General features: G+C 47.7%; 2 protein-coding genes across 3 annotated transcripts in view; one reads left to right on the top strand and one right to left on the bottom strand.

Moving 5' to 3' along the window:
• Nucleotides 1–26,485, top strand: part of WDFY4 (WDFY family member 4) — a 276,626-nt gene extending 250,141 nt beyond the window's left edge. Inside the window, exons 52-62 of the mRNA XM_081247758.1 lie at nucleotides 3,496–3,649; nucleotides 6,009–6,100; nucleotides 8,199–8,411; nucleotides 10,773–10,920; nucleotides 12,020–12,204; nucleotides 12,977–13,135; nucleotides 17,147–17,326; nucleotides 19,156–19,338; nucleotides 21,242–21,326; nucleotides 24,961–25,072; nucleotides 26,069–26,485. Of these exons, the coding sequence (XP_081103884.1) occupies nucleotides 3,496–3,649; nucleotides 6,009–6,100; nucleotides 8,199–8,411; nucleotides 10,773–10,920; nucleotides 12,020–12,204; nucleotides 12,977–13,135; nucleotides 17,147–17,326; nucleotides 19,156–19,338; nucleotides 21,242–21,326; nucleotides 24,961–25,072; nucleotides 26,069–26,135 (1,578 nt within the window). The 3' untranslated portion in view covers nucleotides 26,136–26,485. The remainder of the gene's footprint in view (nucleotides 1–3,495; nucleotides 3,650–6,008; nucleotides 6,101–8,198; nucleotides 8,412–10,772; nucleotides 10,921–12,019; nucleotides 12,205–12,976; nucleotides 13,136–17,146; nucleotides 17,327–19,155; nucleotides 19,339–21,241; nucleotides 21,327–24,960; nucleotides 25,073–26,068) is intronic.
• Nucleotides 26,486–46,927: 20,442 nt separating this feature from the next.
• On the bottom strand, nucleotides 46,928–137,405 carry VSTM4 (V-set and transmembrane domain containing 4). Of its 2 annotated transcripts, XM_081226319.1 has the most exons (8): nucleotides 137,312–137,405; nucleotides 128,533–128,931; nucleotides 113,988–114,056; nucleotides 106,437–106,544; nucleotides 96,609–96,642; nucleotides 75,527–75,633; nucleotides 74,075–74,136; nucleotides 46,928–48,309 (listed from the first exon to the last, which is right to left on the bottom strand). In XM_081226319.1, the coding sequence occupies exons 1-8, from the start codon at nucleotides 137,364–137,366 to the stop codon at nucleotides 48,184–48,186; spliced, it is 960 nt and encodes a 319-aa protein (XP_081082445.1). In that variant the 5' UTR covers nucleotides 137,367–137,405; the 3' UTR covers nucleotides 46,928–48,183. The 2 variants fall into 2 exon arrangements, with proteins under 2 accessions (XP_081082445.1, XP_081082446.1); XM_081226320.1 differs by lacking the exons at nucleotides 46,928–48,309; nucleotides 74,075–74,136; nucleotides 75,527–75,633 and adding an exon at nucleotides 95,284–96,327.
• Between the last annotated feature and the right edge of the window lie 6,774 nt (nucleotides 137,406–144,179).

Raw genomic sequence — 144,179 nt, 5'->3', positions numbered from 1 at the left:
TACCAGTGGCGCTGAAATGCCCTCCCAAGTCCTCTTGGTTTTAAAGCTATGATGCTCTCTGCTCGCCCTGCATGCTGCCTCTTTGATGGACAAGCGACAGCCGCTTAGGTCAACTGATGTACTGACGGGGTCCTGTAAGTGAATTATTTACGTGGGATACTTTTAAATTACTGGAAAGGATATGAGGAGGGGTCATCAGGCTGCTCATAAAACCAATCGCGTTATTTAGGTGTGGTGGTGGGTTGATTTGGGTCAGTCCCACTGAAGGAAGAATAGACTTTCTAGCACATGTTATCAAAACATCTGTGTTAAGTGTCCCGGGGCACATGCAGTTACTGGACTTGCTGTGGGTGTGGGTCAAGAACTGAATTTTTTTTTCAACATAGTTTCCCTCCCCTGTTGGAGAGGGGTTTAAGAGTGTTACCACTGAAATGCCTATCCAGGGACACAGGTGCACATAGACTCTGTGTCCTCTTGCAAAAGAAATAACACCTTCAATATAGAAACTCCTTTCAAGGTGTTACCAGTTTTAATCAATGCACCATAATCCATGAACTTTACTCTGATTTTAACTCCTGTCAATGTTCAGCAACAGTCCTTGTTGGCCACTTCTTCCCTCATTATTTTGCTTTTAATTTTGATTCACCTCTTAGTAAAACTGAGCACCTCTTAAAGGATTTTGAGGAAAGATATCTAGGATTATATTATTTATGAGCCCTTCAATATTCAGAATATCTTTCTGGTGTCTTTACATACGAGTGATGTCAGCTGGGCGTAAAATCTGAAGACTGTTACCTTTTGCTTCAGAAACCTCCAGACTTAGCTGCCTTGTCTTTTGGCTTTAGTGTCACCTGGGAAAAGTCTTCTGCCAGTAAGAGGTAGCTCTTTTGTTGATAACAGTGGCCTTGCTACTACTTTTTTCGGTCTGTTTGGATACATGTAGGATTCATTATTCTTGATATTCAAGAGTATCGGCGGAATCGATTTAGAAGCAGATCTTGGCCCAGTAATTCTCTCTGGTCACTTCGTTTCCATCCAACCTCTAGACCTAGTTTTGTTGTTGCTTTATTTCATTTCAGACTTTCCTTATGGAGATACTCTGTAAACCTCGATTGTGCTTCTCTGCCTCACTCCTTCTCTCCCTTTCTTTCTTCTATCATCTCTTTCTTTCCTCCTTCCTTCCCTTCCTGAGAATCAAGTCCTGGTGGGATTTCTTGCTGGCAGCCACCAGAGTTTGTGTCAACCCACAGACTTACAATACGAGTTACAAAGCAGCTCCACTTTTCCTTCCAGGGAATTTGGCATTTCTTTTGTATTGCAGAAGTGAGCAAACCCATTAATTTTGAAACAAATGTATGCAAATACATTTATTAATATAGGAAATAGGAAAATCAGTTATTGCTTCCTTTATAAATAATACAGGCTTAAGTTTTAAATATATTACTTTTGCTAAAATGTATTAGACAGCTGTGAAAAAAATAACATTTTTCTTTGTGGTAATATCTTTAACCAGATTTGTAGCACTAACAATATTTCCTATGTATATATTATTTTTATTTAATACAGGTAATCTTTTTATTACCAAATCATATTGTTTCTCAGGAGATTACCATCAGCACTCATAAAAGCTGCAAAAGGAAAACAGGACGACGAGAAGGCATCAATCTCCCGCAGATGTAAGGCGAGGGCTGCAGATTAAATATGCAAAGCTCCTAATACATTTCGATGAGTGACTTGTTAGGGGCAGATTTATTTAGAATCACTCCCCCCTCATTTAGTTTCCATTTCAATTTGAATCTCATGGTGGGTGTCATCCCCTAATTTTAACCAAGAGCAAAGCCATCTTGGAGAAAAGCCACATCTTTAAGCTGACCAAGAACTGTGTTTGGTTGCAAACCCAGGGGTTACTGGGTTTCTTGGTGTCCCTGACCCTGTGCAGAGAATGACTCATGGGTTTCACTGGATCCTCACATCTGACTCAGAAAATTGACCAGCCTGCCAGGATGCCCCGGTGTGGCCTCCCTCAGGTGTGTGGCAGGTTCTTCCTTCTCAGAAAGAGCTGAGTCCCCTTGGCCACACATAGCAGGTCATATGCCCCAGGTCCAGGATTCCCCGCCCCCAGTAACCGGCATAATGGCAAAGCATGCCCTTTGGAGTTGCATCCATGGGTTTTGAACTCAGCTCTGCCATTCATTTCTTTTGGAAAAATTAATAAACTTTGAGAAGCCTCAGTGTTCTGGCCTGCAAAATGGAAATACCAATTCCTTCCTGATGCACCTTCTGTGAGGACAAAGAGAGAGCATCTCTGCTAGCGTATTCTTTACCCTTCATCCGCTGCTGCCAATGGGAAATCTTGGGCCCCTGAAGATGGAAGGGAGCTGGTGGGGCAGAGGAGGGCGCTGGCATTCTGGGTTCTCCGCCTTTGTTCTTGGGGCCACATGTGCACTCTGCAGCGGGTGGCAGGAAGAAGGCAAGTTCTGGCTGTACAAGAAAGGCCCAGTTTCTATGGGGACAAGTGAACTATTGAATTCTAGGGAAGAGGTGTCCCTTGGGCATCCCTAAACCTAAGCAGACAGACCCATATCCCAGTTTCAGAAACTCTTTTCTGAAGTCCCTCTGCCCACAGCGTCTTCAGTTCTCCAACTGGCACCTCTGCCTCCTCCCAACCCTCAAGATCACCTGATGAATAAGGGTAGCGTCAACTGAAGAGATTTGACAATTCAGATGAGAGGAGCAGAGAATCCAAGGAAAGACTTTGCCTTAAGTCTAAATTGGTCCAATCCCAGTTGCCAAGCTCGGGACTGCATCGAGCCACCTGTGGAAATGGACCTTGGAAACAAGGCTGGCCTTGGTGGGTGCTGCATGCAGTACCATATGCCTCCAGTTCTCCATCCTCAGACCTGTTCTTGCTTGTCAAGGCTGCTATGTTATATGCCACCAGGGCTCTGACCTGACCTGCTTTCCTTGCAAGGTCTTGCCCTCTGCTCAGAACATTGACGTTTTCTCTGTCACTAGGCTTGCAGATTCACCAGGGGTCGACTTCTCCAGGAAATTTTCCCACACATAGAATGTCTGACCCACTCCTTGTCCTATAGCTGGTCCTTTGTATCCTGTCTTTATGCCTGATTCAGAGCTGACCCTCGGCAAATGTGGGAGATGATCAGATGCATGACTGTGGTTTCCTGTCTCTGATCTGAACTCCAATCTTCAAACTGGGAAAACATTGCTCCCATTATCACAGTGGATCATGCATCCTCCGTGGAAGCTCCTGTTGTAGGGTTCCAGAGAGTGGTTGAGGGAATAGATGCCTGAAGAAACCATCACACACATACATGGACTGACTCATGCATGTGTGTGTGGGGGTGAACGAAAGGTTCTAATGGTGAAACCCGTGCCTCGGGGACAGAGTGGACGAAGGGGGCCCACACTAGGGATGCCTGTGCACCCCGAGTTCTCACCGCATGCAGCTGATCATGTCGCCCCTTTTCTGCTTAGGGTGGAAGCTTTGATGTGGCAGATAGAATGTTCCACAGCATGAAGAAAGCATGGGAGTCAGCCTCCAGAGAGAACATGAGTGACGTTAGGGAGCTGACCCCGGAGTTCTTCTACCTGCCCGAGTTTCTGACCAACTGCAACGCCTTGGAATTTGGTGAGTGGAGCCAGGGAGAGGCTGCAGGGGCCGGGCAGCTCGTGGGTCATGACATCAGTGTCTTTGCCGAGCAACTAAACACACAGGCCCTCACCAGACCGATAACGGTGGGCAGATTGCCGTGAGGCCTCCACTGGGTGGCGGCACCTGACAAGGAGGTGGGAGCTGAGGTAGGACATAGCCCCAGGGCTGCAGGACCACCAAGCCACGGTCCTACCCACGACCTCCTGCCGAGAGTCCCCAGGCCTCAGTCTGCAGTGAGGCAGCAAGCAGGGGGCAGGAGCCCTCGCTGATAGCCAGGCCTGGCCCTGCCCTGCTGTGCACCTCAGGCGAGCCCCGGCCCCTCTCCGCCCCATTTTCCTCCAAGTCCCACAGATGGGTTAGCCTGGGCCCTATGAGCAGGACCCAGAGATCCTGCACCTCCCAGCACAGACTGCTAGTGTGTCCATGGGCAGTGGTATGGGCACCCTTGGTGGTTCCTTCTCTTTCCTGCCCTCCAGGCCCCACTCCAGGGTGAGCCATGCTTTTTTACCTATTGCTTTAGAGGAGGGACAAAAATTTCAGGAAGCTCCAGTGGGCAGGCCCCCTGGTGACTACATGTACCTTGGGAGCCTCCACTGTAAACATCAGGGTGACTTGTGGAGGGGGGGTGTGGTCAGAACCCCCAGCAGGGCGTGCGGGATGGACTCACCCACCCTGAGGAGGGCACTCGTGAACCAGTGCCAGCAGACACCTGGTGCCCCAGAGCTCCCCTTCCTCAGGGCCCTCCTTCTTCCTCCAAACAGCACATGTGGGCCTGCACCTTGAGCCAGACCAGGTGTGGGCCCAGGGGAGCACAAGTGAGGAGATCCAGCCCCTGACTCAAGCACCCACCTCTTGTGTAGTGGTCTGCAGACTGAATACCAGTGGAGCATTCAAAACATGTCCACGCCCAGGCCTGTCAAGTCTGAGCCCGTGGAACTTGGTGGCCTCGGGAGTGTTCAGATTCTCAGATGCTTCACGTGCATCAGGGATGAGAACCTGACAAATGTAAAGGGCAGTTCCCATAAGATGTGATGAGGTCCATGAAAGGAGTAAATCAGGGGCGGTGGAAGCTGAGAGGAGGGGTCCCAGCCGACCTGAGGTGAGGGGGCCGCTGGAGGGAGGGCACTAGCCCTCCTTAGAGGTGGAGGCCGGCTCTCTGCCAAACGGGAGGTGCTCAGCAGCAGAAATGACCTGCACAGCAGAGACCACGTGTCCTCAGGGAAGTCAGGAAACCAAGTGGCTATTAAGCACCTACTGCATTCAGGCACTTTTTGGACACTGAGGATTTAAGTTGGGTGTCCTGGGGCGGATTGCCCTGAAGGTATTTATATTCTGTGTGGGGACAGGGGTAGGAGATAGAAAGTATAGACAAAGAAATAAGCTAAATACTCTTCAATGCTGAGAAGTCCTATAAGGAAAGAAAGTAGGAAAATGGTGTGAGGTGACTTAGAGACCCTGTGTTACTGTGGTCCCCAGGAAGGAGCTGCCTGAGGAGGTGACAGGTGAGCTGAGACTGAATGATGAGAAGGGCCAGGTCAGTCCTGCAGGCCAGAGAGAGAGGACATTTTCACCCCAGTTGCACCATGAGGGCTCTGGAGGGTTTCAGCAAGGCTATAGTTTGTGTTTACTGAGCAACCATCATATTCATGGAACTATTCTAAGCATGTTATGTGTATTTTCTCTTCTAATCCTTGTACCAGCCCGGGAGGTAATGGGTAGGAAAGTGACTCCCCAAGAGGTTAAGCAACTTGCTCAAGGTTGTGTGGCTAATGGGGAAGAGAGTGACTCGGGCTTGAAGCCAGGCTCCTCTTCTTGGTGTCTGTGGAAGGTCCCTCCGAAAACCTCCTATCTTAACTTTAAAGTGGAGAGAAAATGCATAAATTATAGAGTTGAGTGAAGAGTCAATAAGACAACGCGTGCCAAGCACCTAGCATAGTGCCCTGGCATAGCGGTAGGTGCTCAAAATACGATAGCTTTCATTGTTACTGCTATTACCTCCTTACTTAGCACCGTGTAAAAAGCACCTGGATGAAAAGGCATAGACTAAAGGGGAGGGAGACACACAGACGATGATGACACAACCATCATTTTATGCACGGGCACTACCTGGAAGCAAGTAGGGTCTTATGGAAGCCTGAAGGGGTGGAAGGCTTAGAACCCCAGTAGGAATATTCCAGGCAGAAAGGGTGGGGTCACTCCCCACAGAGGAGGCAGGGAGCAGTGTTGTCTATGCAAGAATCGTAGTACTAGACAGCTCAGTGTTTACACCCCTTGGTTCCTAGCCCAGTTTGGGCTCCCATTTATCCAAAGCCTTGCTCTTTCTCACCCCATTCAGGCTGCATGCAGGACGGGACAGCACTGGGGGACGTGCACCTCCCTCCCTGGGCTGATGGGGACCCACGGAAATTCATCAGCCTGCATAGACAAGTGAGTTGGGTGGGGTCATGGCAGAGTCCCTGGTGTCCTGAATGAGGACCTCAGGGTGCCCTCAGTGTTCATGGAGACTTTCTGCCCGAGTGGATGGCTGTGATAAGCACTTCTGAGGCTCTTATGTCTGGAGGGCCCAGAGAAACAGCTGGGCCCCGTGCCCCAGGTTGGCAGGAGAAGGCTTGGGTTCTGGGCTCTTTTAAGAGCTCCATTAGGCTTTGCCCTTGTGCCAATTTGTTGTGGGACTCATGGGGGAAGCAAATTCAGATTCTTGTTGGATGGAGGGCAAGTCAGTGCCCTTAGCCAACTCTACACATAGGGCCAAGCCCTGGGCCATGTTGCCCAGTATAGGTCAGGGGGCTGGAGGCTCCAAGGGGCTCCCACTGGCCAAAAGATTTGCCAGGACTGGGGAAGACTTGACTTATTATGCAGAAAGGCTGATTTGGGTAGAGGCCAGAGGCCATTTGGGGACACATATCCTGGATCGAATACCTGAGTTAGCATAAACACATGACAGTATGTTCAACATCATTAGTCATCAGGGAAACATACACTAAAACCACGAGATGCTACTACACATTCACAAGTATGGCTCAAATTTAAAATACTGCTAAAACCAAGAGTTAGGCAAGGATGTGGAGCAGGCAGAATTCATCCTGCATAGCTGATGGGGAAAAAATGGTATAGCCACTTTGGAAAAGAGCTTGGTAATTTCTTATGAAGTTGAAGATGCTTTTGCCATATTGCCCAGCAATTCCACTTGTAGGTGTTTACTCAAGAGAAATGGAAACTTGTCCACAGAAAGATATGTACGTAAATATTCATCAGTTTTATTTATACTAGTCAAAAAGAAAAAACAACCCAAATGTCTATCACTGGTAAATGGCTAAACAAGTGATACATCCATACAATGGAATATTACGTAGTAACAAAAAGGAACAGATTATGGGTACATGAATCAATAGGATGAATCTCGAAAGCATTGTCCTGAGCAAAAGTAGCCAAAACCCAAAGCTACATACTATGGGATTCTATTTTTGTGACTTGTTTGAAAAGGTAAACTATGGGAGCAGAAAGCAGACCAGGGGTTAGTCTGGAGTAGGAGATGAGCAAAAATGAGTAGAAGAGAACTTTTTGAGTTGATGTAAATATTCTATATCTTGATTATGGTGTTGGTTACATGACTACATGCATTGTTTAGGACACATTAAACTGTACATTTAGGGCAAATTTTATTGGCAGCAGGCCTGACTAGTAACAACAAAGCTGTGTCTTTTCCTCTGTCCTTCTCCCTTGGCGAGGAGAAAGTTCTTCCCTGGTTTATCCTTGCCTCTGGGAATTCGGTAACGGCAGTCATCACACCTCCTGCGGCATTACCCACGTGTGGCCTTCTCAGAACCACTTTGGCCATGTGCCTCAGAAAATTAACCTGGCCCAGGTGACCTGATTTTCCCAAGCCCAAGTGTAAGTGTGCATGTCCTCCCAGAGGATCGATAAGGGGAGCCCAGACAATTCCAAATGAACATCTTTGGGTTCTGGGGACCAAGCTTTGGAGCTGGGCTCTACTCAGCAGAAATGGGTGCCATCTCTCAGGTGAACTGGGACATCAAAACACTGGCCCACATTTCTTTTTTTTTTTTGCGGTACACGGACCTCTCACTATTGTGGCCTCTCCCGTTGCGGAGCACGGGCTCTGGACACGCAAGCTCAGCGGCCATGGCTCACGGGCCTAGCCGCTCCGCGGCATGTGGGATCTTCCCGACCGGGGCACAAACCCGTGTCCCCTGCATCGGCAGGCGGACTCTCAACCACTGCGCCACCAGGGAAGCCCCCACATTTCTTCTTGCTCAAGGTTATTTTATGGACTGGATAGGCTCCTCAGACCTGTTGTGCCACACTAGCTGGAGGCAGGAATTAGGTGGTCCTCAGATGGACTGCATGTCTGCTGCTTAGTGCTCATCCAACCCAGGGAGGCATCACTCATCTTTCCTGTGCTGATCTGGCGTCCTGAACCACATGCCCCATCCTGATCTGGGCAGAGAGCCCATGAGCCCATGAGACACCTGTGTTTTTCATGCTCTTTGGGTTTTGGTTCCAGGCTTTGGAAAGTGACTTTGTCAGTGCCAACCTGCACCACTGGATAGACCTCATTTTTGGGTACAAGCAGCAAGGGTCAGCCGCAGTGGAGGCTGTTAATACCTTCCACCCCTACTTCTACGGTGACAAAATGGACCTCAGCAGCATCAGTGACCCCCTGATCAGAAACACCATCCTGGGGTTCGTCAGCAACTTTGGACAAGTGCCCAAACAGGTACAGCATGCCATGGCTTTCGTCTTGCTTTCTCCAAAGAGTGTGTGCAGGATGAGCTTGGATGGGAGGGAGAGTGAGAAGTAAGCAAGGACTAGAGAGGCAAAACAGTCCTCAGTCATCTCCCTACGCCGTTGATGTCGTGGCTTAACCCTCCATTACCATCTGATGTCGATGGAGGTGATGATATCGTTAATGATAATGATGAAGGTGACATCCTTCTGTGACCAATGTGATAGACTCTATGATAAATACACAGGATATAATTCTTTATATGTGTATCTACCCTGTAGGGTTGTTGTGAAGATCCAAAGAGTTAAGATACCAAGTGCTTGAAAAGTGCCTGAAATATGATTAGCCTTCAGCAAATGTTAATTATTCATGTGATTACCTCACTGAATCCTCTCATAAGCTCTGGGTATGGGGATTATACAGATCAGGAAACTGAGGCTCAGAGAGGCTAAATAAATAACTTGCCTACAGTTACACCGTTAGGAGGTTGACAGCAGCGAGATCTCACCCCATCTGTCTGGCTCCAAAGCCTATGCCATATTGGCCCCATTGTGAGAGCATCCAAGTTCTGCCCCAGGGCCCCTGGTGAAATGGTAGGGGTCTTACATGGGCCTTTTGCTCCATCAGCTCCATCCGCATCAGGATAGTCCCGTAGTGATGTGAGGCTGTGCCTTTACAATGACATCCTGATGCTTATTTAACTGATCTCAGCCCTCTTCAACTTCAAACTCCCATTTGGTGTAGTGATGTTTTATCCCTGAGCACAGCCATCTGGGTTCAGAAGCACAGCCCCACAGACTGTGGGGTCCCAGCCTGGGCAGTCAGGAACCACACTAGGAAATGAGTGCGTAGACCCAGTCAACTCCAGAACCATCCTGGGCATCAGCTTTCCCCACATGTAACCATGAGGCTTGGACGGGCTCACCTAATAACATCTCTTCTGTCTGGCCTTATTGTGACATGCTCAGGTTTGCTCAGCTCCTAGGTAAGGGAAACATGGAAGGGCCTGAGGGTGACTTGGAGAACAGACCGCACATCCAAATGCGGGTTTGGCCAAGGAAGGCTTTGTAGAAAGGAGAGAATTTCAGGAATGAAGGTTGGGTAGCCAAATGGTTTCATTTTTTTAATTTTAAAAATACTATAATACAGATAAAACAAGTAATTCAAAGTAGTAGTCCACAAGCAACAATATTTTCACATCAGTGGGATCATGGAATGCACACAATTTAAATTCTGGTTTTGCTTAATGAGATACTATATGAGCTTGTAAAAAATATTTCTAAAAAATCCTCAGAATTAGAATTCCACAAGTGGTCCCAGCCTGAAGACAAGATTAAAATGCTTCAGGACCAAGCACTATTCTATCAAGGGGCTGTGCCTGCAAAAACTATTACAGGGACCCAGCCTGTGGTGCTTTCGTGATTCTGCTGTGAAAGGAGAACATTCTTTAATGCTCATTTAAAAATCATCATTTTGATTTCTGTTTGTATTGATCACCCACCCAGCTTTTCTAGACAGTCTAGCATCTGATCGAGGGTTATAACTGAACCAAGTCTGCTCCGATACCCCCAGGCTGCCTGCTGAGCCCCACCTCTGCCAGTGCACCCAGCCGAGGCCAGCTCCTCCCATATCATGGCGCCCCATGGATGTTTCCATCTGGGAGCAGAGGAATGTGCTGGATGGCTGGAGAAAGCAGCCCGGCACAAGCCCAGTCTGGGAGGGGAGGGTGGAGAGCTAGAGCTGGCCTCAGCTGCACTCTCTGGTCCAGCAGCACTTCATGCTTTGTTGAGTTTGGCATTAGGGACAATTTGACAGCAGAGATCTAAGAAAAATGAAAATAAGAAAGGCTGCTAATGGGGTTTGCCTGTGCTCTTTGGAATATTTGAAAGGATGCTATTAAAGAATTCTGTGTTGATGCCCAGATGGATGGGCCTGCAGAGAGTTTGTAAGGAAAAGGGGAAAATATGAGAAATAGCTCAAGCAAATGAAGAGAGACATGATCTACGGAGGAAAGGGGATCATTCTGACCCTATGACATGAGAGGCAGCTCCCCCGGGGATCAGGGGCTCCTCGGTGAGGTCATCCTTTTCTCAAGAAGCTTGGAGAAGAAGACAGATTTGGCAACCAGGAGGGCTCTCTGCCAGCCCTGCACCATGACCTTGAGAAAGTAGAGCCCCAGGCCCCTCACCAGCAACATCCGAAGGTCGAACCAGATGGTTCTGTTTCAGCTCACCTCAGCCCAGGCAGCTCCCAGGGCAGAGGAGCAGCTGTGACTTGCCCGAGGACGACTCCCCTTCTGTCCATCTGTCCTAATGACCCGTGCGGTGCGTGTCTGTCTCCTTGCCTCTGCAGCTCTTTACTAAACCCCACCCGGCCAGGACCACTGCAGGGAAGGCTTCCCCTGGAAAGGACGCCTCCACACCTGTGAGCGTGCCCGGTCACCCACAGCCCTTTCTCTACAGCCTGCCGTCGCTGAGGCCCTCCCAGGTCACAGTCAAAGGTGAATACCTGGCCCTGCTTCGTTTGGTGCCCTGTCCCCCAGCTGTCCCTTCAGTGACCGGTGTTCCTCTGGAGGTTCAGGGGCCCAGGCCCAGGCAGGGGCTTGGGGCCTGATTCTGCATGGCTGTGTCTCCAGGCGTAACGGGAATCTGGGGAGACCTCTGCTCTGGAAGTGTCTGGGACTGCCTCTGTTACACCGTGACTTCTGAAGACCCACTCGTCTGTCTGTCTGTCTCTCTGAGACACGCCCCCCTCTTTCATGTACAGACACATATATGAACACACACATGCAAACACACACACACATGCGCGCGTGCACCCCCCACACACACACACACGCCCCTCCTCACCTCCAGAGCCAAGTGGGAGGTCCCAGGTTTCCCAAGGGAGGGTTACAGCCCCCACTCTCAGCACCCGCATTCACTGTTGCTCCTGAACACCCAGATGGACCCGCAGCCACTAGCCAGGAGCATGCACCCCGGGGCAGACGGCCTGGCTATGAGTGCCAGCCCTGCTTCCTAGAGGAGCTGAGTGTGTGTGAAGTCTGATGTCTGTGCCACCCTGGGGCCTGCACTGCTTTGGGGATGTCTCACCACCTGGAATAATTTTCTGGTTCCAAGGAGTATAAAGTCAGGTTTTGGGGGGTTTTTCTTTTGAAATCCAAGAACAGTGTCCTTGGCATCTCCATACAAATACTGCGCACTAACCGATTGCACGACTGGACCTCCACCTCCAGACCTGCTAGAGCTGGTGCGTGGAAGGGGCAGGAAGGGCAGAGCCCCCAGGCTCCCCTGGCTGTGTGCTGTCTGCCCCGACAGCCTGGGCTCCTGCGCCCTTGGCATCAGCCTGAAAGAGACACTCAAGACCTGCATGGCCACATGCATCATGTATGTGCTAAGTCTGGGGAGGGACCCGGGGCCAGTGTGTAACGTGGCCCCTGGAGGGAGGCCCAGGAGGGAGGTACCTTGATGAGGAGCAGCTCCTGCCTGGGTAGGCACTTTGCCAAGTCGGGGTTGGCTGCGCATGGCTCCTCTCTGGGCCTGGCTAAATCGGGTGTTGCCCTGGGACAAGCCGGCTCCGCCGTACTGACTGGGGGGCAGATATGTACCTTTTCTCTCTAGGCTCGGAATCCCCCAAAGGCGCCATCGGCCACATTGTTCCTACGGAGAAGGCCGTCCTGGCCGTGGAGACAAACAGGATGCTGCTTCCCCCTCACTGGAGCAGGACCTTCAGCTGGGGCTTTGATGACTTCAGCTGCTGCCTGGGCAGCTACGGCTCTGACAAGGTGAGTGGTGCCGGGGCACAGGGCAGCCCCAGGGCCGCAGCCTCCTTCCGGTTGGGGCAGAGGTGGTCAGGAGACGGGCGAGCCCCAAGCAGCCATGGTCACCCACACCCCTTCCTCCACGTGGCTGTGCCCCCAGCCTGGGACTGTCACCCAGTGTGGGCAGAAAGTCCTGGGGCTTCCTCCGGCCCGGGTCACAGCTTAAACGCAGAAGGGACATACTGAGTATTCAGCTGCCGCCAGAAGCGAGCCACCCAGTTGCTCGTCCTCTACCCCTGCTTTAGGCCATCCAGTTATGTCTACCTTCTTGATGTGGCCCTGGCTACCTCTGGCCTCCTTTGCTACCCTCGCTCCTCTCCCACCCTATCACGTGGCATGAATTCCCTACCCACCAAGCTTCCTCGCCCCTCCCTAGCTTTCCCCCACCTCCTTCACGAGGCAGCCTGTGAAACTGGTCCGAGATGTCACCCCTTCCTGAAAGCTGGCTCCAACTTTCCCAGGCTCAGGGGGCGTTTTTGCTGTGTCCCCATAGCCTCCTGCTCCCTTGTCTCTCCCCACCTGCTCCTTGTGTGGTGTGAGCTCTTTGGGGACAGACCTGGACGGCCTGGATTTCGTCACCAGGGCTTGTCACGTCCCTCGGCTCCCACAGCACGCAGGCAGGCAGGCTAGCGGCACCCTCCAGACCTGCCTGCATTCCTCCGTCGCCCTGTCCCAGCTCCCTGCCCTGTGCTGGCTCTGGCACCAGTGCTCATCCCACTCGTCTCATCTCCCGCAGATCCTGATGACGTTCGAGAACTTGGCCGCCTGGGGCCGCTGTCTGTGTGCCGTGTGCCCGTCCCCCACGACCATCATCACCTCTGGGACCAGCGCCGTGGTGTGTGTGTGGGAACTCAGCATGGCCAAAGGCCACGCCACAGGCCTGCACCTCAAGCAGGTACAGTGCCTCTGCAGGTGGGGTACCTTGGGGCAGGTGTGCCTTGGGCAGGTGTGTTGGCTCAGGGCAGGTGTAGTACCTTGGGCAGGTAGGGTGCCTCAGGCAGGTACGGTGCCCTAGCGTGCTCCAGCTCCCGAGCACTGAGAGCCCTGTCTCCCTTGGGAGCAGAGAGCGCAGTGAGACACTGAGGGAAGCACATGGCTCTGTGTCATTCAGGGGCGCAGTTTCATGCCCTTGGGTGGATTTAACAAGCTCACAGGGCTGGTGCCTCCATGGAGACCCACACCTCGGTGAGAGATGCTGCTTACACATGAGGGCCAGTGAAACTGGGTTTTTTTTGCACTAAGGGTCATGTTTGAGCATTTGTCATGGGCACCTTTATGTGAACGGCCTCATTTTACCTCCTCAACAACCCTGTGTCCCCATAGCCTGTGGGATAATATAGGAATCATTATCATTCCTACTTCACTGGTGAAAAACCAGGTGCAAGGAAGTTAAGTGACATGTCCAAGATCATAGAGCCAGAAAATGAAAGACTATCTCAGAACAGGGGTGGTTGTGGCGGAAGCAGAGGGAAGAGACCAGGAGGCAGACAACTCGTCTGGTCTTACCTCGCAAACCCTGGCTGCTCGGAATAATAAACGGAGAGTGGAACTGACTGCTTACTTAAGACTCTGCACATTAACCGTAATCTTGGAAAGCAGGTATTGTTAGTCCCACTTTTAGATAAGGAAACTGAGGCTCAGAAAGGTCAGCTTTGCCTTTTAATCTAGGTTTGTCTAACTCTAAGTCTAGTGCTTTCCCCTGTGTATACTTGAACTTGCTGGAGAATATCACTAGGGGACATTTCCACCTCCAAAATGCATTTCACGTTTACATCTGTGTTTTAGTGAACAGTATAGCCCCAAAGTAACAAAAAAGCGTTAACCATGCAAGGCTCACCACTGACCAGATTTCCTGAACTGAACATGTTTCACTGGAACTGATTCTGGATTTCTCTGGATGCTTTTCTAGTCACTCAAGTCTCCCCAGATCCTGCCCTTGTCCCCCGGCACCACCCCCCAGCACTCGCGTGGTGCACAGCGACAGGCACTCAGTAAATGTGAGGTGAAGGAATGAATGTGTCAGTGCTGAGGGAGCTGGTTAATCCTGCAGAGGCGGTGGCATCTGCTGAGAGGCAGCTGTGTAGGTCAAGTGCAGGCTGCCTTCACCCAGACCCTAACAGGAGGCCCTCCCAAGCCAGCCTTGGAGCCCCCTGTCTTTTCACGTCTTCACCTTCCTGACCTATGTGAAGAGACTGTGCACTACCATTAGGGATGTGGAGCATCCCCCTCTCCCAGGCATCACTCCGGGGACAGCAGGAGATCCAGCCCAACCCCAAGGCCACCTTGGGGAGCCGAGGAAGTGACCCCCCCCCACCATCGCCGCTCCAAGGTCCTGTTTAGTGGCGAAGATGCAGCGTAAAAACCCCGGTACTGACAGCATAAAACGTAATTTATCATCCTCTCCTAGTTATAAATCAAGAGAAAAAGGGTATCCCACAAGCTCTTGTTTCCTAAGCGAAATAAAACACTTCGTCATTTACCTTCAGAGGCTGACCTGGCCTTGGGGATCCCCGAGATGGGAAGCTGCTCAGAGAGGGAGGTCTGTCCCTGACTTGTAGACTTGTAGGCAGAGAAGTCATCATTAAATAGCTTCATGAACAGTTTTTTAAAGTGTTTTATTTCTAAAAATATTACAACATTAAAGACAAATTTCAAAGTTAAACAGTTCTCTGTAATCCCTATAAAAGTTCTCATTGTTGCATACTGCCACCCCCAGATATACATATTTATACCATTCTCATCATTGTGTAGATATGTTGATTCTATTTTCACCCAGTGTATCAAATTGTTTCCGCTTTTCTACAGTCTCTGTAATTTACATTTCAATTGTTCCATATTATTCCATCTCCGTAAAATTATATTTCAGTTGTTTTATGTCAAGGCACCACAGTTTAATAAACCATTTCTTCTAAAACTAGACAATTACATTGCTTCCAATTTTAACTATTTTAAATAGTGCTTCAGAAAACATATGGATTGCTGTTTGCTTCTGATTAATTGTTTCCTTATAGTAGATTTCAAGAAGTAGAATTATAGTGCGGTGACATAATGCTTTCTATAATGGTTCTGTAGCTTTACAGTGCCACCACAATTAATTAGGAATACCCACCTCACCACAACATACCCAGCATGGGGAATTATTTTCAGAGGGTTTTATTTTATTTATTTTTTGCTACTTGAGTTAGGTATAAGGTGATATAGTGGAGTTATTTTAATGGGCCATGGAGAAAGGTATTATTCTGAGAAAACAGAAGAGACAATGGAGAACATTTAAAATTGCTGTCCTCCTTCATTTTTTCCCAGGCCTTTCCAGATGGGGAGTGGTGCTGGCTGCCTCCAGGTGCTCTAGTTTCCTGGCTGGTGGGAGGCAACAGCCTTACATAGGTGGATGGTGCCTGTGCGTGCAGTGGTCCCTCACTCTCCAGCGCCTCCCCTGCAGAAAGCCGGCAGCCCCGGCTCCAGTAACAGACAGCTCGCACAGGCTCTGGGCTCACAGCCTCTGTCTCTGAATCCGCAGCACATACACCTGGGTCCCCTGGCCTGCACTCTCTGGAGTGGTCCTGTCCCCTGCAGTCAGAACTTAGTCATCAGACATAGTTCGTTCTGGGAGGACCACCAGGAAGCTCCTGTCAAACCCTCTGCTTTCCTCTATTCATTTAGACAGTTTCCACTTCCCTAATATGAACCCAACCTTCTTCCATGGGTCACATCCAGAACCTTGCCAGCACCATCTGGTTGGTGCCGTTTTAGGATCCATGGAGCACAAATGGGAATCTGTGGCAGAACTTTTAATTGCTATGACCAGGCAAAGTGACAGCTTTGAAAAATGACACTCAGCCTCATTGACCCAAATGAGTGAGTGGTGGACGGTCCTAGGGGTGGAGATTCACCACTAGGTGAGGCAGGGTAGTCACGTTTTAGAACACCACCTCTGCACTTCTCAGGCTGATTCCAGAGGACAGCAGGCACGTGTGCGCACGACAGCTCTCGGACCAGGCTTAGCTGGCAGCCTCTGGGACAGCTGTGATGGAAACTGTGCCGCTGCCAGCAGCAGTGGGCCTGAGGGTACGAGTGTGCCTGGCAGGCCTCCCCAGTGCCTCAGGAACGTGTCCCCAGGGAGCAAGGCCTCTGGCCAGGTCTGGACACGTAACCATCCATAAGCCAAGCCAGACCCTGCACAGGCCAACCTGAGGGCCAAGATTGAGGCCCCGAGTCACCGGCTCCCAGGCAGCGAGACTGGATATGAGCCTGGATCCTTTGGACTTGAAAAGTCACACCTTTTAAACTATGACCTGACCTCCCTGCCTTCTTCCCAGTTTAGTTTCCAGGGGCATGTGTGTTTCTGAGGTTCCCTAGTGTGATGCTCAAACTTGAGCATGCCTGAAAAATCCCTGGACAGCTTGTGAAAACCCAGGTTTCGGGGCCCCACTCCCAGAGTTTCTGATTCAGTAGATCTGGGTGGGGCCAATAATTCACATTTCTGACAAGTTCCCAGATGATGCTTGTGCTGCTGGCTGGGACCCCCATACATTACAAGTCAGTGCCCTTGCATATTAATAGCGGTGTGTGTTGCTTCTGGATGCAAGACAGTGTAGGAGACCACAGAGCATGAGGATGCTACTGGTGTCTCTGTTTGGGTTATGATAAAAGGACTGCCGACTCTCCCCGCTGAGTCTCAACCCTGGAAAGCGATGGTACTGAGAAGCCAGCCATTGACCCATGAACACACACACACACACATATATACACACACATACACACCCCACAGACTTTGGAATCACTGAATCACTCTGAGTCTCTGTTTCCTCATCTGGGGCCCAACAGTAAAAGGGAGAGTGGAATATCTCCCCAAGTAGCTGGGTTAAGGGTTCCTCGCATAACCTGTGGTTCCGTTCCCTGTCCCTAGGCCTTGTATGGACACACACAGGCTGTCACGTGCCTGGCAGCCTCGGTAACCTTCAGCCTCCTGGTGAGTGGCTCCCAAGACTGCTCATGTATCCTGTGGGACCTGGACCACCTCAGCCGTGTAGCCTGCCTGCCCACCCACAGGGAGAGCATATCTGCCATTGCCATCAGTGATGTGTCGGTGAGGCCCCTCTTTCTCAAATGTCTGTGTCCTCCACATGTCCATGATTCTGCATGGTGGCATGGTGGCCAGTGCCCCGAGAGGAAACCTAGGGGCAAAGACCACCCCAGAGTGTTGAGAGACCCCAGATGTGTGGAGCATTCTCTACACAGGCAGAGTAGAGCCATCAACAAGTCTCAATTTGGGTCTTGATTTTATTTTTTTGCTGCTTTATTTTTTTCCCTCAGGGGCTGGGGTAGTGGGAGGTGTCTGTTCTAACACAGGCATCAGGGAGTTGGGGCAGGAAGTTGGCTTTGGTGAGAGATCTTCTGGGTTGACTGACTAATTCAGCTAGCTGACTGCAGATCCGTGTTGACTCAGGAGGTGCCTCTGGTCTCCAAGGCAGGAAGTGCCTCTGCTTGTCCCTCCATGCTGGCTACCAAAGATAAGCCTGTCAGGAACATGTGTGTGTGTGTGTGTGTGTGTGTGATAGACTAATATATATATATATATATCAGTGTATACATATATCAGTGATATATATCAGTGTATACATATATAAGTGATATATATCTATCTATGTCAGTGTGGAGCTTCTTCTACACTGGAATCCCCATCATAGGGTATGGGGTTTTCTGAGGATCCAGAGACTCTGCATCTGCTAATAGAAAAACCTAGGGGCCTGGAGCCTGGATAGACTGAGCAGGGGTACCATGGGAGGAGGAAGAGATGATGAAGGAGGCTCCTGGTGCTAACTTTGGCTGAAAGTGGTGATCCAGATAGGCTTGAATCCAGGATGAATGTTAGATGGGCATATGGATGATGGTGGATGGATGATGGATGGATGGATGGATGGATGGTGGGTGAGTGGATGAATGGGTGCATGTACTGAGGAAACCACCAAGCCCTGATCTGGGAGAAAATAAATTCATAAGGAATTATGTCCCCAGACCTCAGAGAAGACTTATATCAGGACAACAACTTGTTTAACTCAACCTGTCCTGGAGCTGGTTGAGTTCACTGAGTGCCTGCTGGGCCCCACACTGGGTGCTTGGCAGAGATGTATCAGACATGGTCCCCGGCCTCAGGCAGACTCCACCAAACAATTCAGGAAGGGACATGATGGAGCCCAGCCCAGAGGGCTGCAGAGGGGCATGGAGCTCCCTACATCCCTTCTGTGGTCAGGGCAGGGTTCAAAGGCATGGCCCCAGATGGCTCTTGGGGTCCTTGGTGGGTCCTTGGTGACAGTGACCGCTACTCTATTGGGCACAAAATAGACAAGGACTTGAGAAGACAACACTCTGGACATAAACATTTCGGAAGATGCAATGGGCAGATTTCTCCTCAGAAATTCCCCCTGGGGCGGGTGGGGGAACCTTGCCCCATTTTATGAGCCACATGCAGTCATTCAAACCTCTGTACCCTGCCCTCCACCAGGTGTCATCCAAAGCTGCTTCTTGGGGACAGGGCTGGCCAGCCAGGTGTAGACCCCGTGTCTGTCCAGGCCAGGGGTGGTGTCCAGGCTGGGTCTTCTATGCCAGTCAGTACGCTGCCAGGGAGAGGGCTGTGGGAGGAGCCCAAAGGGTGAGCCAGTCGGTCTGTGCTGGGGGAAGCAGTATCCAAACACTTGATTGCAGTATGAAGAGAGCCAGAAATGTATAGTTGTGCGAAAACACAGCAGACCTATGAGTCTGCTGGGAAGAAGTGGGTGTCTTAGGAGGTCTGGGAGTACCTTGGTTAGTCCTCAGAAGATGACAGGTTGAGGGTGCTTATGTGTACAAACCGAGTGGCTGGGCAGATGGGTGGGCAGTGACTCCTGCCTGAAGTGAAGCCCACTCTCACTGCTGCAGGGCACCATTGTCTCCTGTGCGGGAGCCCACTTGTCCCTGTGGAGTGTCAACGGACAACCCTTGGCCAGCATTACCACGGCCTGGGGCCCAGAAGGAGCCATAACCTGCTGCTGCGTGATGGAGGGGCCAGCATGGGACACAAGCCATGTCATCATCACAGGGAGTCAGGATGGCATGGTCCGGGTAGGTGTGTCTTGGGCATAGTGAGGGCATGGTACAAGAAATGTGTTCATCTCCATTCTACCCACTTCCTCTAAGGGTCAAATCTGCAGGCTGCATTTAAGACCATCCCAGACCACGTCCCCACACAGCAAGTGAAGGCAAAGGCAAGGCTCTTTCCAGGCAAAAAGTAAATAAATAAAATTATATAAAATTTTATACATACATATACAATGAAATAAATACTTACTGTCACAAGGTATAAAAGCTGAATGGGCAAATGCATAAGAACATAGGCCATTACTGAAGAGACATTTGGGCCATCCATTCATCCATCCATCCATCCACTAATCCATCCACCCATCCAACTATTTATCTCTCTACCTACTCATCCATCCATTCACTATTCCATTCATTCATCCATCCTTTCATTCTTCCATCCATCCTTCCACCTACCCATCCACCCACTTACATGTCCCTCCAACTCTCCATCCATCTTTCCACCTAACATTCATTGAACTCTGGCTCTGTACCAAGTTCATACAAGCCATAGGAGACACAGAGATTAATAATAAACAGGCCCTTGTCCCCAAGATGCTCACATTCTAGAAGAGAGAACAAACAGAAAATACATGAATGTGGTTCATGCTATGACTGGTATAATCAAAGAGTGCCATGGATCCTCTGAGGAGGGCCATGGACGGAGAGATCATCAAGAAACCAAGAAGACAACGAAGGAGAAACACTGAGGTGGGAGGTGTAGCACGAAGAACAAAATACAGGTAATTTTTCCGAGACTGACAGGGAGGAGGAAGGAATGAATAAGATAAGGAATAACTAAGAGCCCTACTCAAGAAACTGTCACTTGAAATCCACAGTTTATGAGAGGAGATGTCAACTGAATGCCACTAGGTATTCAAGAAAATGCCCTTTGAATACTCCACGCATTTGTGAAAGCCCACTGTGTGCCCGCATGGCTAAAACGCAGCCCTGTCCTCCCAGAGCCTCCACGCCCAAAGTCTCAGAATAATCACGGAGATGATGCTTCAGGAAGCAGAATGAGTAGCGTGGTGGGGGTCCAAGGCGAGCATGCGTGCACAGGAGAGTTGACTGAGGAGAACCCCCCGAGAAATCTTACAGGGCCCCATCCGTCGGCTGGGAGGGCCAGGGTCACTGCAGAGAGCAGGGTGTCCTGGGTTGGCCAAAACATGAGGAGGCAACGAAAGTCCGGGCTGGGTGGGTCGTGGTCGGCACTGTGGGTCAGTCAGAGGAGCCTGGGCAGCTGAGCAGCAGCTGCCTTTCCTTCGTGGGGCCCCCAGCACAGGAGCGTGAGTCTTCCAGGGGCTCAGCCCTCGTCCACTCAGCGCAGTAACTCCCGGGACGGCTTGGCACTGGGCTAGACCTGGCATGGCGCTCACAGCAGCATGTAAGTGGAGGCTGCTCATTGTCCTGTGGGGACAGAAAGTCCAGGCTCAGCAAGTGAGACGCCATCTCTGCTCAGCCTGAGGGCACCCACTTCAGGCCTGGGACCAAGGACCAGACACAGAGGACGGGAGGCCCTGCTGCTGAGTGGTGAGGGAGGCTTCCAGGGATGGTGGCAGACAGACAAGAGGGCACTAGCTAAGTAAAATGATAGTACGCTGGCTGCTGAGTCTCGTCCCTGTAGGTAAGGGGTTGGGGGAGATGCCCTATGACCCAGAGGTGGGGAGGGAACTCGTCCAGTCTGCAGCTGTGCTCGGCCAAACCTCCATGCAGGGAAACTGAAGCCTAAGCAGGCTTTTCTCCCGAGAATATGGCAACATCAAAAGTGAAAGGGGGCCATGCCCCCCTTCCCTCAGGGTCCCCCAGGTGTGGAGGAGTGGATGGGCCCCGAGCCTGCAGACAGGTTCACCGCCCCAGCCCATGGCGTGTTCTCTGTTCTGGACAGATCTGGAAGACTGAGGAGCTGAAGATGTCTGTTCCTGGGCAGGCAGCGCCAGAGGGGCCCTGGGCTCCACCTCCAAGCCCCAGAGGTAACTGCTGTGCTAGTGATGCCTGTGGGGTGCCCTTGGCTTGCTCAGCCCTCCCTCCCCTCTCCTCTCCTTGGCCCGAGGGCTGCAGCTCCATCCAGGCCTGCAGAACCCAGGGAAGCCATCGAGTCTCTTGGGATGTTGCCAGGTTTGCAGGTGAGGAACACAGTTTTCTGAGAGCTGCTGGTGGAGTGTGAAGCGGTGTGTCAAAGCCTCCCTGAGTACCAGACTCCTGCTGCAGGGATCAGCGAGCTCTGGGATGCTTCTCGGGCGTGTGACCGCTGGTGATGGTGGTTGTGGGGCTCCGGAGCCCCAGGAGGGGGACACACCCAGCAGGGCTTGGTTTGATGCTCTCCATCTTCCTGGGTGACTCTTAAATGCCAAACTCCCCAGCCCAGGACTTGGATCCAGCTGGCTGTTGGCCTGGACTGCCAGGCTGCAGACAGGAGCAGGGACAGCTTTGCTGTGTCCCGGGGAGAGGAAGTGGTTCCATAGGCCCCAGTCTGCCCTGCTGATCCTGACTCAACCCCCCTACTCTCCCTGGCAAGTTCCTCAAATGGGGTCTGAGGGTCATCTGCGTCAGCATCGCCCAGGAGGCTCATGGAACATTGAGACCCAGGACCTGTTCTCAACCCAACCTCAGGGAAAAGGTCGGAGGTGGTTAGAGTTCCCATGTCTAACAAGTCCCCAGGTGAGTGGTGGTGTCGCCGAAGTAAGAGAACCACTGTCCTGCAGCAGAGCCCTCTTTGGTTGTGGCAGCTGGGCCTGAAGCAAGAAAATCTGTTCTCCCTTCTGCCATCATGGCCTCTGGCACCAGCACCACCATGGCCACCGTCGCAGAGCTGTGAGGGAGAGAGCTGACCGTGAGCAGTGTCCACTGTGCACGCTTCCCGTGCATTCTCTTATTTCTCATGGCAACCCCACGAGGAAGATACTACGATGACACCTGTGTGAGGAATAAGGAAACTGAGGCAAGGAGCAGTCCAGCAACTTGCCCAAAGTGACCCAGAAGCGCATTACTACTATCGTTCTCATTTCTGCCGCCAGAGTAGACACGCCCACTGCCAGAATGAGCTCAGCCACCGGCACCAGACCGTTCCCTCCAGGATGAGCGCAGGCACAAACCTCACCACCAAGGCCGTCACCTCCTCTTCTCACCTCCCTGGGGCCCCGCCATCACCTCCTCCAGTGCAGCCAAGCTTTCTCGGTTCTGTCTTCGTCAAAGGCTCTGGCCCAGAACTGAGACATCCTTCTTCGTGCCCACGATTCAAGAAAGCACGTTACCATGATGTGAGAAGTCTCCTGTCATCATGAGTCCTTCTGGTTTGCTCTGCATTTCAGGACCCGTGACCATCCACTAGAGAGAATTTTCCAGGTTGTGGAGGGTTGCCTTCTAAAGGGAGTAGCCATTTTTAGTTAGCTCATTTCGGAAATGTGCTCCGCACGTCCTTGATTCATTTAGTCACCAATTCATGGATTCTTTATTCACATAGTAGGGGCATTTGCTCAGCCCCTACTAGGTCCTAAGATCTACATGGGAATCCCTTCCTTCAAGATAACACCATCTGGAAGCCCTTGTCAACAATCTGGGCCGACCAGAGTGGTGACCCTACAAGAATCTACAACCACTGTGGATTCAGTTCACTGGTCCTAAGATCTCTAGGGTCCTTTGGGACCACAAGGAATCAGCCCATCTTAGCGTAAAAAGAGACGCGTGAGGATTGCGCATTCTAAGGAACTCACAGCACTTCTTTGGAGAACAGGGACCAAACTCTCTCCCCTGCCTCCACCCACTCAGAGAGCAAGTACGGGGTCCTTATCCTCTGCCTGTTCATGAAGAGATTCTGTGGCACACGTGCTTGAGAGCACACCCCTTCAGTCTTGGGCTCAGCTACCCACTTCTGAAGCTTCCAAGCTCCCATAAGCTAAAGGTATTAGCTCAGCCCACGGTTGATAAGCAGATGTCTGAGCAGGAATGCTGGTTGCGTGGGTGGGTGGATGAATGGTGGGACAGACAGACAAAGGGCACCCCAGAGCCATTCCGTTGGTTCTGGAAGTGCCAGTGGATTCACGGGTTTCTACTCAGGATGGACAAGGTTGTGCTCATTGGGAATGGCGTCTCGTGAAATGAGAAGCAAGATGAAAATCAGGAGACAAGGCTCTAGACCCAGCTGTGTCTCCAGCAACCTCTTAGGCCCCCAGTTTCACCCTCTGTCAATAGAGGTACTTCCTGTACATCCTAACTTGTAGGAAGCAGATGACAGGAAGATAATAGACGTAGTCCAAGATCTACTCAACAAAATGTGGTTCATTATTATCATTTTCTTGGACTACTAAGAGACTTCTCCCCTAACACACCAGCTGATGACATTAGGGGACTTACAAGATGGTGTCAGGTGGACAGGAGCCCCAGGCCCACATCCTTCCCATGCTGTTTGTCCTGACCTGCCTGAGGTCAGAACTGTCAAGTAGAATCAACTGCCAGGGTTGCAGTTACAGTTCAAGGGAGGATTTGGATGAAATGACACAAGGGCACAGACATATTCATAAAAATCAGGCTGGGCCACCACTCAGAGTTAGCAAATCCATGTGCAGATTTACAAGCCTAAGCCACTGGAGGGCTTATTGTTCTCATAATATTGCTTATAATTGTTTTGTTGGAAGGGGACCAGTACTGGGCCTGACACAGATATTTGTACGTCTCTTGGTGTGTCTATTACTGAATTCCTCAAATACCTTAAAGGGCAAGAAAGGAGTTCTTTGAGGGTATTGAGGATATTAAGGTTACTGCATTTGTGTGCAGATGTAATCTGATTTCTTTCTGCCTGGAATTCATTTATTTGTCATTTGCAGCAAGGACCAACCCAGTTGAGTCCAATTTATTTTAGGAATCGCTCCATAGATTTGGACTCAATCTGGTACATAAAAAATGCTTGGGAAAAGCTTGGTTTTGGGATTTTTGCACAAACACAAAATGCACAGAGCTGCCTGCCACCCTGGGACAGCTGGGGCAGCTGCACCACTCCTGCCCTGACTCTGACCAGGTGACTTTGCAGAGACAGACCCAGCTGACCACCTCACCCTCCAAGAAGCAATTACTGTCTGTCCCCAAATACAGTCATTAAAATGACTGAAGTAACAATCATTGAGTTATATTTTTTGAAAAAACATTCTCTGCATTTAATTATCGGTTGTGGCATGAGAGGATTTAGATAAGTTGATAATGCCGACTTTATGTAATTTATTTTTACTAGGCAATTATGGGCTGCATTACATTCCTGGCAGCAAGGTATTGTGGGGCATCTTATTAAGCATAAAGCCAGTAAACACTGATGAACAATTTTGCTGAACTAGGCATGCAATTTAGAAAGCAATAATACACAAATCCAATTTGGTACACAATGGATACCGCAGCACGTCAGCACATGTAACTATCGCAGCCTGCAAATTAAATTGGGACGGCCCTTTTTGCAACAGCACAGACCAAGATTAAATATATTTTCCCCCTCAATTTAACAAGTTGCTGACCACAAATATAAATATATGTGTATGTGTTTGTGGCCCTGCGTGTAGACGTACACATGCACGTGTGTGAAAACGCTTGGGCTTTCTAACTCCCCTCGCACACTCCTCACAGGTCACGGGTGGGAGAAGAATCTTGCCCTCTGCAGAGAGCTGGATGTCAGCGTTGCTTTGACAGGGAAGCCCAGCAAGACCAGCTCTGCGGTGACAGCTCTGGCTGTGTCCAGGTAACCACGGGCTGGCTGCTCCAGGCCTCCAGCAGAGGGTGCTGTGCCACCCCTAGGAAAGCCCTGGCTGTTCTGCTCAGGCCTCCCTGGCCCGGGGAGGTGGCCTCACTACAGGGACCCAGGGACCCAGAGGGGCCCAGCATATACAGCATACGGGCGAGGCGACCGTGTAGGGCCCTAGGAAGTGGTTTTTGACACACACACATTCTTGCTCTTTCTCTCACTCTCTTGAATATCTATGAATTCATAAAGAAATCCAGGAGGTAAAAGTATATTGTTTTGTGATTTTATCCTAAAGAGGGACTTTTTTCCTGAGGTCCACTGCCAATTGTTAACATTTGGTATAATGATTATCCTACATTACAGAAATTGCCTTTCAAGGGCTCTAAGCCAATGTGGAATAGACAAGTGTCAGATGCTACGTTTGGCTACATTGTTTTATTCTTCACAATTACCCAGTGGCGGTGCTTACTGTCCTTAGCCCATTCTACTCACTAGGAGTGTAGTCTCGGGGGGGGCCAGACCTTCAGGAGCCACTGTCCTTCTTCCCTCCCTGCCCTGGAGGGGGCCGTGTGGGGTCCGTGGTGGTGGGAATGCCGGGCTGAGGCGGGGTGGCTCAGGCTGGGGTCTGTGGGTAGGGACGGAAGGCCCTGAGCCCTAGTTCTTTGCTGGAGAACTTGTCCTTCCTTCTGCCCACCAGCCTGGCTGCGTATCAGCTCGAGGGAGAAGTTCAGGGCCTCGCCCTGCTCCCTGGAGCCCTGCTCTCTGGGAGCGTCCCCTCAGTGCTTTGGGAGCCACAAGCCTCCTAGTTCAAAGCTGTCCCCGGTTCAAAAGACTCTCCGGTGGGTCAGCTCCCCCCACTTCGGGTGGAGGCCAGGTACAGGCTCCTGGAGTCCTGGACTGAAGCCCCACGTTGTAATGCCATGCACGCAGGCTGGGATAAGCAGGATGCACAGGCTTGCTCTAACACGCTTGTCTGTTCTTTCTCTTCCCAAGAAACCAGACCAAACTCCTGGTCGGCGATGAGAAGGGGAGGATATTCTGCTGGTCCGCAGAGGGTTAGGAGGCGAGAGCTGGTGGAGGCGCTGGCATGGCAGCCGTGTGCCCTGAGGGGCAGCAACACCAAGCAGAAGGTGCAGACTCAGTGCCAGGGGCCCCAGCCTCCCTTCCGAAAGGTCCCCAAGGATGTGGCCACTGGCCGCTAGAGCTGCACACCCTGAGCTTTGGCCTTGGATTGCACAGGGATGCACTTCTACAAAACAGATACACGCGCCCATCGGGGCCCGTGAGCAGAGCACTGGAAAGCGTGGCTCGAGGGCGCCAACCGGCGCACGAAATCACACGTGACTCACCTTTCAGAGGGCTCACTGCACTGAAAAAACACCGGGCCGCTTACTGGAAACGAATGGGAAAGACTGTGTTGTTGTTATTTTATTAAAACAACTATTTTCCAAACACAAGAGGCCTCTTGAGTTTAAAATTTCCACCCTTTGTAGCTCCACACTTAGAAAGGCAGAAAGGCCTCAGGGACGCACAGCCCCCCTTTCAGAGTGTTTCTCTGCCCCTCCAGCTCCCCCGGTGGAATCTGGCTCCTCCCGTGGTCTTGCTTGCTGCGCGGGGGACCTTAGCGTCGGGAGCAGGGGCCCACACTCGAGGCCCAGCAGCCGTGGCTGGGCTCAGGCCACGGACGCAATGGCTGCCCACCGTAGGCATAGGCCAGTTAGCTGGGAGGACCTACCCTGCCTGGGGTGCCTGCTCCCACTCTGCACCCCACAAGCAGGTGGTGGGTCCCAGCTGGGCTCGATCTTGGCATGTTTTTCCAGGGACCTGTCTGTACAAGGTCAAGGGCCCCAGTCCACATGCTGGTTTTGAGCTGCAGCTCATCTTGGGAGAATCTGGACTGCCATGTAACTTTGGTTCTCCATCTGAAAATACATGGCAGGTGGCTAGTTAGCCCCTCTGAGGAATTCCAGTACCTTAAGTTTCAGGCATTGGATACTGAAGGCATCACCCTCATTCTCACATCTTCTCCTCACCCCCAGCCTTCCGGAAGCCTTGAAAGGAAATTCACCTGCCTCTTCAATGAAATCCAGCTAAGGTGGGCATACAGAGATTTGGGATGGCAACACTCCTTAGCTTTAACTCCCTCCCTGAGATTTTCCTTCTAGAGAATATCAATCTTTCCCATATTTCTCCAAGCCCTGCAGAGGCCCTGTTGGGTGGCCCATCCCAATGTAGCTCAGGCCTGGGGATGGCAAATAAATGGACTCAGTGTCTTATGGTCCAGGTCCTCTGGTCTCCAGGGGAGCAGTGAGCCAATGTAAAGATAAATATTAAGAAAGTAGAGGCAGGGGCTTCCCTGGTGGCGCAGTGGTTGAGAATCTGCCTGCTGGTGCAGGGGACATGGGTTCGAGCCCTGGTCTGCGAGGATCCCACATGCCACAGAGCAACTGGGCCCATGAGCCACAACTACTGAGCCTGTGCATCTGGAGCCTGTGCTCCACAACAAGAGAGGCCGCAATAGTGAGAGGCCCGCGCACCGTGATGAAGAGTGGCCCCCCGCTTGCCACAACTAGAGAAAGCCCTGGCACAGAAACGAAGACCCAACACAGCAAAAATAAATAAAATAAAAATTAATAAACTCCTACCCCCAACGTCTTCTTAAAAAAAAAAAAGAAAGAAAGTAGAGGCGGTATGAACTATGTCAAAAATCGTGAGTGAGTGAGTGAGAGATAGGAAATAGTAGTCTATCTGTCAACTTCGAGGTCTTTGCAAAGGGAAAGATGGAGGAGGAGACTTGTCTCAGGTCCCGAGCACTCCTCCCTGGGTGAGAAGGGCAGGTGTCTGACCCTGGGGCCAAGGATCATGTCACCTCCTGCATTGTCTGCGTGTGCTGTTAGCAGACAGCCCATTTGCAATCCCCTAGTCAGTCTGGGGCTGCACCAAAGGACCATAAATTGAAGAGCAGAGTGCACCCCTCCCCAGGAAGGCCAACAAGCCGGGTCATAAATATCAGGAGCCTGCTGTCATGTTTCAAAACGCAACTCACAGCATTCACCCAGAGCTGAAAGCTCTGCTGGCCTAAAGGCTCTCTTGGGCTCATTCGTTCAACATTTCCTGAGCACCGCCTTTTGGTTCCCCAAATCACAGGAAAAATGGGGGGTGATGGAGATGGGTCTTGTTGCTGGGGTCTTGGAGCTAAGATGTTTGTGCAAACAAATGTGACCTGAGGTGGAAGGGAGACCTCTTGTGCCCTAGGGAACGTCATTCTGGCTGTAGTCATTAGCTAGGGCTGCTGTAACAAAGTACCACAGGCCGGGGGTGGGGGGTGGGGGGGTGGGGGGGGAGGGTGGGGGGTGGGGGTGGGGTGGGGGAGGGTGGGAGGGGCAGATTACACAACAGAAGTTTTCTCACAGTTCCGGAGGCCAGAAGTCTGAGAGGAACGTGTCTGCAGAGTTGGTTTATTCTGAGTCCTCCCTCCTTGGCTCACAGATGGTCGCCTTCTCCCTGTGTCTTCACGTGGTTTTCCCTTTGTACCTGTTTATGTCCAAATTTCCTCTTCTTCAAAGAACATAAGTCAGATTGGATTACGGCTTATCTATATGGCCTCACTTTACCTTGATTACCTCTTTAAAGATGTTATCTCCACATATGGTTAATTCTGAGGTCCTGGGGATGAGGACTTGGATTTGGAGGAAGACACAGTTCAGCCCATGACACTGGCTGGAGGAGGTTGCCCTGGAGCAAGACTTGGGAGGACAGGTGGGTCTTGGCCTTGTGGAGGTGGAGAGCAGCGTTTTATAGGGACAGGGGACAGCGTGGGCGGAGGGACAGGGTGCGTCGGGCTGGCGGCAGAAAGAAGGAGCCGGTGAAGATAGAAGGCAAGGTGGAGGCTGGAGGGAGGGGCGGCCGCCGCTGCGGGGCTGTGAGGCTGCGGGCAGGGGCTGGGGCAGGGCGAGCGGGAGTGAGGAGGAGGCAGAGACGGACCACGCCCCCACCCCCACCCCGAGAGCTGCATCCCAGTGCCCAGCTCACGGGGGCGCTCCACAAGCTCAGCTTCCGTCCGCGCACGTGCGGATGAGTGACTGAGCCGTGGTGGCGGGCGTTTCAGAGTTGGTGTTTCTGGGAGTGAAAAAAAACAGCTCTGAGTGACGGCAGGTCCAGGCAGCGGCCCCTTCACGGGCGGGGTGAAGCAACAGGGAGCGAGGACCCGGGATGTGGCTGGGGACGGTGCCAGCATCGTGGGGTGAAAAGGTCGATGCCCTCCACAGAGCTGGCAGCCGTGGAGCATCCGTGGGAGCAGGAGAGGCTGCGGGCAGAACGAGCCCCGAGGAGGTGGCAGAGAAGGAGCCGGGGAGGCAGGGTCACCGTCAGGGCGCTGTGTCAGGGAGGGTTCGGGGGACTACCTGGTGGCAGCTCCTTCCTAGTGGCACTGAACTGAGGGCCTACGTTCCACCAAGACCAGCTCCCTGTGACCTAGAGGAGGGAAGCTCGGTGCACAGATCCAGAGGGGAGCAGGGACACCCCGACCCTCGCTGCAGACTGGCCCCCCCGTGGGCTCCAGCGGGGTCAGAGCAGAGTCTGCTGGAGTAACAAACAGAGTGTCCCTGGGATGGGGGCAGGGAGAGAAGTCCCAGGCACAGCGGGGGTCCAGGGTCCGAAGGTCCTCAGCAACCTGGGTGACAGGAGACTCCTGCTGGCCTCAGTATTCCAGAAGTCAGCCAGCCTGGGGTCCCTGACGATTGTCAGTGATGGAGGGAAGTCCAGGACAGAGGCCTGAGGAGTGGGGAGGGAGAGCGGGCTGGGCACCAGGGCCCCCAACAGAGGGGCAGGCAGGGCAGAGGCCAGGCACACCGGCCAACTGGGCTGAAGTGCGAGGGCCACGCAGATGCAGGCCTGCCAGCACCCCAAATCCAGCAGGGACAAGGGGCCCCCAGAGCAGGAGCTGTGCCAAGCTGTGCAGCCACCGCTCCGTATCTGGAGACCAGAATCTGAGGACGGGCACGCACAGTGAAGGTCACAGATAAGAGCTGCGCCCGGGCGCCAGGCAGCCTGAGCCCTGTTCCCAGTGTCCCCACTTCCTGCCAACTTCAGCCTCAGTTTCTGTATCTGGAAAATCAGATTCCAGTGTCTACACGATGGCTTGTCGTGAGATTGAAATCCTACCTGTTTATTTGAAGGAGGGATGAAGCAAACGACAGACCGCCAGTCCCCGACATGATGTAATCTTTCAACACATCACTTGTTCGTTCACTTACAGGATCTTTTCTTGCTGAGCTGGGCCTTGTGCCAGGGCCCTGGGGACAGAGAGGCCATTCTGCCCTTCCCCGGGGAGCCCCCTGCCCAGGCTGGGCAGAGGACAGAGAAAACACGACAGGAAGCACGCTCGCTCTCACTCCCAGAGGTTTATCAGGCTGAAGCCAGGTGCTCACACGGGAATGGCATTTCTTCGGGAACATCCTGGAAGGCAAGTCCGACTCTCAGGCTCTGGGGCTCAGTTAGAGCAGAAGCCACAGTCTTCGTGTTAAAAAAATAATCGCTTGGATGATGCTGATGTGGGCTGCAGAGTCCCCACTTGGAGGAGATATTCTGGAGTAGACAGAGACAGGACAGGGTGAGGATGGAGGCGTTTGCCCTCTGCTACCCACCCACCAAGAACAGGTGGCTTGTGAGGGGCCTCTGGGGTCAGGGACTCCCGTATTCTACTCACATTCACCAGCTCAGCCTGCGACAGCAGCCGTGCCCAGCTCTCACCCAGCTGAGACTTCTTAAAAACTTCTTAATAACTGTGACGACTTCCTAATAACTCCCATGACAACTTCTTAATAACTGTGAGACCAGCCCCCAGCCCCCCTCCACAAGCAACGCTGTAGCCACTGCTCCCGCCCTGGGAAAGTCTCAACTCTGTCACAATTCCCAATAAAAGCTGCTCTCCGAGCCATTCATCATGGCGACACTCCACATCCTCTGAGAGGCAGGGAAGAGGACCCAGTGCAACTGACATCCCTCTAATTGCAGAGAGGAGAGCAGGGCTTTCCAGTGGGGCTGTGAAAGCACCAGATCAGGATGTGCACCCGAGTCCACCCTCAGGGAGATGGTTCTACATACTGTGGCCTCTAGGAAGTCTTAGGACGTGCCCACCTCACCATCTTGACAGGCCTGGGCTCACCTGGACATACTTGCGAGAAAACAGTATTCGTTGTTTATTGGAAGTTCACATGTAACTGGGCGTCTTGTATTTGTATTTGTTAAGTCTGGTCACCCTGCTCCCTGGACCCCTTAGAGGCCGGGAAGGATGGTGCCCTGCCCAAGGGCCCAACACCACCTGCTGGTACTCGGTGTGTGATGGGTGAATCCCTTCTCCTGAGCAGACTGAAATTCAACAGTGGAAGCAGGTGGAGGGCTCACGTGGGGCTCGCTCTTCGTGCCACCAACCAAGTTTCCAGGGCCTCTGGGTCCCTCTGGCCCTCACTTCTGGGGGATAGAGCCTCCTGCCCCATGCTGGCCCTCTGCTCTCATTCCTTTGTGCCCTGGCCTCCAAGGAGAGCAGCCCAGGGCTCTGGAAGCCACTTGTGACAGCAACTGCCTCCCCCAAGCCCAGCCAGCAGCCAGAAGCCAAGTCCTGAGAACCCAGTCCTGGGACCTACAGAGGACTTGGAGATTGGATTTGACCACATTAACATGTAGCCAAGAAGGGCACATTTGGCAGGAAAAGACTCTTCATATGAAAATCCTGATGAAATTTGTTTAGCATAAAATCAAATCTCTTAAACCAAAATCAGTTTTGCTTCAGTAAGTTCTTGGGTACACATCACATGCCCTGATTGGACGGGGTGTGTGTATGTGTGTGTGTGGCTTCCATTGCCCTCTGGCGGGCTGCTGCCTGCAGCACTTTCATAGCTTCTTAGTAAGTAGGATTCTCCCAATTGTCTCCTTCCTCCAAATCTCTGAAAGGTCAGGGAATACTGTGTTGCCCTGGCTGAGATCTCTGCCCCTAAACTGGTTAATACAGACACACCCCTTGAGCAAGACCCTTTACCGCCATTGGCCAGGAGTGCATCATTAGAGAAACACCACTGCGCAATGACTTGGAAGTGGTCCATGCCCCCAGTGTGACTGGTGCTCAGTGAAGCTGAGAGGCACAAGTATGGATTGCAAGCAGCAGGGCCAGTGGTGGGGGGCCTCACAGGACTGGAAGCGACCCTCACAGAGAAGCTGCAGCGGCGGAGTCCATGGGGATCAGACCTTGAGGGCACGAGATGCTCCCCGGGCAACTTCTTAAAATAACTGAGGGGTCCCATGTGGATGACCCGCCACTGTGCAATGGGGAACACAGCCCATGAAAGCGGGGCATTCCCACTCCTCTTGAACAACAGCCTGAAGAAGCCTGGGGATCTTGGGGTCCCATGGTACAAGTGTGAGCATCACCCTCACCAGTGTGAGGGGCCTTGGCTTTTCAGAAGCCTGCAGTGACCGGGAGGGATTGGCCAGTTGTGTATCCGGCCCCTTTAGTCCTCAGGGCAGCCAGTAGTGATACCCCCAGCAGCCTAGGGAAGAGGGTACCCAGACTCCCAGTCTCTATACTGGTGACCTCTGAAGCTTTGAGACCATAGCAAGGTTACAAACTGGTGGTTTGGGGGACCAGGTAGAGTCTGTAGGTGCCTTCAGCTTGAGCCATGCAGTGCTAATCGTTACTTTGAGTCCAAACGCCTTGAAGAGGCTGGTTTAGCATTTGCAGTTTGCAACAGACCCTTCCTCTTCCTATTGCTTTGTTTTTGCAGGCTGCTTCTGGCAGTCACATTATTAGACTGGCCCCAGAACCTGTTTTACTTTACCACCACTGGGCCAGCACTTGGGGGTAGATTCACGGCGTGGGAAATGTACAGACACCCTGTCTCACTGCACGCAGGGCAAAAGAGCACCCCACACTATCCCACAGAGCCCAGCGCCTTGGAGGCACTCAGCGGTTTGTAAGAATTTCCAAACAATTCACTGGGGTGACACCCTCTGCCAGGCACTCTCCAATTCATTCCATATTTATTCATAATTATTTATCAAGCTCCTACGCTCCTCAGTTCCAGGGTACGATGTTGAATGAGACGGATAAGGTCCCCTCCCTCAGGGAGTTTACAGTCCCCGCAGGGAGGCAGACAAGGACAAAATTGAGATCACAGCTGGTGAGGAAGGCTGTGGAGGAGTGCTGTCCTGTGAGATGGGACATCAGGGGACTCAGGGGGCAGAGCGGTGAGGGACATCCTCCAGGAACCTGGGAGCTGAAAGGTAAAGTATCCAGATCCTGTCTGCATGTAATTCTTACATCTCACAGTTAGGGAAACTGAGGCTCAGGAAGCTGAGTGCCCCGTCCCAGCTGAAGCATCCTCTGTGGAAATGAGTCTATCTCACACACACACACACCCATCCTCCCACCCCCCACTGCAGGAGAGCCTTGTCGGGGAAGCTCTAACAGCACCGAGCCCTGCCAGCTCCCCCAGCCTCCTTTCCTTGGCTCTAGGATGCGGCCACCCTGTCCCTCCCCTGTCCTTCCAGGACACATCATGGCTGTCTCTCTCCTGTGCCCTCACTGCCCTCACACAGGCCACCTGGGAAGCACTTTTCTATTTGCTGTCTGCCTCTCCCTGGGCAGTCCTATCACCAAGACAGGGGCCCCTGACTGCTTCCTCTGAGCACCAGTGCAAAGCCCAGGCCCTGCTGCAGGGGAGTAGGGACCCAATGCACTAAGCGGCCCACAGCTGTACTCTTCCCTGGTCCCTTTTACTCCATGCTGCCTCTATCCCAGCCCAATGCTCTGGATTGAAATTTCCCATTTTCCAGCCAACCTCCAAGCATCTGTGAGGTCCTCAAGGTCAGAGATAATGTCCTATTTATTTGTCTCTATTCAGCCCACGGGGCCAGGAGGGCTGCTCCCACGTGGGTGCTCCATAAATATGGGAATGAATGAATGAATGAATGAGTGAATGAATGAATGATGAATCGAAAGGAGCTCTCAAAAGTTCTGCAAACGTGTTTTCTCAGTGTCTTGCCAAGGTCATGATAAACGGAGCGTTGAGCACCACGGCAGCTGGGAGGGCGGGAGCTGAGCTCGGGCAGGAGAACCGCCTCCACCTGGGCACCAGCAGACACTTGGCCTCGAGCTAAAGGAGCAAGGGTTGGAGATGGGAAAACAGAGGCTCAAAGGGAACGAGAGATACAAAGAGAAAGAGTGGGCAATGTGATGGGAGCAGGGGCTGCCGACTGGCCACTTGCATGGGGCCCCTCTCGGGACAGGGCCTGGGCAGGGAGCAGGAGGCCTGGCCAACAACTAAACACAGCTGGACCTTCCCGAGATTGGCGGGCTCTGTGCAGCTGCCATCAGCCAGGGGCACTGAGCCCTGGTCAAGATGTGGCTTTGGAGTAAGACAGACTGGGGCCCATAGCCCAGGTCTGCCCAAGCCCAGTGGAGGAACTGGAGGAACCTTGCACAACTCTCTGAGCCTCAGTTTCCAAATGTGTAAAATGTCCACAACACCCAATCCTGGCGGAGGGTTAAAATGCATAATGTACAGCAGTAATTAATACAACATTGTAGATCAACCATACTTCAATTAAAAAAAACGTTGTGATAAAATGCTTAACGTACAATGAATGCATTCCCTGAGCCAATTTCCTGGCATAGCTGGTAAGGGGCAAGGCTGGCCTCAGAGCCTGCTTGTCAACCAGCCTAGAGCCATGGGTTGCCCTCTCCATGGACCTTCCAACCTGGAGCTGGCCTGCTCTCCTGGCCTTCCATCCACTCACTCATTCACTATATACTGGATACTTATCTTGAATCCATTACTGTGTGTCTGGTGCTATCAAGGCACACTGAGATGGAGCAGTGACTCCTAAAAACCCCAGCCTGCAAGGAGCTTGCCTTCTACTTTGGGACACAAACAATAGTCATGTAAGAAAAATACCAGTTAAATAAGGTACCTCTCTAAGGAGAAAACAACAACAACAACAACAACAACCAAGTGAGGAAGGGGCCAGGGAGTATGGGAAGGGAAACATGAGCCAGGGTGACCAAGCCAGCCTCCCCAGTAAGATGGCACCTGAGAGCTGTAGCAGCAGGGGAGTGAGCATTGGATGTCGGTGGGAGACGGTGTGGGGAGGATATTCCAACACACAGATGAGCACGGGCACATCCCTGAAAAAGAAGCGTGCTGCTCTGAGAAACAGCAGGGAGGTGACTGTGATTTGGGGCAGAGTGATGGAGAGTGTCAGGGACAGGGTCAGAGTGGAGATGAAGGGACGGTCATAGGAGCCTGTCACCCTGGGACCAGGGGCTTTCAGGCTGCCTCTGCTCTGGAGAGTGGAGGGAAGCCTCTAAAAAAATGGCCACAGAAGGTACCAGTCTGGCCAGGTGTGGCCAGGTGATGTTGGTCTCACACCACCCACATCCTGGGAAGGTACCTCCTGCCTTTGCCCTACGAGGCAGAGTGCCCGCCCCCTGATCCCAGTGGCCCACCTCTGGCCTTTCCTTCCTGTCCCAGTGGCCCCGGCATCTCACATTCCTGGCAGCTGTGCCTTGGAGGCTAGGCACAGGGCTGTGCGCATTAACCGACTGGGAGGCCCAGGTCAAGCCTCCTCGCCGCACTTGGCTGAGGCCAGTCCCCCGGCAGGGACCAGTCCTGTCTGCTCCAGAACACGCATCCTCGGCCGGGGAGAAATTCCAGCTGCCAGACTCCAGGCCGAGCCCAGGGCCGCGCATGGGGATCGCTGTGAAAAATAACAGAGATGGTGAGCTTGGCCATTTCCTGTACAACACATAATTAGGTTAGATAAGAAACTAGCTGTGTCTAAGTGCTATAAATGTCTATATTAAGCTATTTTGAAAGTGCTGAGCACTTTGACATTTGAGAGTTCAGAGTAATTGAGGTATTGAAATAAAATTGCTTCTGTTATTTAAAAGGTCATTATCGTCTTCAGCTAGATATATGAGGACTATTTTCCACTCTAGTGAGCCGTTCTCCCTGGCACAATTAGTATCGCTTGAGCAGAGGCCGCTGGGGGACTCCCATCCGCAGCCCCCGCCAGAGGCCCAAGGTAGCTGTTAAGACACATGGAGCACGAGGAAAGCAGAGGAAAGCAAAGGAAAGCCTCCGTCACCCAGAATCATCACTGGCCCAGGGAGCACCGTCACCGTCGACTCAGCACCTACTCTGTACTGGTCTCTGCATGGATGCTTTCTGTGCAATTTTGTCTCATCCTCACAAAAGGGCCTCAAGGACGCCCTTAGTGTCAGAACATTGCAGGTGAAGACTTGAGGCCCTCTGAAGGGAAGGGACGGAATGGTGGGCCGGGCAGGAGGCTAGCGCTGTCCCCCATTCACTGAGCACTTAGCACGCGCCGGGAGGCCGCTAGCCCTTTCCTGTCCTGGCTTCTTTAAGCCTTGTAACCATCTCAGGACGAACCATCTCCGTTTCACAGATGAGAAAACTGAGACTTGGAGAGGTTAAGAAATGAAACAGCAAGAAAGTGGCTGGAAAATGCTTCAAGACTCCAGAATTTTAAGAATGTTGGACTTCCCTGGTGGTCCAGTGGTTAGGACTCTACGCTTCCACGGCAGGGGACATAGGTTTGATCCCCGGTCGGGGAAGCTCTGCATGCTGTGTGGTGCGGCCAGAAAGAAAAAAAAATAATGTCACCCAGTGCCTAACCCTTCTACACTCCAGCCCCCCACGGCTCAGACGTGTCCTGACCCTCCTTCTGTCATGCCCTGCCCCTCCCCCAGCCTGTTGGACCGTGTGCCTTTAAGGTTCCTCTCAAAGAACAGAAATAAGAGTGGCCCCAGCTGAACTAGTTACATGGATGGATTCAGACCAGCAGTTCCTGGGTTGGAGACTCTGATGAATGAGGGTGCTGGCCTATGGGGAGCATGTCACAGGCCTGAGACCTTCACCAGGCCCCTGAGTCTGTCTGTCCTTATCAGTCATATGGTGTTCCTGAGAGGATCCAAATTAGGTACAGACATCAAACTATGCTCAGCAAACATGACTACTAGAATGTTCCACTATAAAAAACAAAGATGGGGGGCTTCCCTGGTGGCGCAGTGGTTGAGAGTCTGCCTGCTGATGCAGGGGACGCGGGTTTGTGCCCCGGTCCCAGAAGATCCCACGTGCCACGGAGCGGCTGGGCCCGTGAGCCATGGCCGCTGAGCCTGCGCGTCTGGAGCCTGTGCTCTGCAGCGGGAGAGGCCACAACGGTGAGAGGCCCGCATACCACAAAAAAAAAAAAAAAAAAAAAAACCAAAAAAACAAAGATGGGAGCTTTTCTCCAATTCTCAATCAAGACACTTCACCCCCCTCCCCCAATTGTTAAGGTAAATAAATAGAATGTTCTTAACTACAAATTAGATATCTAAGTTAGTACTCAGTTATATCCTTGGTTATCGTTGATTGAATATATCACAATTTCTAAATGTCTCTCAAAGAGATCCTTGACTTCCAAAGGCATCTTCATCTCAATAGCAGGGGACTCACTGCTCTAGGGAATGGATAAACCGCAATAAGTCAGCACTTACAGGGCACTCCCTCTGTGTGAAGCCCTGTCCTGAGCAATGGCGATCAGCCTCTTAAAAAAATGCATCCTTTGAAAGCATGGTCTCAAACAGATACTTGTATACTCAAATTCATAGCAGCATCATTCACGGTAGCCCAAAGGTGGAGATAACCCAAGTGTCCATCGATGGATGAATGGATAAACAAACTGATCTATACGTACTACAGATTATTATTCAGCCTTAAAAAGGGAGGAAATTCTGACATATGCCATGATATGGATGAACCTTGAGGACATAATGATGAGTGAAGTAAGTCAGTCACAATATCCTGGACTCTCCAAATCGCCAGCATCACTACTCTTGCGCTTTGAGGCCATTATTATGTGCAATAAGGGTTACTTGAACACAAGCACAGCGATACTGATATTGCAACAGTTGATCTGATAACCGAGGCGGCTACTAAGTGACTTACAGGCAGGATACCCTGGACAAAAGGATGATTCACATCCTGGGTGGGACAGAGCAGGACGGTGTGATATTTTATCACACTACTTGGAACAGCCTGCAATTTCAAACTTATGAATTGTTTATTTCTGGAATTTTCCATTCAGTATTTCAGGACTGCTGTTGACCACGGGTAACTGAAACTGCAGAAAGTAAAACTGCAGATAAGGGGGGGATGACTGTAATCCATTTTACATTTGCCTTACTTAGGTTCATTAAAAGTTCTGTTTTTCTGTTGCAAGATTTTTATGAGCTGCAGAGTCCCACTGAATTACTCAGAGGAAAACTGAGCCGGGCTGGATGTTACAAGCGGCAGGGCAGGTGGTGACGTGGCGTCACTGGGGTATGAGAGGCAACTTAACAGGGACAAGGAACAGGAGAAGGACGAGTGGGCGGGGGTATAGGGAAGCAGCAGGAGACACCCCTTCTTCTGCTAAGTAGCAGGGAAGGGCTAGAGTGGTTGGAAATTAGACCAACCCCTGCGCTTTCCTCAGAGAGGATACTAAAAAAAATATGTGTTGAATTTGGGGGAGAAACACAATACACCAGGAACACCCTTTGTAAAAATGTAAGCAACTTAACAAACATAAGCTACTCTCACAACCTTGCTCCAGAGCTGGGATTTCATCTGGGGAAATAAAATATTGCTGAAGCTTCTATGCATTAACCTGAAACTGTCTCATATGGAGGCCAGGTATCTTCCTAGGAAGTCGAGGACTTTTCCCCCAGGCCCAAGACCTCAGCTGTGGTCTTCTGATGGCGGTAGTTTCAGAGGCTGCTGGAGGGTCCTGAGACTGCCTCCTGGTCCATCCTGGTCCAGTGCTTCTCTGGGAAAATACACCAGCTCCTTCTGGTCCCACAGAAGAGGCACCTCTGCAGGTCCCCGAGGTGGTAGACACCCCAGGATTCCCGTCAAGCGTCCTCCCTCCCCCGACTAGGCCAGACCACAGCCAGAGGGTGCTGGCAGCCACTGTGGCCTTGTCACCCCCCCGGACAAATGTGTTATTTCAGGCTGTTCTTTGACGGAAATTAGCAGAGGGGGCTGCCAAGAGGATAAATATAGCAGTGCCTTTTTGCTGACTTGTAGAAGCTCTGGATGATGTGGTCTGAGGCATAGCATCTGGATGCCTTTAGGGAGGAACAAAATTTATAGGAAAAAAAAATCCATTCCACATGGGTTGTTTTTTAGTTTTCAAAGAGCCTCCCCAGTCCTTGGCTGTTGATACCCTTTCTAAGTACTGAGAAGCAGGTGGGTACCAGGCTCTGTGACAGGCTGCAGGGACAGTGTGGTGACAAGGCACACAGGGGCCTGCCCTTAGTGGCATTATTTAATTGCCCTGCTCACCAAGGCACAGCAGTCTGAGGAAGTAAAACCGGCAGCCGGAGACCGATCTCAGGGCTCAGGGAAGGCTCTGGAGAGCTTTCTCTGCACGAGGCCTGGCGTTCACACGGGTCAAATAAATACTAGCAGATGTTGTTATCCGCAGCTAAGCTGAGAACAAGCTGATGGGAGAGCCAGCCCCGGGGGGCTAGACCCTCCCAGCTCAGCATGAGCATGAGCACTCTCAGTCCTCGGCCTGTGGGGTGGCTCTCCCTGGGGGGGCAGCCACCTCTCTGTAGTCTCCACATGCCTATCCCTCCCCTGCTGTCATCCGAGGTGACTGTGAGCCCATCCCTGCCCTCTCTCCCAGAGAACTTATTCCCCACGGGAAGATAGCTCTTTTTTTTTTTTTTTTTTTAATTATTTTATTTTATTTTATTTTTTTATTAGTTTCTGCTTTATAACAAAGTGAATCAGTCACACATATACATCTGTTCCCACATCCCTTCCCTCATGCATCTCCCTCCCTCCCACCCTCCCCATCCCACTCCTCCAGGCGGTCACAAAGCACCGAGCTGATCTCCCTGTGCTCTGCGGCTGCCTCCCACTATCTATCCACCCTACGTTTGGTACCGTATATATGTCCATGCCTCTCCCTCGCTTTGTCACAGCTTACCCCCCACGGGAAGATAGCTCTTTAAATCCTGTTGGCCCTGGCTCTTTTTCACATGAAGACACTGTAGGTTGGAGGGCTCAGATGGCTTCTCAAAGACACACAGCAGTTAAAAGGCAGGCCCGAGATTTGGACCAGATCTTCTGCCTCTAAATCCTATACTCACGCTACTGAGTGAGAAAAGCCAGGATTCCAGCAAAAGAAAAAAAAAAATGTGTGGGAAGAGAAAGAACGCCAGACACGGAACTCATCTGGAGACTCTGATCCTGACTCTGGAGCCCAAGTCAGAGAGATGGCTTGGACGTATTTGCTTGGTTCATAGCCTGCTTATGGCACATGACGCAAATGATGACTTTATTTGTAAATGGAATGAAGGGGCAGGGAGAGACGAAAAGAAGGAGATGATGATAAAAAGAGATAGAGAGAGATGTGGGCCAGGGTTGGATGGGGAAGGGCATGTGTGGGCATGTAGAGGAGAAGCAGAGAAGCTGACAGAGACGGAGAAGGGAGGGAGGTCCCTTTGCAGAAGGAGAGATGGAGGCCGAAGGTCCGCACGTTCTCAGCGATGGCCACCAGGTGGCACTGTCCACCCCGAGTAGCAGGGCTACGGTCCAGGGTTGGCCTCAAGAGGGACGAAGGTGGGAGAAGAAGCCTGGGAGCGGCCGCGGAGGGGCAAGGAAACTGTCACCACCACAGCCGCGTCTGTTAACTCAGGAAGTCCCTAACCCAGAATGAATCCTTCACAACATCCCTTCTTGACAGTTATATGCTGTCAACAGTCAAGCTGGCCATAAACAGAAGAGTTTGTAAATTAGCAAAGGTCTCTTTATTCACATATTCATAAACCATGTGGACAGTTGTTTGCATAAATTCCCAATCTGTCAAAATCAAGAGAACAAATCAGAGACAAAAGTAACCAGGCCACCAAGCACCCTTCATCGGGGATGAGAGTGGGGAAGAATTCCTCAATTAGGGACTTGAAGGTGGAAAACTTCTCCCTGCAGAGTATCTTTTTGGTCTCTCTGCCATCCCTTGGGCATCCCAAATGATCCCTTTTATTGCAGTTTTTCCTCACTTCAGAATGGCCTCAGTTCCTCATGATAAAATAAGGTGATCTCAAGTGCTGGTTGTGAGGGAGAGCATGACGGGGTGGGACGTTCATGATGGTGGTCAGGAAGGGACATTGGCTTCTGAGAAGTGAGAAGGATGCTTGGGGGGGACGGCTGGTGGGGAGACATGGAGCTCGGGAGAGGGGTCCCGTTGGAGCCAGGAATGCGGGGTCCTGAGGCTGCAGCTAAAGAGTGGTCAGAGACACAGGTGTGCATGCAAAGAGAGAGAGAGGATGGCACTTTAGAGAAAGCCATCCCTGAAGGGCTGAGTGGAGGAGGGGTGATTACAGGGTGGCCTAGGGGGCGCAACTGGGTAAGTCAGGGAAAGGATGCCTGCGTCAAATGCTAGAACACACGCTCCACAGTAGAGCCCGTGCTCAGCCACGATCCCCGAAGGTCCGGGGCAGAGCTGCATTCAGGGATGGGGATGAAGGCAGCCAGTGGAGGCTGAGAGGCGAGAGGGGCAGAGGAGGGAGCGTAGACTCCGGGTTATGGAGGGAAAGAGAGGAGGAGACCGCGTGGGAGGTGGGCCACTCAGCCTGAGAAATGCCTGCCACTCTGGAGACTGAGGGAGCAGCTGAAGGTACAAAACAAGAGAGGGGATACCTAGTGAAGGAGACCCCTGAAGAGCCAGGAAACGGAATCCAGAAGACGTGGGGGGACGAGGAGGGGAGCAAGACATTTTAAACGACTCCAAGTTGGCCACAGGCTGGGCCAGGTGCAGTCATGGGGCCCCCAACTGGGGTTCCCTGAGAACTGGGGATGCACAGGGGGGCTGAGGAAGGACAGGGACGGGGGGAGATCCTGAAAGGGGAGGCTGGGCAGCCCTGATCCTTAGCTAGGCCAAAGATCAGCCCTGCAGCAGGCCAGGGTGGAAACAGGTAGGCTTCCTGGAGACAGAACTTGACGGTGGGCGTGGGGCTTATGGGTGGGCTTCATGGATGTCCCTGGGCTGGGAGTCACCGGCTCTGCCACCAACTAGCAGGTTCTTTTCTGTCTCCTTCGTTTCCCCAGCTGCAAAGGGACCAGCTTCATCATGATGCTCTGGGGGACCTGGCAGTTAGGACCGTGGCAAAGAGTCTCTAAAGGGTCCATCTTTAGTGGCTCGTGGACCCCTTTAGAAAACCGAAGAGAGCATCAGACTCTCAGATACGCAGTGCAAACTTCTGCATAAAAATCCCCGAGTGTTTGTGGATTCTCTAAGATCCACCCGTACACCCAGGAACCTGAGGTTCTAATCATACTCATAAATAGGAAGCAATCACACCCGATACCCCACCAGCTAGAAACCTGTAATAAAGGGAAATAGAACGCTAGCTCTTTCGGCAGCAGCCACAGCCCGCACACAGACCAGCTCCTAACGAGTCCTTCTCCTGTTTGCTGATGGAGGACACTTGTAATAGAGTTTAATGTGGAAGAACAAGGTGCATTTAACCAAAGCTGTAAACATCTCTAATTCTATTTAAAACTATAGGGTGCGGTACATTAACATTTAACAATCGGACACTCAATCGGTGTGAAGTTGGTTGAGCTGTGTTTATTAGAAAGCAGGCTCCAAGTCATCTTTTATCAATGACAACAGAAGCAGAAACCCTCCGTGGCAAGCCTCCCGCCCCACCCTATGCATTAATTAAGAGTCCTCTCCAAATCTTCCGCCCTGTGGAAAGACACCGATTGCTTTGGAAAAAATCCCCTGAGCAGGGCAGATGTGGCTCAGCACCAACGTCTGTCAGGCTTGTGCACTCGGAGGATTGTTTGCCCCAGTAAAACAAATCTTTTTTAAAAATGTGCAATGAACATTCAGAATGAGCAGCGGTTTAACCTCTATTCTACTTGACCGCTGCAGAGTTCACACCCCTGAGCCCTTCCTCCTTTCAGAAACTCCCAGACACAGCTTTCTCTGACCGTCTCCGACTCCTCTGAGCTTGCTCTGCTCTGGTCCCCGTCAGGCTCCTTGCCTGCTCTCCAGACCAGACCTGCGGGCAGGGGAGTGCCCACCGCTCAGGCCTGGTACCTTCCCTCCTGGCTGACCCGCCTCTCTCTGGAGGAGTTTGCTCACTGCCAGGGCTTCAGCTGTGACCTATATTCTGAGGACACCCCCATCCCCCCTGGGGTTCCAGATCCGCATTTCCCAACAGTTTACATCCTTGCTACTCAAAGTGTGCTCTGGGGACCAGAAGCATGGGCATCCCCTGGGAGCTTGTTAGAAACACAGACTACCAGGGCCCACCCAGACTTCCTGAACCGCGAGCCACAGTTTAACAAAGATCCAGGTGATTCACACACACGTTAAAGCTTAGGGAGAACTAGTCTATCCTATCCAACTGGACACTTCCCGGAGCCCAAATTCAGCAGGTCCAGGCTGAAGGCAGATCCTTCCTCCAAAACACGAAGTCCTTCTTTGTTTTCCAACCCAGTGAATAGCTTCTATCTGGTGTATGGGGCGGGGGTGGGGTGTGTTATGCTGGGTTGGGGGGAAGGTCAACATTCCCAGCAAGTGGCTGCCTCATCTTATAACAGGCTCCCTCCTGCCCAGGGATACTGGAAAGACAGCATGTTCTATGTGGAAGCCTGCCTAAACTTCAGGGCCAGCCAGCACAAAAAGGCTCCCTCCAAGGTCCACATGATAGGGCTCGCCCTGTCAAGTCTCTACCCTGTGCCCTTCCCCTGTTGCCACCAGCATGGCTCAGTACTGCCAGGGTCCCTACTCCAAAACAGAGAGTCCCTCTCTTAGGAGAGCATCAGGCCTGAACCCTGATGGTCCCTCTCCATGGAGAAGGGCATCTTCGGAGCCCTGTGAGGGCCCCACTGAGTGAGAAACAGAGGGCAGCAGGAGCTCGTGGCTGCCAGTTCAGTTGCTGGATGTGATGGAAGTGGGCTCCTTGGGTGGTACCCTCAGTAAAATTCTTTGTTTCCTGGGCTGGAAACAGCTTTTTTTTTTTTTTTTTTTTTTTTGCGGTACGCGTGCCTCTCACTGCTGTGGCCTCTCCCGTTGTGGAGCACAGGCTCCGGACGCGCAGGCTCAGTGGCCATGGCTCACGGGCCTAGCTGCTCCGCGGCATGTGGGATCTTCCCGGACCGGGGCACGAACCTGCGTCCCCTGCATCGTCAGGCGGACCCTCAACCACTGTGCCACCCGGGAAGCCCTGGGAAACAGCTTTGATGCATACTGTATTAGTCAGAATTCTCTCCACTGCAATCTGACTAGCTTGAGCAAAACCAGGATTTAGATAGTAGGAGAAGTGGGTAGTTTATTGAATCGAAAGAAGATCTAAAGAAAAAAGAAGAGTCTGGGGGATCTTAGGGGATGGGAGCTGGGATTCCGTACTCCCAGGACCCTGTCCTCCCTGCTGCTTTCTCAGCATCTCCTTCACTCGCCAAGCCTTCTCCGCTTGGCAGGAGACGTCGCTGTAGGTGGTTCTGATAGGTGGCATCCCAGCTTAGCTGCCCAAGGGAAAGATGCTTTCTTTTCCCTAAGAATTCTGATCAGCCAAGACCAGGCCTCATGCACGCTTTGGCCCATTTTTTTGTGGCCTGGGACATGAGTCCCATTCTTGGCCCAGCCTAGGTTGTAGTCATGCGTATCAGGGGCTGAGTGATGAACAAGGCCATGAGCAGTCCCTAAAAGCATCAACTGGTTTAGCGTTCTTATCCCAAGTGAGTCTTTGGGCATATCAATGTGTGGGATGATGACTATGCACTAAAAAATATGAAGTGTGGGCTTCCCTGGTGGCGCAGTGGTTGAGAGTCCGCCTGCCGATGCAGGGGACACGGGTTCGTGCCCCGGTCCGGGAAGATCCCACATGCCGCGGAGCGGCTAGGCCCGTGAGCCATGGCTGCTGGGCCTGCGTGTCCGGAGCCTGTGCTCCGCAATGGGAGAGGCCACAGCAGTGAGAGGCCCGTGTACTGCGCAAAAAAAAAAAAAAAAAAAAATGAAGTGCCCCATGTCATTTTCACACCAACAAATATGAGGGGGAGGGTTAGGCTTGGCTTTTACTTCTATGCCCTGTGAGTTAACAGAGATATGATGATTTAATGAAGAGGTGATCTTAAAGAAATCCCAGCCCTGTCCTCCTACCACAGCTGCTTTAGTTCAGGGCCTGGGCCTTTGACTTGGCAAGACAGTTGCATTCGGGGAATACCCCTTTCCCCCTCCTCTCCTCCTGTGAAGATTCTGCCATGCATGGCCTAGGCCGAAATCCACCACCGAATCTGAGAGTATGTGCACTCTGCCTGCAAGTACCACTGCATTCCATTCTGAGCAATGGGTTCTTTGTTCTAACTTTATTTAAACGCACAGGCCATTTTCCATGTTGAAAACAGCTTGTCTATAGTTGTTCCCACAGATGCTTTATAGCAAAACAAATTGAAGAACTTTTCCTAATTTCTATTTGAATGATGTGCATTCCTTTACTTATCTTTAGAAATGTCAATACAGACTTAGTGGTGTATTTGATAGAAAACAAATAAGTAGACCCATTTTTAAGTTTATTATGACAATAATATCAAGGTTTATCATCCCGAAGAAGCGTCAGGTGCAAATCATCCATCGCTCCCAGTTCTGAGCAGAGCTTGGACAGTTTGCTTCTAAAGATAATAGTGCGACAAGCTCTGCTTAGATGTTGTCAAGAGCTTCCATGATTCCCTTGGGAAGCATTTTCAGTAGACAGTGATGGTCTTGCCGCCTCCTTTTATACCCTATGTCAGCAGGTCCCCCGCTCACGCACCTCAGTGTGGATGTATGCAGCTATGACCAGAGTTTAGGAGAGTCTGAATTGAATCATTGAATAGCAATGACTTGTTGGACTTAACCTACAGCTACCAGCTCTTCGAAGCTTGTGCTTTTCTTGGTGGAATGCATTCACTTCCATATGTGATGGCACGGAGCTCCCACTGAATTTAAGGGGGTGTGTTTGGGGGTGATCGAAGTTCAGTTCTGCAGAGGCCTGGAGATCTCCTACTCCGTGGCCCTCTCCCCAACATCGCCTCTTCACACACCCCAACTCTCCACTCTCACCTGGCACTCCCAGGGCCCCACCAGTCCAAATAGGTCCTTGTGTAAATCAGGGAATCATCCTCCTGCCCCAAAACACCATATAACCATGTTCTGCTGGAAGACTGCCATGATAAAAATATGATAGGATGCCTAGGATAATTATGATATGAATGGTATACTAACCTTATATCCTCCTGTCCTAAAGAGATGCTCTGGGAAGTTCCTCCTCAAAAACTGCGCAGTTTATTCACTACCTTGGAAATCGGGCAGCGAGGGAGGGAATGAGACGCAGGTACAGGCTACAGAGAATGACTTCCTCTTTGTAAAGTCAGGTTATTTTTGCTTCTGGAAAATCATTACCTGCTCCCGATTGGTCCCTTTCCAGTAAGCTATCATGGGTCTTTGGGAAAGTTACTGTAGAGCTAAGTTTTATGGACAAATATTTACTTTTTAAAGTTATTGCAGTGAGAGCCTTAAATAGTAAAGACATTTTCATTTTGAAAATATGGACTGGTTTTAGCATGTATGTTAACATAGTGTACTTGTGTAGCTATTTATAGTGTCCAGAATCTTCCAATAGTCATTATCCTATTACAAGAACTCTATGAGAGGTTAACTCACCTTTGTATAAACATAGAGTCTGAGACAATTAGGGGATAAGAAACTAAACCAAGTTCACATGGCTGTACAGAGGGGCACAACTCACACTCAAGGTTGTGTTTAAAATATATAATTTACCATATATACACGGTCCATTACAAAGCCAAACTTCTGTAGTGTGCACTAAAAATCCACCCAGACCACACTCACACATCAAGAAGTGTGTCCTTAACAACACAGCTGATAGGATGACTCTGTACCAAAACGGATCCGTCTTCAGTGAGATCCTGGATGTCATATAGGCCCACAGAGCCACTTCCCCATGGATCTATTTGCCATATGCATCACTGCCTCCCAGCCAAGCCAATTAGAATTCACATGCAAAGTTGAGTCAGGCAAGGCACTTTATAACAGAAGGGTGTTCAGGACACGTTTTTCCAGCCCTGCTAATACTTCCTACTCTCCTACCATTGGGGAACCAGGCAAAAGACTACGCTCTCACATGAGTGGACATTCAATTAGAGTTGGTAACCCCGGCACACTTCTAAGAGGTCCCCTTCTTCCATTCTGTCAATTGATGGCAAACCCCCCGGCTCCTTTGGAAAAGGGTGAGTGAGAACTTCTTGAAGAATATAAGTCTCTATACCAGGATAAGCCCCCCTGCCAAAGGGGTGGAAGCCCTTCAGAATGAAAGATGTTCTACTTGTCCGGTGGCCGTGGGTGATAGTGGGTAGAGAAACGGGCACTGGGGTATCCAGATAGTTCACTGTCAGCTTAGATGTCAGACTGCCTCACAGTCTGTCTCTCTGCCCTTGAATCACCAGGGTCAGTGCATCTATTTAAAACAAGAGATGCTATCTTGAGTGACCGCTTGCAATAAGCACTTTGCACTGCTCTGGGTGCCCTGGCAATGTTATCTGATCCTTTGAAAGCCAATTAGTACATATCTACCATCTCACACTTGGGCCTATAATGGCATTTCCTCTAGCTATATATTATGAGCTTGATATCACAGATACAGGAAAGGTAGAAGATCAAAATTCAGATTAAAAATTATAAAACCCAGAGAAACAAGAAGAAACATGAAGGGGTTTGGCTCAGCAGAAAATCTCCTTGGATGGTCTCAGAATCAAGAGTCCTCACCGCTCAGGACTCAGACCCAGAAAATCTTGTTCTGGGAGATTTGTGCAAGGGCTGCAGCCCCTGCTCTTTTGCAGAGAGGAGCCTTGTACCTCTCTGAAGGCACCTGGGATGCCATTGGAATGGGGCTCCCACCACACAGAAGGCACTAGTGAAAATACAAAAATAAGGACTTTGTATCCAAGGTTTCATAAATAACTAGGGTGGCAGATATTAAATACGATGCAGAGTTACAGTTTGTTCTCCTCAAAGAGGATCTGGGCATAGACGGTGCTGGTGGGAATGCCTTTGGCAGCCTGGTGGGGCTTGATCAGCTCCAGCTCAGCATAGGTCAAGTTCTCTTCGGCAATCTTTGGCTATAAGACAAAACACAACACAATTTGAGCTGACTGCTGGGAGTTCAACATCACACATACATTCATCAGGCATGTATTTTCATAGCATTTTGGGGATTCAAAGGGAAACAAATGGACGAAAAATTTAAAAGGGTATGTAAAACCTAAATAACATAAGATAGATCTTGTTATCTTATACAGAACACTATGTCTTGCAAAAAACACTATGATTTATTTTTAAGTTGTCACAGAATACTAACAAAAAAAATGATTAAACATGAGGCCACAAAGTAAACTTTAATTCTGAAAAGTAAAAATAATGTAACTACAGTCTCTCATCAAAAGGATAAACTAGAGGTAGAGACAGAAACAAAAAGTCCCAAAAATTGACAACAAAACTAGAATGCTACCATCTAGAAATTTTCAGTGACTTAACCTGTATAAAACTGAAATTTCAGCATATCTTGAAAATAATGATGAAGATATTACATGCCAGAACCTAAAGAATGCAGTACTCAGAGAAAAATCACAACCTTAAATATCTATATTAAACAACATGAATTAAATGGATCAAGCATCCAACTGAAGTTAGTAAAAAAAAAGAACAAAATAAAGAAAAGCAGAAGAATGAAAAAAATTAACACTAGACTGTATAAGTCAGAAAATAGAAAACAGTAGAATAAACAAAAATATCCAAAAGCTTGTGCTTGAAAAACACCAATGAAACAAACAAAAAAATTAATCAAGATAAAAAGGGAAAAAGCAAAAATGAATCAAATAGGAAATGAGAAAGGAGGTATAATAAAATGAAAGACGTTTTAAAACTTCAACTTTGCTCAACGTATTGCAAAAACCTTGAAATACAGGATAAAATGAGTACTAGTCCAGAAAAATATAAGTTATGAACATTAGCTCCAGAAAATGTCGATGTACTAACTACCATCAAAAATAAAGAATGAAAAGAAAGGAACAGAGGAAGGAAGGCCAGAAGGCAGGCAAGAAAATATTGTCAAAAGCACCAGGCACAGGCAGTTTGATAAGAGAATTTCTGAGAGAGATTCCTTTAAGGAACAGACAATTCCAATATAATTAAACTGATCCAGAACATTACAGAAAAGTAAAAACTTCACATATTTTAGAACAATTTCATGTATTAGTATAAATTAGCATAAATCAGATTTACTCAGAGAATATGAAAAGGCACACTAAAGATAGATAATCATGTTCAAGTTGACTTTTTTCCAGGAATGCAAAGATGGTTCAATATTAGAAAAATCTATTAATATAATTCACAGTAGTAACAGAGAGAAAAACCATATGGTTATCTCTATAGATGCTGGAAAGGCATTTAATAAAAATTTTAAAATTTTTGTTGAAAATAATTCTTGATAATGTAGTCATAGATTTTTTTTCTTACCATGATTAAGAAACATTATTAAAATAAAGAATAATTGATGATCCAACTCCAGTCATATTAAAAATAAAGCTGCTATAATTAAAACACTGTGGTATCAACAAATGAATAGACCTCAGTGGGACTGATGAAAACATCCAGAAATTAACCCAAATATTATTTTTCAAAAAACGGTGTTGGGATACTCGGGTAGCCATTTGAAAAACAAATCATATCCTTTATGTCATTCTTTACATTAGGTAAATTCCAGATGAATTAAAATTTTAATATGGAAAATGAACTCATAAAAGTGTTAGAAGAATGTGTGGGGAAATTTTCAAAAAAATAATCTCAGCATATGGAAGGTGTTTCAAAGTCTAACACAAAATCCAGGAGCAACAGGAAAAAGATATGTAAATTTTCATGCTGTATATTGCAGAATATTCTCTAAATAAAGTCAAAGGACAATTGAAAACATGAGCAAAATATTTGCAACTCATATGAAAGGGCCTTACAGTTTAACAAAGATAATGGCCAACAGTCCATTAGAAAATTAAGCAAAGAACAAGAGACAGGACCAGAGAGTGCACAGGAAGAGAAACACAAAGGCTCTTACACATATTAAGTGTGACTCAACCTCTCTCAAAATAAGACAAGAGAGATTTAAAATCACTTAGACATCAGTTTTTGTCTTTCAAGTTGACAAAGAAACTAAAAGTTTTCCAAAAGAAACAGAAAGAAACAGGTCCTCTTGTATATTGTTGGTGGAAAAGTGTTTATTGGTACAAGCAAAAAACTGCAAGCACTTCAGTGGACATCAATAGGAGCCTGGTGCATTCATAATGGAGTATCCGGTACAGTCTTTAAAAAGAATGATGGATGGAGCTGTATATGTATACTGTATGTTTTCCGATCATTTGTGTACTGTATGGGAGTATATATACATGTATACATGTTATATACTCAGAAAACCCTTGGAACTTGCCTGGAAGTCAAGAACCTGGTCTCCAAGGTTCCTTCTGGGGAAGTAAATGGGGTGGCTGGAGAGAGACTCAACCTTTTTTGTAGACATTGGTTGGCACCTTTCAAATTTTCTAGATGGTACATTATTTAAACAGCACATTAATTAATTTTAATTCACAATTAGAAAAATAAAAGCTGGTCACTAATTTATAGTCGTAAAAGACACATCACTTTCATTTAAGCAGCCCTGCTTTTGTTTTTTGGCTGCCTTTGGCTGTGTTGTCATTGTTTTATTTTTATTTTGGGGGTTATACCTTGGTTAACTCACCAGAATTCAGGACAAATAAATCGTACACATTCAATTTAAGTTTCTTAAAAAGTATGCCAAAAGCAAAAAGCCTCTTTTCTTTTGAGATGAAGCATCACACTAGAGGACAGGGAGCAAGAGACAAAGAGAGAATGTAAAGAACTCCTTACGGCCAGTATTGACTGGTCAGGGGCGACCGCTGAGCGACCTTCAAAATTGTCTGGCCCTTTTTAAATTTCAACGTTAAGGACAATTTAGGGATCAGAGCCTTCTGCTTGTCTTTTGATACCAAAAATCTTTATGTTGTTTCTTAGTCGTCCATATCTTACCAGCCAACAAAAATACCATTTACATCTTGCCTTTCAGTTTAATTACATTTCACATTATAATGATTCCATTTAGAAATGCCATGTGTCCTCAAATAAGCACACAAAACCCAACTCATGTAAATTTTAGAACCAAGATTTATGAAATCGTATTGTCCAGGTGTTTTATTACATTACTGTGAAATTGCATTGTTTTCTAGCGTAGATTCTGTTTATTCTTAAGTTATTCCATTACGTTTGGATATGAAAAATAACACTAGCTTTCTCAATACAGGTCACTAGGCCGGCTTGGCTGATGTGTTGTTTTCATACATTTTTATGATGTTCCTATAGTAAACATAATTTAATAAAGCCAAAGCACACTAAATAAATAATTGCATCTAGAAAAGCAATAAAAACAAATAAAATTAGTACTTTCATAAGTGGAAAGGTACTTCAATTACTGCTACAAGCAACAACCCACCATAACATGTGTAGAATCATTTCCCTTATGCATATTTCTGGAATATTATAATTTGATTGAAGATATGAGGCAGCACGCAGGAGGCTCTGAATTGTGAAGTGTATACAGTTTCCAACAGGAGATGGATAATATTAGCCCTTGGCACCTTTAAAGAACGTATTGTTTTTCTGGCATGCATCCTTGGTTATCCCCATCAACTATGAGCTTAATTACATTTCCCAGCTTGTTTAACTAGAAATAAATTCCTAACAGCCACTGAAATGGGCAAAACGTAGACTCCTCACCAGTTTTCACCCAGCTACCTTTCTTTGCACTGACGCTTTAGTGGAAGGTTTAGGCGCATTAAGAAGTAGCTTAGAGAAAATTAATGGCGTATCAGTGAGACCAGGTAAGACTGTAGAACTGGTAGTAAAACTGGGAGCCAGGAGCAGAATGTAAAGGTTAAAGCGGGCAATTGCAACGAGGCAGAGGCAGGGTGAGGGACCTGCTGCAGGGCCCTACCTGTATGTCAGGTGATGTCTGCCATCTTGCCAACACAAACCTGTTTGGATTTAAGATAAGGAATCACTCCTAATGTGTACGGTAATTCAAGAACTGGAGTACAGTGAATGGGTCTCCGAAGGTGAGTCAAGACATACTTCTGTTAGTTCCCTGACAGCTTCTGGCCCTCAAATGACCCTCTCTTCAAGCCCCCGTCCTGTTCCTGGTGGTTCAGGAAGTACATGGGGCATCAGCACTCAACAAGACAAAATTTAATACTTTTTGTGTGTGAGTGTGTGGTACGCGGGCCTCTCACTGCTGTGGCCTCTCCCGTTGTGGAGCACAGGCTCCGGACGCACAGGGTCCGCGGCCATGGCTCACGGGCCCAGCCGCTCTGCGGCATGTGGGATCTTCCCGGACCGGGGCACGAACCCATGTCCCCTGCATTGGCAGGCGGACTCTCAACCACTGTGCCACCAGGGAAGCCCAGAATTTAATACTCTTGAACTGGTTGTTCACAAACACGCCTGCAGCAGCTCTCGATTGCACTGGAAAACACAAAGGAAACTGTGGACGGCTTCCAGGCCTCAGACATGAGCTTTACACTTAGGTCTGCTGTTGCTGTGTTCCCGGAAACAGGAGGGGGCTGGGGACCAACAGCTGGAAGTTCTGGTAGGGTCCTTTAGAAGAGGCTCCAGAACTTTCTAAACACGTGAGAAGCAATAGTGCCATTTCCTCTTTCCCAGGACTGTTTGGTTTTACTTTCTTTTCCCTTTCACCCAGCCTGAAGAGACTCCTGGTCCATTTCTCTTTCTACTCCTCCAACAAAGGCCCAGTATTTGTGTCAACTGCTTGGAGTCTCGTAGGTTCCAAACCCCTTTGTTTTATGTGCCTTTAATCTCACTTTTCATACATTTCCTCCTAGTCATGAAGAATCCACTCCCTAGTCTGGAATGGGATTCTATGAGCAAGAGGGGATGGAGGTTCAGATGTAGACACGTGTCACTGCACCCAAGGAAGGTGAGAATAAAAGGAAGTTCTCCCGGTTCAGTGAAAGTGTTCACGGCAAGGAGGTGAGGAGAGAGGCCATCACCTGGTGGCTGCGTGCAGAGCATGGGTGCAGGAGGAACTGGGTCAAATGCCAGCTGTGGGACCTGGGGCCAGTTCCATCACAGGCACTCAAGGACCTACCCTGCTGATGTAAATGAAGACTTAAATGAGATGACGTATGGAATGATTCTGGCACCACTGGGCCTACCCCACAGAGGATGCTAAACGTGTGCCTGCTGAATGAATAAATGTTCCAGTGTCATCATTTTTCTCTAGAGTGTCAGCTCAACTATCCATTTGTGTGCCTTCTGAGATCTTCATGAGTTACCAACAACTATGTGAACTAAGTAGTCCTGGATATCTTCTGACACATAAGGAAGAGATTCCAGGAAATTAGTTGTTATGGGCTGAATTGTGTCCCTGCAAAATTCATGTGTTGAAGCCCTTACCTGCAATACCCCAGAATGTGACTATATCTGGAATCAGGGTTTTTAAAGAGGTAATTCAGGTAAAATGAGGTCATTAGAGTGGGCCCTAATCCGAGATGACTTGTGTCCTTATAAGGAGAGGACATTAGGACTCATATACATATAGAGAGAAGACCATGTAAAGGTACAGGGAGAAGATGGCCATTTATCAGCCAAGGCAAGAGGCCTCAGAAGAAACTAGCCCTGCAGACAACTTGATCTCAGACTTCTAGCCTCCAGAACTGTGAGAAATGTTTGTTTAAGCCACCCAATCTATGATACTTTGTCTGACAGCTGAGCAGACTAATAGATTAGTCAGGATGGTGACAGAAGAGAAGGGAAGAGGGAATGCGCTGCCTTAGTGGGAGAAGACTGGGGTGGGTGCATATAAGAAGTCACTGCATTTTATGTCAACATGGGAGAAGAGCCGTCCTCTCCCCCCATTCGGTGAGGAACAACACTGGAATAAAGAGGCTCTAGGACTCTCTCATATGGCACAACTCCCACCCCCTAAGACACACACACGCACCCTTCCCACCCCCGCAGCCCTGCCCCCCACGGCGTAGCTGGACCCTGGGCTGCAACAGACCTAGCTGCATTGCTGGGCCATATACCTATTAGCTTTTAGGAAACATGGGATGGGGATGCTGGCATTTATATCCTGTTAAGAAGGGCGCTTGGCTCCACCCATGAGAAGGAGGCTACTTCAGGCAGCAACCGAGGCCCAGGCACGGCTGCCTCCATGTGAATAATGGGCTGCAGGACAGTCTTGCCCTCTGAACTGAATCCAGGGCACAGACAGAGCCCACGCTTATCCTCGTCTTTACAACTGAGCAAACAGAGCTCTGAGTGTGGAGCAGTCAGCTTTTATCGAATCAGGTTGCTTCTGCCCGAATCCCGGTGCCCCCACCTGCCCCTCCCCAGCTCTCCCTGAAGCCACTGCTTTTGTTGCCATAAGGAGCAGCAAACCTCAGGAAAAGACTTGGACGAGGTTTAGCAAGTGTTGAGTAGAAGACAGATTGAAATCCCACAGAAAAGGGCTCCTTGATCCAGGGAGGTGATGATACATCTGTGCGCTCAGACCTTCTTGGGCAAGGTGTCTTGTCTCTTCCCAGTGAAAAATAAATGGAATTAATTTTGAGACTTGTGGCAAAAAGAATGGAAGCCAGGGTCCACATGCTCAAGGTACTGGAGCCTCTTGGTCTCAGGAAACCAAGGCCCCGAGGTTTAGGTAACTGAGGGTTGAAATTCACTCCATGCTCAGCTTTCCCAAGAGGGTGCAGGGCTGTTCCAACAGTGCTGGGGAGCTCTTCTGCAATCCGTCTATTCAGAAGGGGCACTCTTCTATGATCTACATAAAAGTGCCACATGCACTAGCAGTGGCCCTAGCCTATGCCCAGATATCTTGTTGTAAAAGACAAATAAATGACAATCTGTTTCAAAATAAAATGAAATACATAAAATAAACCAAGATTTTGGAAACTCCTACTCCCAGGGCTAAGTGGAAGTGGCCAGGTGGTGTGTGGCAGTGACCTGTGATCTCCGGTAGCTCTCAGCAATCATGGCAGCCTGGAGTCTGCTGCCTCTGGTACGGAAAAAGAGGACCCAGCCCGCTGTGGGTGTAGGATTGGGTGGGGCTCAGGATATGTGTGTCAACATGAGCCAGAAGCAGGGCTAGATTTATTCTTTCACAGTACCTTCCTCTCGGATCTTTCTGATCAAAGAAGTTCTTTAGCAATACGTGTTGTTAGGTTGCAAGCCCCCAAGGGAAGGCACTGATGTCCTTTGGACATCCTGCCACTGCTAAGAGTGCCAAGGCTTATGCTCTAGCTGCAAACTATCCCACGTGACTTGCTTTCAGTCTTCCTCCCAGGTTCCCCACCTGTAACGTCCCAGGCAGGTGAGGGGAGCTCAGGTTTCAATTGATGCTGGATCCCTCGGCATGGAATTCCCTCTCCCCTCATACATACACAAGGCGGACCCCTCCTTCTTCAAAACCCAACCAAGCCCTCGGTGAGGCCTCCCGGACACTATCTTTGGCCACATCTTCCTCCATACCACTGCCCAACCTTGTGAGGTCTTCTGAGATTGCACTGGGATCCACCATGACATATTCTCTTGCCCCCCCCCCCCTAATAATAGTAATCATCAAACTGCTCACTGGCCAAAGAATGAAGAGATGTTATAATAAATTCTTATTTATTTATTTACATAAATAAATATTTAAACCTTTCTAAGCCTGCTCCTGAGCTATGTTCTCCAACACAGGCAACACCCCCTAACCCCCCAGCCCACAGGTTCACGCACGCACCGTGCACCCCCAGCCCTAGGATTACAGATTTATTCACACCTCTCACTCTGCCTTCCAGAGACACCAAGGAGATTTTTATTTCACTTTTTAATTTAATTTTCTTAAAAGACATGCAGTAAAAGTGACTTTTTAGGGGGATCGTTGTATGCATCTGAACACAAGTACAGGTTTCCGGGCCCAGGACACAGGACAGTCCCATCACATGCCCTCATGCTTTCCTCTGAGGTCATGTCCTCCCTCCAACCTGACCATGGGGCAACCTGATCTGTGTTCTGTCACTATGGTTTTCTCTCTTAGAGAATGTCATATGGAAGGCATCATACAGTATGTAACCTTGTGGGATCAGCTTTTTTCTCTCAGCATAATTCCCTCACATTTCATCCAAATTGCTGCATGTATCAACAGTTTGCTCCTTTCGATTGTAAGGAGTATTCCATGGTGTGTCACATGCCACACTTTGCTTATACATTCACCTGCTGAAGAACATTTGGGTCGTTTTAAGTTTTTGGTGGTTATGAATCAAGTTGCTATAAATATTCATTGCAGGTTTGTGTGTGATGTGTCATTACTCCAGGGTAAACATCCAGCAATGGGGTTGCTGGGTTGCATGAAAAGTACGTTTAACTTCAAAAGAAGCTGCCATACTATTTGTCCAAAGCGTCTACACCATTCTTCCCTCCCTCCAGCAATATCTGAGAGTTTTAATTGCTCTGCATACATGATGGCACTTGGTGTTGCCTGTATTTTTTACTTTAGCCATTCGAGTAGGTGCTGGTGATCCAGTAATTACTATTTCACTGTCCACGAGGGACTCACCAATTCTAGACTTGCACTCAAGTTCTCACTGAGGCCCACTGAGCCAGATTAAATTCCCACACAGCATGACACCCCCTCAGAAGAATTGGGAAAGGATTATCACACAGACCAGTTTTCTGATGCAGTGATGGAATCTTCTGGACTCCAGGCGTAACAAAGTGAGTATGCAAGTTTCAAAGTCTGAAACACCATGTCTCCCATCCCCTATCCTTCTGTTCTGCCAGTGAAGAGACGCTGCTACAGCAGACGACAGCCTCCAGGCTGGACCTCCCACTTCTCATTTAAGCCCCACTTACCCCCAGTTTTAGGGTGATGATTATGGGACATATATCTATGGGGAATGATTTACTGGATAAAACTAGCACCAGAAAAGTCGACCCCCAAAAGGCAGAAGTTGTGTAACTCTTGGGAACACACCTCACTTCGAGCTCCTAACTGGAAGTTTCTTGAGTATTTCATTTTGTAGGTGTGTTTCTGGGATTCAAGCCAAGAATGAACTTTCCTACTAGGAGAGAGAGAGATTTAACATTCTATGCAGACTCCTGCAAAACAACACTTTTTCACAGAGATCACAGTTGGACGTGCGAGTTGAATTAAATTGCAGGAATAAAAGAAAAATGCAATTGCAGCCACTGCAAGTTCTCCAATGTCAGAAGTTCAATTGGGTAATACCATTACCGCAGCAACAGATCAATAACTAGGACATGGGATGTTTATGCTAACGTCACCTTAGAGTTTAAAAATGTGATTGCAGTTCTACTGAGTTGCATGATCAGGAATCTATTTACCCAAGAGAGAATTACATATTATCCATATTATCAAGGGCAGACTTCCTCTTCCCCCTTTGAGATAAGTGCTCATTTTTTATTCAACAGAGGAGTACCTGCTAAAACAAACTCTCGCCTCCCGATATCCGTACACATGCGACTATGGCCACTGGGGTGAGGGATGCTGTGCATTCAGTGAAGCTCTATTTGATGGAGGGCCCTCAATGGATACCTGTAGGTCCCAACTCAGGAAAGAAAACTCTGTTGTGGTCCTTATATGTCCTGCAAGAATCAACATGCCTTGGAAATGAACTTGACTTAATTTTGAGTTCCAAAGGTCTGCTGACTGTTTACGTTTATATGTTTATTTATATTTAAACATATTATAGAAAGAAAAAGTAGAGTTCCCTGGTATGCACGTTAAATTAAAGAATCAAACTGAACAAACGAGACACCTTTCCAAGACAGAGGTGTTAAACTGTGGTATGAAGGACACAATGCAGAAGTGACTTTGGGAGGCGACAGAGGATGGGGGTTGAGAAGTGGTCCTTCCGAGACAGAACTCAGGAAATGTCAACTAACCTTCACCAACTCAGTCAATCCTCACATACCAGCCCTGAGGTATGCGAGGTGGAGGCAACGGTCATGCCCACTTCACAGAGGGGCAAACAGGCTTTAAAAGACAGGTACATCACTCACGGTCCTGCAGCCATTGCTGGATGGAGTCTGGACTCAGAGCCAGGCAGTGCCCTCTGCTCACGAGCAGTGCCCCACACTTACAAGTACAGGGCCAGCCGCAGTGACTAAGGCTCTGGTGTGGACGCCTGGTACCCAGGTGAGCCAGCCAGGCAGACAGCAGACCTTGAAATCCCAAGGGGGAAAAGAGTAACCTTCCAAAGACAAGGGGGAAGATTCACTGGGACAAATCTCAGGAGAGTGTGTTTTCAGAACAGGTCTGCACTGCTCAGTGGGCAGGTGAGCTCCAGCTAAAGGGGAACTGGGGCAAGGAGAGCTGCCCCGTGCTCATCAGAGGCCTGGCTTGGTGTGGAGGGACAGAGTACGTGAGGGCGTGGCTCCAAGAGCAGACACGTGCTGCTGACACTGACGAGAGGATGATGAAGGAAGAGGGAATCCCTTCAGGCGACCACTTGTCTTGCTCCACAGTCTCACCCACAAAGGACTCAACCTCCAAGGACGGAGCAAGTGTGCCTCTTACCAGCATGGGATGGAAGTGACAAGGGTGCAGGCTCTGCTTTGACCAGGCTGTGTGTGAGGTGGCAACAGACTCTTGATTAGAGGTGCCCATTGAACAGGTAGAAATATGAAGCCAAGCGTCAATGGGGTAAGACTGGAAAATCCAGGGGAATTTTCCGAGGTACCCGCCGGAGCCACATGCCAGGTCTGCTCTCACCGTGTCCTTGGGGCTGAGGTCAGTGGTCCAATGGGACCTCTGGCTCTAGTGGTATAAATGATACCAGAATCCTCCCTCAGAGCTGGGAGCTGGAATCCAGCTGCATTCTCACATCCAGCAGGCGGCTGTGACTGCTGACTTAGGTGCATCTTGACAATCTGAGCCAGGACCCAGAGACCAGGACCCTTCGTTTCTGTGCACGGAGATAGAGGCGCTCTCTGAGGCCCACTTCCTTTGTTGTTTCAGCCATCGCCTTGCAATTATATTTGCCTACCTCACACCCAGCTTCCCTTCCACATGGTTACTCGGTGACTAATGGCCAATAACCCAGTGTTCTCTAGGACTTTGGAAGGCTTAGAAAGGCTCTGTAACTCAGTAGAGAAGCCTTGGATGGAGATGAAGATTTTAAAGTCTTATCCAGGCGTGTTGGCACCTTGGGTTGGATGAAGTCATTCAGAAATCATGAGCTGAGCAAATTCACATCATACTCCTGAACCTGGAGAATTCAAAGGCTCTTTAGCAAAGTGCATTACCAGAATGAATTTGACATGACGGAAAGTCACATGCCCCTGGCTAATTGCTCTGAGGACAGACAGAAGTGACCAGCTTTAGAAAGTGCTGAAGCTTTGCACTGAAAGGCCTGAGGCATTACAAGTCATCAGACAGATGGATATCTCTAGATTTCACCAACATATGTTTTGGAAGCTAAAATGTGATTATAGATAACGCTCTTGGGGAGGGTCCTGATACATGAAACTTTTAACAGTGGCACAGTGAGAGCTCCATGATCTAATACAGTCACGTATTTTCTCTTCCCCGTGGACCATAGATGTATGTTTTCCCAGCTGCCTTCCAAAATTACTTTTCCTGGCAGTATTATTCAAGAGAATGCTTATGCTTTGAAAAAGAAAGTGTTTGGTTACCTACTACATAGGAGTCCACTCTGAGAGTCTTCAGTCTTGAACACTCTTGATCTTCTAATCAACTGCAATCTTTAACACTTTTCTAGATTCATCGGATTGGGCAAGGGTCTGTCTAGGGGTACTTAAGAGCATGGACTCTCGGAGACTGAAAGACTGCTATTTACTGGCTGTGTGACCTTAGGTAAGTTATTTAACCACTCTGTGCCTCTGTTTCCTCATCAGAGGCATGGGATTCATAAAGTGGGATTAATAATAGTACCTATCTCACGGGATTATTTTGAGGATTAAATGCATTAATATATGTAACGTACTTAGAAAATTACCTGGTAGCTCAACAGTAAATGCTACACAAGGGCTCGACTATGACTACAATTTTTATCGTAGAAACGAACAAGTGTTGCTTTAACAATTTCCCTTTGAAATATTTAGAGGCAGAGAACTGAAGATATTCAGAGGTCATTTGGAAAACATCATGTACCAGATGCTGCTGGATGCCATTGGACCTCAGAAACCAAGGCAAAGAAATGGGAGGCTTGGGCTCTATAGCTAGCAAGCGACAGAGCCAGCGCAAGAGCTGGCCTATAATCACACCACTCAGGTCCATGGGAGTGGTAACTTTGTCAAACTTACCCACTGCTGCACCCAGTGGTGTGCAGGGAAATTGCCGAGCAACTGGCCCTCCAAGAAGAAAACTCTAATTTGTAGCATTTGCTGATTTACATGTGTAAATCCTCCCGCAATGGCTGATTTCAAGATGCCAAAGAGATTTGTTTTCCTCTAGTGGATAGGAGTGGGCTGGAGCACTCCACTGTTTATAACTTAGCTCCTAGGAAGATACCTGACCCAGGTGCTACCTGGCACATAGGAGATACTCAGTGCTCATTTTTAAATGAATGAGTGAATGAATGAATAAGACAAAATGAAAGAAAACCAGTCTGACACTCATTAAAAACTGTTCTGTGGATATCCTTGGTCCCAGGAATGTAGGGAGGGGATGCTCTCAGAAATCATGGGCAGAACCATGGGACTCATTTCTCTTTCAGCCTATCTAGGGTTTCCATGAGGACAGTCTACTGAGAAGTAGGATGCCTGGGTTCTACTACTTGGAATCATGTAAAATCTGCATATGGCTTTCAACTTTATGGTTTTAAAGATAGATGATAGATAGATATAGATAGATAGATGATAGATAGATAGATAGATGATAGAAAGAAAGATATCCTACACTGGGGAGGGTATGAGGAAATATTCGCTCTCATCCTTTGTTGGTGGGAGAATAAAATAAGAAAACACTTTGGGACGGTAATTGGGCAGAATCTATCAAAATTGAAAATGCAGATATACTTTCCCATCATAATCCCATTTCTAAAAATCTCTCCTACAGAAACACCATTAAGCAAATTTGTATCTGAAAGAATATTCACTAGAGCATTGATCCAAAGAGTTAGAAATTAGAGTTGGGACTGATTAAAGAAACAATGATGCCATAACACTTTGCAGTCATGAGAAGAATGGGGTAGATCTATATGTACTGACATAGAAATATGAGCCTGATATATTGTTAATGAGAAGACAATTCAACGTGTGAACATTTTCTTTAGGATTGTTTTTAGGGAACACACAGAAATGGATTTGTCATAATCTGTGGACAGGACCTACAATGACCGTGGGTCGACTGTATATACACTTTGGGAATATACACATATATATGGATTTAAGTTTACATGTACATAGAAAAATTCTTAGAAGAATATAAGCCAATCTTCTAACAGAAGCCACCTGTTAGGAGGCCCAAGGAAGAATTTTACTTTCTGTTTTAAATAGAGATCCTGAATTGCCAGCCTTACTCCTGCACCCCATGCAGAATTACCATTACAGCTTTCATCATGAAAACACATCCAGTAAAGTCAGGACAGAGAACACCCTAGACCCAGTGGCCTAGGACTTTACTGAGTGCTTTTGATGAGAGGCAGAAGACCCCAGAGTCCAGGGAGGAAGAACAGGGACTGGGGGCCAAGTGCCTGGTCAGATCCAGCTCTGCCACTTCCTGGAGGGGGTGTTTGTGCTGGTACTACTTCCCTATGCCTCCCCCGCCTCATCTATGAGATGGACACATTACAATGCATAGGTCAGAGTCATCCCAATGTTCATATTGGTAAACACTGGGATAGTGCCTGCATGGGCAAGTGCCATCAAAATGAAGTGTGTATATCATCACCATCACCATCATCATCACCATCATCACCATCATCACCACCAGCATTATGTTCTAGACACAATGTACAGGCAAGCATTAGGAGAAAATACAAAATAGTAGGAGGTATGCTAGCTTATTTGTTGGATTCATATGTAATATGGGCAATGGGCACATACGATTGAATTCATAGTTCGTATTCATCATCTTTCTATGCACACTCTAATCTTAATTCACAAGACTGTGTCTTACTGCATCACATGTACTTGTTGGAATTTATAAATTCAACTTTAGGAACTTATAATAATAAATGAGAATTGAATCTGGCTAGGGAAACAAAATCCCCTACATGTACGATTAGTTTGTCATGAACTCAGAGTTTCACATAGAAATTTTCTTCCTGATATTTTGGATGCCTACCTTGATGTTACAGATAGGTTTATGATGTTTTTCTTTCTTTTCTTTTTTTCCAAAATGGCACTTCATTTCTAGTATTCTCTATTTGAGACTGAAAAAGTCTTTTAACAACAAGTCTGAAGTGCTCCGCATTCAAAACTGAAGTTTTAAATGAAATAGGCTTTTTTTAAAAAAAAAATCAAATGTGAGCATGAATGATATTGTTCCAGGAGATTACAAAAATAAAATAGAGTGAAAAAGTTAAAAAAAATATATTTCCCAGCAGTGCAATGATCCCAGCAATGAAGTGCCCAATAAAGGCAGCAAATCAGCTGAGCTGAGATGGAAAACAAGCTACCACTCTGAAGGGACATTCCCTGCAGATACACAGAGATGGCCCTGCCCCAGAGTGGGCCCAGGACCCCCGGGAGCAGGGTGGGCCTGTGCAGCCAGGCAGGGTCACTCAGAGGACTGGACCCGCTGGGCTTCTGGCCTGCCTCCAGCCTGGACCATCCTCGGGCCCAGTTCACCTCTCTGCTGCCTGTTCACCTTTGTCAGGGGGCTCCAAGGCTCCTGTCCCCATAGCACCTCGTACGCTGCCTGTCAACACTGAGTGGGAGACTGCAAAATGATCCAAAGGAATCTGTGACGCAGCAAACTGGAGAAACACAGCTCCAAGGTGGTCAATTCCGAAATCACCTCCCTCCTGAAAGCACAAAGCCACACTACCCTTCTAGAACAGGGCGAGGCAGACTCCCTCTGCATCACTTCTAGAGGATCCCTGTCATCTCCCAAAAGGGGGTTCCCAATGAGCGCTTAAAAGACTCCTGAAGGTAACGGCTTCACGGGGCCCATTGTTAGTAACATCAGAGCCTCAACCAACCTCCACTGGCCCATGATGAAGCTGAGAAGCATCCAGCCCCGTAGCTGTTTTTAGACAGTGCGAAGCACAGAGGGGCCTCCGCACGGACCTCGTGGCCTGAGGGGAAGTGACAGCCCCGCGTCAGGGCTGAGAGTCTCTAATACGAGATGTTCCCACCGCCACTTCGGGGAGGCCTGATCTCGCCTCCGTGGTGATCACATCCCACTTACGCAAGGCCCAGCCACCTGCCCTCCCCCGACTGAAGGAAGCCCATGCAACGAAATGACTTCTGTTTTCCCCACTCTCATCCCTTCCGAAGCCCCGGCATCTATTCTTCCCTCCAGTCGACATACATAACTCCCTGTGACAATAATGGGATGTGCATGTGTACCGAGGGGGGCATAGAATTTTTATCTCTGTAAAAATGGTGCTAGCGTGGTACAAGCAAAGTTTTTGTTTTCTTCCCAAGGCTTTTACTTGGGGAGATATATTGTTCATGTGCTTGTGGGTTTTTCCTTCTTTTTAATTTTAAATCGAGATTATGAACATATTTTATGCAGGTTAATATATTCTTTTCATGCAAAATTTAACTGAAACCAGTGTTAGCACATTTAATGACAACAAGAGAAATTCTTCAGCTTATTATAAACATCCTTCAAGAAACCTGAAATGCGTGTCCTCTGGAGATAATTTTGCTGGGATTTGGGTTATTATTAAAATCCTCTCAGAATTCTATCACTGGTGTCTAATGTGCCTCAAAGCCCTTTTCTGCTACTGATCAGAGAAAAACACTTTTTGGTCTTGCAAGTACACTGTCGATAGTGAAAACTGAACTGGAAGAGGGGGCTTCTTTCCTGACATCAGGCAAACACTCAGTAGGGCTGGCATCTCAGTCCTGGGCTGACCACTGGGTGCAAGGCCCACTCCTAAGACAGGTTCCCTTCAACTATGATGGAATGAACCTCGTCCCTCTGTTTTAAGTGCTCTGATCTTTCAGATTCCATGAGAGGAGGCAGGTTTACTGCAGACTTTAAACTCAAGGGAATCCCAGACAAGCAGGCCTTGGTCACACATTCCCTACGTGTCAGAATTCTCTACCTGCGACTGTGAGGGGTCCTAGGAGATCGTAGGGCAGGGCTACACACAGCTGAGACAGGGATGAGCTATCCAGGAAAGGTTTACAGGAATGAAAGAGAGTCACAATACCCTTTAGAAGCAGATTCTCATGTTTAATTCTCTCTTTGTGGATAAATAAGAAAACCCACCATTCTCCCAAGTGGGCTGAACTGTCTCACTAAAACGTAAATACAACTGTCTCCGGAGGTGGCCGGGGATGACTCTGTCCCACCAGCCATGACCTAACCAGAGTTGGCTGCTGTTTGTTAAGTTACTTAGAGCTGCACTTCTTAAACTTCAACGTTCACCAGATTCATCTGGAACCTTATTGAACTGCAGATTCTAATTCAGTAGGTCTAGGGTGGGGCCTGAGCTTCCATTTTTCCAACAAGCTCCCAGGCAATGCCCAGGCTGCTGGTCCGTGGACCTCACGTTGAAAAGTGAGGACTTAGATCTCCAATCTCAGATCTCTGCCCTCAATTGTTCATTCATTCCACACATAGTCTGCAGATCCCAGCTCCCCCACTGGGGACAGAGTGATGGGCAGGTTGTCGATGACTTTAAAACTAATGCTAATCAAAATTTAAAACTTCTGGGCATCAAAGGATATATCAACAAAGTGCAAAGGCAACCTACAGAATGGATGAAAATACGTGCAAATTGTATATCCAAAAGGGGTTAATATCCAGAGTATATACAGAACTTCTATAAACACAACAACAAAAAGCAAGCAATCTGATTTTAAGATGGGGGAAAGACTTGAATAGACATTTCTCCAAAGAAGATATACAAATGGCCAACAGGCACATGAAAAGATGCTCAACATCACTAATCATTATGGAAATGCAAATCAAAACCACAATACGATACCATCTCACACCCATTAGGCTGGCTACTATATTTAAAAAAAAAAAAAACAGAAAATAACGAGTGTCAGTAAGGATGTAGAGAAACTAGAACCCTTGTGCACTGTTGGTGGGAATGTAAAATCGTGCAACCACTATGGAAAAGAGTACAGCAGTTCCTCAAAAAATTAAACAGAGAACTACCATGTGATCCAGGGATTCCACTTCTAGGTACATATCCAAAATATTTGAATGCAGGGACTCAAAGAGATATTTGTACAACCATATTCACAGCAGTATTATTCATAATAGCTAACATGTGGAAGCAACCCAAGTGTCCATCCACAGATGAATCGATAAATAAAATGTAGTATGTATACATAAACTGAAATATTATTCAGCCTTTAAAAAGGAAGAAAATTCTGACCCATGTTGCAACATAAATGATCCTTGACAACATCATGCTAAGTAAAATAAGCCAGTCACAGAAGGATAAACACCATATGATTCTACTTATATGAGGTACCCAGAGTGGTCAAATTTATAGACAAAGTAGAAGGGTACTTTTCAAGGGCTGGAGGAGGAGAGAGTAGAGATGAGTACTTAATGAGTACAGACTTTTGCAAGATGAAGAGCTGTGGAGATTGCACAGCAATGTGAATATACTTAACACCACTGAACTGTACACTTCAGAATGGTTAAGACGGTAAATTTTATGTTATGTGTATTTTAACACAATTAAAAAAAAAACCAGTTCCCACAGTCTGCACTGTCTAAGGTGTCTACAATGTACGGCCTTCACAGCAAGAGAGATGTAGAGGTCACTTTGTAAAAAGGAACCACGTGGTTGCAGTGGAGGAGAAAGTCCATTCAGGTGGATTAACATGACTTCAACATGGAGTGGGAAGTGCTGAGACACAGGTGAGGCCAAGTGCTGTAGGAGGCCTGTGGAGAGACCCTGGAGTCAGATGGATGGGGAGGTGGTGGGTGTGACAACCAGCCATGGCGGGGGGTTAGCCTGGGGTCAAGCCCAGGCTCCTGCGAAGTAACAGACAGGCTTCGGTCACCAGTAGACATGGGGGTAAGGGAGAAGGCACATAGATTCTGGACAGCATGATATCCCAGGTGGAGCAGGACTGTGGGAAGGTGATGAGGTCTGTGTGTGCCGTGGTAAGTTTGGGGCACGCTTGGAGCCTCCTGCGGGGTGTATCATAAACAGTCAGAAGAACCAGGCTGGAATTGACTTGAAGACCCAGGTTAGGGAATCAGTGGGCTGCACAGGTGGCCGCTGCACCTGTGAGAGTGTTGACCCTCGCAGGCAATGTGTTCAAGGAGAAGAGGACCCCAGAGACAGGTAATACTCTAGAGAAGTGGAGCGGGGGAAGCCAGCCTAACCATCTGGGGAGGGGCGACAGCCAGGAGGGAAAGCAGTCAGCTGGGGCTATGGCAGGTGACCCACGTTTACCTCCAGGGACAAGGGCATCGATGCATCGAGGGGTCAGAAATGAGAGATTAACTGAAAAGGGTCCTGAGAGTTGGCGATGGGAGGTCCCTGACATGCAGGGCATAACTCTGATGCCTGGGCGAGTCCAGATTTGTGGAGAAGTGGGACTGAAGGGACAGGAGGCCTCAAAAAGAAGGAGGTGAGCGATCCCCATCTTGGAGGTGAGCGGCAGCTCTGTGGGAGGACGAGCAGGGCAACAGGTCCGGACAGAGCCCGTGGGGCCCAGGGTAAGATGACCTGGACCACACGGGGTAACGGGGTGGAGCGTGAGAAAGAGGATGACAGCTGCCACGCGCGGGAAGCCCTGCTTCATCCTGGAGGCAAGGGGGGGGCCCACGAGAGTATTTTAAGCAGGGAAATGACATGATTGGAGTTGCGTTTTAGAAAAGTCCCTAGGCAGCAATGTGGGAGAGGGATCAGAGTGGGAGACCAGATACAAGAGACCCACTGGGAAACTGGTGGTAATTAAGCCCCTGATGTTCCTACTTTTCCTGTGTCTTCAGTCTTTTGCTCACAAGTGACAGTTTTCTCCTTATAGAACGGGGGTGGCCTGACCTTTCTGGCTACCGAGTGCTACATACGAGTGACTTGATTATGGAGAGAGAGAACTCAGAGGTGAGGTACTGAAGGACCCTCCATGAGGAGGCATGACCCTGAGGCAGAAGGAGCCCACGGGACTGCATCCTCCTCTGTGAGTTGGTCTGGGGATGCTGCCCACACTCCCTTCCAGCTCACGGTCCCTGTTGCTACTGAGGTCTCGCCTCCACATCACAGAAACTGTTTGCTTTCTCTTCCTCCACTCAGTCTCTGAATCAATAAGTGACCTAAGGCAAGAAAAACAAATCAAATGCACTTCCGGCTTTCTCTGCTTCTTCTGAAACAAGGAAGCAGTGACAGCTTTTCCTGGAAGTGTGTGAATTAGCTCAGTGGGTTCAGGGAGCCCTAAACCATAGGGAAGAAATGCGGGTCTTCACTGTCAGTGTTCAAGGTTGTTAGACAAAGGGATCACATTGCCCATCAGAAAGAGCCTTGGTGGGCTTCCCTGGTGGCGCAGTGGTTGAGAGTCCGCCTGCCGATACAGGGGACATGGGTTTGTGCCCCGGTCCGGGAAGATCCCACATGCCGTGGAGCAGCTGGGCCCGTGAGCCATGGCCGCTAAGCCTGCGCATCCGGAGCCTGTGCTCCGCAACGGGAGAGGCCACAACAGTGAGAGGGCCGTGTACCGCAAAAAAAAAAAAAAAAAGAGGCTTGGTGATAACACATGGCTTCATGAGCTGATGAGCTAACTTTGAGAGCAGGTTGTTGTGTTAAAATAGGGGAGAACAATTTTGATAACTTGATTATAAAAAGTCTAAAGTGCCTTTCTCACCTCTGTTTTTCTTCTTGAGTCCTATCATTTTTTAAACCTTCCAACCACTGTTAGTCTCTGGTATACACAGTTCTTGCAAAATGCCATGTTATCTTGGAAACATAAGAAAAGATGCCCACTTGTTAATGCTCTGAGGGTGAAAACACAAGGAGCCAGGCTTGTCATTTTCTCCTGGAGTCTGAGGGTCTGCTGGGAGTTGGCATGTGAGATGAGGTGAGGGAGATGGAGCCTACAAAGCACCTAGCAGAGGGGTTGGCACACAGTAGGTGCTCAGTAAATGGGGGTTCTTGCTTTTTGCCAATGAGTCAGTGGAGGTGGCAGGCAGGTTGATTCCTTGGGATGAGCATGGGTCAGTATCACTCTGGAAAGAGCAGCTGGGTGACTGAAGGGCTCTGTGGCCTGTGACCACTCCAGGAAGCATGGTTTTATGGATTTTGTGGCAAAATGCATCAATTACAGAATTAAACACCTAAACTGGTACCAGACCCCAAAGAAAAGATGTCAAATTATTTTCTAAATTACCCACTAAGGCCTGTGTGAGTCAACAAGTAGCTATTGACTTTAGTTTCAGCTGCCATCAAGACTTATTGATTTGAGAGAGAAATATTGACCAAATTGAGACCAAGGTCAATGCTGGCCTCCTGGGAAAATAAATCTTAATATTAACCAAAAACTGCAGACGCTAGGCCTGGTATTTTTGACTCTAAACTGCTGGTCAGACAGAGGTCCACTCAAAGTCAGCTCTTTACTTCACTGTGTATTGTTAGAGGTGCAAACTGGTCTCCAAATTGACTCGTTTCTGGAAAATCTGGTATAAAAATTTCAAGCTTTTTCATATCTTAAAAGATCAAAGGACAATTGGTATTTAAGAACTGTAATGGGTGATATTTCCATAAAACAAAGAATCCATTTTGAAGTGCAGATAAGTGCCCCAACTTACTTTCTGTGAAAATTAAGAATTTCCTATGTTGAATCTCCATCCAGAGGGGCATACCAGCTCAAAGAAAAACTTAAGCATAAAAACTTGCAATTAAGACCAGTTATTTTTGAAAATGCTGTTGAATCTACTTTGTTTATAAATGCCCCAAATTGCTTAAGGCAAACTGCTTTTACAGCTGTGGACTAAAGAAAGTTGTCCATTCAAGGCTGCTGACACTGCCCCATCTATTAGGACAGCAGCACTGTCTTCATGAGAGATGAAACACTACCCGCTGTGGGTTGTAGGAACTCACTTCTCTGAAACAGAGTGTTTGTGTGTCCTCACAGGCAAATCTGGGAGTGGGGGGACTTACTGTGAGAATTAAATATGATGACGTGCAAAAAGCACTTTTTCTTATATATCCCTGGGATATATCAATGGAACGTCAAATGAAGAGCGGTTTCTGTTGTTACCAGGGGTAAAAGATTGGATAAGAAACAACAGGCCCTGAGCAACTTAGAATGTAAGATGGGGGAAATTTACAAAGTATAATCATTCTTGAGGTTGTTGATAAATATCAGGATTAAGAATAGAAGATCTGGAAAAGATACACACACAGATGTGTAGTGATATGGACTGCGGGGAGAGAGTGAGCTCAGACTATCTGGGGAAACTGACTCTCAACGGATGGGATGAAGGATGCTCCAAGGAAAGTTGATAGTTTTAGCCTTTGTGTTCAGTTGAGTTTCCCAAAGTCTACTGAATGATCAGAAATCTATTAAAATCAGCAAAAACCCCGCTGCTACATTGGAGGACAAGACAGTGTAGTCAACAGAGCAGAACTGATAAGGAATTTTTGATGATATGAACCAGACGGAATCACACTGTATGAAAAGCCCTTCAGGACCCACAACTCATTGCAGGCAAAAGGAGGCTTTCTTTGGAAAACAGAGGAACCATCCTGTCTAGGAGAACAGCAGAAACCTGGGCACAGAATAGGAAGGTCAGGGGCAAGGCTGAGCCATGAGAGGATGTCAGAATCATGCGCAGAGATCCAGGTTCCACTCTGAGACAAGGCTTCAATTAAGCTGGTTAAAACCTTACGCTCTGGCTTCAGAAGGACAAAGGTTCAAGTCCTGACTGCAGCCCACAAGCTGCATGACCTTGGGTTAGTCGTCCATCTGTCACCTTACTGACTCCGAGTCTCACTGTGCCCATCTATAAAAGCACAATGAAGCAGCCGCATAGCACAGGGAGATCAGCTCGGTGCTTTGTGACCGCCTGGAGGGGTGGGATAGGGAGGGTGGGAGGGAGGGAGACGCAAGAGGGAAGAGATATGGGAACATATGTATATGTATAACCGATTCACTTTGTTATAAAGCAGAAACTAACACACCATTGCAAAGCAATTATACTCCAATAAAGATGTTAAAAAAAAAAAAAGGACAATGACAGAACCTACTCCACAAAGCTGGGGTGCAAAATCACACATCCCCATCCTGTTGGACACTGCTCTGGTGTGCAGAACACAGCACTGACCAGAGCAGACAACCTCCCTGCCTTCATGGACCTTGCATTCTGAGAAGAGAAAGGCAGGTAATAGATACATGTAAAAGTACATCAGGATGCCTCTCATGGGGAGTTCCTTCAGAGGGTGGGTGGTGTTTTATATAGAGTTTCAGGAAGGCTTCTCCACTGAGTTGATATTTGAATAGAGACCCTAAGGGGTGAGTAATAAGCCACAGACATAGTCTGGGGAGGACGGTCCAGGCATATAAGACAACAAAAGCCATACCAGAACATGCTTGGTATGTTTAAGGACTAGCAAGGAAGACAGAATGATGGGAGGGGAACAAGAAAGGGGGACAGTGGTAAAAATCATGTCAAAGAGGTCATGGGGGCTAGATCATTATAGGGCTGCGCTGTCCAGTATGGTAACCAATAGCCAAATGTGACTATTAAGCTCTTGAACTGTGGTTCTGAAATGAGATGTGCAGGAAGCATAACATACACACTGGATTTTGAAGACTTAGCAGAACAATAAGCATTAAAATGTTTCATTAATAATTTTTATACTGGTTATATGTTTAAATGATAATATTTTGATATATTGGGTTAAATAAGCCATATTATGAAAATTGGTTTCACCTGTTTGTTTTTACGTCTTTAATGTGGTTACTGGAAAATTTAAATTACATGTGTCTTGCATGATATAAGGCATTAGATGCCACAGTAATGAGCATGGCATTTATGCTGAGCAATATGGGAAGTAAACAGAAATGCACACAAAGTGCTTAGCATATTTCCCAGAACAGAGTGGAAAATGTTTATGAAACTAGAATTCCATTCACAGACAAACTACTCAAATGTAAAGGCAAATATATTTAGGGGGGAAGACACTGGATTCAAGAAAAGATAATAACAGAACTAATAAAAGTTAAGTGTAAATAATTGTTTAGAATGTAGTGATGAAGTATAATGAAACTGGCAAGTAGCGATTATTGAAATATGAAACATAAAGTTAAATAAAAAAGAATCTGACAAAAAAGAATGACAGATAAAACTGGAGCCATTCCTAAATTCCAAATGGATCAGAGAAAAACAGGCACAAAAGAAAAGGAAACCATATAAGTATTTCACTGTAGCCATCCTGGTAGATGTGAACTGGTTTTCTGCTTCTAACCTCCATTTCCATGACACCAATGAGATTAAATACTTTTCACGTGCTGACTGGCTATTTGTATGTCTTCTTTGGTGAAGCACATGTTTAAGACTTCTGCCTATTTTTTTGTAGTGTTGCCTTTTTCTTTTTTATTGATTTGTAGGTGTTCACAAGTGCTAGGTAAGAAGCCTTCATCAAATATACACGTGGCAGGTACACTCTCCCCATAGGTGGCTTCCCTTTTCATTCTTGTACTGATATCTTTAATCAGAATAGACCTTCTAAATTTTAATGTAATCCAAAGTTTTCAATCTCTTCCTTTATGGCTCATACATTACATGTCTTGTTTACAAATCTTTGCTTGCTCTGACCTTATGTAGATAAGCTAATTTTAGGGAGTTTTATTTTTACCTTTCTTACTTAAGTGCATGAACCTTCTCTAATTAATTTTTGTGTGTGGTGTGAAGTACAGGTTATGGATCATTGTTTTTCATGTGGAGATCCTACAGACCCATCAGTGTATACTGAAAATATAATCCTTTCTTCACTGCACTGCAATGTCACTTTTGTCATAAAATCAAGTGACAATACATATGTAGATATGTTTGGGGCTCTTTATTATGTTCCTTTGGTTTGTCTATTCTTGTGCTAATACCATTACTTACTATACAGCTTAATTACTATGGCTTTAATATAAATCTTGTGGATTGGTATATAATTTCTTCACTTTGTTCTTTTCCTTCAAGATTATCTTGGCCCTCCGCAAGGCCAAGATAATCTTATTATCTTACATACACATTTTAAAATTGGTTTGCCAGTTTCTCTGCCTCTCTCTCCCTCTTTCTCTTTCTCTCTCTCACACACAAATACACAGCTGCTGAACAAAATTGGCAACAAAATAAATAACAATACGATTACAAACTTAAAAGAAATTAAATCTTCATGCATCCATACTGATATAAAGAAATTACTGAATAAGTCAATGAGGAAAGGGATCCAGCTCTTCCTTACAGAAGAATTTCAAGTAGTAAATGGAGATGGATTGAGGAAAACAGAAAATCACCATCAGTTCACCATAGTAATAAGTGCTGCAAGCAAAATCCACGGATGAATGCTAAAACGAGTAGATGAAAGTTCAAGGAAAAACAGGCTATTTGCACAGACTTGATGTATCTCCCCTAAAATACCTATTAATTACTGTGGTGGTCTTCATATGTGTCCACAAAGTCTTTGAGACCCCTTCCTGAATTCAGGAGGTGCCGCTTCACTCTCCTCCCCTTGAGTGTGACCAGTGACTTAATGACTGGCTTCTAACAAATAAAGTATGGAAAGGGAAAAATAGTGATTTATACTGAAGGAACCTGGTAGACCCACCTTCACCAAGTGGTCACGGTCAGCATCATAGCACGTCTGCTCCATGGGACGCTATGAGAAAGGCATATCTCCTCTGTGTTGTTCTTCCCTCAAATCCATAACCTCATTTCTAATCATCAGAAAACCTCAGAGAAACCCAAATCAAGAGACACTGTAAAAAATGCAGCTACTATTCTTTAAAAGTGTCAAGGCTGTAGAAGCAGACAGACGGAGGCGCTGGCCCTGATTGGAGGAGACTAAGGAGACAAGACCACGAAATGCGACGTGACAGCCTGGATGGGATCCTGCACCAGAAAAAGAACATTCGTGGAAAAACTGCTGAACTCTGATCCAAGTCTGGAGTGCAGTTAATGGTAATGTGCTGATGGTAACTTCTTAGTTTTGACAAATACACCATGGCTATGTGAGAAGTTAAGCTTAGGAGAAGCTGGGCGAAGGGTAGACGGGAACTCTCTGTACCATCTTTCTAACTCTTCTGTAAAACTGAAATTGTTTCAAAATGAAAAGTATAACATGTTTTCTGGAAAGTTCTTCAGCAGTCTCTTCAGAGTGGTTATCAAGACAAATTTATACAAGCTGGTCCACTTTCTATTTTATACCTTTCTGAGTGCGATTTTTTCCCCTTCTTTTCAAAAAAGGAGCATTGATAATGAAAAGTAATTCCATTTGGATTTTTAAAAAGCCGCTCTGTGGGAACTAGCTATGGAGAAAAGCTGACTCAAAACCTGACCCAAGAAGAGAGAATGCCTTTGCTTGGGAACAAAGCACCAAGAACTTGGAGCATGTTTTCAGTCAATAAAGGTACTCTCCTTGGACCAGAGTTGTGTTTAGGGCTTGAGGGGACAACACAGAGAATGTGGTTACTCACCAGGGCGACTTTCCTTTGTGGCTTCAGCAGCTTCGGTTTATGGAACGGGGCAGCGATGGGAGCTGTGGAAGCACATCAAAGGTTTAGTTTGCAATTCCCCCCAGGACTCTTAAAACCCACATATCATGAGCACCACAGACAGAGAGCCTCGGACATAGGGCCACTTCCTGTCCTCGTGGAGGAACTCTAGTTTCTGATCCAGGTAACAGCTGGACTGGTGCCCCTCGGGGGAGGGTGATCCTCTCCTAGCCTTTGGATACGTCATCCTCTCCTCTCAACAAGGTCAACAAAACCACAGCATAAAACACCGCCAGCTACAAAGAGGTCAGATGTGCAGGTGAGAACCAGGTGCACTTGGTAAAGGCTGAGGCTGGGACCTTCCCTGGGGCTTCCTCCTAGCTGCATGCTAACGCTGACAGCGGTGACCTTTGACCCTCACAGCTGCCCCGGGAGGTCAGCAAGGAGGGTCTTATTGTCCCCACCTAACAGAGGAGGAAACCGAGGCTCTTCTTCTAACATCAGGTAACTACCTAGTATTTAGATGAATTGGGACTTGAACTCAAAGCCAGGCTCAACCACGTGGCTCTCTGAGTCTCATTTTCTTCTTTCATAAAGTAGGGCACCATCTATGCTGATTGAATGAGGTGATACAGCAGTACAACGCCTGGCGCAGAGCAGGGACAGCTCCCTTCCCTCCCCAGATCCACAAGCGTCCTGCCTCGCAGGATGCTCATGCCTCCCAGCCCCTTCTGTCCACCCAGTATACGTTCAGTCTCAGCACCACTGCCTTCCACCACAGGGCGCAAAGGGTGCCAAGGGGCCATCCTGGGAAGCCCCAGTTGAGGGATAAAATGGATCCTGTCTTGTTCTTAAATTATTCACCTGGGCAACCCTTGTACTCCTAACTGTATATCAAATCCTTTGATGTATGACCTTCTCCTAAATTGGCCACAGTTATTTTAGGAACGATTTATAAACAGTTTTACTTCTCGCCTCAGGAAATGCCCATCTTCCTCATTTATGTTGCTCTAAGTCATAATTGGAATCAGGTAATAACCCTCATTTTAATCCCCAGAACAAATCCAAAATAAATTACACACCTGGTTTTTATTTTCAGGAAAATCACAGAGCCTTCTTTCCCTTGAATGAACCAAGAGGATGCTGACACCCCCTAGGTCCACCCTGCTATGTGCAGAGCATGTTAGTACTTCAAAGGGAAATACACCGTGGAATAGTCTGTAGAGGTTGACCCCTGCTAAAGCCATGCGTGGCCAATGGCAATGCCCCCAGCCCACCTCAGGGACGGGGCTCAGTTATGACCAGAATCTAGGTGGGGTTCTCCAGACCATATAATCAGGGATGTCACATCCTCCACCTGCCTACTCTCCTGTCCTGATCTCACATCAGACCCCAGGTGCTCTCCACATGGATGACTGCTGGCTGGCTTCCTACCTTTGGCAGGGACTGCGGGAGGAACGTCAGCTTTTTCCTTCCGCCTCTTTCCCTTCTTGGGCTGCAGTGGGACCAAGCTGGTCACGCTGGTGACAGTCTCCCCTGAGCTGGAGAAGAAAAAGGTCCTGGTGAAGGCAAAGGCAGGCTTGTTCCGGGGAAAGGAAAAGGAAGCAATAGTTTCCGAGTACCCCATGTACCTGAGTGTAAGGTAGGGTACTCTTAGAGCTGGACTGGATCACTCTGTGCCTATCTCCAGGGATGGCTGGAGGTCTGGTACTGACCCTTGGCTAAGGATGATGAGTTGAGCTAGTTAGGGATTTGTAATGTGCTGTGTAAAGTTCTAAAATCTCTGGAGAGACCCAGGGCCAGCTTGCCTACATTGTTTTGGGATGTACAGATTGTTTGTAGAGATTGTTTACACCTGGTTAATGGGTTTACACAGTCTGGCTTGGTTACATCACCAGTAGGATATTAAGATATCACTAAAAACTTCTCCTTGAGCTCCCCTAAAACCAACGTTCCCTGCACACATCTTTGTGGTTCACAATCCAGAGACAGAGCAGCACCTGTGCAAGTGAGAAGGGACCCTGGGGAGTTGCAGCTGGGAGTCCCTAGGGTCCCCCATGATTGTTCACACTTTCTCCTCCTGCTGTATGAACCTTCACCTTTAAGGTAAAGACTGAGTTAACCCTCAGGAGTGTTGTGAGTGTTTTCAATTATCTGGGTGGTTACCTGTGTAATCACTGTAGTATCAGATTCTATGTGTTATCGTTGTAACACAAAGTAATAGGTAAGCCTTACATTACAGGTAACAAAACCAAGATTCAAAGATGCTAAGTGGGGCTTCCCTGGTGGCGCAGTGGTTGAGAGTCCGCCTGCCGATGCAGGAGACACGGGTTCGTGCCCCGGTCCAGGAGGATCCCATATGCCATGGAGCGGCTGGGCCACACAGGCTCCGGAGCCTGTGCTCCACAGCGGGAGTGGCCACAGCGGTAAGAGGCCCGCGTACCGCAAAAAAAAAAAAAAAAAAAAGACGCTAAGTGACTTGCTCTAAGTGACACTGTTTGTAAGCAGACAACACGAAAGCTGCAAACCCAGACTGGCCTGATGTGAAGCCTGTTCTCCATGCTACCTGTGGGGTGGAGTCCAAGCACTTCCTTGAATGGCCATCGTCTTATTTCAAATGCATCCTATGGCTCCAGCAACCCAGAGGGCAGCCTCTTTTGGAATCTCTTGTCCTCAGGCACATATTCCAGCCAGGTAGGTACAGTTACCAAGACAGGCTTGGTAACTCCCTTGATCTCCCTAATACAAAGGATTTCTAGAAATCCATAAGATATGACCTAATAGTCAAAATGAATGAAGGTGGTAAACAGTTTTCACACAAGAGGAAGGGCTCGTACCTAAGAAAACATGCTAAAACTTCCTCAAGAAAGAGAAAGCCAAATTAAAATGTACTGCACTTTCTTTCTGCACATATCAGAATGGCAACAATCAAACGTAAGGCAAAGCGCTCTTTTGGCAGGGGTGTGAGGAATCGGGCACTCAGAAGTATTGCTGGTACAAGTGTAAACCCTTCCTGATGGAGAGTAATTCGGCAATCAGGATCACAGGGGCTATCAGAATTACAGAGGCTTATATTCTGTGACCCGGCAATTTCACTTCTGGGAATTTATTCTGTGGATATCTTTGCATGGGTATGAAATGTACATATAAGTCATTATAGTCCTGTTGGTAATAGCAATAGATTAGAAACAACCCAACTGTCCATCAGTGGGGGACTGGTTAAGGAAATTATGGTGAATCCACAAATCCACACATGGGGTCCTTTGTAACTGTAATGAGGAATGAGGAAGCTATAAGAAAAGACACATTGTTAAGTGAAAAAGCTAGGTGTTGGACAATGTGTAAGATGTGTCATTTCTTTTGTATAAAAATACAGGAAAATAATACATATTAGTATTTATGTACACAAATAGAGAAACTTTGGAAATATTCACAAGAATTTAAAAATAGTGGTTCCTTAAAATAGGGGTGCTGAGGAAACAGAAGGAAGATTGGACAAGGAGAATTATTTTTCATTATTATTATTACATATTACATAATATAATATAATATAATAATAATAAAATTAATAATTATACTATATAATAATATATTATTATATAATTGAATTATTATTACATATATTTTAAATTAATTATTTAACTTTAAATTTTAATTATTAAATCATGTGATTGTATAATCTGTGAAAAACAGTAAACACTAATAAATATTTACATATATTTAATGAAAGAAAACAGACTATTCTAATATAGTCCTGGAGTTTTAAAAATAAACAAAGACTGAGTCATGCTGTGGGGAAATTTCCAAGAATACAGTTCACACTGAGAGTCCCCAAAGATAGCTTATTTTTATTGGGAACAGAAATTCTAACTGGCCATGGCTTTAGAGTACAGGGTCAACTGTGTAAATTTACAAATAGCTAAAAGGGATGTGTGTTTACAAAACTCTGGCCACAAAGAGAAAACAAGGGATCAGAAACCCTCAGAACTGTTTAAATACACAACCACACATATAGCTTCATTTCCTAGCTTTTTAAACTCTTGAAATGTTTATTTTTTCTTTCCATTATAAATTAATGCACGTTCATGTTTTAAAATGGTAATTACAAGCATGGAGACGAAAGAAAATAAGTCTATCGTAACCAAAACATGACCTTCATAAATATTCCCAGCCTTTTTCCTCTTCCTTGTTTTATTTTTTTAAAAAGACTTTATTTTTTAGAGCAGTTCTATGTTCACAACAAAATTGAGCAAAAGATACAGAGATTTTCCATAGACCCCTGACCACCCCATTATGAACATCCCCACCAGAGTGGTACATTTGTTTTAATTGATGAAACTACCTTGACACACATCATCACCCAAAGTCCACAGTTTACATTAGGGTTCACTCTTGGTGTTGTACATTCTATGGGTTTGGACAAATTTATAATGTAGCCATTACTGTAGTATCATACAGAATAGCTTCCATGCCCTAAAATTCCTCTGTGCTCTTCCTGTTCATCCCTCCCTCCCCCACCTCTGGCAACCACTGATCTATTCACTGTCTCTACAGCTTTGCCTTTTCCAGAATGTCACATATAGTTTGAATCATACAGTATGTAGCCTTTTCAGATTGGCTTCATTAACTTAGAAATATGCATTTAAGTTTTCTCCATGTCTTTTCATAGCTTGATAGCTTATTTCTTTTTAATGTTGAATAATATTACATTGTCTGGATGTACCAGGGTTTATTTATTTATTCATCTACTGAAGGACATCTTTTTTGCTCCCAAGTTTTGGAAATTATGACTAAAGCTGCTGTCAACATCCATATGCAGGCTTTTTGGGGACATAAGTTTCAACTCTTCCTTGGTTCTTATACATTGTTTTTTTTTTAAAAATAATATTGTATTACAATTTTGCATCCTCCTTTTTACTTAATCTACATTTTCCATATTGTTACATCCTCCCACTATTCCAGTGAGAAGACATGCCACAGTTTACTTAGCCTTCCCGACGTCTAAACATCTGTTTCCCAGTTTGATATACAAATAACATTGCTATAAATATATTTGTGCATAATGGTTTTCCATTCTTAGAGTTTTGTTTTTGGATTCTTAGACCTGGAAATACTAGTTCACAGAGGAGGATCATTTTCAAGGTTATTCAATACCCACTGTCAAAAAAAAAAAAAATACCCACTGTCAAAATGATTTCCGACAAGTTAGTACTGCTTTATAGCCTCTTGGTCAATGGATGAGGACATTTATCTTTTCATCCTTTTTAACACCAGATTTATCAGTTAAAAAAATTTCTCACTTAATGAAGAAAAATGTGATATCTCCTTTTACTTGCATTTTTTGCTTGCTAGGAGGAACATTTCCTGTGTTTGTCTGTGTTTCCTTATTTATGAATGATGTATGGACACCTTCTGCTATTACTTATTAGGATTGTGAGTCATTCTTATAGATCTGTTTGCATCTTTGACATCAATCTGACATGCTTATTGCAAACATTTCCCTACTTTTGAATTTTGGCTTTTTGTTAAATGCATGGTCATTTGTTTTTGCTAAAATCGTTTGATAGTTTCCTTTTGTCTATTGCCTCTGAGTTGGGATTATCCTCCCCAGTTGCACCTCACACCCAGCAAAATCAAATAATATCCCCCCTTCCTCTTCTCTTTTCTTGGCTTTAATTCTTTAGCTCTTTAACATAAAATGAAAATTTTGAGACATCATAAACTTAGGCCATTATGCCCAGGGCTTTCAGTAAGCTGAAAAAAGATCTGCTTTGTCATCACCATTCTCCTTGAAAACAGTAAAACTGCACTAAACTACATTTAGTTCTACTTCATACCTCAATCATGAACACTCAGATACAATGAGTCACCACAATGACATACGATAGACAGTTACTCCCTCAGAATCTTACGTCTCCCGTTGAGCCAGCAGGGCTGGTAGGAATTTTTGACAAAGTCCGTCTTATGATTCACTTACGAGAAAAGTTATTCTACGTCTTGGGTTGCAACAGGACTGTATTTTATGTCTGACACAAGGGAGTGGGCATTGCTGGAGCCAGTCAAACCAAGGAAGATAGAAAATAGGCCGGAAACTCCAGCTAAATTAGAGAGCTGTGTGATTGGAGAGAAGTGCTATTTGTGGGGAACAGGGCTGTTTTTCTGGCTCCAACAAGGGTGGGGCAGGAGGTGCACATGTGGGACCCTTGTTGTGACATGTACAAAGTTCCGGCCTGGCCGCCTCTCATAGGAGTCTCTGTCCCACAAAGACTGGGCACCTCTGCTCCGTGGCACATAGTGGCTGGATCTAGCAAAACGGGCACTGGACAGGGGCAGAAAGCCTGCACTAAATCTGCTTCCACTCTGACTAGAGAGGTGATACAGGGCAAGTCACTCACTTCCCTGGGCCGCATCCCCCAACCTGTAAGATGGGAAGATGTACCCTTGCTATCTATCTCACAGGGTTATAGTTAGGGTTAGATAAGAAAGCTCAGCCTAAATTAGATGGGGCATGAAATGGCTAAACAGCATGGATCCTAATCTCCATCATGTAGATGCAGTAGGGGGGTAGGGGCATGTCATGGTGTTACCCAGGGAAAACAATTCTGCTACTTGGGTATCTCATGATGCCATGTCTTGGCCCTGAGGGGAAGCACAAACTTCAACTTCAACTTTGATCAGAAAATCTTTCTGCCGAGGGAGCACAGTGCACCCTGCTAGAGCCACAGACGTACCAGTGCTGTACAAGTGCCAAGCAGGACAGAGCAGGCGAGCAGGGCGTAGAGAAAGGCTGAACCCCTGAGCAATGGGTGGCCACTCCAGGACACTAGGTAAAGCAGGCAACCTGGATTTTACCAGGCACTGAACAAATTGTGAGCAATCGTATTTTGCAGAAGCCAAAGTTAGTAAGAGCTATGTCTGTCTACCCTATGCAAAGCACTGTGAAAAGTGCCTGACATCCATAATCTCTGACCCGCCCAGATGGGAAAATTAAGCCTCGGAGAGGTCCAGGCAGGAGATCTGGGATCTGATCCGGGTGGACCTGCCTCCTTGGCCCTGAAGCAAGGACTCTGAGCCCAGCCCAGACAACAGAGAACAAGAGAACTAGGGCAGGAAGAAGGTCAATCAAGCCAGATCCACAATGGCTGCTCTAGGCTTAAACCAGCTCCCCAAAAAGGTACCGGAAGGCGATATCAGCATTCCACTGCACTTTCAGTCTATAATAAATCCAGGACTGTTACAGCTGCTCAAAGCCCTGCCCTGGTGGGAGGAAGAGGGGCCAGCCCGAGTGCTAGGGTCCTGGAGGCAGGAGCAGTGACTGGTGCCCAAGACCAAGGGCCATCCTGGCCCAAGATTGGGTAGAGAAGGAGGGGAACACATGCCTGTCCCTGGGATTGTCTGAAATAAACAATATCAGCTGCCCAAAGGGAGGTGGGTGTGGGCAGGCCCGCCATGTGGAAATTCTTTGCCTCTACAACTAAGTGTGTCTGGGAGCAGAAAAAAAAAAAAAGTATAAACTGAGATGAACCCACCAAGGAACATTTTTAAAATGAAGAACCAGGCACACCTTGCTTTCATAAGTGAATGTAAGCTCAAAGCGCCCTCATACTGAACCCACAGCGCCTGTGCATAAGGAGTGCCACCCCTCCATCAAATACCTGCCTCACTGGGATACACCAGAGGAGCAGTTAACTGTTCCCACCAAGGAGCATTCAGACACCCAACCTTCATCCCCCAGATGCCTGGTGTTTCCCTGGATCCAGGACAAGCTTTGTGCCTCCACATATGAACTACGCCCCCTTGGGGTCTGTTCAATCCCGTTTCCGGCTGAATGAGCAGAGTAGCCTCATTCTGGCATAAAGCTGTCCATCACATACTGCAGAGGGTTTCAGTGTGGCCTGAACTGGGATGGCTGGGATGCCAAGTGTGGTCTGTCGGGCAAAAGATCCCGACCCAGAAAGCCCTCCACGAGCAGGGCTGAGGAAGATGTGCCAACCTGGCCCTGTCAGCATCCTTCTGGGCCTGCCCTCCCTGAACCCTTCCCGCTCCCACACCAGCTTTGAAAGTGTTTCCGTTGATCCATTTTACCTTCCGGAGTGTCCACGTGCTTCCTTTCCTCCATCCTGCACACCTCAGTTCAGACTGTGAGAACTCACCAGGACCCCCAGAGGGCTTCCTCAGTCCCTCTCCGAGCAGCTCCAGGCTGCCTTTCTGAGACTGCCCGCGACACACTCGTCACCCTATAACCTTGTGCCCTGCAATGTCAAGTGTGGAATCTTGCAGGAGGAACGCAGGTCTCAACAACTATGTTAGCACCTCACTGTCATTTACAATGACTGGTCCCCCGCCCAAGGTAGCTGCCGTTGATAAAGGCCAAGGACTAGTGCAAATAGGGCGAGTTTCCTGACATCTCGCTCTAGGCTTTTGAAAGTGCTCCACGGGCTTTCCTTGCCACACGAGGTCAATTGACAGCACATGCCAAGGAGCTGCGTACAAGTTACAGAACTTAACTTTCGAGGCAGACGAATGGTGCCTCCCTTGAGATGACTCTTTCTCATAAATGAGTAATACACGTCAAGCACGTAGAACTGCATCTGGTATGTTGTGTCACCTATTACTATCTTACCAGCATTATGATCATCATTATTATGGAATCTGCTCTCTGAGTCCTTGAATAGGGACTGGACGGACATGGCAGGGTTCTCAGAAACCTGTGCCAGAGTGGGAGCACCTAGAAGGGACCTGCAGACCCCGGGGGTCCTGATGCACTACATTCTGCAGCTTTCATCCTATGTATGACATTTTTGCATGCATTTTGTGAAGAGCACCAGGATAAAAGCTGCTCCTTCATGAGGCAGTTGCCAAGGCACCTCCCTGTCCACAGCCTCCCCATGGCCTTTCATCATAAATGGTTTACATCCCCTCAGAGGTTCTGCTGGGCCTCACCATGAGAGCTCATCCTTTGTGGTCCCTGCCTGTTTCACAGAGTCTGCACAAAGGCTTGGAGGTGGTTTAGTTTGTAAGTTTGAAATCTCTGAACACTAACTGGTAAGGTCAGGAGGTGCTTCCTTAATATTGGGTGGGCCAAAAAGTGCCTTCAGTTTTGTAAGTAAAAATAAAAGACATATTTTTCATTTTCACCAAGAACTTTATTGAAAAATGTATTCACCCTTTTGTTCCACTATCTTCTGCCATTTGTCAGGCAACTTCATAATTCCATCTTCCCAAAACTTTTTTTTTCTTAACATCCTTATTGGAGTATAATTGGTTTACAATGTTGTGTTAGTTTCTGCTGTATAACAGAGTGAATCATCTATATGTATACACATATCCCGATATCCCCTCCCTCTTGCGTCTCCCTCCCACACTCCCTATCCCACCCCTCTAGGTGGTCACAAAGCACTGAGCTGATCTCCCTGTGCTATGCAGCTGCTTCCCAGTAGCTATCTATTTTACATTTGGTAGTGTATATATGTCCATGCCACTCTCTCACTTCATCCCAGCTTACCCTTCCCCCTCCCCGGGTCCTCAAGTCCATTCTCTACATCTGCATCTTTATTCCTGTCCTGCCCCTAGGTTCATCAGAACCTTCTTTTTTTTTTTTTGAGATTCCATATATATATGCGTTAGCATACAGTATTTGTTTTTCTCTTTCTGACTTACTTCACTCTGTATGACAGATTCTAGGTCCATCCACCTCACTACAAATAACTCAATTTCATTTACTTTTATGGCTGAGTAATACTCCATTGTATATATGTGCCACATCTTCTTTATCCATTCATCTGTCGATGGACACTTAGGTTGCTTCCATGCCCTGGCTATTGTAAATAGTGCTGCAATGAACATTGTGGTACATGTCTCTTTTTGAATTATGGTTTTCTCAAAACTTTTTATCTTCCTGAGCAAAAAACTGTTTTGGGTGCCTTTTATAGTCTTCCTGGGAATTGAAATTTTTTCCATTATGATAATTTTGTAAAGACCAAAATAAATGGAAATCCGAAGGTGCAATGTCTGGTGAATACAGCAGATGAATCAGAACTTCCCAGTCAAGCTGTAACAGTTTTTGCCTGGTCACCAAAGAAACATGCAGTCTTGCGTTATCCTGATGGAAGATTATGCGTTTTCTGTTGACTAATTCTGGTTGCTTTTCGTCGAGTGCTGCTCTCAGTTGGTCTAACTGGGAGCAGTACTTCTTGAGATTAATCGTTTGGTTTTCCGGAAGGAGCTCATAATAGAGGACTCCCTTCCAATCCCACCATATACACAACATCACCTTCTTTGGATGAAGACCGGCCTTTGGTGTGGTTGGTGGTGGTTCATTTCCCTTGCCCCATGATCTCATCGGTTCCACATTGTACAGCATCCACTTTTCATTGCCTGTTACAATTTGTTTTAAAAACAGAACGTTTTCATTATGTTTCAGTGGAGAATCGAATGCGGAAATATGGTCAAGAAGGTTTTTTTTCCCTTAACTTACGTGGAACCCAAACATCAAAGAGACTCACATAACCAAGCTGGTGTAAATGATTTTCAACCCTTGATTTGGATATTTTGAGTACGTTGGCTGTCTCCCATGTGGTATAATGTTGATTGTTCTTAATTATTGTTTCGATTTGATTGCTATCAACTTCAGCTGGTCTACCTGACCGTGGAGCATCGTCCAGTGAGAAATCTCCAGCACGAAACTTCACAAACCACTTTTGACATGTTCGATCAGTCACAGCACCTTCTCCATACACTGCACAAATCTTTTTGTGCATTTCGGTTGCATTTTTACCTTCCTTGAAATAATAAAGCATAATATGCCGAAAATGTTGCTTTTTTTCTTCCAACTTCAATATTAAAAAGGCTACACAAAAGTCCACCAATTTTGATGTCTTTTTTTAAATGCACGCTGATATGACAGCTGTCACACACGATCTAACAAAATTGTTTCGAATGAAGTTAAAGACAACTAAGCGCTACTAGAGCCATCTTACGGAAAGAACTGAACGAACCTTTTGGGCCACCCAAAATTTAGCAGTTCTGTGTAGTGTTGGTCTTGGGTCATAAGAATAAAAGCAAGGAGAGGTCGCTGGGGTTACCTGCCCAGCATCCACTCCCTGCCGCCTAGGGCTAAAGACACATGTTTGGGTGGCACTGACCCCCACCCCCTGCTCGGCAAAGTTTTATCCTCTGGCCTTAGTGCTTGGTTCAGGTTGGTCCCATAACAGTGAGTTCAGTTGTGTTTGCTCATTAGGAAGCAAGATGACTCCTTCGTGAGGCCAGGGGTGAAAGCACGTGCTGCCACCGTTCCCTTCCCAAGGGGAGCTGGCCTGGCCTGAGGACACATCAAAGCCTGGAGGCAGCACTGCCCAGAGAAGGGCTGGGAGCAGAAGCCACTGCCCTAAGGACCCTGTGCCCCCGGAGCAAAGCCCACCCACTGCAGCATCCCCGGTCAGGTGAACCAGCCAAGTCCCTTCCTGGGTAAGACCATCTGAGCTGGCTTTTCTGTTACCTGGAATCAAAAGGTCCGTAAATAGTACAGAGGGCTAGCTCTTCATCTAAGAGTTGGCAGTTTTATTCATGTTCTTAATCTGGGGAGATTAATTTGTACCTTGCAGGGTTTTTATGAGGATTAGAAGTAAATCCCATAAAGTGTTCAGCTGCAGAGGTACACGGGCACTCCGTGAGTAATTATGAGGAATTAGTCCACAGCCGGTATTATCTCACTGAATCCTCACAACGACCCTGAGCCATAGGGACAAAGGCAGGTTTGTGCCCATTTTGTGGAGGGTGAAATATTCCCAGAGAAGCTGAGTGACTGGTCCAACATCACCAAGCTGCTGAGTAGCACAGCTCAAACTGACACTAAAACCAGGTGGATGTTTGTCACGTTATTCCAGGAATGACAACCAGGTCCCATCGCACAGGCCTGTCCTCCTCATGCCTGTCTCTGCCTAGGGCTCTGGAAGGAGGGAGCTGAGCCTGAGCCCTGGGGTGGGGCGAGGACAAGACTGCACAGAAATGATGTCAGGGATGCAGGAGGAAGGTCAGGAGACACACACCCAAGTCTGCCATCCCTGCCTTCACCCCCTTGCTTGCTCAGCTGAATGTGGACAGAGGCTCAGACACCCACAAATCGATGCCTATGACCAGAGGGATGCACTTTTCAAAGTCAAGGGATGCAGGGAAGCTGCAGCCATCCCCAGCATCGATAGCCAAACCCTTCCCGCTTCTCCTTCCATTGCCCTAACATTTCTGCAGCATCTACTTCTTGTTCGTTTGTGTGAATGCCAACACCAAAGCTCTCACAGTCAGATCCAAGCTTCCCAGCACACCTATGCTAATGTGTGAGCCCTGGAGCCAGGTGGTCTGGGCTGGCAGCCCTCACTGTTCTTCCTCTCACTGGCCAGGAGACCTCACCAACATCGACACTTTTTGTATTGGTTTCTCACCTGTAGCATGGAGATAATCACAGCACCCACTCATGGGGTTGTTGTGAGGCGGGAAGAAGATGGTGTGTGTCCCATGCTTAGCACTGTGCCAGGGCACGGCATTTAATAACAGTGTGGCTCCGTTATTGTTATTACTATGATGACTACCATCCCCTGGCATCTGGCCCTGCCACCAGCTCCAGCCTCACCTCCCTGCTGCTCTGCCCTGAATCTCCAGGGTTCCTCACCTCCATGGACTAAGTCCCTTCATCCGCGGTGCTTTTCTCTCCCCAGTTCTGGGTGCTGCCCTCCCCCAACCCTCTTCTCCTATAATGCGCTAACTCACCCTTCAAGACTTGGCCCAGATTTCACCCCCAGGAAGCCTTCCCTACCACCCAAAGACCCCTGGGACAGAGTTAGGAGCACCTCCTCTGGGTGTCCGTGACAGCTCCGTGGGCATCCCACGGGTGCTGCCACGGTCTTGTTTCTCTGGGTCTCCCACTAGAGGCAGACCTCAGGGCATGGGCTGTGTGTTATTTCATCCTTGTTCTATGGGCCTTACAAGCTTACAGAAGAATCAATCGTAAGTATTGACTGAATAATAACAGAACCATTTGCATAGAACTCACCATTTACCTGTTGGAAGCACTTTATACAGACTAACTCGTGAAATCCTCCCAACACACTATATGCTAGGACAATTATTGTATCAGAGAGGTTTTATCAGAGAGGTTGAAAAATTAGCTAAAGGCACACAGCAATCAGTGGCAGAGCCCAGATGTGAACTGAGGCAGCCTGGCCACAGAATCTTTAACCATCACAGCAGATTGCCTTTCACAGAAGGAATAAATGTTTTATAACACTGCTACTATTCAATATTATACAAATGAAGCAAGTAGTTACATATCTTAGTTTTGAGCATATATTTTCATATTCTCTTTGAAATCACATCTCTGCCTTCACTCTAAATCCTGAACAAATCACTTATTAAATCCCATACTTCGACTGTGGGAGTATGTTTAAAAATCTCTGATGGTTCAGAAAAGACTGAAAAATGCTTTAAACTAAGCTCACAAAGTACAGTAAAACTGTGCCTGTAATCTATCCAACATGTGAATAGTCTATGGCCCTGACTCTTTATCCTTGAGAAAGTGTATGCACCAGAAAACATGAAGAAAGCTTACACAACTTCAGCTGTAACTGCATCAGCACAGGTGACACAATGTCCATTTTAATTTCTCCCATCTGCAAAAATTTATTATCTCAAACCCATAAGAAGAGGTCAAGCAAAAGGTCAGGAAACGTACTGGCTGGGAATCGCCTTTTAGGTGCCCCCGTCCACCCTCTTGACAATTTTCTTGAACTTGAAGAAAGGCATCTGAGTGCACTGAGGAGGTATCATGGTATGAAAACACGTTATAACTCTATGAAATTGGTGGCATTTCAACTAAAATCTGATTTTCCGGGACTCTGGGGTACAGTTTCATACCTACCAGTTGAGCTGCTCTCAGGGCTGCTTTCCCCAGGGAGGGCACGCTTAAAATCTTGCAGAATCCTGAGCAGCTCACTAAGGCCTGGGTCTCTGCTCCGGGAGAGAGCACTCTGCCATCAGAAAGGAACTGTCCCCAGCCCCACAGGTCAAGGCCGCCCCTCCCAGGAAATGGCAACCTCCGACTTCAAGGATGACACACATTCGAGATGAGACTTGTTTTCCTTCTGTTTGAGCTTCTCTCAGTAAGTCACGGAAGTCCCTAGAGTCCCCAGGTTCTGCCCCAGTCACTTGGCAAGGTCCCTGTCTCAGTGACCACAGCCTCAGCGCCAGCATGCGGCCTCTTCCTGAGAGTCCCTCCCCTGCCTGAGGGTTTCTGTTCCTGGCATCTTGCCCTGGTCCTGTGCTCCCTGCCCATTCTCCCTTAGGAGGAAGTGGTCAGAGGACAGAGAAGGACATTTGTTCCGATCACAGCTTGAGACTCCAGGGCCCGGCTGCCCACTGCCATAGCACAGATGAAGGAGCCGGGATCTGGGAGCCCTCTGGCACAACAGGGACGGAACAAAAAAATGCCTGGGCTGCAGAGGCAGAGAACAATTCGGGTCAAGGCCAGTTAAAATGGCAAGGATTGACCAGTTCACAAGCGAGGCCCTGTCGCAGGGAATGGGCTGCACTAGGTCAAATCAGCATGAGGTTCTAATAGAAAGATGAATGCAAGTCAGAAGGGCACCTGCTACCAGGTTCATGGGTGCAGGCCTGGCCCCTGCAGGGTCCTGGGGTGCAGTGGACTAGAAGAGGCAGGCTTTTCCAGAGGCAGATCTGTGGGCTGGCCCGACAGGAGATACGCCAACAGGGAGCGCTCAACTCAGGCGCCCAACCAGTTTCACTGACAGCACCAGCGGGTAGAGGGGGCAGCATTTAAGCAGGACTCTGTGGTCATCTCTGACCTCTGGCAGGCATCGCAGGGCTGGGGGAGACCAAACTCTAATGCCCACCAGGCTTGGGTGACATCTCCGCTGTACTTCCAGCCTCAGCACCAGCTCTGAATAGGTGCAGCTGAAGGGGAAGGCCAGGGAATGGAAGGAAGTGGATCCCAAATTCCCGCACTGCTTGCTAAGAATGTAAGGCCAGATGCTAGATCACAGCATGCAAATCCTGAGAAACACTGGCAGGCTGGTCCCTCCACAGCCTCTGATCACCTGAGCCATAACCTTCCCCCATGCCTGAAATGCGGGTCCTTGGAGGCTTTTCGGGGCATACGCTTTAAAAAAGAAACAAATAGCTTTATTGAAGCATAATTTAATCCCCATAAAATTCACTGATCATAAGTGTACAATTCAATAATTTTAGTAGATTTATAAAGTTGTACAATCATCACTGCAATACAGTTTTAGAACATCTCTATCACCCCCCAAAACTATAAATAAATAGTTATTTATAGTTAATCCCTATTCCCACCCTCAGCCCTAAGCAACTACTAATCTACTTTCTGACTCTATAAATCTCCCTTTTCAGGACATTTCAAATAAGTGGAATCATACAATACGTAATTTTTTGCATCTGGCTTAGCTGACTTAGTACAACGTTTTTTTTTTTTTTTTTTTTTGCTGTACGCGGGCCTCTCACTGCTGTGGCCTCTCCCGTTGCGGAGCACAGGCTCCGGACACACAGGCTCCGCGGCCATGGCTCGCGGGCCCAGCCGCTGCGCGGCATGTGGGATCTTCCGGGATAGGGGCACGAACCCGTGTCCCCTGCATCGGCAGGCGGACTCTCAACCACTGCGCCACCAGGGAAGCCCAGTACAACGTTTTTTGAGGTTCACCGCTGGGGTAGCATAGATCAGCAGTTTCTTACTTTTTATTATCAAATCGTATTTCAGTGAATGAATTACTAAATTTTGTTTATCCATTCACCAGTTGATGGATATATTTAGATTGTTTCCAGCTTCTGGTGATTATGAATAAAGCAGCTATGAAAAGCTGCATGCACGGATTTGTGTGGACATATGTTTTCATTCTCCTGGGTAGATTCCTACCAGTGAAATTACTGGGTCATATGGTTAAGTTTATGTTTAATGTTTTAAGAAATCACCAAACCATTTCTCCAAAATGGCTACACCATTTTACATTCCCACCAGCAATGTACAGGGTTCCAGTTTCACCACAACATGGCCAACACTTGACATTTTCTATCTTTTTTATGATAGCCATTGTAGTGGGTGTTTAGTGGCACCACGTTTTGGTTTTATTCACACTTCTCTAATGACTAATCATATTGAACATATTTTCATGAACTTGCAAGCCATTTATGTATCTTCTTTAGGGAAATATCTATTCAAGTCTTTTTTGTTCATTTTTTTAAATTGAGATATAGTTGCTGTACAATATTATGCAAGTTTCAGGTGTACAACATAGTGATTCACAATTTTTTTTTTTTTTTTTTTTTTTTGCAGTACGCGGGCCGCTCACTGTAGTGGCCTCTCCCGTTGCGGAGCACAGGCTCCGGACGTGCAGGCTTGGCAGCCATGGCTCACGGGCCTAGCCGCTCCGTGGCATGTGGGATCTTCCTGGACCGGGGCACGAACCCGTGTCCCCTGCATCGGCAGGTGGACTCTCAACCACTGCGCCACCAGGGAAGCCCGATTCACAATTTTTTAAGGTTATACTCCATTTATAGTTATTATAAAATACTGGCTATATTCCCTGTGTTGCACCATATATCCTTGTACCTTATTTATTTTATACATAGCAATTTGTACCTCTTAATCCCCTTCCCTCTCCCCACTGGTAACTACCAGTTTGTTCTCTATATCTGTGAGTCTGTTCCTTTTTTATTATATTTACTGGTTTTTTAGATTCCACGTATAAGTGATATCACACAGTATTTGTCTTTCTGTCTGGCTTGTTTCACTTAGCATAATACCCTCCAAGTCCATCCATGTTGCTGCAAATGGCAAAATTTCATTCTTTTTTATGGCTGAGTAGTATTCCATTGTATATATATACCACATCTTCTTTATCCACTCATCTGTTGATAGACACTTAGGTTGCTTCCATATCTTGGCAATCATAAATAGTGCTCTTATGAACATAGGAGTGCATGTATCTTTTCAAATTAGTGTTTTTGTTTTTTTTCAAATGTATACCCAGGAGTGGAATTACTGGGTCATGTGGTAGTTCTATTTTTAGTTTTTTGAGAAACCTCCACACTGTTTTCCACAGTGGCTATACCAACTTACCTCCCCACCAACAGTGTATGAGGGTTCCCTTCTCTCTACATCCTTGCCAACATTTGTTATTTGTGTTATTTTTGATTCTAGCCATTCTGACAGGTATGAGATGATATCTCATTGTGGTTTAATTTGCATTTCTCTGATGATTAATGATGCTGAGCATATTTTCATGTGCCTGTTGGCCATCTGTATGTCTTCTTTATCCATTTTTAATTGTGTTATTTATCATGTTATTATTGAGTTGTAAGTGTTCTTTATATATTTTGTCCTAGCATCATTTGTTGAAAAGACTACGCTTTCTCAACTTTTTGGAAAGACTTTGTGAGAGGTTGGTATTCTTATTTTCCTTTAATACTTGGTATGCTTCACCAGTAAATCAAGGTGGGCTTAGGCTTTTCATGGCTGGAAAGTTTTTAGTTAACAATTTAACTTCTGGACTTATTATAGGTTTATTCAGACTATCGCTTTCTTTTTAAATCAGTTTTGGAAATTTGTGTTTTTCTAGGAATTTTTCCATTTCATTTATGTTGTCTAATTTGTTAGAATAAACCTGGATTATCAGGATTATAACCTTTTAATTTTTGTAGGGTTTGTAGTGATTCCTTTTTCCTTTCCTAATTTTGGTAATTGGTTTTTTTCTCTCTCTCTTTTTTATTTTCATGGACAGTCTAACTTAAGGTTTGTCAAGTCCATTGATCTTTTCAAAGAACCAACTTTTGGTTTCATTGATACTTCTTTTTTTTTTTTTTTTGTGGTATGCGGGCCTCTCACTGTTGTGGCCTCTCCCGTTGCGGAGCCCAGGCTCTGGAAGCGCAGGCTCAGTGGCCATGGCTCATGGGCCCAGCAGCTCCGCGGCATGTGGGATCCTCCCAGACCGGGGCACGAACCCGTGTCCCCTGCCTCGGCAGGCGGACTCTCAACCACTGCGCCACCAGGGAAGCCCTCATTGATACTTCTTTATGTGTGTGTGTGTGTGTGTGTAAGTGTTTTCCATGCCATTGATTTCTGTTCTAATCTCTATTATAACCTTTCTTCTGCTTACTTTGGATTTCACTTACACTTCTTTTTTCTAGTCTCTTATGGTGAAAGCTTGTATTGATTTTAGACCCTTCTTCTTGTCTGATATAGGCATTTAAAGGCCATAAATTTTTCTCTAAGCACTACTTTAGCTGCATCCTATAGGTTTTGATACGCTGTGTTTTCATTTTTATTTAATTCAAAATATTTTCTAATTTTTCTTTTGATTTCTTCTTTGACCCACATATTATTTTAAAGTATGTTGTTTGAAATTCAAAACATTTAGGAATTTCCCAGATTTCTTTCTGTCACTAATTTCTATTTAATTCTGTTGTGGTCAGAGAACAGACTTCATATGATTTCTTACATAAATAAAATACTAACTTTATAAAGATTTGCTTTATGGCCTAGCATATGGCCTATCCTGGAGAATGTGCCAAATAAACTTGAAAAGAATACATTATGCAGTCACTGGGTAAAGCATTCTTATTTGTCAGGTAAAACTGCTTCATCTTCTGTGTCCTGGTTGATTTTCTCTCTCAGTATTCTATCAATTATTGAGAGTGGAGCATTGAAATTTCCAGCTATTACTCTAGAATAATTGAAAAATTTCACCTTTTAATTTTCTGTTTTTGCTTCATGTATGTTGCGGCTCTGTTGTTTGGTCCATGCAATGTGTTAAATTATCCTGATATGTTGATCTTTTATAGTTAAAAAACTTCTTTCTTTGTCTCTAGTAATATTTCTTGTCTTAAAGTATGTCTTATTAACTTAGCTACCACCTCTCTTATTGTTACTACGTGCATGGTTTATCTTTTTCTATCCTTTGCGTGCCCTCCACTCTCCTCTGCACATGCATGTTGTCTCAGCCAGAGATATGCTTGACCCAACTGTGACCCAAACCTCAGGCTAGCAGAACCACTGGGCCTCCCTGCTCAATACTGCTAAGACTGCCACTTCCACTGCCAACACTGCTGAACGTGGGCTTTGCACACTGCTCCAAGTCAAGTGAGCCCCCTTCTACCACAATAGAGAGGCTGATGGTCCTCCCAGCACTTCCTGCCTTAAAAGAATCTCCTCATCAGCCAAGCTGGGAGGGGAGAATATCAGGGCAGCCCAAGGCCAAAACTCCACAGGGTATCACTGTTCCCCTCAGCAGTTCAGCAGTTTTTCAAGTAGAAAAGCCTCTCAGGTTAATATATACCTCTGGTCTTTCCAAAGTGCTAAAATGGTTACTTCTGTCAATTTTGTTAAGATTTATAGTTGCTTTCTGGGGGAGAGGACTTGCTAATCCCCTCACTCAACCATACTCAGACATCTCTCCTGGGGACATATACACATACATTTGCACTCAGGAAGGCAGGGATTTCTGTCTCTTTACTTCACTACTGCCTCCCAAGCTCCTAGAACAGTACCTGGTAGACAGTAAGCTCTCGATAAAATAACTTTTCATTTTGATATGAGTAACAGGATTTCTGAGGATCCCAAACTCAATAGCAGGAACACAAAGCAGTCAAGTATAGGGATTGTTGGGACTGTAAACAGGATCCCCCAGAGATATCAAATACAATTTTTAATTAAAACTTTAACAGAGGTAATTGTACATTCACATACAGTCATAAGAAATAAAGCAGAGAGATCCTATGTACACGTTACCCATTTTTTCCCAAAGGTTTCCTAAGAAACAGCTTTTTGTTTCATTGATTTTCTCTATCACATTGCTGTTTTCAATTTCATCAGTTCCTGTTTTGATCTTTATTATCTCCTTCCTTCTGTTTGCTTCAGGTTTATTTTGCTCTTTTCCTAATTTCCTGAGGTGAGACCTCAGAATGTTGATTGGAGGGCTTTCCTCTCTTCTAATGTAAGCGCTTAATACTATAAATTTCACTGTTAGCACAGCTTTAGCTGCATACCACATATTCTGTTATGTTTATTCTCATTTTTGGTCAATCCTATGTATTTCTTATTTCCTTCTAGACTCCCTCTTTGACCCATGGATTTTTTTTTTTTAAGTGTGTTGTTTAATTTCCACATGGTTAGAGATTTTCTTGCTGTTGTTTTATTTCTGCTTTATGGTTTGATTACACTGTAGTCCGAGAACACATTTTATATGATTTTAATTATTTTAAATTTGTTGGGATTTGTTTTATAACCCAGGATTTGGTCTAAGACAAACCATATCTTATGGTGAATGTTGCATGAGGGATGGAAAAAAAATGTGTTCTGCTGTTGGTGGTTGGAGTGTTTGATACATATCAATTTGGTCCTCTTGGGTGACTGTGTTGTTTAGATCTTCAAAATCCTTGCTAATCCTCTATCTAGTTGGTCTATCTACTGTTGAGAGGGGATGTTGAAGTTGCCAATTATCATTGTGGACTTATCTATTTCTTCTTTCAGTTTTTGCTTTAGGCATTTTGTGGTTCTGCTATTTGATATATACACATTTAGGATCTTTGTCTTCCTGGTGGATTGACCCTTTCATCATTATTTAATGTCCCTCTTTATCTCTAGTAAGTTTCTTTGCTCTGAAGTCTATTTTATCATGTATTAGTATGCCCACTCTTGAATTTTTTGGTAATGTTTGCATGGTATATCTTTTTCCATCCTTCTATTTCAATCTTCCTATGTCACTGTGTTTGAAATGAGTTCCTTGTAAAGAGCATATATTTAGGTCATTTTTTTTTAATCCACTCTGTCAGCCTCTGTCATCTGATGTATTTAAACCTCTTACATTTAAGATAAATAGTATGTCAGCAATTAAGTCTGCCATTTTATTATTTGCTTTCTGTTTGTTTTCTGCGGTTCTCATCCCTCTGTTTCTTTATGTTACTTTAACATATTTTAGGATTCTATCTTTATTATTCTATATTGTTTTTGAATGTTGTTTTTTTTTTTTTTTTGCAGTACGCGGGCCTCTCACTGTTGTGGCCTCTCCCGTTGTGGAGCACAGGCTCCGGACGCGCAGGCTCAGCGGCCATGGCTCACGGGCCTAACCGCTCCGCAGCATGTGGGATCCTCCCAGACCAGGGCACGAACCCGTGTCCCCTGCATCGGCAGGCGGACTCTCAACCACTGCGCCACCAGGGAAGCCCTTGAATATATTTTTCATAATTCTTTAATAATTGCTTTGAGCATTGCAATACACACATGTGACACCACAGCCCACTGGTAAAAATGTTCTATCACTTGAAGTAAAGTGTGGAAATCTCATTTCCATTTAGGTCACTTACCCTCCTCATTTTTACATATCATAATGCTCTTCTTGAGTATCAGATGGTTTTATAATTTTTGTTTCAATCATCAAATATTATTTTTTAAATTCATGAAGAAAAGAATAGTCTACTTATGCACCCAGATTTCTGCTCTTTCAATTCTTCCTTCTTCCTTCCTAATGCATCAAGATACTTCCTTTTATTTCAAGAATTTCTTTTAGCCATTCTTTTAAAGTAGGCCTGATAGTGAAACTAAAAATTCTTTTCATTTCCCTTCATCTGAGAATGTCTTTATATCCCCTTCATCCCTAAAGGATAGTTTTGCTGAATATAGAATTTGTGGGTGACAGTTCTTTTCTTGCAGTGTTTGAAAAATGGGCTGCTTCTTTCTGCTCTCCACTGATTCAGATGAAAAATGCACTGTCATTCAAATTTGCGTTTCCCTGTAGGTAATGCATTGTTTCTCTCTGGTTGCTTTTAACATATTTCTCTTTGCCTTTGTCTCATCATTTTCTTCTTACTACCTTTCAGAGTCCTCCTTTGTCTGTCTCTTATATTATTTCCAGAATTGATAGTTGTGCTTATTAGCAGGGAAGAGCAGAGAGAAATTGATCTAATCCATCCTGTCTGGACCAGAAGTCCTAAATTTTTAAGTACTATGAGTTTGCAATATCTACCATAACTCCATAACTATTGTTACCTGTGAGGTGTGTCCCATCAGCTAAAAGGCTAGCATCTTAGCACATGTATCACTAATGGACGCATTCTGTAGAGTAGGACATAGGACAAGCAGGCGTTGGTGGAAGGGGATCAGGAGTGTTTGTGGCCAGAAGGCATCAAAGTGGTTCAGTCCACCTGCCAGCTCCTTCCTAAACAGGGGAACAGTCATTCAAGAGCAGGTGTCAAGCCTCCTCCAGCATTTATGTTGGGCCAGCATGAGCCACATGTTTGCTGGCCCCTCTCAGGGCAACAGTCAGAACGTGAAATCTGGAAACATGCAAGTGCATGCAGAACACACATTTTAGGCCAATTTTTGAACTACTATGCAGATGTTAAGGTAAAGATATGAATTTAACCATTTCTTGGTAATATCAAAAGAAAGTAAAATAGCAAAGAGTTTTACTTGAAAACAAGAAGAAAATATTCCTACCTGTTCTGAGGGCATTTCACCAAATAGTGTCTCACTGTGAAAGGAAAAAGAAATAGAAGATGGTAAATAAATGCTACTTTAGATATATAATCTCTAGGAATTCCTAGGAAATGTAGGTGGCCAGGTATTGCCCAAACATTGGCACAAACCACCTCTCAGGGCTATTATACTTCTCTTTGGATGAGTACAGCAGAGTCATGGCAAAGACACTACAGTGACTTGATATTGTTCCATACCTGGATCAAGCCAGGCATGAAGCCATACACCTCAGGCTTCCTGGTTACATAACCCCCAAAATTCATTTTTTTTTGCCAAGCCAGGTTGAAATGGTTCTAACCTAGAGTTATAGAGTCACCCAACTTCTGAGCTCTGCCTTAGTCATGAGAAAGCCTTCTTGGGGCAACTTTTCTCCACTTAGGCGCTCCTCTCTACAAAATGGGTTTTAATTCTCTGATCGAAGCTCTTCTAGGACTAAGAGAAGGTCCTGGGGGAAAAAATAGCCTTTTTTTTTTATTTTTATTTTTTGCAATGACATCCTCCATAGTAGGTCTCCTTCAGAAAAACCGTGTTCTAGCTACAGAGGAAAAATAAGAATACCTAGGCAGTTATCCTAACAAGTGTCCAATCTAAGCTCATCGTTGAGTTCACTTCAAATAGAAGTAAAGCTGAAACAGCCACAAGGCCCTGGAGTTGTGTAGTAGAGTGTTACATCAATGACCCCAATGAATCACACATTAATATATCTATCCACATCCTTGTGTAACTCCCTCCCACACTGACTCTGAGCTTGGCGACACGATGTGCTTAGGCCAATGAAATATTAGCCAATCAGTCACAAGCAGAAGCATAAAAGGCCCTGTGCTCTGAGATTTGTGAGCTGTCTCTCTCTCTCTCTCTCTCTCTCTCTCTCTCTCTCTCTCTCTCATTGCAGGGAACTCTTCTGCTATCACATGAAGAAGCCTGGCTAGCCTACTGGAAGATGAGACCACATGAAACAGACACGAGTCATCCCAGATGAGCCAGGCCCCAGCTGACCCACTAGCAGGCTGCAGCTGCATGAGTGATCCAGCTGAGGCCAGAAGAACTGCTCAGCTGAGCCCAGGTCAACTTGCTGACCTGCAGAATTGTGAGCAAATAAAACAGTTGTTGTTTCAAGCTCCTACACTTGAAGTGATCTGTGATGCAAGTGACCAATGCAGGCTCCAAACCAGAATGACAGAATCAGCTTTAGAGGGGCTTTTTTGGTTTGTCTTGTCCAACCCCCTAATAGTATCTGAACTCTTTCTGCATTCCACTTACTTAATACCTACTATATGCTAGATAATTTACAGATGCAATAATAATAAAACCATAGTTCATACTTCCTGAACACTTCATATGTTCCTGGCACTATTCTAAGCTTATTATATAGATCAGTGGTCTTTAGTCTGGGGTTTGCATTCCCCTGGGCACTCTTAGGAAGAACAGTTTTAAGGACATCTGTTTCTGGATCCTCAACTCCCATGGTATTCTTTCCTTAGAATTCATTCCCCTGGAACTTGCCTGAGGTCTGGCTGTATTCCTTTCCCTCCCTCCCTGTTATATCACCCTTTCTACTTCATAAAATCAAGGCATACCTCTTACCCATCCTGACTTGTACTACAGAGACCTGTCCTGGGGGTAAAAGCCAGTGGGCACATCAATGGCCCCAAATGAATCAATAAATGATTTAAAATATTGGTGTCAGTGTTGAGAAAGCAATGACTGGGCAAATAAACTTTTCACTAGAGGAAAGCTTTCCAATATTTTGCTTTCAACAAGGATTGAAATATGACCTAATCCAGTCGTCAGCTGGTAGAGTATTAAAATCATTTTCGATGGTAGATCATTGTGACTTTTGACATAAAACTCAGAAGCAGTTTAAAGTACTGAGTGGTATAAGGAAACTTCATCCATTCCTGCCTCTTTTTATATTGAAAGAGGTATTTCAGAGCTAACATCTCTTAAAAATACAGGAATAGAAATGATGCTGAATTCTATTGCAAATTCATACAAGAATATAGGAAGTAAAAATAAAAATCTATTTCAATAAATATACATTTCCAATAAAATTTTACTTCTTATGATTATTATTTATCTAAACTTGTATTTATGTGGTTTTGATTAATTTTATATACATTTCTAAATCTTTACTGATTGTGCAGTATTTACTGATAACTCAATCCAGGAAAAAAATTTAGCACCTAGAGACTTGTGGAATAAGGAAATTTTTAAAATCTTAATTTAAATTTTTATACACATACTATTTTACAGAGAAATAAAATCAGTGATCAACAAAGAACTTTCAAAACAAAAATGTATGAAAATAGGATAAAATTTTGTGGGGGAAGTGGATTGAAGATAAAAATTCAAAGAAAAGAAGGGACAATATAAAATTTCTAACAGCTAAAGTTTGTTTATGGAGTCTTTTTAAATCAACAGATGTAGTTAAATTCATGATACTTAGATGTAAAGGAAAGATTTAACCATTTCTTTTCTCTTTTTTTTGCAGTACGCGGGCCTCTGACTGTTGTGGCCTCTCCCGTTGCGGAGCACAGGCTCCGGACATGCAGGCTCAGCAGCCACGGCTCACGGGCCCAGCCGCTCCACGGCATGTGGGATCCTCCCGGACCGGGACACGAACCTGCATCCCCTGCATCGGCAGGCAGACTCTCAACCACTGCTCCACCAGGGAAGCCCCAACCATTTCTTTTTAAGATGTCAATATTTGCCTTGGAAATTGCATCCTTTACAACAATTTATATTTATGATGAAAAAGTTTAGATGTCAAAAATAAAAAATGTTCAATGATGCATAATCTTTTAAATGATTTTAGGGGCTATGCAAACAAAAATGTCTGAAGACCACAACTTTGTACTCTAATTCAATCTTCACAATAACTTTGTCATCATACCTATTTTACAGTGGAGGACACTGAGGCACAGAGAGGTTAAGGGCCTTGCCCAAGGTCACACAGCTAATATTATGGGCTGAGCTGTACCCCCTCCCAAATTCATATGTTGAAGCCCTAAAGGCCAATACCCCAAAATATGACTGCATTTGGAGATAGGGCCTTTAAAGGAGTGAGTAAGTTAAAATGAGGTCATTAGGGTGGGCTGGTGTCCTTATAAGAAGAGATTAGGGATACCGACATGCACAGAGGGAAAACCATGTGAAGACACAGGGAGACAACGGCCACCTATAAGCTTTGCTATGGCATTCCGAGCAAACTAACACACCTGCGAAGGGACAAAACTGGGCAGCCTGACTCCAGAGCCCTCTTGTAACTACTCCACACCATTCTTCTCAGAGGAACTGGGCGGCTGGTATTAGGGCTCCTACAGACGAAAAAAGTAGTGTCCAGGATAAATGGCTGGTCCCCTGTCCCAGGGCTGGAGCAGGGCAGAGCCGGGACTGGGCCCTAGAGAACCCCGTGCTCTGACCTGTGTTTGGGAAAGTCCGGTCCAGGGGCAGGAAGGCGGGCAGCCTGCAGATCAGGAAGCCAGGGAGCAGGAGAGCAGCTGGGGGGCTCCTTAGTAATTGGCCATGGGGGCGGGGGGCTAACTCAGAAGGGCCAGGAGCCTGGCGAGGAGAGTCAGTGCCAGGCACAGGCCGTGCACCTCGGCCAGCACTTGCCAACTGAAGCTTATGAAGTCTCAGCCCAGTGAATGCAGGGCTGATGTCCCTTTAATGAAGAGGGACAGCCCAGGGGCCAAAAGTGATCCTGGACACCAAGGGGAAGAATTATGGGCATCTGAGAAATAGACCTTGCCTGGAATCTCCCTTAAATATGCATAGCATAATCACTGCTGATTACATAACTGTGTCACCTGTCTTAGCTAGGGGTTCCCAGAAGCAGAGCCTGTAAGACAGGGATTCAAGTGCAGAGTCTATGTGGGAGGTGATCCTAAGAAACCCACTGGAGAGTGGGGAAGTGAGACCAGGAAGAGACGAAAAGCAATGAAGGGTGATTCTGGAGCCAGTCTCCACCACAGGCCACAGCCTGGCACCCAGGGCACTTGAGCCAAAGGCTCCAGGCTCCACGCAAGGCAACCAACCTGCAGAGAAATGAAAACTCGGGACATGGTGTTTTTTAAGTGGTGACTTGTGATCCTCAGGACTTTGAGGACTCTAAAAGAAAGGGCTGTTTTTCTCACCTCTTCTGATAGGAAGACACCTGTGAGCACGAGGTCCTGAGCCACCCTTCCTCTGCCTCATAGCCTGGGCCCAAACTGCACCCAGAGGCCACCGCATGGCCAAACCTCCCAGATGACATGTCCAGGCTGGAGGCCATCACTGCCACCTGGGACTGTCCCTGTCACCACTACCTACCCCACTATGGTTAATTTGGGGTGGAGGCAGCCATGCCCCCCATCCTATCACGCTCTGTAGCAGTGTTAGGGCCTCTGAGGTACGGCTGACCTTCCCCCTCATTGCCCCTCAACTTGCCGGCACCTTCTTCAGGACCCCAGGCCTTGCAGAGACTCTGAGATAGGTCCTCTGGATATTCCTGCTCTGCTCACAAAGCATTCTAGATGCACGGTGAGCGCAGTGGCATCCCCTGCACAGGGCCCGGTGCATTTGCACAGTGGTCTCCCAGCATCCTCCCGCCCCAGCACAGGCAGGTGCCCTGCAGCCTGGAAAAGCACCATCTGCCTCTCTCTGGAGGGAGGGTCAGGACTGGGATGCCCTCTTCCTATCCCAGCCATTTCCTCTGCGCAGCAGGGCGCTCCCGCCACGCCAAGCTCAAGAGCCAGCCCCTCCAGGAAGCAGCCCTGCCTTGACCACGTTTCCAGGTTGGCACGGTTACAGGTAAAGCCGTCTCCCTCAGTCACCAGGTAGAAGGCTGAGGGGGAGAACCAAGTTTTCTACCTCCTGTTGTCTTGGTACAAAGAGCATTTTAGGGCCACAGCCGTTCAGTGAAAGCACCAGTGCATAAAGCTCTCTATCTAGAGTCATGCTGTCCTGTATGGTAGTCGTGAGCTGGGGTGGCTATCAAGTACGGGAAATGTAACTGGTCCAGGATATGATGTGCTGGAACTGTGAAATCTTAGGGGCTCAGGATGTTTATTTGGGGCCTGAGAAGACCTGCTGGATTTCAGCCTTCATATGGAAAAAGGAATATAAAATATCTCTTTCAGAATCTTTATGATGATGCTTGTTGAAATGGTATTTCAGATATATTGGGTTTAATAAAATGGATTAAAATTAATGTCACCTGTTATCTTTTTACTTTTTAAATGTGACTACTAAAAAAAAAAGATGTCCAACTACATGCACAGCCCACCTTGTATTTCTACTCAGGACAGTGCACAAGGGGGTTGTATTTGCCCTAGCCGTCGGGAGGGCTGAGCCACCGTCACCACGACTACAATGGAGGGATGCCACCTGGAGAGGTGGACCACACACAGAAGAAGGTGGCCCCTGGAGCTGCCCAGGCCCAGGACTGGCAGCCACGGCACCGGGAAAAGTGTCCCCAGAGCCCTGTGAGGTAAGAGTAACTTTTATCCCCATTTCCCAGTGAGGACACCTGGGGCTCAGGACATTTATTTGGGGCTTGAGAAGACCTGCTTTACAAGTAAAGGAGCTTGAATCCAGGCCCTAGGTCCAGCGCTCTATTCATGAAGCTACTGGGGAGGCTTCCGAGCACCCAATCGGGGAGACGGGCTCCCTTCTGATGGGGCAGCGGGCCTAGGAGAGCTCACTGAGCCTTCCCACAAGCTCTGATGACCAAGCCTGCGTCTCAGAAGTGTTTGGCGGGGAGAGCTCGTGCTGGGGTGTCCCAGTGTCCGAGCGTCTCTGATGCCAGGCTGGTGAGCCCTTCATCCTCCCCAAGGTCCCAGGGACACCTTGTCCACAGCCACCCCCTTCCGTACCTGGCAGCCTCCTGCCTCCACTAAGCAGGGCTGTGAGTGGGAGGCAGCGCCCCAGCTCCCTCTTTCTTGGACTTCTGAGAGAAAAGATCACAGGCCCTTCGATCCCATCACCACGGGGAAGCAAGCGGAGAGCCAGTTTGTGGCAGGCAGATGTAGGTGCCTAGCAAGCCGTGGGGAGCCTGGCTTTGGAGCCAGGGTTTTAGCACATCGAGTGCAAGCTAAACGCAGTCATGACAAATATGAGAGCCGAGACAAAGGGGCTAGACCCCTCTCCCTCTGGTTGCATGTGCCTTCAAAGCTCTCCTTTTAAAAGCTCAAACATGGAAGGTTGCGGGATCGTTGGGGCCACACCAAAGCAGCAGGTATGGACTCATTCCGGGAGAAGCAAAGGCCTTTGAAACCAGTGTGCTTGAAAATCCACTAGAGTAACGCCACCAGGATTGGTGCATTCCAGGGTGACTCAGAGCTGCAGAGGCCCTGGGATGAAGTTCCAGGCATCCCGGCACTCACAAAGATTAGGGATGGAGACTCACAGCTCAGAGGAAAGTAGAAAGTAAGTCCCACGTGGGGCAATTAACGCCAGCTCTATGAACAATGAGTGCCCTAAGAGGACAGGGTGAGGGCAGGGCAGCAGGAAGGTGAGAGAGAAGGGGACTGGCCCTCAGGTCCCCTGGCTTCCAGGATGGGGTGTGTGTATCTCAGAGGCCCAGCGGGAGATCACATCAGGAGCAGAGACAGCTACTCTGACATCCTCTTTTCAGACAGATCTTGCTGAGCAAGCGGGAGAGCAGGTGCCAGGCTGTCCTCCGCTTCCCACGTGTGTGTGTGAGGAGCCTGCAAACCTGGGTGCTCTGTGGCCCCCACGCAGGCAGGAAGATGCAGAAGGACCAACAAACACACTTGCACAGGAAACCCAGAAACTGTCTATATAACAAGGGGGTCTGGGCCTGATTTGATTGTTGTGCATCCCGGGAGCGTAAGTTTATCTATGAGTTTCATTTCAAGATAGTAATGGGATCATTTCAAAATATTCATTGTAAAGAGAAGTGCTGAGTAGGCTAGAGTGAAGAAGAACTGGTTCTAAGGCCTTGCTACTCAAAGTGAGGCCTCCCATCATCAGGGTGGCACTGCCTGCACTTCTCATTAGAAATGCAGACTGTCAGGCCTGCCCTTATGCTCTGAATCAGAATCTGCATTGGAGCACGTTCCCAGGTGAGCAGTCTGTTCCTGAAGGTTTGGGCAGTGCTGCTCTAAGCCTCCCAGGTCCAGGTGAGGGCTAACGCCAGGCCTAACGTGCACGGTCCTGCCAGGGATACAGGATGCCAGCCTGCGGGCAGCAGTTGTACCAGATGGATGCCACGCCCCCAGGGAGCTGCAGGAGCCGTGAACTGCTGCCTGGGGAGGACCTAAGCAACAACCGCATTGAAGGCTGAAGGAAAATTCCTCGGCAACGTCGGCCCCCAGATGGCTGAGGTTTCCTTGAACAGAAAAACGGAGGCTGAGGATCGGGCTGGGCTTGGGCTCTGCCACTCCCTTGTTTCAGGACTTGATCAAGTTCCCCAGCTGTGTCCTCTGTCAAATGGGAGCAATATGGGCTGTCATTCGGGCTGGTGGTGAGGACTCACGAGAATGTGGAGGGGCCAGCAAGGGGTCTGACTCACAGCAGGTGCTCAGGCAAAGCTCTTGACAGATCATAGGGCTTCAGACGCTGTGCACAGGCACACATGAGGCCATCTGGAGCCCACTCCCAGGGGCACGAGGGCAGCTAAGATCTGGGTTCTCAGTGGCTCTGTGGGAAGCCTGGAGCTTATGTCCCAGTCTGCCTTGTTGGCTTTGGAGGAGAAGGGCTTCTCCTGAACTGCCTATGTTGCTTTGTTTCCCTGCTCCTCCCCACGGCCTAACAGGGCCTGCACTCCAGGCAGATTTCTCTATTATGCCCCTGAGCCCAGGCAGAGGTGCCTTTCGAGCAAAACAGGCTTGGAGACTGCCAATGTGGCATGAAAACTCCAACAGCTGGGAACAAAGCAGCTGGGAAACAAAGCCATTTGCCCACCATTTGTTGAGCAGCTGTCATGAGCCGAATTCCAAGGAGAATGGGTCAGATGCATGGTCCCTGTCTTACACACCATCCTCCTGGAGGGAGGCAAATACATTTGCACGTGTGCAACATGTGCCACGAGCTCATCAAAGCCATCAAGTCTTTGGAACAGGAGAAAAGCTCAGGCACCGTGGATGAGGTATGCGCAGGCGTGGAGGGAGGCTCTCAGAGTGCAGCACAGACACGCAGAGCACGGTAGGCAGGGCACGGGCTGCGGAAGAAGGATCTGGCTAGAGCTCTGGCTCTGATTCCAGTGCTGCATGGCTCTGCGCACCCGTCCAGCTCCCCATCCCTTCTCCACCCTGCTCAGGCCCTGGAGGCTGACCTCTGTGCACGTCCTCTGGCTTCCGGTCTGAGTGGTAGGACCAAAGGAAAGCAGCGGAGGGACAGCTGAAGGCAGGGGGCAGGGAGGGGCTGAGGAAGGTAGGCTCCTGGCTCCCTCCCTGCTGCAGCCTGGTTTGGCATTGCCTAAGTCCCTCTTCTAAGGCTCTTATTGGTGACAATTCTCCCACAGCTGCAGCTCTCAAAAGTTCCAGAAACCTCTTCTCCCCTTGTCCCCTAAGCTCTAGGGTGGAAACAGCATCCCCCAGGTGCTGGTCCCTGAATGCCTTTCTCTCCCTCCCTCCCAGATTCCTTTAGCCCTGACTGCACCTCTGGGGAGAGTCCCCTCTGGAAACTGTGCTCAGTTTCCCTGTTTAATTGTCCCCCTAAGCCATGACCACCAAATCTAATACTTCCCAGCTTTATGACCTTGGGCTAATAGTAATAATTACTATATATAATTATAACCATATGTCATCATAAATGCAGGACACTTACAAGGAGGTGGAATGGGTAAAGGGTTTTATTTGTGGGTTTTTTTTTCCAACTTAATCCTCACAACAATCCTGTGAGACTGGTATACTGGTATTTTCCCCATTATTTAGAGGGAGAAGGTGAGGCACAGCAGGTAAGTCATCAGCTGGTAGGTGAACAGTCGCCATTTGAACCAGAGTTATTCTAATTCCAGAGCCCAGCTCTTACCCAGATCATCTCTGGGAGCTGCAGGGTCCCCATCTGTTTCAGAAATTCTGAAGTCGGGGTGCACAGGGAGGGTATTTCAGAGGAAAGAGGAGCTGGTGGAAACATGATCTGGAGGTTTGGTGAGAGGCGGGGACTAGAGAGAGAAAGCAGGCAGCATTCATAGGGAGATAAGAGTCAGAGCCATGAGAACTATAGTCACTAAGGGAGAAAGAGTAAAGCAAGAAGGGGCTAAGGACAGAACCCAGGGGACCCAGAACCCAGAAAGGAGACAGAAGGAAGGGAACACTCAGACTGGACAGGAAGAGAAGGGAAGGGGTGCCTTTCCAGTCCCATCTGCCTGCCAGGCACAGCATCAGGTACTGTAATTAAATTATGAACACACAACAACATTCAATCTAAGGAAGGTGGTGTCCATCCCATGTCATTTAATAAATGAGGAAACCAAAGTTCAGCGTGGTTAAGGAACGTGTCTAAAAACTCAGTCTTAAGCGGCAGAGCCGGAATCAAACCCTGGGTCATCTGACTCCACAGCCTCTTCTGGGAGGAAGAGAGAGGTAAGGGCCCTCAGAAACCACCGAAGGAAGGGATTTGAGAAAAGGGGGTACTGAAATGATGTCAACAGTGGCCACAGTTGATTTTAGCAGAGTCTAAGGTAGACACATCTCCTCACTCACACTGCTTACCAGTCACAGGTAAATAATCCCTGACTCAGGATGCATCTTTCAACCAAAGTGATACTTTGCCCAACATCTTCTGCCTATCTGTGGTTTGGTTGTGCCCCCACTCCAGACATGACTTTATCTGTTCTCTTACCTCTGGATTTCCTCTTGCTAAACACAGACTGCCAGATGATGGTCAGAGTGAAGAGCAGAACGCTGAGAATCCCCACACAGCACACGAGCACAGCATACACGTAGAGGTCTAAAAGGCAGGGACATGCAGGTGATTGTCGGGACAGGCCACGCCACAGGAGATGCTCCAAATACAAAAACTTCACACATTATCAAAACTCAACTCAAAATGAACCACAAGCCTAAATGTAAAACAGAAACAAGAAAACTTCTGGAAAAAAACATAGAAGAAAAATCTTTGAGATCTAGGACTAAGCAGAGAATTTTTAGACTTGACACCAAAAGCACCATCCATATAAGGAAAACTTGATAAATTAGAAAAATTAGATTTCCTCAAAATTGAAAACTTTGCTCTGTAAATACCCATATGAAGAATGAGATATCCCATATATTGGGATAATACCTATCAGAACAGCCAAAATAAAAACTAGGACAATACCAAATGCTGACAAAGATACAGATAAGACATGGCTGGTGAGAATGTAAAATGGTACGGCCACTCTGGAAAAACAGTTTGGCAGTTCCTTAAAAGATACACCTATGACTATCATGCAACTCACCAACTGCTCTCTGGGGCATTTGTCCAGAGAAATGAAAACTTAAGTTCACACAAAAACCTGTATGTGTATGTTTGTAGCAATTTTATTCATAATAACCAAAAGCTGGAAACGGCCCAGATGTCCTTCCGTGTGTGAATGGGTAAACAAACTGTGGTCCATCCACACCATGAAACACTTCTCAGCAACAGAAGGGGATGAACTATTGCACAAAGCGTTATATTGAGTGGAAAAAAAAATCCCCCCAAATTACATACTGTATGATTTTATTTATACAACGTTTTTGGAATGACAAAATGATAGAAATGGAGAACAGATTAGTGGTTGCCAGGGGTTAAGGAGGGAACAGACGGGAGAAAAATGGGTCTTGCTATCAGGGACCCTTGTAGTGATGGGAATGTTCTGTATCTCGGCTATATCAATGTCAATATCCTGGTTGCAATGTTATACTACAGTTTTGCAAGATGATACCATTGGGAGAAATTGGATAAAAGGGTACCAACTGGTACAAGGAACCTCTCTGCATTACTTGTTAGAAATACATGTTAATCTACAATTATCTCAAAATAAGTTTGTTTTACCTTCCAGTGATTCAATCACGTTCATGTGTATCTTAGTTTAGGCTGCTATAACAAAATACCACAGACTGGGTGACTTAGACAACAAACATTTATATCTCACAGTCCTAGAGACTAGGAAGTCCAAGATCAAGGCACTGGCAGGTGCAGTGTCTGGTAAGGACTCTATTCCTGGTTTGGAGACGTCTTCTCTTGGTATCCTCACGTGGAGGAGAACAGAGAGCAAGCAAGCAAGCTCTCAAGGATCCCTTCTTATAAGGACCCTAATCCCATTCATGAGGTAATCCCGCTCATTACCTAATCACCTCCCAAAGGCCCTACCTCCTGATGCCATCACATTAGGGGTTAGGATTTCAACATATGAATTTTAGGGGACACGAACATTCAGACCATAACAATATACATCCATTTCTTAAACTCCAGTGATCAACTGTGTCACCAATCTGATTGATACGATGCCCAAACTGCTAAGAAAGCAAAAGGGAAGCTAGAATCATTATTTTAATCTTCTATGAAGCAAAAGGCTGCAGATATTTGAACTTAGTAAATGTTTGAACTTAGCAAAAATGTTTCTCTGCTGATAAATTTCTTTAGCCAACAGACATATTCAGCCTGCTCTTAGGTACAAGAAATATAACGATGAACATCCAAAGGTCTTCTTGTCAAGAAAGCAGAGGGCTGCATGGTACCTGAACCATAGAAATACGTGTCCAGAACCAGAAACATGCAGAAGAGGGACCCATCCCGGTTGGGGAGGTTGGAGGGGCTTCCCAGAGGACTAGACCTCTGTGGTGAGTTGTAGTTAAAATAACACAGACAATGCAAAAATACAGAGAGAGAATAAAAACAGAGAGAGAGAAAAAAAGTCATCAGCCATCCATCACTTTGAGTTAACTACTGCTGTACTTTATGATGTATATGTATAATTTTTAAATTAAGATCATACTGTTTTATATCTTTCTTTTTATTTAAATTTCATTTTCTCATTACGCTCTCTTCAAAAAGCGATTTTAATTTTGAAAACTACGATAAAAGTTTGTGGTATTAATACGTCATCATGAGAGACTTAATATCTTACCATTGGCTACTCAAAGTGTTCCGACCTTCCCTATAATAAATGATTCTACGGTGAGTATTCACAACCTTAAACCTTAATGAGTCTCTCACACTGTGTTCTCAAGATTAAAGTTCCTAGAAGTGGAATTACTGAGTCAGCAAGAATGCACTCAGGACCTAGAGAAGCAGCTGATTAAGTGCTTAAGCTGAAGAAGCAAGCAGTAAGCCTACTGGGGTGGCTGGCTTCCACGGCGAGCCTGGAGAAGCAGGTAAGGCTATATGGTCAAGGAGAGGGAAGGAGGGGGAATGGGATGGAATCAGACATCTCGGATTCCCCTGGGAGGCCCGGGGATGTCCCTGCCCCTGGAGCGCCTCCCTTGGTCTCAGGTTCAGCCAGCATATTCACTTAAGCTAGTTCGAGTAGGTTTCTTAGAAGGCACCTTAGAAGCCTGGACTAAAAATAAACTAAGTAGAAAACACAATAGGACAAGGTTGCAGGTGAAGGGAGCACTTGCACTAATATTTAGGGAACAGGGCAGGTGGGTGGGAGCAAGAAAGGGTATCCTACAAAGAGAGCAGGAGCCAGGAGCCAGTCACAAGAGCCGAGGAGGACCCAGTGAGAGTTCTAGAAGCCAAGAGAGTAGAATGCTGTAAGAAAGATTCTCTAACAGCATCATCGCTACTGGAAAACCCCCATTGGGATTTCCCACTAGGAAGCTACTGGAAAAGTCCTGGAGGAAAGCCCGTTCAGTGTGATGGGAGGGACAAAGCCAGGTTACAGGGGTCGAGGAGCTCCATGGGGTATGAGGAGACTAGATAGAAATAGAGAAAACTCTCTCCTGTAACTGAGATCAAAACTGCCTTTCTAAATAGATGCCTGTGTCTCGGATGTGTGGGCCTTGCAAACTAATAGGGTAGAGAACTCTGCAGGTGGTCAGTTAGGAGACAGGCTTGGGCCTCCATTTAAACAACATGAAATTCCAAGGGACAGAGCAGAGGTCACAGACTGGGACTCAGGACAGGATACAGGACCGGACAGAACACGGAGAACATAAGGCCAGTCCTGGATTTACATACTGTTGAACGAACTATTCTGGGAACAGGACTGCAGAGCCATTTCTGGCACCAGAGGCTGGGAAACAATGTGGTCACAGTGCCAGGCAGACAGAACGGGGGCTGGTGGGCGCAGCATCTGCCTCAAAAGGATTCCAGAGATTCGGGCCCCGGGACCAAAAGGCAACAGCAATTTGGCTTCAGTCTTGGGATGGAGAGAAGAACTATCTTCCTAAAGTTTCTGCACTGCTGGAGCGAAGCGACCTAACCCACGAGCTCCCCTCTTCATCAGAACTCTCTGTTTGGTTTCGGGACTGCAGGAACCAAAGGGGGAACAAGGTCGCAGCGAGACTCTCCCACGAGTGTCCCCAGAAGCATGCTGCAGACATCTGTGGCCCACTCTCAGGCAGGAGGCAAGGGGCACCAGGAGGCCCACATGATGGTTTCAGATCACAGCCTCCTCAACGCGCACAGAGGGGGCTCGCCACAGGGAGCCACAGCTGCAGTCACAAAACATCTGGCCTGTCTGGAAGGTTCAGCTACGCTGCCAAGCACACAGGCCCTCCAGGCTGTGGACACCGGCCAGGAGGCACCGGCCGCCCGCATGTGGGTCCCCACAGGCCTAGGATGGATCATGCCTGCTCTATTGTATTCTTGAAGCCACAAGAACATTAAAAAGTGTCACCTTGTAGGAGGAAAAACTCAAGAAGAACACCTGAGTTTCCCTGGATTGGGCAGCAGCCACTACCCCAAGGTTCTGACTTTTTCCTCTGTTCCAAGCATTCCTTTGCTGCACAAAGGCAATCTCCCTGCTGTATCTACTCAGAATGCTAAAACCACCTCCCCTTTCTCTGAAAACAAAGGTTAAACCCTGAGCCATTTGAGCCGGGGTCACAAACTCCCAACACTCCAGGGATACATTTTGCCAGCAGGCTAGAGCCAAGCTCTGCCCCGGTGACACAGGCAGCCACAGTGCAGCTCCAGACATCGTTCTCAGGCTGGAATACTGGCCCAACGTTGCCCTATCTTCCGTCTTTTCCTTTTCCTTTTATGTAAACACCTCTCTAATTATAAATGTGGGCCAGAGGTTTTCAAACTCAGACCCAGCCAAACAATGCTTGTCCAGAGGCTGAATCCAAACCTTCAGGTTCAAATTGAACAAAACATCTGCACTTAACCAAATCTGGGCTTAGCTTTTAAAATACCACAGAACACTGAACACTCAAAATAATTCTAAAAATCTTGTTATATTCTCCAAATTCACTTGCAGTTTCGTCTTCTGCCATTGGACTTCCAAAGACATTGCTTCGTTGGACTCAACTGCAAGCCGCCATGCAGAAAGTTATCTCCCTGCTGCCCCCAGCCTGGGGCCTCCCTGAAGCAGATGGTGGGGCCAGCAGGCTGGAGCGATGTGCACGTGGCAGGGAGGCCAAGACGGGGTGCACAATGTCTGCATGCCAGCTCCCACCCTCCCAGGCCACGCCAGGCAGAGCGGTCCCCGTGAAAGGCAGCCTGCACACCTCTTGCCCGGCAACCCTGAGGCCGGCTGGAGTATTCAGAGCTGCTTTGAAACCCAGTGACCCCAGCATTCCTCAGCACAGGGAAGGAACCCAACTCCCCCCGGACCACTAAATCCAGAAGGTCAATGTCCATCCTCTACATTTCCAGGGCAACGACAAATACCTAGATCACAGTTATGTTGAGAAAACCTCGTACTTCTACTAATTTTTTTATCCAGCCGGTGATAACATCTTGCTCAGGGAGAAATGCCTGAGCAATAGCCTTGAGGGATTTTAACTCATTCCAGCGTCTCACCAAGAGAACTGACAATGCTTTTTTATTGTGCTGCAGGCACACAGCCAGGCCGAGCTAAGCCCCAGGAGGATGGATATCCGTCCTCAAGCCCTGCCGCAGCTCTCCCATCCAGGAACAAAAGGGCAAAGGCCTGGGGATCAGGCGCTGGGGAATTTCAACTGTATCCCTGACCTCGCCAACGCTGTGGCTGGGTTAAAAAAGCAAAACCCATCGATGCTGCCGCCGCCGCTGCTGCTGAAATCACAGAGAAAGAGCACTTAGGACACAGCTGCTCTGAGGCAGGATACACAGTGAGAATTCCAATTCAGCCTTCCTGAAGGGACCCAGTTCTCTGTGCTGAGAAGACAGTGCCTGTTGGCCTACAGATTTTGTGTAGAGTTAGATCGAGAATAACCCTGATATTCTGTAGCTACACGTGAACTTTAAAATATCATTAATTATACAAAGTGTTTTAGAGATGCTGATGGTGCCACAAGGCGTGTGTGGACTTCCAAATGCTACAATCCTGCCAAATATATAAAGTCTTGGGTATTGTACCACAGCATTTTCAAACTGTTCTTGGATCACTTGCACCAGAAACACCTCAAGCCCTGATGAAGTGCAAATTCTTTTATCTCTTCCTAAATATAATAATCAGATTCTTGGCAGGGGGTGGGGCAGGGTGGGGGCGCGGCCCGGAGTCTGGGTTACTAACAACCCCCCATGACATTCTTATGCACCTGATGATGAACAGGGCTCCTGCTGTCACGTCTGCCAGCGGCCTACCTTAGGGAGCCCCCAGGACACCTCCAGACTCCCACCTCTTCCCAGTGCCTGGGTCGTAGGACAGCCTCAGAAATACGGATACATCAATTGCTTTTTCCACTGCTTCACTTTATGAGGAGGAAAGTCACACATCTCTTTGTTAACAAATAGGCATTCACTGAATGAGAGACGAAGGGAAGGGAGGGAATTGGGGATTATTTTACTTGGAGGCCATCAAGTAAAGAAAAAGCCATCTACAAAACGTGCAGAAGAAAAGGCAGGGAATACAAAGAATCACTGTCAAAGTGCAACCCGAGAAATGCACTATTTATGACTTCACAACGAAACAATCCTAATGGCCTACCTAAGCGACACCTTATGGTTTGCAAACCGTGTTCATAATTATGGTTACATTTTCCTGAGAGAAAGTTCCTCAATCCACTGCTTTTAACTAGCTACTGGAAGACATAGGTTTGAATCCAAGTGCTCTCCCCCAAGGGCAAGTTCCTACACTTATTGAATTAACAAAAGGTGATGGTGAAGGCCCAAGGCACACGTCTCCTTAGATCCTCTTGGCTAGGTCCATATATCATCAAAACATGCAATGCCTTCACAAGATGTAATCCTTCACAGTTTCTTGATCACATCTTAACATTAATCTGTTTTTGGTTTTTGTTTTACTGATCAAAGGTTCTCCCTGAGAACTCACAAAATACATTCTTCCATTGCTTATGGTCATAATCCTCAACTACTTTACAATAACAATTTCTGTGAGTTTTCCATACACTAAGGCCATATACTTCCTCAGCCTCGGCACTCTTGACTTTTGGGGCCAGATAATTCTTTGTTGTCAGGGCTGACCTGTGCATTGGAGGATGTGTAGCAGCTTCCTTGGCTTCTACCCAATAGATGCCAGGAGCACCAAAATGCTAGTCGTGGCAACCAAAAATCTATCCAGACATTGGCAAATGTTCCCCAGAGGGATAAAATCACCTCCTGTTGAGAATCACTGCTCTAAGGCTCCAGTCTGAGTGTACTTCAGAATCACTCATAGGTCTTGTTAAAACCCAGATTGCTGAGTACCACCCCCTGAGATTCTGATTCCATAAGCAAGGGTAGCACTCAACACAATGCATCTGTAACAGCCTTCCAAGTGGTGCTGATGCTGATGTGATGCTGATGCTGGTGGTCTGAAACCAGTTTTGGAAAACACCTCCCTAAGGTCATGGCTGCATGCTGGCAACCCACGAAGAGCTTTTAACAAGTTACAACTTAATCAGAATCTCTAGAGATGTGGTGCAGGCATTAGCATTTTTAAAGCTCCCCAGTGATGCTAACGTGGGTTGAATATCAATTGCTTAAGGTTTACAGATGTCTCCAGAATCCCAGACTCCTTAAGAAACCGGAGATAAAATTAGTCGCAGTAGATGTAATTTGCATTTTTATATTACTTGAAGATCCCTCCCTTATATCACCTCGGAGTAGAAATTCTGGCGCAAAACAAACAACCCCAAAGTATGCAGACTGGAGCTTTCATGTCTGCTTTTTCAAAATCTGTGGGCTGATACCACCAGGGATTTCCAACCTACTCTTGAGTAAGTTTAGGGCAAGAAAACCATTTGATATTAGGGCAAAACTAAGAAGTCTATTCCTTTCCTATTATCTAAAAGTGAGGCTGCATCTTATAATAAAGAAATAAGCAATCATTACCTTCAAAAAATGCCCAGGTCTCTTTCTTTTTCTCAAACGATGAATCTTCAGATGCTTTGAGGGAAATCACTGTAAGACAAAAAAGAAATGGCATAGCATGCAGTGGAGTAGCTTATGGACCTGGCCCACCTCAGTCCAAAATAATATCATATGGTATATATGGCACTTACATTTATAAAGTAATTTTCATATTTGCAAAAACCACATTTAATTGTCACAACCCACAAGCCAGGGGAAAGTGCAATAACTTACATATAACAAGTAAGAGACCAGAGAGAGGAATTAAGTTGCTGGTACTCAGTCCAGTAGAAGCCTCACTCACCCCCATATACTTGCAAAATAAAGAGTTCCCCAGTGGGAATTCCAAGAACCAAAACATTATTTATTTTACCATTTTAGTGGACATCTTTCCAAAATGTAGTGTACTTGCCTGGGTATCCCTAGATAGAGAAGCCTGAGGTCATCTGATGACTCAGGGTCAGTGCTCTGAGCACATTCCCCATGTAAGGCAGTCACACAGCTGCAAGCATCTGATTTTGAGATTATTTTGTCTGCTTTCAGTCAGTGGTTGAGCACTGAATTCACTGTGCCTGCTTTCAATCGTCAGGGAAACAGAATTGAGTTACACTACGTTAAACCTTGAGCATCATACTAAAGAGTATGGAAACATGGGAAGGTTCCACATACAGGGGTAACATAATCATAGGCAAAAATCAAAAAAATTAACCTGACGGAAAAATGTAAAATGTCAGGGAATGAGAGTATTGCCCAATAGAACTTTCTGAGATGATGGAAATGTTCTGTGTCTGCAAGGCACATACAGCTGCCACTGGCCACATGTTTTTATTGAAAATGTGAAATGTGGCTTGTCCACATGGGACTAAGAAACTGAATTTGTAACTGTATTTCATTTTAATTAATTTAAATTTAAATAGCTATATTTGGTCAGTGGCTACCACACTGAAGAGCTCTAGAGAAGAGAATCTCTAAGACCCAAATAACAAGACAAAGGTGGCTGGAATAAAAATTGAATCAATATGAGAGGTAAGGAATATGGCAAAGATGGTCTGGAACTTTATTTACTGCCCCTCCCACAAACTTTTATATTATATTATTTTTTATATTATTATTGTCATGGATTCCAATTCTGAATTTTCCATCTTTATTTTTCTCCAGGTCTTGCACTGGGTATTTCCATTGATCTACCACACAGATCACTAATCTTCTCTTCACCTGTCTCTAACCTGCCATTCTTAAATTTAAGATTTCATTTATGGATTTTTTTCAGTTACAGATCATCCACTTAATTCTTTTTATATATCCTAGCTCTCTGATGAATTTATCCAGCATGTTATCTAATTTTTCAACCATATTTATCACATTATTTTAATGCACATGACGGATATCTTTCACATCTGCATTGCCCATAGGCTTATTTTTATTACCCATTTTTGATTTTGATCTTGTCCCTTGATGTGCCTGATAATTTTTTAATTGAATGCCAGACGTCATATATGGAAAATCCTGTAGATTCGAGATACAATTTTATTTTCCTCGTAGGAAACTAGAGTAGGGGGATGATCACCTAATCCAATGAGGATATGAACTGTTTAGAAGCTGGGTTTCAGTTTCTATAGGATATGGTTTCTCTCTGGTTTGCCCTTACTTCAGGGATCCCCAGTAGAAAGCCTCAAGTATTTATTATAGCGCTTCCAATTTTCATCTCACTGATAGAACTCTGCTCTATCAGAGGCTCTGCTTGCCTCCTAAACAACCTGACTGTCAATTTCTGTATAACTTTTCTCAACAAGCACTGCGTAAGAACAGCTGAATTTCTTAAAGAGTTAAGCGACTCTGACAATTGGTCTCATTCACTGCTCTTCTCTGCACTCTATCTATATAGTCCTTCAGAGAACAATTAAGATAGCTGAAATATATATGCACATAGACAATTGTGTAATTATGTAATACAAACATACTTATGAAATATAAATATATAATTAGGAAAGCTGAAATAAAGATTTTTTTTCAGTATTTCTAATTGTTCTCAGGAGGGCTCTGTTCTGTGGGAAAGAACCCCTCTCCCAGTAGAACCTAAATTCCTCAAAATCAGAAGCTGGTCTTCTACCTCAGTATCACCATCTTGGGACACACTGCCTGGCAGCTGGTAGGTGCCCAGTAAATAAATGAATGACCTATTTCTTTCTGACAGCCCCTCAAAGGAAGAAATCTGGACATCCAGGAATGAACTCTTAGCGGACATCTGGTCTTGCGTGTGATATTAGACATGTCAGACAATTCGTCCATCACCTTTCCTGCTTAATTTGCCCCACTCACAGCTCCTGTAATCTGCTCACTGCCAGAGCAACCAATCAGATTCCCCCTTTAAGAATTTAAACTAAGAAACAGAGTACCTATGGTGGCTGTAGGCCCTGGGGTTGAAAAAGCCTGTGGACTCTGGGGTGGGCAGCCGTGTTTGGAAAACAGTAAAGCACACGGAGCAGAGGGCAGAACCTGCAGGAGGAAGGTGGAGGTGGGAGGACTTGACCTTGATGGCACTCTGGGTACCAAGAGGGCTGACGTGTTATTTGCTGACCTTGCATTGCATGAGCTGCATATCCTTCAACCATCCCCACCTCTCTTCTGAATTAGCTTGAATGGGTTTTCATCTTCAACCAATTAAGCCTAGGCTGCGATAACCGCAGAGTCCTAATGAAGAGAATACCGAAATGAGAAAGAAGTGGACCTCTGAGGACCGTAGTTTTCAGGAGATCAGGGATGCCCATCATGGTCCAGAGCCTTACTACTCCAAGTGTGGTCCATGGACCAGCAGCATCAGTGTCACCTGGGAGCTTGTCAGAAGTGCAGGATTGCAGGGGACCCAACCCAGATCTACTGGGTCAGAATCTGCTTTTAAACCCAGATTCCCTGGATGAATCATATGCACTTTAAAGTGTGAGATGCACTGATGTACACCGGGTTGAGTTGCTGTTTGTTGGTTATGTAACCTTGGGCAAGTCACTTAACTTCCCACTGCCTGAGTTTCCCCATTTGTTATGCAGAGATGATAATAAGCTCAGGGTGAGTGTGAGAACCAGATGGGTTAATATGTGTGAAATACTCAGAACAGTGCCTGAGACCTAGTGAGCCATTTTTATCCATAAGGACCTTAGCTCCGTAAGACAGGGATTTGGTCTATTTTCTTCACTGCTCTAATTCCCACACCTAAATTCTAGCATGGTCCTCTGCTATCAGTCCTTTGCCTCAGAATGTGAATCTTCAGTTGTCCAAATGGTCCATAAGAAAGAGTTCCCTGACCTTGTGGCTAAACGTCTGCAACTCAGTCGGGCTGCTACCATTCCAGCAAAGGCCACTGTCTTTGGACCACTTTTGATTCATCTTTCATTTTTTAATTTCAGAAGCTGAGGGCCCTTGATTTAGTCCAATTACAATTCCCTTCGCCTTATGTGGGATAGAAGGTAACAAGGTCTCCCCAGTGGAGTTATGGAGATGGGTGTTGAAAGAGCCAACAAGCTGGGATTCAAAGCTAAGGGGGCTCTAGCAAGGAATTCATGGAGGTTCCTCATTTCTCTCCCGTGCAGCTGATTTATGGGAAAGAGCAGCAACTCTGTTTGGCATATGATGATCAGCAACACCAGCCATAATCTTATCTGTTCCTACAAGAAAGAAAAATTTTTTACATGAACTCTGCCAGAGCTTTTGAAATTTTCCCAAGGTTCCATGTAGCTATCTTGTTTCAGCCGCTAATCCCGTGCTGCCTCAAAATGAATGCGATCCATTGTCAAGCCACACGTCTGCGTCCACAGACCATGCTCAAGGTGGCCTCTGTCTTGCCGCATGCTCTGAGCCCAGCCTCTCAGCCAAGAGCTAATGTGGGGGTGGGCAGTGGGCACCCCCTTGGGAAGGTTCATTACTCCAGCTGCTGGGAACGATGCCAGCCCTGCTTCCCGGGTAGCCTTGCCTCTTCCATCCTTCCTGCATCCAGAGGTCCCGTGAGGGAGGGCGGTACCAGGACCACCTCCTCCCACAAGGTGTGGGGCCTGGGAGGAGGGTAGTGCAACTGATCAGAGAAGCAGAAGGAACCCCAGTTTGGCCTCAGCACCAAACCACTCTTCTCAATACAGCTTTATCAGAAAGTGGGCCTTTTGATTTCTGACTCCTGTGCACATTCATGAATCAGTCTGGGCCACAGTATAAAAGGAGAGTGAAGAGCGCTCAAAAGCTAAGTCATCAACTGACCTATTGACTGCTTGGTAATCTCCTGGGGACCCTGGCACCCAGTGCACAGAGCCTGGCTGACCTTCTTGTGAGGTGGTGGCCCGGATAACTGAGCAGCAGGCTGTCCTGGGTCCCTCCCCAAGACAGCAGAATCCGATGAAATCTAAGAAGGGGTGGGGTGTGAGAGTCACCACGTCTCGGGCCTCTGGGAAGAACCGGTTGAAAGTGCTGCAGGATCAAACAGTCTGGAAGAACACAGCCCAGAGGCACCGAGACAAAACGATCCTATCAGCCTCATGTCTGGAGGAAGCAGGTTGAAAAGAAAGAATCTTAGTCAAGTCCCCTTTGCTGGGACCTGCGGGGAAACCATCACTCAGAGAGGTGTGAAAACTGAGACCCTTGATTTCTGACTTGGACAGACCATCCCACCGACTCCCCTGGGGAGGGCATGTTTCACAGGCTGTGGCAGACCATGTCCCCTGAGTTCACGCCAAGACCCTGTGACAATGCCCTCCGGCTAAGGGACCTCCTGTTTCCTTCCTGGTCTCCTGTTCACCGATGATAGAGAGCATTTACCTGAGCCTGCGTTGAAGGACTGACCCCAGTCATCCAGTGAACAGATGGCTCATGATTTTTAGAGGCCCTGGGAAGGCTCCCCTTCTCCCAGTCTTCTTTCCTGCCTGCTCACCTATGCCTCCAGTTCCTTTAACAAAGAATCCTATAATTAAAGGAGCTTAAATTGCAACCATGGGTTACACCCAAAGTAGGGTGCACCTTTCTGACACAGAACACCTTCCGGAAGGCAGAGGTTGACGGAGAGGAGTGTAGGGAGGGCCCTGGAACAGACAGAGGAGTGAGGAAGCCACAGGGAGCAGCGGCACGGATGCGGGAAAGACTGGCCCTGAGTTTGAGAGACACACCTTCACCTTCCTATTTCTACTACCGGTTAGGCTAGGCTGAAGCATTCTTCAGGATTCTATAACTCCTGATGGTAGAGGGTGTTGCCTTCACCGAGCACCTGAAGACCAAGATTTCTAAAACTTTAGTGTGTTGGGAGAATTAATTAGGCCTCTTGTTAAAATGGGGATTCCCAGGCATGACCCCTGAGCTTCTGGTTCAAGGAGTTTGGGGAGGGCCTGGGAATCTGCATGATTAGGGAGCACACGGTCATGGAAATTCTGAGGCTTGAGGTCCCAGGACCCCACGTGGAGAAGCCCTGTCTCACATACCCCTACTACAGACAGCAGTGGGCACCAAGTCCCAAGAGACATGGGAGAGGGGATTCAGGTCATGAGGAGCCAGATCCTGGGCCTCAGTCTCCCACTGAGTCCAGGTTGGGGTCCAGAACTCAAAACTCAACCAATGCTCTTCAATTTAATCCAGGGAAAACGAGAGTAACAGCAAAACCTAAGGAATAAGCCTATCATATAAGTGTTATTTACAAAGGACTCCCAAAAGGACTCCCCTTAATAACATGTCTCAGAGCAGAGGAATACAAGGTGAAGAACACAGCTTTCAAGAAAGTTATTTTCCAAAGAGCAGACTGTCTATAAGGGCTGATGCGTCTCCCCAAGTGGCCGACTCAAACTTGGGAACTAGACAGAATTTAAGTCAGAGAGACCTTCCTCCAACGCTTATCTAGTATTTCACACCCTCTGTCCCCGATGAACACATTGCCTTAGAACGCATCACTATGCTTTACTCATTTCTCCTGTTCATTGTCCGCCTCCCCCAGCAGAAGGGAAGTTCCATGCGGGCTGGAATTGCATCTGTTTTCACTTCCTAGGATCCTTCTTGGCCCATAACAAGTCATAGTTAATTTGAGCGCACAAATGAATGGAATGAATATGATGCTGTATTGGTGGATCAAGGTCTCCCAAAGAAAGCTTGGTGCTGGGACAAACTTATATTGTGGAAGGCTGGGAAGAAAGCCCAGGGCAGGGGACCCTGGCCTACCCAGCACCTTCTTTCCCATGGAAGACCTGTCTCAGAAGCAGGGGGAACACACTAGCTCACCAGGCCTTCAGGGCTGACTTCTCTGCAGTGCTCTAACTTTGGAGCTGCATGCTTTGGGTCTGTCATGATTTACTTTACAGCCTCTGAGTTCTTAGTTTCTAACAGAATGGAAGCAGGAAGCCCAGAAACCTTAAGCACAAGACGATTAAGCTCTTTTGAGTTGAAAGGAGAGGGGTAGAAGTTTAAGGCCCTGGACCTTGCATGTAGACCTTGCTAATTTGCACCCAGGGGGTGTAGAAAGCTGGAGAGCGGACACACCCTACCTCAGTTTCCTCAGGCAGCATTCTGCACAGATCAATGGGAAAGGGAAATCTCCAAGGACCAGAAGAGGCTGGGGATATGAAATATGCACAAGAAAAGACCCTTAAATAAAATAAAGAGGAGTCAACACTTTTGCTCCAAATTCAAAAAGTAATATAGTCAGTTCACTGGCCCTTCTTATCCAATGATCAGATGGTTTCCCAAGGAAAAAACTAAATGTGGCTGTGTCCCCACTATTTATAACTGGGTCAGTGTTCTCAAGAAAGGCAACTACAACCCAGAGAGACACAGAGAACTTCTCTGTTTCTGCTTTCAGATGTTTGCCTATTGCTTCCTTTCCCCCTTGCCCCTCCAAGACTCAGGCCAAAGGCAGTCTCTCTTGGGGCCTGGACAAAGCCATATATGTGACTAGGACCTCTGAGTGACCTGCACTGATGGAGCAGCTGATGAGAAACAGAAAAGCTCCAGCTTTGTCTATTTTAAACCACTCTTTCCTTTGCATTCACTCTAAGACAAATTCTAGAAAACAAAGCAAAAAAGCAAACGAAAAACCACGTTAAACAGACTTCCCATTGTGACAAGGCAGTTAGATAAGAACTTCACATTCTGAGACGGAATCAGCTGCAGAATACAAAGGCCACGTGTATGTCCCCACACAGCGGTTAGGAAATACTAAACCTTAGGGCTTGGTAACGGGCCCTCTCCAGACACAACCCCAGGGTAGATCTATATATTACCCTCTTGCTACCACCTTCCACTCCTTGTTGCCATTAATTAAAATGGCATTATACCAAAGAGTTTGGACCACTCATTCAGTCCTTCATCTAAAAATTTCGTTATGGAGCCCTTCTGTGTACCAGGCACTGTGTCAGGCATGTGGGTGCATTTAAGAAGAATCTGGCAGGGTCCCTGGAGTCCAGGTCCCCGGGCAGGGCCACCACGCCAACCTTTCCTCTTATCACTGCCCACCTCAGCCCTTACCAATCACAAACGTGCATCCAACTCCATTAAGTTATTTGCAAATCCCTCTTCTCCTTCATCCATACCTTTGCTCCAGCTGTTTCATCTCCTGACATGGCACAGCCCGTAGTCGTCACATCCCTCCTCACCCTGTGGTCCCAGCGGAATGCCACATCCTCCAGGTGGCCTTCTCCTATTCCCCAAAGAATGTAACCGTGTCTTCCGCTGACTCCCCCGTACCCGCTTCACCCTCTTGTATGGCCTTTTCATACTCTCTTTCTATTAGCTTTGTCGATAATGTCTACCAAACCTATACCCATATTGACATATGTCTCCTCCTCCAGATTGTGAGGCTGGGGACCCCAGAGGGAGGGGATCAAACCTCCCCACGCATAACTCTCTTTGGGCAAAGCACAGGGACCACAGGCTCATAAACTGGGGCTTCATACGTGGTGCTGAGCTTAAATTCCAATCTCTTAAACTCTTCCAAGAACATGGCAGTCGCAAGGAGCATAGATATAATGAAGAAGTGTTTGAAGTGGTGTTTAAATTACACTCCAGTTGTGAATTTGTTCCTTTTGAGTATAGGACCTGTTGACACTTTAAACATCATGATGTGAGCTTGCTTAATTAAGCAGTAGCACTAAGTGTTTCATTAATCTCATTCCTAACTATCTGTTCCACGTTTCTGGAGAAAAAGGAATTCTTTAATTTCTGCCACTGAAACTTGAAATATCGGTTCCCTGTCGTGGTACTTTCAGATCCAATTATTAAATTCCCTCTAATATTCTGGGGTTAAATAGATAAGAAATTATATTATAATTTTATCTTTGCCCCCAAATACTTTTTAGGGTAAACAGAGTTTTCTATTTGCTTTGTCCACTCCTAACATTTAAAGCTCACTTATATAACCTGAAGTCAAATAACAATTTGTCTTGTTAAGATATGTTGTTTGGGGTTAGACTGAAATACTGTTTAAATTGCAGGAGACAGCCCTTGCAAATTGCTTCTATTATTAGCATTTTCACCGGTGATGAAAACATCTCCATCTGAAAAGATGGAGATTCGGTTCTGCTCAGAATATCAGACTGCTTCTGAGTCAGTGGGTGGCAGAACTGGGCTGAAAAGCCATTGAGGACAATTTTGTACGAGGCCTGGGGAATGGGGAGTCCAAACGGTTGTACCCCTAAGACCAGAAGCTTAAAATGAATGACAATGTCACTCTTGAGAACCCCAGGGGGGCTCACACGCCCTGGTGCTAAGGGCCCATGTGGTGCCCTCAAGCAAGGCATCAAACTGGCCATGTCAGAGCTCAACAACTGTTAGGGACTTGTGGCACCCAGGACCGTGCTGCAGCCTGCCCTTGACCGGGAGCCCCAGGGACTCTCAGGCTTCATCCCGGAAATCCTCCTGAAGAAAATCCAGGCTTAGGAACTGATCCAACCTCCCATTCCCACACCCACGCCAGGGCCGTCCTTGCACTTAGAACTCTCCAGGGTCTGCGTGTCCTGGGAGGGACCAGGCCACATCAGTGCCCGAGGAGGACAGGGACGGTGGGTCACAGGGACATCAAGCAGGATGGAGAAGGCACAAAGGTAGGGAGACCCCCAAAGCTTGGGGAGCAGAGACAGCAAAGGGAGGTCAAGGGATTACTAAAGAAAGCGGGCACAAAACACAACGGGCAAGTGCCTGGACACGGGGACGTGGGGCAGACAGGGTGAAGGGCGTATGGAGAGGCAACAAGACCTGCCGTACCAGCTTAGGGAAGACGGCGGGCTTAATTTAAACTGCACGCCTGAGGCATAGCAAGTACCAGTCAGCACTGAGTGCGGAGAACAAACGCAGGGTCAGACACTACCTCTGTGTCTACAGGGACAGAGGAAAGCGAACTTCAGAAAGCATCACAATTTGCCAAGAAATTGACCACAAGTAGCTATCGGACTGCTTCTGAAATAATGAATGTGCTTTTGCACCTATAGGAGAGAGGTTGGCCCCCTAAAATAGCAAGCTTCAACTCAATTCGAAAGTGATATTGGAATTTACCCCAAAGAGAACAGCTTGTCTCCACGTCTAGGGACGTGTTATGCTCTCAGGACGTGTTAGGACAGAAATCCTTTTTTAAGTTGTTGGACCCAACTACTTAAAAAGCAAAGCTGTTAGTTATTTCTTTTGGCCTAAAGGAACCAAGAACTTTTGGAAAACTCTGCACTAGTCTATCTATGAAGCCTCCAGCTCAGAAAACCCTTGAACAGCCCAAGCATAAATAAGGCACCCCTTAGAGAGAGACCCCACTGAGCAGCTTCATCTCCCTGTTGGAAATTACCCCGAACCCCTGCTCGTGCTCCCTTTATTTCCATCCTGACTTCCCTGTTCCACCAACTCCAGCCTTGCTCAGCCCGCTCAGTGCTAGGGACAGGGCACTCAGGACCTGACCTCCCCATATTCTTGGGTTTGGGCAGGGCAGGACCACGCAGTTCATTTCCTCCTATCTCACCTACAGCGAGACCCACCCCTGCATCTCACCTGCTCATGATAAATGAGCCAGAAGCTGTTACCTAGAGATGGTTGTCATCAGAAAGGAGGACACAGGGCTCACCAGGCTGCCAGGATTAAGGTCAATGCACCTCAGTCCTGCCTGGAACACTGTGCACCTCTAGATTTCCCAAAGATTGACTTTTTGCACTCCTGGGAAGAAACTGCTACATCTTCGCTCTGCAGTGCTGCTCTCCTACTGAAAACACTTTGCCTTTTCCAGACCACCATGGGGCTGGCCCAGAGGAGCCTGTTCCAAACACCAAGTCTGCTGCCCCCAATACTGGTGTTTCCCAGGGCTTCACCCTTGGCCCCTGTCCCTTGGGAATCCCCTTGGGGATTTTACCCACCCCCGTGGTTTCACCTGCCTGACTCAGAATCAGTTCTCACTGGCCAGATCAGATGGGCGCTTCAGCTCCACATTTCCGCGTGCTTACTGGACATCAGTGCAGGATGGCCTCCAGCCAACGTCACTCTCAATTCCTCTGTGGCCAGCTTCATCTCTTATGCTCCCTTTGTCAGCCGTGGGCACCATCCTGCACACACTGAGTTAGACTCCTGGGTATCATCCCAAAGCTTTCTCCCTTCCTTGCACCCAGTTATTAAAAACTTCTTATTTGACCTCCAGTGTCTCTCCATTCCTACCGCCAAACTTTGCATCATTTCAAGCCTGGGCAAATACAAAAGACTCTGCCGCTTCACCCTGTAGTCTGATTCCCCCAAATCCATGTCCCAAGCAGCCAACAGAGGGGTCTGTCAAAAGACTTTAAACGCTTCTCAGGGTTTCCAAGGACGAAAGCAGAGATTCCCCAAAATGCCTGATGATAAAATCATCTAGACTGGATGTTAAATATTCAAATTCCAACCCAGACCTAATAGACTAGAATCTCCAGGGCAGATGCTTGGGAATCTGCATGTAAACAATGGCCCCTTATCATTAGGCAAGGTTGAGAATACTGGCCTACAAAATCAAGTGTAAATTCCTTAATATTCAGTACAGGCCCCTCCACGATCAGCCCTGCCTGCCTCCCCTCGTTACCCACTGCCGGCCCGACCTTCCAGTTCAGGTCCCAGCAGTCCTGACCCACGGCTGTAGGGCCCTCCATCCACTGATTTACCGTCCCCTCTGGCTCCCTGCCCCACGTAGACAGCCAGTGTCCGCTCAAGCACTGCCCCCTGCCTCATCCTTAGGAGCCCTCCTGTGCGTGTGCACAATGCTCCATGCACACCTTTATCACTGCACCTGACTCTCCGTGACATCGTATCTGTTTCTGTATCTGCCACCCTCTAAACAGATCCGCCCCTGTGTCCCCAAGTTTCCAGCAGAGCAGATGCACCATAAAATAAATGTCCACCGAGTGAGAGATAAATGAATCCACCGAGCACCGCGGAACACTGTAGGCCATATTATTTTCCAATGCAATGTCTTCGCTGAGCCCAGCAAAGCTTCCTCAGCTGAACTGATCGTCTTCTCTGAAGGCTGCCACTCATTTCCTCATCACGTTTGCTACTCTTCTCTATATTGGATCTATCTTTCTGAAAGTGAGGTTCCCCAAACGGACGGTGTAGTCCACATTAGTGTCTCCCTAGCACAGTACACATGACACAACCAACTTCCTTCTCAGGGACACCAGGCCAACTTACGGTGTGCGGATGGAAATAACACAGGCTGTTCCTGCTGCCATATCACCCTGCAGATGCGCATCTAATTCACCACCGACGTCACCAAAGTCCCTGCACAGAGAGCCTCCCGTTGACTCTCCAACACTGCCTGTGATTCGTTTTCCCCAAATGGATCACTCTGCCATTTTCCAAATTGAATCTCATTCTGTTATGTCCTGCTTGTATTTCTTACCTCCCTGGATTCCCTTTTCATTATGTTTTACTCCTTGCTGATGTTAAAAACTTCCCAATTTTGTACTTTCTGTGAAGTTCATTAAGGTGATGTGTGCCCCCTTTTCAATGTCACTGATAAAACAATTAAATGAAATCAAACCTAACATCAACCCCCCTGGAAACCGCTCCAGAGGGTTCCAACACCATGTGTCACTTAGGGTTTTTGGATCCATGTCCTCTGCAGGCAGGGCTTCTGGCTTAGTGAAATGGTCACATGGCATAAGCAACTGAAGAAACTGTGTAACATTCCTTGCCTTTCCTTCTACCTCTGTGTGATAAAAATGACACTAAGTTCACGTGGTATGACAGATTCTCTAAAATAAGCCAAGCGTGACTCCATTGTCACCCAGAGGATCACACATTTTCATTCTTCATTATTTATCATACTGCTTGGTACCAACAACACTGAAGTCAGGAGCTCCCCCCACCCACAATCTCATACATATGCGGTTTCCAGACAAACCCCAATTTACTACTTCCCCATTCCTCAACATCCCCAATTCTCGGGCTTCCCTGGTGGCGCAGTGGTTGAGAGTCTGCCTACCGATGCAGGGGACACGGGTTCGTGCCCCGGTCCGGGAAGATCCCACATGCCGCGGAGCGGCTGGGTCCGTGAGCCATGGCCGCTGAGCCTGCGCGTCCGGAGCCTGTGCTCCACAACGGGAGAGGCCACAGCAGTGAGAGGCCCGCATACCGCAAAAAAAAAAAAAACAATTCTCCATCATATTTTAATAATTTGCACAGTTAAAACATAAAATGGCAACTTATGCTTTGTCCCAAATTAATGTAGCCAATATTTTTTTAGCCCCATACTTTCAGAGGTGTCTTCAGGAAAAAAGTCATGACAAATTTATTTATTAACATAGTTTTTTTTCCCAATAATTGCTACTTTTTTTTTTTTTTTCACCACACACACACACATGCTCAAGGACTTACTCTGATTCGGGGGAAACTCAAAAACACACAGGGTAAAATAAAGCAAGTAACACTGCAATTATGGGGGGAAATTGTTATTTGGTCTGTTCTTAAATTTCTGTTCGTTTTTCATTTTGCATGACACTGGTAAAGCACTCTGCAAGCACGTGCCTAACGAGCTGGACTTCGTCAGGAGCCAGCATCTCAGGGACCAGCAGGGATGTGACAGGCTGCGGTTTACACACAATTCCCTGGACACGCCTTGTAACTCCACCCCTTCCTCTTCCACCCATAAAAGCAAATCAAAGTCCCGAGAAGTGGGGAAAAGAGATTAGTTCCACTGAAGTCTTAAGAACCACCTCAGGTTTTTGCAGCACGTACCCAAATAAATGTTCTAGAAGGAACCCAGCTTCATTCACTGAAAGCAGACGCACATGAAATAACAGACTTGATGACGGCTCTCACTTGAACGTAGGAAAGCTTTTTATCTGTTCTAACTGGCAGAGCGGTCGTCACTGCCGAGAGATTTACTACACGGCTCCGGAATACACCCAGACATAAAAATTCAAAGGGCATATATAAGATCTTATGTTTCAGAGCCAAGTAATATCCAGAGTGGATTCCCTCCTTAGCCTGTGGTCATCCGATGTATTTTTCTATTTTCTGTGCCAAAATACATATTTATATTAATAGTCATTTGTTTTCTTGAATTAATTTGCTTAAGGGGAAAAAGTGCACAACATTTCAGATGATATATCATTCCGTGCTTAAGAACATTAAAATAAGCGAACTCCAAAGACAAATGAAGTTGGACTATCCAGGTAAATTATTTACTTTAACATATAGGATATTAAAAATGCCTATTCACAACAGAGTTTTATCCCTTCAACATCACTAATGCCTTTAATATTATATGACATGTACACAACAAAATGAGACTCTTTTTCACACTTGGGATCATCAGCTTTACTCTGTGATTCTCTTGATCTTCTACCAGACCAAATTCAGGTTCCAAGCACTCAAAGATGTAATTTTAGTACACAGTAGCCAGTTTTATTAAAACTGTGAGAGGTGTCTTCTTGAATGGAACATCAGTGGCAAAAAATGATAGCCCTCAAATATGGCACTTAGTAACTAAGATGTTCCGGAACGCGGCCCACGTCTCCTATCTGTCTCCAGGAAGGGAGGGCCACCTCTGGTCCCTTGCCCACTTTCCGATGAATTTCTCAGTGAGCTGTTGCCAGAGGCTTGGATCAGTTCCTCTGGGCGATGGGTCAGAGCCACTCAGGCTGCCCTGCTCTGAGGCCTGGCAACTCACATCAGGCATCAGGACCTCCCAATGCGGGCCTCCTCCCATAGTGCCTGGCACCCTGCCAGGCAAAGCGATCAAGGCTGTGCAGACCTGAGCTGGAGGCAAAGAACACAGCCAGACCAATCTTTCAGCTGCAAAACAGGTTTTGGCCAGGGGTGGGTTGGGTGGCATGGGGCCAGACACTTGCCCCTTTCTGTTCAGCCTTCCATGCCTATAATACAAGTTAGCCACAGCATCCATGTAAAGATCCATCCTCATTCCCATGGCCTGCCTCATACGGCTTGGCCCTTAGAGGCCAAAAAGATGTGTTCTAGCTCAGCAGAGCCGTCCTGGAGGCCACTGCCTGGCCAGCTGGAGGGAGGCCCACGGACCTGTCACCCTACCACTCTCCCCAGAGAGTGGATGCACCCTTACCTCTCATTTCTGTCGCCGAGGAGCCGTTGGACCAAGCTGTCCACTTATTCCTGTGCTTGCTGATTTCCTGGACTTTGCACACGTAATGCCCTTGATCGGCTGGCCGGAGGGTCAAGACGGAGAGGGTGTAGAGCACGCCGCGCCGCTCCTCGAGGAGGCGCAGCCTCTGACGGTAGGCGCTGCGGCTGAAGTTCCCATAGTACTGCACCACCCGGAGCTTGGTCATCTTAACCATCAGGGCCTCCTGGGAGTCCGGGCGCGCAAAGAACCAGCGCACGGCCAGCAAGCTGTCCTTCCGCCTCTTCTGGGAGACGTGGCAGAGGAGAGTAGCATTTTCCCCCTCCAGGTAGTCAACCACGGGCCCCGGGGACACGGTGACATTGAGGGCCCCACAGACCTCTGCAGAGGAAAAAGGAAAGAAGAAAATGAGGAAGGCCACCGCCTTTCCCCAGGTGAACACACATGGCGTCTTCTCTCCAGGAGCCCGGTTGGTCTGCGTGGCCAGAGAGGTGGGCCGCCCCCATCCCCTCTATGCTCACTCCGCCTTCTCGAAAGAGCCCTCCTTGGGGTGTGGAGTGTGCCTCTGTGGGCACCCATGTCCTCATCTAGGAGATGATCCCAGCCAAGCGGGATGCCATGGACCACCTGGCCCAGATGTATTTTTTTTTATTTTAATTAGTTGCTGACATTTAAAATTCAGGAGATATCATATAAAGCTTTGGATTTGGGGAAGCTCTTAAAAATTTCCAGCTCACATCCAGTTCCCCTTCCCCACCTGCCTCTCAAGGCCTGCTTCCATCAGTTTCATCACCTCCCTGAGTAGAAAATGCTGTAGCCCCTTTCCCTGTCTCACGTATTTCAACTGTAACCAAGGCAGATGATCAGTATTGGTCAGGTGGGTGTTAAACTAGTACCAGGAAGCTGGAATGACAGGGGTGTCCCAGTTTCTTGTTCCAAGTCTCTTAGGACCATGATCCATGGTCAAGGAGTTGAAGTGCAAGAATAAAGAATGAAGGAGCCCAGGAGCAGGGAGGGGTGCCAGACTCTCCCGGCAACCCAAAAGATGCTCCAGGATTCCAGGCCCAGGCCGCTACTTCCTGTCCTTTGGCTTCTTAGTTAGGGCTGCCCCTCCTAGTCGCCATTCTGCCCCAAGCTGACTCTTGAGAGTGCCACTCCCTGGCCACCCAAGATCATCCAGCATAGCCGCCCTCACAGAGGCCTTCTCCCAGGAGACGCACTGCATGGCGTCTGCAAGGATTGTGCAGTGTGGCGGTGCAGCCCCGGAGCTCACAGTCGGGGGAACCTCCCCCTGGCAGGCAGAGCCCAGAAAGGGACAGGATGCCCAGAGCTTCCTTCTGTCCAAGCTGGGCTGTCTTCTCACCAGGTCCCACATCGTCACCCCTGCGCTGCCCAGCACATGACTCCAGGAAGCACCATTCCCTGCCCACTCCAGTGTTCGAGCAGGTGCCCCCAAGGTCATCCCAAATTACAAATGGCCCCCAAACACCGCCTTCTGGTCACATGAAGGGACTTGGGCCCTGATGGCAGAGTCACCCAAAGCTTTGAACTCTGGTCAGTGCTGCAGGTAAGCAAGGAGGAAGGATGAGAAAGGGAGCAAAGATTTGGATCTTCTACTGTGAAGAGGCTGTGAGTCAACAAGGTGAGGCCCTGTGTGTGTTGGGGTGGTGGTTATTGGGGGGGAGTGTGACCTACAAAGTATCCTTCATTGTAAAAACCCAGGCAATAAGCTCATCCTTACGTATGGTTTCCGCTATTGATTTAATAAACTAAACACCTTGAGAGATACGACTTGAGGGTCAATTTCATTTCATTTTCTTTCTCATCTCTTAAAAGCCAGGCCACCAGGACACTCCAGGATACTCCAAGATCCTTAACTCAATCACACCCATGAAGCACCTTTTGCCATATAAGGTGACATTCATAGTTCCAGGGATGAGGACACAGACATCTTTGGGGGTCATTATTCAACTCACTGCACTGTGATAGTCTTTTGTCACCATAAAAAAAAAAAAAAGATGGAAGTGAATTCAGAAGAAAAAGGTTGATGCTTGGCTGGACTCAGCTCTTTGTGGACAAGAACGAGGTCTTCTAGGTCTACAGTGACAAAGGACAAAGCCGCCCAGGGAGATACTCGGGGAATGCAGATCAACAGGTAACCAAGGAAGGCACACGCTCCCGAGTAACAATCTCACTGTCCACACAAGTCACTCACGCGGGACAAAAAGAGGAGGAACTGCCCTTACCGTCTCCCCGCACCTCACCCCACCCTGCCCACACACCATGTTAAATTAGTCCAAAAGCATTTTCCCCGAATGCCAGGATCCAGGCTGAAGCTCACACGGGTTCCACAGCAGGAGTTCCCTGGTGAGTGGCCATACAGCCGGGAACACCAGGCTGACCCCACTCCACTAGCTGCCCGGGGCTTTGGCAGGTCAAGAGCAGCAGAGATGGAGCAGCTGGCTTCCAGAACTGAAGTCCTGCTCTGCCCGCCCCCGAGGGCTCTCCACTGGAGGCAAGGAGAGCTGGGGAAGGCAGGAAATTGAAACAATATGGACGGGATGAGAGCACAGCCAGGACCCCACACCCTAGTCTCCTCCTATTAATGCTGCATGAAGGAGGGATTATTTATAGTGACTGAAACCAGGAGAATGTGCCAAGTGCTCCGGTCCCCATGAGAGGCCAGATTCCATCCTAGAGGCGAACCAGTAACTCTTCCTCTTCTGCAGCTCAGGCCGAGTCAGCAGCTCCCAGGAAAGGGAACGGACGGAACTATCTTCCCCAGAGGAACCCTCGTTCTTTCTTTACTAGTGTGCCTCTCTGCCTTCAGTTAGCCCCATACTCTCTTACAAATGGCCCAGGCACGTTTCTCCCACTGTAGTGCAAGACCCTTGTTACGGGCTGAATGGCGTCCCCTGCAAATTCCTATACTGAAGCCCGAATCCCCAGGACCTCTGAATGGGACGGTATTGGAGAGGAAACCTTATAGAGAGATGACTAAGTTAAAATGAGGCCCAGGGCTTCCCTGGTGGCGCGGTGGTTGAGAGTCCGCCTGCCGATGCAGGGGACACGGGTTCGTGCCCCGGTCCGGGAAGATCCCACATGCCGCGGAGCGGCTGGGCCCGTGAGCCATGGCCACTGGGCCTCGCGTCCAGAGCCTGTGCTCCTCAACGAGAGAGGCCACAACAGTGAGAGGCCCACGTACCGCAAAAAAAGAGAGGAAAAAAAAATGAGGCCCATAAAGTGTACCCCAATCCAACGTGACCGGTGTCCTTATAATGAGGGGAGATTAGGACGCAGACACAGACAGAGGAAAGACCATGTGAAGACACAGGGAGAAGACAGCCAATTAAAGGCCAAGTAAAGAGACCTCAGAAGACACCAACCCTGCAGACACCTTGACCTCAGACTTCGGGCCTCTAGAATTGGGAGAAACAAAATTCTGTTGTTGAAGCCCCCTGTCTGTGGCACTTTGTGATAGCAGCCCTAGTGAACCAATACAACCTTGCTCTCAGGAAGGTTCACTTCAGGCCTAGTCCTACCACCAGCCCGAATATTTACACCCACTTTCAATGAGAGTGTATGGGGGTGGGACTGAAACGATGATGCTCACAGGCTCCTCGGCGGCATTAAGCTTTGCTAGAAGACACAGGCTCTCAGGTTGTGTAGATCGCTGTGCCTGCAATGACCTTTCTCAGAAAGCTGGTGCCCCAGCTAATGCCCTCCCCTTGACACTGGAAATGACTACCTTAAGCCCAGGGAACACAACTCAGCTCTCAGGCACGCAGCTGTGAGAGGTGGCATTGCTTGAGGAAGGGGAGAAAATGCAGATAGAGGACCCAGTGCTTGGCCAATGTTAGCTGAGCTGGATGTTTAAATACTAGGAGAGGGCATCACACAGCTTCTGCCCCATGCCAGTCATCAGGCTGCAGAGGGGCCAAGAGGCAGGCAGTGGAGGCAGGCTGACTAGAGTGAGGGGCCGGGGCTGGGGGGGAGGTTCAGGCCTTTCCCTTCTGGGTCTCCACACCTTGCAGGGCAGAGGGGCAAGGCAAGCAAACATGGGCCAAGCCAACTACAAGACAGGGGAGGTGGGGTGTCACTAGACCCTCTGACACCAGGTAAGGTAAGGGAGCAGCCCGGGGCAGGGCAGAGTCTCCCCTCTCCTGGCCAAGGAGGGAGAAGCATCGAAGTCATTCTAGTCTGGAGAAGTTAATTTCTTGCCTTCTGACCCTGCATTGCAGGGAAATGAGGTGGGAGGTAGATCCCCCACCCCCATCCCCTGGCCACCTCCACATTCAGTGCTCCGCTTCCTCCAGCTTACACCCCAGCTTATGCTTTGTTCACTTAATCACTCAACAAATAGTTGCTGAGAACTGCCATGTACCAGACACTGTGAGAAGACACATCCCTAACTTTGCAGAGCTGAGAGTCCAGTGGGCTAGGCACTGGTCATCAGGAAAAAGACACAGGAGAATGTGACTACAAACAGCAACACATGCTACAGAGAAAAGGTGCGGGGCTTATGAAAATCAGGGTGAGAGACTTCCTTCGTGGCGCGGTGGTTAAGAATCCGCCTGCCAATGCACGGAACACGGGTTTGAGCCCTGGTCCGGGGATATCCCACATGCCACGGAGCAGCTAAGCCTGTGTGCCACAACTACTGAGCCTGTGCTCTAGAGCCTGCGAGCCACAACTACTGAGCCGCGTGCCACAACTACTGAAGCCCACATGCCTAGAGCCCGCGCTCCACAACAAGAGAAGCCACCGCAATGAGAAGCCCACACACCACAACGAAGAGTGGCCCCTGCTGGCCGCAACTAGAGAAAGCCCGTGTGCAGCAACAAAGACCCAACACAGCAAAAAAATAAATAAATAAATTTATTTTAAAAACCCAAAAAATCAGGGTGAGATTTTGATCTCTGCGTGTCAGGGAGGAAAGAGACCCTGGAGAGGTGACCGTGAGCTGAAGGCTGAGGTAGAATTCATGACATAAATTCAGGTCAGCAGTGAAGAATGATTTTCCTGGAAGACGATTCTACCTGTGCAAAGGCCCTGAGGCAGGAGGAGCATGGTGCAGGCTGGAAATGGAAAGATCAGTGTCCTCCAGTGAAGTGCACCACACCATCGCCCAGGCAGCCACCTGTGTTTGCAGACTGACCTCAGGAGGGGCCGTTGCACCTCAATCAGGGCCCCCAAGACCAGTTCTTAAAGGAGGAATATGACAACATGGGCAGGAAAGAGACTGACCCAAAACAGAGGGTCGGGATTCCTGCTGCAGAGAACCATATTCCTTCAACAAGCACATGCTCCATGACTTGGTAGGTGGGTGTGCCCGCCCCACCGTGGGCTGGGCGCTAGGATGCTCAAGGCCCAGAGCCTTCCCAGTGGTGTAGTGGGGCTAGGCAGAGAGCCAGGGGTTGGAATCCAACAAACCCGGGCTGGAACCCTGGTTCTATTAGGAGTGAGGCCCTCAGAGCCTCAGTTTCCTCATCTCAAAAATAGGAAGATGATGCCTTGCGTGGTGGGTATAAGGCTCCAACAAGAAAGCACCTTGAAAATATCGATAAAATTTGCACTCCCTGAGGGCGCAACAGGTGGGGATAACAGAAAGTGACACGCACAGTGACCTGTGAGCAGGATGGGCTTCTTGTGGGTATGATCTGCAGTCACACATGGCCCTGTGCTTGGAGGGCCCCCACTTGATTTAATCTCTGCTGTTGTTGTCTTAAAAGCTTAAGAATTTTTAAATGACGGGTCCCGCATTTCCATTTTGCACTGGATCCCACAAATTATGCAGCTGGTTCTGCCTGCAAGTGAACATTAAGTTGCTGTGGATGAGATTTATGGGGTCTCATCCTCTTGTTCCCATTTGGATAATGTTGTGAAAAGGACTAAAGTTCAGAAAACAGCCTAAAAGGACATCAGTGTAGCCCAACAGTACACAACCAACTCACGTAGCACTCAACCTCCCCCCCTCCCTCCGTCCCTCTCTCTCTTCCTCTCACACTCATCATGAAGTGAGAAATAGCAACTTACAGGTGCAGGGGAGTATAGAACTTCTAACAAAAACAAGGCACCTGCCTCACCTGGGACACAGAGGTGGCAAGGCTGGGGCCCCTCTGTTCCGACCTGGCTAGAGATGTTCTAGTGGCTTTGTGCTCCACACTTCTTCTCTGTCCTGAACAGACTGCCCCCCAGCTTTTCAGGGAGCCAGGAGCTCCTGGCTCCCTGAATGCCAATTGTGTGTTCCAGTCGGCAGTGTAAATCTCATTCTTATTAAAAGGACAGCCTGAATTCATGACAAATAAATCTCTGAAAGAAATACAATTGTATTACTTAAAAACCCATGGCACTAGAAGCCAGTATTTACCGAGCACCAAGAAGAGACCCCGTCTATAGGGTAGGTAATGTGTTCATATTAAGGCGGTCGGTCACCTTAAAATAGTTCTCACCCAGGACAAACACGTGGCCTTGACCAAAGATGAACGCTAACATTTGCTGGGTGTGACCTCTAGACCAAGTACTGTTCTAAGCACTGTAGATGTATTTTCTCAATTTATCCCCATAGTATGTTTATCCCCATTTTTACAGACAAGAAGGCTGAGGCCCAGAGAGGCTAAGCCACTTACTCAAGCTCACACAGAAAATGGCAGAGCTGGAATTAGCACCTAGGCCATCTGGCATCAGAGACAACACTCACTCACCAATCTGGACCACAGCACGGCTTTTAGTAAATATTTGCCCCTCACTTTGCTTTTCTGTAAAATGATAGGTGGGACTAGGTAACCCCTAAGGTCCCGCTTCTCCCCACAATGGAGAGGTAGAAAAGTGCACCAGTTAAGACTCCAGACTTATGTATAAAGTGGTTCTGCCAGGCTCTCTCTTGAGGGGGATCATGACGAGGGATTGTGGGTGAAAAATTTTTTTTGTTTGTTTTTGGGTTTTTTCTTTTCTTTTTTTTTTTTTTTGCGGTACACGGGCCTCTCACTGTTGTGGCCTCTCCCGTTGCGGAGCACAGGCTCCAGACGCACAGGCTCAGTGGCCATGTCTCACAGGCCCAGCCGCTCCATGGCATGTGGGATCTTCCCGGACCAGGGCACGAACCCGTGTCCCCGGCATCGACAGGCAGACTCTCAACCACTGCGCCACCAGGGAAGCCCGTGGGTGAAAAATTTAGAAGAGACAGGCACACGGTGAGTGCTGCACTAGCAGGGGCTGTCATCATTACACAGCCTTAGGCACAGCCAGGGTGGACTCTAACGGTTCTCTAATTCCAGCTCTCTAAGGCTCCTGAGGTCTCCTGGAAACATGAGAATGTCTTTGACCCCCAAAAAGCCCCTCTCTGGGGACACCCTCTCTGACAGCACCTGCAGTTAAGAAGGTGGTTGTGGAGCACAGGTGACAAAGATCCCTGTGCCCCCTGTATCTCACTGGCTGCTAGCCACTAGAGCTGCCCTGGCCCAACCATCTCAGTCAAACCTCCAGTAACTGTCAGCCAAGACAGTGACAACTGTGAAAGGAACATTTTCCAAAGGGCCAGATTTCAAGTTCACTGGCAACTCCACTGCACTGGTAGCCAGGGGACAATGGGTAAATTTCTTCCCACTGTGATCCAAGTTCCTCCCCCCTAAAACTCTGATCTATGCTGGCTCAAATGCCAGCTCCACCATTTGGTAGCTGGGCCACCCTTGGAAAATTACTTAACTCTACGCATCAGCCCCCTTACTTACAAAACACCAGGAACACAGCCTAGCCAGGCCTCCTGTGTTCAAATCCCAGCTCCACCACGTATAAGCCCTGTGACTTAAAGCAAGTCAATGCATGGACCTGGCCTCAGTTTCCTCATCTGTAAAATGGGGGTAATAATAATAGCACCTCCCTCAGAGGCAAGCTTAACTGAGTTAATGTTTGCAAAGCACTTGGATATATATATTTACTCTCCTCATTATTACTTTGAGGCACTGTCATGATTATATGAGATAACTGTAGCTCCCAATGGACACCCAGGAAATGTGAGTGCCATCGATATATTTATTATTACTATTATTCTAGCCAGCACAGCCCTTTCAGCCTTGAGAAATAAGGAGAGAAAATTCTTCGGCAAATTAGAAGTGGGAGCAGAAACCCCAAATGAAAGTTAGCAATGCGGGTAGGGGCTGCCCCTAAAGCACGGTGGTTTGGAAAAGGGTAAAGGGCCCGCGGCTCCAGGCAGCCGCGGATCCCCTATCTCCCCAGGCCTGGTCATCATGAAACTCCCGCGAACAAGTCCTCAGACCCCAACCGCCAGCGGCGCAGATCCGGCCCCTTCGGACCGGGTCCTCCGAGGACCTCTCCGAAGAGAGTTAAAGGGAAGTTGCTGCCCACACTAACCTGCCAACAGCTGTCGGTGCTGCCTGTTGGGAAGAAACAGAAAACAAACCAAAACTAGGGCTCGCACGGTTCTGCTCGCATCTTCCACTTGGAGGCCTGGCCCCTGGAAGGGAACCGGGCTGCGGAGAGTCTCCGCGGGGCGCTGGGGTCCCGGCCGGGCGGGGAGCGAGGAAGGGGCGCAGCATCCCCGACCCTTGGGAGGCGCCGCTGTGCTCCGCCGCCCGGCCAACCAGACCCGGGCCCACGGACGCCGACGGGGACCGGGAGGGGACAGCCCAGAGGCGGCAGGGCCTCCCGGCCAGGCCCAAGCCCCGAGCCCCGGGCTCCCCGGCGCCGGCCGCCCTCGCCCCACCCGAGGGGTCCCCGAGGCGCCCGGTCCCAACGCGCTTACCCGGGGCCGGAGCCCGCGCCAGCAGCACGGCCGCCGCCAGCGCCAGGAGCCGCATCTCCCCGCCGCGCCCGGGGCTGTGACGCGGGAGCAGCGCCGCCGCCCGCCCGCCACCACAACCAACCCCCACCCGCCCCCCCCCCACACCGACCCCGCCGCCGCGCAGCCCGCCCCGCGCCCGCCCCGCGCCCGCCCCCGGCTCGGTCCCGGCCCCCGCCACCGCCCCTCGGACCGCCTGCCCCCGCCGGGCCAGGGCTTCTGGGCGCCCTGAGCGGCATAGGGCGGAGGCGCGGGCCGCCGCTGGCGATCCTCTCTGTGATCTGTGGGCAGCTAATTTCACCACCCCTATTTCACAGATGCGAAAACTGAGGTTCTGGGAGGCGATGGCTCAAACACAGGACATACTAGATGCAATGACATTGGAAGTCACTTTGCATTACAGCCCAGTTATTGCTAAGGGGAGGGTGTCTTGGAGGTTGGGCAGAGGGTGGGGGGCAACTCCCAAATGCGGGGGCTTCCCTGACCTAAGGCTAACCTGCTGCCCAGGGAACCTCCTGCAGTCGCTCCACAGAGACCTTTGGGAACCAAGGAGCAGCTGAATTTGGATGCGGGTGGGAGGGTATCAGGGACGGCGACGCTTGGAAAATTGAGAAGGTCCACACAGATAAGTTCAGAGTGTGTGGACACTATAAACAGTGATGTCTGCTTAGGGTGCCCTCAGCCACAGACCTGGGCTAGATACTTTGCACCATGTCACTAAATCCCGACACTGTGAGACCCTGGGACAGCTTTTCAATCTCCATGTGCCTCAGTTTCCTCCACCTGTACAATGGGAAAATTGGCATGTCCCTCATTGGGTGTTGAAGAAGATCAAGTAAGACATTTCCAGTTAAGGCACTGCACCTGGACCCTGGCCTGTGAATGTCACCTATCTTTACTCTTATTATTACAAATAAGGAAGCAGAGGCAGAGAGATGAAAGGGCCGATCCTTGCCAGGATGTGATGACAAGGCCATTCAGCCCAGATTACTCTGAGCCAGTGGTCTTTTCACCCTGCGTCTAAATTTGGGGCCTGAGCCTGACGGATGTGCTAATCCAGCAGCTCTACAGCAAAGAAAGTGTATATTAGGTATGTTTTGTGCATGTCTGTCAGGGGAGGGCTTTGTGGGGTTCCAGAAAAGGTGGGCCCTAATTGGGACTGGGGTCCCTGGAAGAGGAAGAGAACATGGCACCCTCTCCTTCTCTCTAAAAGCAGTGAATGGGGGTGGGGAAGGCATGGAGACAGAGGTGGTGCTGCCCACTGGTGCTCAGCCCCAGGGCACGTCCCAGAGGAGACGTCCACCCTGCAGCCCAGGCCAGTGGGTGTACAGCCCTTGTGATCTCTCCAAATGCCAGGTACTCCCTGGGGTCCAGGGTCTCCCTAGGGCTCTTCTAGCTGGGCACCCTCACAAGGAGCAGGGCCCTGCAGGGACTGCGCTGTCCAGACAGTCTGACTGGAGGGAGCAGCCCCACCTCTCGCCACCAGGTGGGTGATGGAACTGGGGAGCCAACGGGGAACTGGCTGCAAGGCTGCTGGGTCTGATGCCAAGGACAAGAAGTGAGGGCAAGAACGGATGTCGAACTGGATCCTACAGCCCAGGATTGCGCACATTTCTGGGAGACTTCCAGACCAGAGCTTGGAAACCACTTTGCATGTGTGAGCGACTAAGCCTCACACCCCATCCCTGTGAGGTCCCAGGCTCCAATTTATGGGTTAGTAAACTCAGGCTCAAAGAGGACTGGAGACCTGTCCGGGGCTCTTGGGCCACAGAGTATCTGGATGGGGAACTTGGATTCTGACTATGGAAGACAGCGCTTGGTGAGACAGGGGAGAGGATGCCAGAGGAGGAGCGCTGGTTCTGAAAGTCAACCAGCATCCCACCCTGGGTACCGCTTGTGGGTCCTTGGGCAACATAACCTCTCTGAGCCTCATTGTCCAGATGAAGGTGACACATGTAAAATGGCATGTCAGCATGACTGCACATGGGCAGGGCGCTAAGGAAGCGGCAGGTGTTTGGTGTCCTCCATGACCTCCCACCTCAACCTTTGTGCTTGCTATTTACTCCCCATTGGTAGGATGTAGAAAGGGCCCTTTACACAGGTCAGTCACATTTAAAGGAGCCAATTTTTGCTTTGTATCACTTTTTTTTAAGGTTTTTTTTTTTTTGATGTGGACCATTTGTTTAGTCTTTATTGAATTTGTTACAATATTGCTTCTGTTTTTTATTTTGTTTTTTTGGCCGTGTGAGGAGCCCGTGGGATCTTAGCTCCCCGACCTGGGATTGAACCCACACCCCTTGCATTGGAAGGTGAAATCTTAACCACTGGCTGGCCAGGGAAGTCCCCCATTGTATCATTTCTAAATATCGTTCTCTCCTCGCAGAATTCAGCAGATATTCCACTCAGCATTAGACTTAAATGCTCACCCTTTGCCTCGCTTTCTCTTTGCCAGAATTGATGCTGTGCTGGAGATTTAGGGGCTGGAAAGTGCTTTTCTTGCAGTTCTGCGATACGTAACATTGTTCTCTTTTCAGCTGTGTGCTCTCTCAATACTCTTCAGCTTCCCAAATAATCTACCAGACCATCTTGACAAGACCTTTGCTGCATGACCCGGAACAGGGAAACAGAGCCAGCCTCCAGGGCAGACACCGCCAATGACCCGGATGAGATGCAGTATTTCAGTTGCTGTGGACTACAGTAGCAAAGGCCTTCCAGATATTTACCTTCACGCTGCTGCCTGCTCACTCGCTCACAACCTTAGGACAATTTGAAAATCCTCCACCAACTTATTTGTCCAACCCCGGGCTCCATCAGGTCTATGTTCTGAATTAGAAGAATAATACAATCCAATTATTTTTTAAAGTTATCTCTTCTAAAACTCCCCGTCTGGGGTTTCTGGATGAGCATTCAGACTGTTTTGAAGTTGATCCAGGTCCCGGTGGACACTAAGCTATGCGGAGGCCCTACTCAACTAATCCTGATTCTATCGGTCACCACCGAAAGAATCTTAGAAATCCAAATTCCCTCAAAATAAATATGTTCTGCTATCACATGGCAGGCTGGGGGGTGGAGGTCTCCTTTTCCTCTTCCATTATTCAGTTGTTTGCTAAAACCTGGTCTGAGATGAAAGAAGAGTGCGTGGTTTTTTAATCAGCTTGATTTTGTGTATAGCAAGTCTATTCCTAAACCAAAAGCACCAAAAAAAAGTAAATACCCCCTTCTAAGGTGTTCGGTGGGTTTCTGTGTTGCTTTTTCAGTCTGGCTTTATACAAGTAATTTTTAAGATCTCCTCCTCCTTAATGTTCGCAGGCATTTTGGAGCCAAAAACACTTAGTTGCATGCTTGAATGATCACCAATAGGGAGTGAACAAAGAGTACACTCCGGACAGAAAGGGTTTCAGCTGTGACTGATGGAGGGAGGATAGGAAAGAAGAGATCATGGTTACAGAGGATGCATCCATCCAATCAGAAGGAGACGCCATCAACCAGCAATGGTGGAGCTTTCATGAAACCTGCAGCATCTTTCCCATGCACAGCTAGGGAAGGGGTGTGGAGTGCGCTGGTTTTTCCCTAAAGATAAGGAAATATGAAGCTATGAGGCTGACAGTACATCTAGATAGAAATAGCTTCTCCAAACCAAGCTGTAGTATATAAGGTTGGGTCATTCCATGACCTTAGCAGTGATTGTGAGCTTGGTTGTCAGGCTATGCAGGCTGGATGCAGGAATAAACGGCACCCAGATTCTAGAAGTCTCCAGATGGAAGGGACTGGAAAGAGAGTGGGATTGGGAACTGGACAGGTCATCTATATCACTGATCACAACAGAGCCCATGCCCGTTTCCTCTTCCTATAGTCCTGCTGGCAACATCTACCGTGAAAGCAGCCCTTGAACTGAAAATTAAAGGATGCTGGGAGAGTCCCGCCAGCAGCGGGTGAGGGACTGTTCCAGGCAAGGGAACATGTGCCAAAGCACAGAGGCTAAAGGACACAGGACTTTCAAGTCCTGCAGGTGGCTTCTTGGAGCCTAAAAGACCAGTTGAGTCTGGGGAGTGAGATGTGGATGGAGGGACAGGCAGGAACAAAGCCCTAGAGACCCCCCAAATGGCAGATCCAGGAATTTGTACTTCATCTCAATGAAGGTGGGTGCCATCAGTGAAGGAGAGGAGATGTCGCAAGGGTCCCCCAGGCATCACAGAGGAGGCACTACTAGGTTTGGAGGCAGAGGCTACGTTGAGTCTAATATCTCCAATGCTACTGACAATAATCCAAGAGAAATGTTGAATGTCAGAGTCTATAACTCACAGTGAGGGTAGAGAAAAAGGAAAGACAATTGACTCATTCTCAAGCCAATGTGAGATGCCTTGAAAACAAGGGTCATTGTCCAGGATCTGAGACAAGAGAAGGTCTGGGTACTGAGCCCTAGAAAACCCATTCCTGCACAGTGCCCACAGTGCATGGTGGGCCATCAATATATGTCTCAGGGGTGCAGGAGAAAGAAAGGAAGCTGTTTCTTGGGCTACCATAACAAAGTGCCACAAACTGGGGGGCTTAAACCACAGAAATGTATTGTACTCACCGTTCTGGAGGCTAGAAGCCTGAGATCAAGGTGTCAGCAGGTTTGGTTTCCTCTGAGGCTTCTCTCCTTGGCTTGTGGATGGCCATCTTCTCCCTGTGTCTTCACCTGGTCTTCTTTGTGTGTCTGTGTCCTAATCTTCTCTTCTTATGAGGACACCAGTCATATCGGATTAGGGCCCACGCTAATGACCCCATTTTAATTTAATTACCTCCCTAAAGTCCCTATCTCCAAATACAGTCACTGCCTGAGGTGCTAGGGTTTAGGACTTCAGCATGTGAATTCTGGGGGAGATACAATTCAGCCCATAACGGCAGAGAAGGAAGGAGGAGGAGGAGGAGGGAAGAAGAAGGCAGCCAAAGAGGAAGCTGATGAAGGCGGCTGACAAATAGAGATGGGGATAGGGAGCCAGGAGAACAGAGACTCAGTCACCAAGGTCAGCTATCAAGGAGAGGGACAGCTGATCCCAAAACCAAGGCAACAAGAGAACCAAGAAAATTTACTCACCCTAGCCTGGGATTGAAAAACATAGCCTGGGAGTCTGGGAGAAGATACTTCTCTCCTCTCGTGCATTTCAGATGTTCCTAAATAGCAGCCTTTATTGGGCCACAGAGATCTGGAGCTGGGAGCAGCTTTCATGCCAGCACCCACCCCCTCAGCACCCCATCATCACCTCGTGGATGAACCCATCCTGGTCTCCCTGCTCCATCTCCTGTGCCCTGTGGGTACTTATTACTTTGGGCTAATCAAACAAGGAAAGGTCAGTGCTAGAGGTTGGCAGAGGCTGTCCTTGGAGAGACAACCTTCAATAGGCAGCTTGGACCCCCTAGGGGGTCTTTGGAAATGTGTGGGACATTTTTGATGGTCACAATGATTTGAGGGGTGGATGCACAACTGTCATTCAGAGGCAGGGGCCATGACATGGATGCCCTACATTGCAGTGGGCAGTCCTGCATGGGAAATAACAGTCCACGCAAAATGCCAATCATCATGCACACTTTAGAAACAGAGAGAGTGATGGGAAGTCAATGACGCAGTCACTGGGGCAACTGAGGGCTTCTGGGGTTTTGTGAGAAGAGGGTGCACAAGATTCAGAGTCATGTCCAAGAACAAACTGGCTGTTGACTGTCTTCCAACAGCTCCAGGTCACCATGCTGTTCTTAGACTAGGCATCTTTCAGCCGAGTCTCTCACAGCCAGCCTGGCTGTCCTCTCTGCCTCTGCAGAGGAGTGCTGAGTCCAGCTCTCAGCTCCCCCCAGGCCAGTAAAATCAGAGTCAGGACTGCTCAGGCTCCTCCAAAACACTGGCCCAAATAGAGCCAGGGCTGGTCAAAAGGGAAGCCTGGCTGATAGCTCAGCCATCCTCTATCTCGGGCAGGCCAGGTTGCACCTCCCAGCCTTCCTGTCTGGATGAGGACAAGATACAAGAAGCTAGTGCTTTGCGCAGCATCTAGAGTAACCTCCTTCAGAGGTGAGTGAGAAGACATCCCACTCTACCTACCCTTTTACTCCCCTGAGGGCACACTCATACGCACCCCACTCCACACACGGACAGATGAGAGATACAAGACATCTTCAGCGTATATTTCCCTCTTCCTGGCACCCACCCCTCCGCAGGTGAGCTCCAAGATCTGGTCCCACTTCTCTTCCACAGCCCTGCCCTAACTCCGTTCCCATTCCTTCAGGGACTTTCTCTCAACCTCTAGCTAACTGATGAAATAATTTATGTAAAAGGCTGATATTGTCTTAGTGTGTGAGCTTTCCAAGGATATTGTAATTAAAATAGAGAAGGACAAGTCTTAAGTCAATGAATGGCTCTCTGATGATGAAATTGCTGAACTGTTAATTGCCTGAAGAGGAGATCATGGGGACAAAGGGACGAGCTCTCTAGAGGGCAAAACAAACTCTTTTCCTTCTTTATAGTGATAGTCTTTATTCTAGAAATGCAGAGCCCCAGTCCTAGCTCAGTTTGGAATGTTTGGGCTAGTTGCCCCTTCAGGGGGGTGCTGGGTTTCTAACCTTTCAAGACTCTGCTTGAAGGGGTATCACCTCTTCCAGGAAGCATTCCAAGCCCCCAAAGACTGAGTTAGGGCCCCTCTTCAGAGCCCCCACGGTTTCCTGTACAAATCTCTACACACAGCATCGTAAATGTCCCTGCTGGACTCTCTGATACCTAATACAAGACACCGGCCATCAATCATCTCTGTGTCTTTCCTGCATGTAGGTTGGCAATGGGATGATCTCTGATGGTATAGCTTTA

The sequence above is a fragment of the Mesoplodon bidens genome (assembly GCF_964165515.1).
Source record: "Mesoplodon bidens genome assembly, chromosome: 1".
Lineage (NCBI taxonomy): Eukaryota > Metazoa > Chordata > Mammalia > Artiodactyla > Ziphiidae > Mesoplodon > Mesoplodon bidens.
This window is presented reverse-complemented; position numbering and strand designations above follow the sequence as displayed.

What these genes read in the sequence shown, in the direction of transcription:
- VSTM4 (XM_081226319.1), bottom strand. Translation starts at nt 137,366, where the DNA reads ATGCGGCTCCTGGCGCTGGCGGCGGCCGTGCTGCTGGCGCGGGCTCCG. An exon ending in TAGCAAGAGGAAATCCAGAG is followed by an intron (nt 96,643 to 106,436) that starts GTAAGAGAACAG and finishes TTCCTTTCACAG; the next exon opens with TGAGACACTATTTGGTGAAA. An exon ending in TCCCGCAGTCCCTGCCAAAG is followed by an intron (nt 74,137 to 75,526) that starts GTAGGAAGCCAG and finishes GTGCTTCCACAG; the next exon opens with CTCCCATCGCTGCCCCGTTC.